Source organism: Poecilia reticulata, chromosome 4 (genome assembly GCF_904066995.2).
Source record: "Poecilia reticulata chromosome 4, P_reticulata-male-v2, whole genome shotgun sequence".
Taxonomy (NCBI): domain Eukaryota; kingdom Metazoa; phylum Chordata; class Actinopteri; order Cyprinodontiformes; family Poeciliidae; genus Poecilia; species Poecilia reticulata.
Window position 1 is genome coordinate 15,231,132 of NC_088833.1, and position 132,664 is coordinate 15,363,795.

Sequence of the window (132,664 nt, forward strand, 5' to 3'; positions counted from 1 at the left end):
AAATTATTGTAAAGACATATTTTGTGTGATAAATTCAGAACCAGAAACTAGTAAAATTATTGAAACCGCTTTTACTTATCAATGTGTTAGGAAGACTACAAATGTACTTGAGTACAAATGTAAATATAGACGTACATATATATCTGGCTCAGTGAGTATTTGTTTGTTTGGACCATGTTGTCTCACTCATTTTCTAAAGAGATTTTTGGGATCTGCTATCAGAAATAAAAATGTAATCAAATTCTCATTTTTATGAAACATTATAAGCTGTTGTCTTAGATGCCCTCTAAGTGTTTTGGCTTCAGATTTGTGCTTTGGCTTCAGATAGAGACATGCTCTAAGCTTTTGCCACCACACACTGGACTCCTAAGGGCATTACAAACAAACGATGAACTAAAGGACACATTTGTTACTGGCAAGAAAACAACTTCCCCCTCATCATCTTGTTAAAGATAATGAGGAGGACTGTTGTAATTCTGTCCACATACTTCTTTTCAAAAACTTCTTGGAACACTTCTGTGTAACTGGAGATGATTTAGTTTACCTTGAAATCACTTTGTTAAGTACTTCAAAACACAAATAAACAGAACATTCTCAAGTTAGTCCTTTTTAATAAGACAGTTATAATATTTATACCAATTCTCTTTTTCATTTATTTAAAAGTAAGATTAAAATGTTGCATTTAAAAAAAAGAAATATGAAAAATATATAAACATACACAAAAGGACTGAGATAATGCTACGCAGGTTAAACCAGAATCAATAAAACAAATGGACCAGGTGTGTATAAATTATATATTAAAGAGTGAGTGTTTATTACAAAAAGTATTTCCTTTAAGCAAATTATCTTGATAAATGTGTAAAAAACATGCAACAGAGAGAATATATAATTTTGGAAATGTAGGTGAAATAAAGTGTTTTAACACTGTTCTTAACTAGGTAAAGTGCCTGACCAAATTATCATTGTATCAGCTGTACTTTAAGTATAATTGCTTCCATTAATGTTTTTTTCAAAACATACAAAAAGTAAAGAAACATTTTACACTTGGTACTTTTAGTAAAATGTTACTTAAAAATGTACATTTCCTAGCTGTCTTTTGCCACTCTTTTTATTCATAGCAGAAACCGTTTGAATCAAACTGTTGCTAAATTGTCATGATTAAAAACAAATGAGTAATGTTAGGGGGTGGTTGCTAGTGAATGGACTGTACCCCTTGGACGGACCTCATGCCGGTGGCTTTGTTTGGATTCTGTCAGAACAATGCAACAAGTAAAGCCAAATCCTCTCCATCCTTAACAGACTTCCAGAGAATTCCTGGAGCTCTCAGCATGACTCAGGCCGTGTACCCACAGGAGGTAGATAACCCTGCCTAATCCATTCAGCGCTCTCACATATATATCTATATATCTCCTTTTGGAGGACCTGAAGATTAGTGTCACAGCCCATGTATATGTGGACAATTATTGCAAACCTATCACATCTTTTTTAGTAGCCCGGATGTCATATTAGTTTTGTATTGTTTTTCTTCTAGCAGAATTTATAATTTTTGAGTATTAAATACAAGTCAACTAAACAGGTTTATTATAATATTGAAGCTTTTGTTTAGTCAGATCCAGGTCAAGATGGTAGCATAAACATCCTGTGAAATCGTTTCAAGTGAAAACATTCACAAATGTAAAACAATTTCAGAAAATAATTTAAAATTAAATATAAGGAAAATAATTAATTTCATGCCAACTAAAATTCAACTTGAAAAATAGGCCACGTAAAACCATTCGCAATAACTTGACAAAATGTTTAAAATGTGGGTAGGTGAATTATACAACAAAAAATTAATTAAATTAAATTACATCACAATTAAACAAATATTAACATAAACATCCAAGCATATAACTTACCTAGCCAGATTCCTAAGTCCTACGTATTTGGACAATACTTAGTGTTATTCTTAAACAATCTAAAAAACAGGAAAACGATCTTCATCAAGATAAAAAACAATTCCAGTTTCCGGAGAGAGAGCTGGAGGGTTTGAAAAGTTGCTACATAAATGGCCACACCACCATTATACACGTGTTTTGGCTTTAGAACGAGTTATAATATGTGATATCAGTTTGTAACAAAGTATTTCTGTAAATAAATTTAGTCTTGATGGAATGACAACTGTGTGTGAAATGTAAAATTTCTGTACTGATATTTATTTATTACTTTGCATTTTGTATTTTTAACACATTGTGACAAGGTAAACTTTGCTGCAGGAGTGTTGAGCTGAACCTCTTTATAAGCATCATTCATCAGGTCACTACCTACATGCTGCTTATGCAGCTGTGAGGCGCCTGGATTAAGCATTTTTAGCCAAAATAGCACAACTTTGTCTGATATCTGTTTTGGTGGCTCCAATAACTTACTCAATGACTCCATCGATTACGAGTGGGCATTGCCCAACCACAGGTCTCACCTGGTAGAAACCCTAGACCCCTATCATCTAGATGGACATGATTTCCAACGTCTTGGCTGCCTTTTCGGCTCCTGGTCAGTTGTTTGATTCACCATTCCAGTTTTGGCTGTGTTACTCATTTGCTTGCTACCCCAAGGGATTGTGGGTAAAGTCTGCTCCCCATAGTTGCAGATATGCGGATGTGCCAGCATGTGTGAGTGAACATGATCTTAAAATGTGCAATTTGTTGACTTAACAATTTTAATTTGCAAAACATCAAGGTTTGTTGATTACCATAAGTTTTTTTGTGAGCAGGTACAGTTCTCACCAGTAGATGGTGGTGGATTTCTTTCAACCCATTTAGCCTCCCGGGTGACTATGTAATGCTGCTGAGAGGTTTTTAGTTGGCTAATACTGACTTTCTGTCCTGCCTTTAAAAAAAAATAAAACAGAAAATGCATTTTAATAAATAAGTTAAAATAAACTCAAATTGTAATGGCTCACTCTTGCTGTGTTATCTTGAATTTGAGGAGATCTTGTGGTTGCTTTAGTTCTGAAAGGGCACCACTGCTTACGCCCAACTTGCCTAATTGAGCAGTATTTTAAAGCACACAACAGAAAAAATTAAAATCCATTGTCAATGGTTCAAGAAAACTCAACACTCAATATCAACTCAGACAGGTATTTTTCTTACCTCAGGAATAAACTTCTTACTTATAGATGAGTAAAGTAAATCGTGATAAACCTCCATTTACTCCAGACAAAAGATAGGAGGTATATGTTGCAACTTTTGAAGAACACGTCGATCAATTACATTTTGATACAAAATCCAGCTACAGTTTATATGAGTAACTTGACTAAAAGTGGTTTGTCTTTAAAAACACAATATACTCTGCCACAAAATATATCACTCGAAATTTTAAAGATTTGCAATTTAACTAACTTACAATTCAAACACTAGATCAAAACTTGCTTGTCCTATAGGCTTTTTCGAGATTTTTGCATGTCAAAAGCAATTAAGTTTAAAGAAGTGGTACTGAAAAACTGTGATGAAATGGTGCCATTTTAATTATTGAGGTCACCTCTTACCCAATAAGTGATACAGATAGGCAATAAACACAGCCCACAGTGATAAGCATGTATATATAAAAAAGGAATTTATTGATGGATGGTACTGCAAAAGGTAAAATCTTTATAAGCAAGATTGTAAAGTGAAAAATATGCCTTGAAAAATGGTTCTTTTTATGTTTCTTCCACTGTTTCTAAATGATTTATAAAACATGATTTAGTAATTTTACACCTATGGTCAATCTGTCTTTCTTTCTGAAGAAATAAAAGATGCACTAAAGCTTTTTGTTAGTTTCAAGGGGAACACTATCTTTCAGTCTCTTCCCTCTATTATAGACAGATGCCCTTCTGGATACAGTCCTGAGTCATGGGGTTACGTTTTAAATTCATGTCTTCATTAGTGAATTCTGCTGTGTAAGATGTGATTATTATGTGAGACTGAGCACTGGGTCCACTCATAGAGGGTTATTCATGTTCTATGTGAATCGGTGTAGCGCCTCGCTGGTATGTTTCATTAACGGTTCGCTGTTTGAAGTATTTCCGCACCAAGACAAGATGCTCGTGGCATTATAGGCAATTCTGAAGAGGAAGAGCCTCTCTTACCTTTTCCTAGGAAGCTCACCCACCGGGGAGGCTCTGCTAATAAGTTCCCAGGGCTAACCCCAACCTGCTTTTGGCCTCATTCCTTGTTGGATAAAATGAACTAAGCATGCGTTTGCTTTCCCTAACAACTTTTAAAAGAAGCATGAATATTCTGTTCTATTTGTGTAATTAAAAATAAATGAATGGATGAAGTCAAAACAGAGTTTAATCATACTTCTCCCAGAGTGTTTGTTCAGGTCCCTCACCACTTCAAATTAATAAGGATTAAATAAATTGCTTCTCTGAGGCCCGGGCCATTCCTGGTTATATTTTCACAGCTTAAATCTGAAATGGAAACGTGAAGCAATTATAACAATGTCTAATATCACCATTATTACACAGAGAGCCTTCATTTCACACAGCTTAGGCACTCTGGTCAAAGCAGGTGTGCTAAAAGTCACATGGGATTTTATTTTTCTTTCTGTCTGAAAGGGGGACTTGTGTTCACTTTGACCTCTCAGAAGAGTGCTTTGTGTGCTCACTTTACCATGTGTTTTTCTTTCTTTTTTTTTTACTCTCTCTTCCCTCTTCAGCTGTATCAGGGTTTCAGACTGTCCGTGAACAGTCACTCAGTCTGCCACGCTGACACACAAGAGAGCTTTTACAGACCTCTGTGATTTCTTGGGGAGTTTGAATCTAAAGAATTTACCATGGGGCCTAAAAATACTGCTGACAGCTGTCATAAATGAGATTTTCTTCCCCCTGAGAGAAAAAAAATAAAGATATTCTACCATCTTAAAACCATTAACTTCACCACCATTACTGGACTGTTTTTTTTGTTATCATTTCTGCTTCTTGATATTAAGACTACATCTGCCTTCTTGTTGCTATTTCAGATTTTATAAAAAAAAAAAATCCACTTTATTGGCGATATAAATAAACCGCATGTTTGGTACATGGCTAAAACAAATTTAAAAGGCCTGATTTTCTGGAATGCAAGTTCTGGTAGACGTTATGAGCAATCAATATCTTATAAGCTGTAGTTAATTATCTTCCTATCTTTATTTCAGGTAAATCACTTTGTGACATTAAGAAAACAAACAATTTATTCAAGAATTTGTTTCTCCCTTATTCCCATTTGTTTTTCTATTTATTTCGTCCTCCACTGGCATCCACTCTCAACACATGCAAATGCGTAAGTATGCAAATTGGATAATGACCTTTAGGATAGCCAATAGCTACTTTCTTCACTTCGGATTTGGCAGAACTGTTCGCTCTTAGCACATTTTTCACACAGCAAAGTCCACATGGTGCACGTCTCCTTCCTCCATTTCCTGTTTAAATAAGTCATTCAACTTCCCTATAAATAACCACCTAATGCAAAAGACAATGCTTAGAATGTTAGAAAAAAAAATCAACTGTTTAAACTGCCAAGAAATTTTGGAGAGTGGAGTTATAATTTTGTATTTGCTTCTTTCAGAATACCCATTAGCATTTTGAAATTTAAATATTATAAATTTATACCAAATGAAGCCAAGAGAGTAGTCTATTGAAAGTAAGATATCAGCTGCCTATAATCCTGTGAACCAAAAACTCAGCTAAAATATTCTGAACTGTCCCTTTCAGCAATCTGTTCAATTTTCATAGATAAACATTTCTAGGTTTGTATTATTAACAAGAAAATACTTTTATACTTTCGGCCTTATGGAATGTAATATTTGTATTGCACCTGTTGTTATTCTTGTCATCATAAACAACAATGCATATTCATGATGGGAGCCCAAGCCGAGGTGGGAGTGGAATGTAAAGGTGTCGTCCAGAGGCAATGTCTTATCTTTTTTTGTGAATCAATAACCATGTTTGTCTCCTGCAGCATTGTATTCTCCACTGGGGGTTTTCTCTTTGTTCACTGCCTCCCCTTCAGTAGATTTCTGTGAGCGTGATGCTTGCTGACACATTTTTGGACAAGGCAGTGCCTCTTCTATCAGAGGAACGTGTCCATGCTTGTGAAGTTATCACCTCCAACAGATCAAAGGCAGCTGGCACATTATTTATGCATTGCTGAAAGGTGTGGTATTCAGTTGAAGTCAAGCTGCAGAGCATAGCAATCCTTTATTCTGGAGTAATGACTTCCTTTTGATTGAGTGTTGCTGGTGAAATGTCAAGACATTTTTGTTCTCCTCTTTGCAAGCATTCATGCAAATTAATACGTATTATTTTTCTCCTTCGTATGCTTTCGTACGATTCTTTGTGATACGACTGTTCCCACAGATTATTTTGGAAATTTTCCGCATATCTCTCTCTACAGTTAGGTGGAGTGGACCTCTTTTTAAAGACAAATATAAGAAAACATATTTAAAATTATCTTACTTGGCTTTGAAAGAAATGAGTGGTCACATACTGTATATGAAGGTTTAACTATAGGAAGTTAGGTCCTACAGCCTGTGATTAACCTTTTATACCAACAGAGTGGCGAGCCTGGGGCTACTCTTTTACTCCTGTAAGGCCTAAGGCAATAACCTTGATTCTAACATTTCACCGCTTTTAATAACTGGTAGTACGTATTCTGCGTCCTCATTTAACGCTTATGTTACATTGTTTTCCTGCACTTCTTAATGTTTAAACACCAGGTGACTGTTCAGATGCATGAATTAAAACTGAGCAACACATTATATTAAAAATTATACATATTTATGCCTTTAGGGTAGTTGTCCTGCTGAAAGGTGAACCTCTGCCCCAATTATAAGGTTAGTTTCAGCCTCTGGTCTTGTACCTGCACAAGAAAAATATTGCATGATGCTGCCACCACCTTGTTTTTGTTTAGATGGATGTGCAGTGTTAGTGATGCATGGGGCACGGTTTTAAAAGTAGCACAGTGAAGAATTAACAGCAAGAATTTGGTGTTTTTAGCTTGTCAGAGAAAAAAAAAACATTGGGGTTCATTTTTCAAAGTTATACATTCAACATATTATAAATGTCAGAGTTTCAAACTAAATATTTAATTGAAAATCAATTGGGAATTGGACATATATATATATATATATATATATATATATATATATATATATATATATATATATATATATATATATATATATATAATATAAACATTTATTTTTTTATTCATCTATTTTACAACCCAGCAGGAAAAGGGACTCTTGTGACAACAATGGCGTGTTTCTTGCCACTCTTCTCTAAATGCCGATTTGTTTAGTGCAAATCACTGAAAACTGATTTAAGCAACCATCTTTCTGAGAGCAATTTTCACACAGAGGTCATCCCGGACACCCAGGGAGGAGAGCACACCTCGTCACTTTTTAAAGGGCTAAGCGTTCTGCTCTGAAATAGACCACTGGGAGACTCAAATGACTCAAAAGGCTATATCAGCAAGCACTTGTGGTTGACGTTATTTATTTATTAATTTGAGGCCTGTCTACTGACACATCTGAGTGGTCTAATTGCTGTGAATTGACACCGGTTACTGCCTATAATGGGAGCTTGGGAGTCTTTCCCAACCGCAGTTCATTCAGGTGCCCCTCACTGCAAATTAACTGCCCTGAAAATGTCTGATTGCAACATGGGAGCTGTGGGGCGAGACAGGATTATCAGTCTTTGTTGTGTGCCTGTGTCTATTATCCTGACCTCTATTCACAGTGGACCCTTAGGAGTGTCGCTTCCAGCCACACAGCAAACTACCCTATCCCCGACAAACAACAAGTGAACCAGAGATCTCCCCCCTGTCCCAAAGCACAAGACACTTACAGCTCCAACACTGGGCAAAGCACTCCACTGCAGGTAAGGCTATCAAATCCCTATTGATTTAATAAAGATAAATTGGAGGCACTTCCTTTCACGGTTATTGCAACAGACACGATTGATTGTTTCTGTTGACTCGTCACCTAGGTGGATGACTGCTGTTGGTTATGGAAGTTTATTGCTGCTAAAGAGATGTTTGCAAAGTCTTTGTGCTTATAAGAACTTCACAGAAAGTCACTTAAAACCAAGTTTCCTACCCAAATATTTTAGCATTTTGGTATTTTAGAGTTACTATCCCAGACACGGCATTTAGTTAGGTAAGAAATAAATAACGTGCATTAAATGACTATTCTCAGTGACTGCAGCTTGAATTGTGCTGTTCTGCTAAATATTGCAATGACGTGGTGTGGTTTTTACTATGCATCGGAAACCTTCATGTGACTTTTAGATTACTAGAATTTTTAAAATTAAAATTATTGGCGTAAAAAAGTTATTATTTGTATTAATTTGGAAAAATAAATTTTGAGTTTAATGAAGGAGAAATATAAAATATTTGCTTCAGCTGTTTTAATATGATGCTGAGTGAAGAATTCAAACAGGTGTATGATTTTAAAAATATATATGATAATATTTACTTCTCTCTACATTGAATTACATACAAATCATAAAATTTAAATATATATATATATATATATATATATATATATATATATATATATATATATATATATATATATATATATATATATATATATATCAATTATTGTCATTCAATATTTGACAATTTTTATGCCTGTTTATAGTGGCTTCTTTTCTAACATATCACAATCTTTTTAAAATAATAATAATAATAATAATAATAATAATAATAATAATAATAATAATAATAATAATAATAATAATAAAATAGTATATTATTTTAGTACATTCTTAAAATTGTTTCAATGATATTTGTATTTGACATTTAAACACAAATCATTGTTTAATATTTTTCACTTTCTAATTTGTTAATGCCAATCATTTGTGTAATTAGAGCGAAAGAAGGTTAAAAAAAGGTTAAAGTTATTTTCTTCTTAAGCAAATTTCAGCATTTAAATTTGACCCAGAATCCAAGTACAAACATCATGAATGAAGGATGAAGGGGGACAATTGATTCTTTCCTTTTTTGAATGTATGTTCATATTTTTGGCTTTTGATGTTGCTACAGTTTTTTAGAATAATCCATCATCGTTATTTAAAAGTAATGATGTATTGTTTTATTTAAGCAAAGTAAAAAAATTAAAAATACTTTATTTAATTGAGTCTGTTCATTCATGCCATGACTTGTATAACTCTGACATTTGTGTGAAGAATTTCCACAGAAAATTAAATTCATTGCTGTTTACCCTAGTTTACCACAAACTGATTAACAGTTTTAAAAATCCTTTGTCAGTTTTTTTGATATAATTTTTTGCTGTCGGCCCTTTGGAAATATTGTCCTTTATCTTTTGTGTTTTTATTTTTTTTGTATATATGTATATGTGAGTGTGTGTTTTTGCTAGTGAGGGGGTATAAACACTAAAGCGGTGTCATCTTTATAAATGTATTTCTCAGAGTTAACAAAAGAAACCCCTAATTATGGTGACAGTAAAAAGGAGTAACCTTAAAATTGGATAAAATGAATAAAGAAAAGGAATAACAGTGGATTAAAAATAATGTAACTCATACGTGAATCAATAAACCATTAATTGACTCACGTTATCACAGACCAAACATTTCAAACTTGTGTTATCAAACAGTGCGACCGTCTGCAGACTGTTTAGCCTTGTAGATTCTTCCTCAGCCCACTACATCAGATGGAGCTGATTGGAGTCTTGAAATCAATGAAACCACAAACTTCCCTGATAGTACCCCCTCTCGGAGTACAGCATGATCCGGTCTGGTCAGGATTTGTCTCTCTCCCAGAGCTCATACTGGAGATATTTTTGGGGTTTGAAGATGGTAATTTAAAGACATATTGTTAAGATTTACAAACACCAAAAGTAGGTTGAAATGCTGAGGTGTAGCATGAGTAAAAGGTGTTGAAGTGACATTAGGTATTCCTGCAGCAAAAAAAAAAAAAAAATAAAAATTTATTGATGAAGATGTATTGTAAAATATGAAAATGTGCAAAATAGTGATTCTCGAATCATTTACAATTCAGTATAAATAAGCAGCAAAGTAGTACCACGTTTTGGTATTTCCTGTAACTGTAAGTGAAACTCTTGAGAAGTTTTGTGCTTCAAAACTTGTGTTTTTTAGATTTATGAGACTATGGCCTCTGGAGAAACATCCACATCTATAACAAATCCGACAAAATAAAAGTCTTACAAGTCCACAGGATCAGTCATTGCTGCCCCCTGCTATGATTCCCCAAACAATATAGAGACAATGCCAGATTAATGCATGGTTTTTTTGTTTTTTTTTTAGTTCAGGATTCATCCTCATGGGGTAGACTATTTTTCCTTCTGTCTCACACCAGAGAGAAGTGTAAAGGATTTGATCGTCGGAGCAGAGTGAGGCCAGAGAATTTTTAGGTTTGAGGAAGGAGGTGGATAGTAAAGTTGTCCAAAGAACCAGTTTGCGCAGATTTTCCCCTTCGAGCACAGGGTGACCGTCAGAGATTTGCTGGGCGGCCAACCTTGATGACCTGCAGAAGCTACGGAGACACACTGTTGCCATCATGTGTCCTGTCAAACAATGTGAGGACAGGGTTGTCGTCTTGATGACATGCTAAATCACTGATTGGTCCTTTTGTGAAATGCTTCACAATGGGGGGCTTGCATGTAATTTCGGTCAGCATGAATCTCTTCTGTTTCGTTGCTCTAGCTGTTAGAGATTTGAGGGATGGGGAGCAGAGGGATGTTTGTGGAGGCAGAATTCAACAAGCTCATCTGGGAATAAAAATTCGACAGGTCTTTAAAAATGTTGTGCTGTTCCCCTAAGTATGGAATCAGATTTTATTTGCAGTTGTGAGAAACTTTATTTATTTATTCATATATATATATTGTTTTCGCTTTCTGTTTTATTTAAGTTATCCACTTTTTACTATTCAATTTAATCATAAATTTGACATAAATACATCAATAAAGTTTAACTTTTACTTCATTTTAATGTCTTTTCTCAAACCGTTAAAACAGCCATGCATAAATAAATAAATTAATAAATAAAATTAATAAGTTTGCATCAAAGCAATAAAAAAAACATGCTAAGATCCTGCTTCTTTGTTAGAGAGGCTGTTTAATGAACGTCTGTGGTCTGACAATTAACTGACAGACCTTTACACATGATTACTCAACCTTTTTTATATTTCCTTGTTTGAGATTCAAGTGTTCTTCAGACTAACTGACATGCTGTTCATAGAAATGAGCAATTCTTATAGAGCTGGTGTCAAAATGTCAAATGAAGCACCTCTGATCCACAAAATGTCTGTTTTGAGCCTCTCTGTGGCCTTGACAATTCGATGTCCAATCTGCAAAATTCCATAAAACCAGAAAGCTGGCTAAGAATTTAAGTCAGATATCAGATGTATCCATTTATGGGGTTGTCAGGTCTTATTCCAGTTCTGGCGATGTGTGTTGTATAAATCGTTCCCCTAAGGAAGTAAGGGAGCTCCACTTACAGCATCGTCCATATTAGATGGAAACATGTCAAGCTATACCAAGAAGGGTATATTATACAATATCTTTGAAAAAGATCTGTTCAAAGTCATTGAGGTGCACTGCTTTGGAAGGGCTACCGCACTATCTCAGAAGAGCAGCCATCCATTCCTAATATCAGCAGTAAAAGTAAAGCGCTCAAAGCTGTCACATTTTGCAGATGTCTCCAGAGAAATGCTGCACTCTGGTTTAGAAGAATACATTTAAAAATACATTTTTTTAAATTCTGTATTTCAGCACGGTGAGTCGTTTTATTGTTCCAAACACATTCATTGTTAATGCATTGTTTTCTGAATAATTGGCTCGGAGAAAATTCAAGTGCACCGTTTTACTCGGACCAAGCAGAGCCATCAAAAGGGCACATGTCTGAAAAGTTCATTTAGTAAGGAGTCCAACCAAATTGCACATTTTCACAGATGTGTTCATTTGTCTCTCACTCTGGATTAGCTCTTCCTCCTTTCCATCGAAACTACATTGCATAAAAATATTTGGTCTGAACCTTCCAAAAAATAAGTAGAAAACTAAATTTCCCCTCAGGGCCATTCATTCAGATTGCAGTGCAGCATAATGACTCCTGTTCTTTTGAAAGAGCTGCTCAGTTAACGACTTAAGTTGTATAACATGCTGCAAACATTGAATGTGCATTTATGACACTGTCGAACAGAAAAAGTAAAAATAAATAAATAAATAAATAAAAATTCTGAGCTGTGTACAAGGTTAAGAGAATATGAGTCATGTCCTTGGCATGAATTCCTCTCTGCAGGTTATGGATGAAAAGAGGGAAAGAAATATTGTTCTTAACATCACAGCACAGGTACCAAGGAGTTTGAATTGGCCTGGCTAACAGTGTGAGACAGGGTCCTTCAGGTCATCAATTACTATAAATGAATGCTTTTTAAACCCACAGTTACACTTGGATGGTGTCATGAATTATTTAGTCAGTGTAAGAAGGATTAAAGGGACGTTGTCCTCTCATGTCCTTCCCATGTCATCAAGCAAAGTGCTTTTCTTGGAAGTTTTTTTTTTTTTTTCTGGTTTTTACACCATTCAGGCATAGGCCCATAAGGAAACAACAGGGGGAAAAATGTGCGTTGTATGGGAGTTAAGACAAATACAGTAAAGCCATAGCAGAGCTAGACAGCAGACTGGAACTAAAGATGTTTATTTTTGAGGATTTGCCAAAAAGAAGTGTCTTTATCTGGTTTTGGCAAAAGTATTTTTTTTTTTACTTTTGGTGTCCAGTGTGGTTACCATTGTTGTCATGATGGGTTTGATGGATCTCACCCACATGCAAGAACACCATGAGACGGAGTGTGAAAAAATTGAAAGGTTTATTTTACAGATGCAACAGAAAGTGAAGCTGGTCCGGGAACTGCTCGGCTGACTCGGGGTACTGAGAAGACAAAGGGGGTGTGGTGAGTTCAGGTGCTGGGAAATGGGAGCTTGAGAATGTATAATGGATGAACTTACTGACTCGGTGCGTCCAAAACGGTTTGGAGGGGGGAGTGGTTGGTTCAGGGATCTTTGCGTGAGGCGTGGTGGGTTGGAGGGTGGCGTTGGAGGGCGGACAGGAGGGTTTGTCTCTGAAGGCGGCGGCGGCGGTGGGTAGTAGGGGGGAACGGCCGGTCGGAAACTTCAGAGAGGTTATAGGTTTACGGAAGCTTGATGGGTCTTGTTTGTCAGGCATACGGGGAGGTCGTGGCAGGGAACTGGCACGGCAGGCAACCGGATCAGGGCGGATCCTGTGGAGAGCAAGGGTTTACAATGAAACAACGATGTGAAAACAAACACTTGGCAGATTCTCAAGGCAACAAAGCTTGGAGCAATAACTCAGAGGAGGGGGCTCGAGGTACCATCAACGGTTGACACTCTGGCGTCGAAGTACCGGCGTTCCACCCCTCTTATGCTGCCGCCAATTAGGTAATCCGCCGCAGACGTGAGGATGACGTCATCTGGGAACCCACAGCCCGCCACCTCTCGGACCCCATCTGGTGGGGAGACAACTGAGCAACCCAAGGCTAGGCAAAGACACCCAGAACCTAACAATTGTCATGTGTTTCCAAAGCAAAAATATTTGAGATTCTTTCTGTGTTTGCATGTCCTTAATGGTTGATATCATCTAACAAATTTTAATTTGTCAAAAATCCCCTGAGTAAATATAAAATGCAGATTTTAAATAAAATCTTCATTAATAAGGGTAAAAAAATCTGTTCTTTAAAGTATTTACTTCAACTTTATGTGGATGAGAGCTGTATTAGCTGCTAAGAACTGCAGTTCCCAGACAATTTTTAATTTAGTTTTGTCAGCCCATAGAAACTGGCCTTGCCTAGATGTCCAGTTTTACTTGTTTTTTTTTTCTTATAAAGTGCTAATAAGCATTTTTAGATATATGTGTGCGTGCCTCACCCAGATAGCAATCTGTGCTTCAGAGCGTTTACAAACTGTTCTTTAATAATTTTTTTTTGTTATTATATCTGCTAGACCAACAAAGGGCCCTAAGACATTGTAAACGTCTCCAACCCCTTCAAAATCAGTTTTCCATTATTGTGAAAAAAGGAATTTCGATGGGTAAATCTACTTTGACTAATGTTCACCATTTTCATCTTCAGAATACCTGTCTTGAAGCAAGATGTCACTCTTGATTTGTTTGTGCACTGATTTATTTCTACTTCTTTTTCCTTGTGAGAGAGACAACAACATAGGCCTTGAAAATGCGCTAGTGTCGTCAGAGAGGAGGAGTTGCTTTTACTTTTTTCTGAGCTCTCAATTTAGGCTTTTTACTGGGAAAAACTTGCTGTGTGATGGTCATGTTTACTGCTGTGTTATTAAGGGTCACATTGAGCCAGATGGGACTCTGTAATTTCCATGTTCCAAATTCCAAATTCCATGCTGTCAATCATTTTCCTTGTAACATAGAAAAGTAAGTATCCACAAGATGCTGCTGTCCACCATTATGTTACGTATTTTCAAGGGATCTAGTTAACTTAGGCATTTGCTTTTTAATTTTCTGCATGATGCTGTCATTCCATTACTTGGAGAGGACTTTGGCGGATGTTCAAGTCATGTTTAAATGGTACTATTCAAGGAACTCTTAACTGAGTTGCACATACGGTCGGGACCTGAGTAACACCTCCGATGATATGGCCTTGCATCAGTGAGGGCATGACAATATGGCTGGCTGTCAGGAGCTAATAATGATAGAAAGGAACAGCAATATCTACTTACTTAGAGTTCATCTCCAAGCGTGCCACCACATAAGATGCTACCTGAGCTCAAGGTTGAATGTGTGTTCATGCCAAGATAGGACTCTAGCTGTGTGCCTCACCAAGATAGCAAAGCTCAAAAGTTGCTCTGACCAACTGATAGAAGAATCAGTGACATTTCATGAGTTATTTCAGGCCCTTCACTATAAGACTCTTTCACTTTATCAATTCATTCATGGATTTGCTCTATTTGAGACTAAGACGGTCTTAGATGTGTGGCTGCAGGTAGACTGATGTTTAAAGAGAAAAATGACCCCCTGAGCAATATCTAGTTTAAAAAATAACTCTAAAAAAATAACAGATTTTTATCCAAAAAAACATGTCAATTTACATGTAAAGTGAAAGGTGATAAACTGTCCACACAAACACAGATTTTGACATCTAATGACTGAGATACAAAATGTTTTTTTCTGTTCTCTCAAAATAAGCTTTGAGAGAGAAAGAAGGTGAAGACAGAGGACATGCTGACTGCAAAATATTGCATGCTCTAAAAATATACTTAAAGGTAATGCTTGTAAGGACCAAACTTTGTAGCTATGAAACTCGTGCCCTTCCTTGCACATTCTTCTTCTGCTGCCAATTCTTAAATACTTACAGACAGATTTCATCTGCAGCAATATCTACTGTTTAAAATAGGAACTGCAGTGAATGTCTGAAGCGTAAGTAAAATTCAAAGTAAACCTCTGGTGTGCACATTTTTGAAGGTCTCTGGCATGCAAAGGTTTACTCGACTCATAAGGCCCTGGCAGATACATCCAAAAGAGAAGTTTGTACCATACTCATCCTCCTTACACCACACACCCAAAAATATCATATTGGAAACTCAGAGCAAGTCGAGGGTAGGTGATGTCGTTTACGTAGTCACCGTACATTAGTTAATTTAATAAGTTCTGTGAAAAAATAAATAAATAATTTCATATTTTGTTAATATAACCCGGGCTGCACAGTGGCGCAGTTGGTAGAGCTGTTGCCTTGCAGCAAGAAGGTTCTGGGTTCGATTCCCAGCCTGGGGTCTTTCTGCATGGAGTTTGCATGTTCTCCCTGTGTGTGCGTGGGTTTTCTCCGGGTACTCCGGTTTCCTCCCACAGTCCAAAAACATGACTGTCAGGTTAATTGGCCTCTCCAAATTGCCCCTAGGTGTGTGTGTGCATGGTTGTGTGTCCTGTGTGTCTCTGTGTTGCCCTGCGACAGACTGGCGACCTGTCCAGGGTGTACCCTGCCTCTCGCCCGAAACGTTGGCTGGAGATGGGCACCAGCACCCCTCCCGACCCCACTGAGGGAAAAAGGGTGCAAGAAAATGGATGGATGGATGGTTAATATAACCCTAGTTCCTTACTGAACTCTCATGTCAAGTTGTTGCTGAAATCATGCATGAATTGAGAATCTTGCAAGGTTCCACACTCAGACACAGAGTTATCTAGTTGCTACAAAGGTGAAGCTCAGTGAGGCTAAAGGCTAAAGATCTAAATCAGAGTAATCTTAAGGATTTGCTAACCTCTTTTCATGACAAGCAGCAAACGAGGTATACATGTAGCTACCATGTCAACAAGGGTAAACGTTGTTAAGTTTAGCAGCACCAGAATGTAAAAGATCCTAAGCACAGCTAAAACAGTGTTAGGCTAAAGAAATCTCCAAAATATCATAGCTTGTGTATTCTCTAAGTTTACTTTCCCTCTAAATAATTTACTGAATCAGTTTGCAGAAGTTTGTCAAATTATCCACTTTTGAAAGCATTGTTTTTTTTTCCCTCACTGAAAATCCAGATTCCATGTAAATGGGGCAGAAAATGCCAGTTTTGGAAAAACAAATTGTGTAAGTGTGGAAAGAGTCTAACTGAGGTCAAAAAGTTGTTTGCTGTAAATAAACAGCAAAACAGGAATATATAAGATGCCAGCATATGCTCAGTATACAGTAATGCAGTAGTCATATTTTTTTGACAGTTTCTATAATTTAAATTTTTATTATCATTTAACAGCATAGGTTTTAGTTCTATTCTTGTTAAGCCTCATCACGGATTCCAGGTTTCTCCATTGACCTCATCTTGGTCTCAGTTGGCGTCCAGATAAATCTTGAATCTTCAATAGAGAAAATATTAATCACAAATCTATCACAGTCGCAAAGGAGACCAGACTTTTCTTCTTATATTGCTAATTAATTTTATCCACACAGTACCAATTTGGAACAAACATCATCCCAATGCAAACCACCAGACAACCACATGTGTTAAAGCTAAATGTGTAAGTCAGTCTAAAATTCACAAAAAACCTGTTACATCTAAATCCTTTATTAATTAGTGCAGCAGTCATGTCAACAGCATGGATAATGCATATTATAGAGAATGACTGAATGAGCACTGTACAGATAATAAAAGCTATCAGTATACATTCTGTACATGTTTATTTGAGCTACTGGAGGTTATTATGCAAGGAACAGCAAGCTTTTCCTTGAATCGACTTCAGAGCAAACTGTTTTCAGAAGCCTCTCCAAGTTCTACTTCATGCCATGCTTAATTCAGGCATAATGTATGTTAATGTATGTTAATCTGTGTCACTGATATGCTAATAAATAACCTCTCCCGGATTCCAGCATAGTCTGTGACGGCAGTCCCAGACTGATTGACAAAGGTGTCGAAGTCTTCACGAAGGGTCTCTACAAATTGTTTTGTTTATGAGACGAACCTGAACTTCATTGCGAATTACTTAGGAATCGATCAACATTTGTACGAACATACAAAATATAACCATATTTAGTTTGTCCTAACATAATTCCTGTTACTGTTTGACCACTATTCTGTATTTTCGTTTTAGTAAAATCCATCATACAACAAATTTTCATTCAACTTCATTTAGAAATGCAGTTTGTATGTCGATTGAAATATATGGGGATACTTTTTAGACCATTGTGAGATAAAATTAAATGAATTAGATTGGAATAAATCCAGAAGTGTTATTTGAAATTCTTGCTGCCTTCTCATTAATGTTTTTTTTTTTAATTATTATTTTCTGAAATTTGCAGGAAGGTCCAGGCAATGTGATCCCTCTGTTAACAGTAGGTGGCACCAACTCATCATGATGCAAAGAGTAAGCCTTAGCTCAACCATTAGTCTGTTTTATTTTTAAATCCAGTTCCTTATCAGCGGGGGGAAAGGAAAATATAACTGGTATTAAAAAATCCCTGGATTATTTGCCAGATTTCACCCCCGTTTTAGTGTTTATAAAATCATCTACATACATAGCAGATACATGTATAATAATCAAAACATTGTTAAAGTCATATGGCTTACAGATTCAAAGAAGCTGAACTTATACTGTTATGATGTGACTTATTGACAATGATTTTTATTTTTTTCATTATTTGTGGCTATTTGTGAGAGTTTGGAGGTTGAGGGCTCAGACTTTCACAAGAGCGACTGCAGGACTGTTTAGAGCAATTTGAAAACACAAAGGCTGCAAAACATGTTGCTGCATTTACCAAAAGAAATGCCAAGAATGGAGTGAAGCTTTGTGTTTGCTGGAGATAGCTCTCTATGAACCCTGACCCAAAGCTTTCTCTGCTGCTATCACAAGCTGTACTTTAAGAGGCCTGAATGCCTTGATTGTATCTCGTCGACATTCTTCGGTTGTGATGCCATTTTTCAAGTAGGGATAAAAGAGAAAAAAATCTACAGCGTATTTCTCCAGTGCACCTATTTGTTGCATCTTTCCCTCACAGTTCATGGTCAAGTTAGCTAGACAAGGCAAGGACACCTGCATCCATGAAAACGATGACTTTGGAGTTAATCATTTTCACACCTACACTCCAGTGAATATTTCATGACTCTATTTCACTATGTTTGTCTTGGTTTTTTGGGACAATCAAGCCATTGAAAACAGTTATCAAATATTCATGTTTGCTCAACAGGCTCATCAAAATTAATCAGATCTGTTTAAAGACAATACACCTAATAAAACAAGAAAAAAAGTTGTTTAACATTTTTGTTTTCATAATTAAAGTTATGAGGACGGTATCAAGACGTTAGTAATTGACAAACTACAAGATACAATTTATTCGAGTTTGAATAATACGATTAAACAGTGTCACAAAACCAGGGTGACAACCTGTGTTTAAAGAACTGCACTTGCAGCATGCCATGTTTTTTGCCATTATTGCCAGGAAACCAATAGAAAAGTAAAAAACGTAACTCTTCACATGGGAAGTCACAGGATGAGGGTTGCACACGAGCAACTGAAATGGACAATCAACTTAAGTAGTCAGTCACCAAAAAGATGTCTATTCTTTATGCTGTCAAAAAAAGATACAGATTTCTTTTCATGCAAGAATTGGTTTTGTTTGCTCAGCTGTGTGTTCTTAGATGTGTTTGGTGTTGTTACATAGTGGGTTTTGTGTTTGATAATCCTAAAAGATAAAAATGAACAATGGCTACAGAACTTTATAAAGTGCTTAGTCTGTTCTCTACAGTTAACCCCTAATCATTTGTATACATTCATAAGATGGAAAAAAAAGAGTTAAAAATGTAAATTATTGTAGGAAATTTAAGATTTGACTTCAGATTAGAAATCCTTTTTTCTACATGAAAGCAATAAATATGGGGGTGTATTAAAGAAGGAAAAAAGGGAATAAATTCTGGCATTCTGGACATGTAAGAAATCTAATTGATCTAACTGATTTGTTAAATATTTTTAATCTGAGTTGTCCATAGTGTGAAGTAAACGCAAAACATTTTCTCTTGATTTTGAGCAATGTTTGAATTTTTCCAGAATAGCAGAGTGGCATGTAACTGTCAAGTAATTTAGGTTTAATATAATTAAATATTAACATCTTTCTATTAAAATGTGTTAATAAAAACTTGCATTAAATCACAGCTAAATAAGACAATGACCACATTTATTGGCACCACTTATACAATAAAAAGGTTTAAAATAAAACCTATATAAACATATAAAAACCTCCTGGAAATGTGTGGTGGCAGTTTAAACTTGGTTCCTCTTTCAGCTTTATCTGTTAGAGTTTTAGATATTTTAAACTTTTTAATGTTTGCTCTCACTGTAAGTGCAAACAAATTTAGATGAGCAGCCGTTTCCTGATCTGCACAGAAGTCTGACTTAATTACACGACATGTTCTTTTGTCCTTCCCATTTCGAAGAGTTGCTAAAAGTAATTGGCCTCTTTGTCACATTGTATTTTATAATTTGTAAAATCATGGATTCCTAGGTAAACGTAGGATGCAAGAAAAAAAAAAAGCTTTGGTCAATTTTCTTAAATGGATTTGTAGGCTTACCAGGGATGAAGTAAAACAACTATTTTCCAGTGCGGTAAGCTATTTCATCAAAACCAATAAACTTTAAAATGGTGAATTATTCAAAGTTATTCAGTGCGACACTATACTATTACAACAAAATATACATTCTTGTTAGGGTTGTCTTTCTTTTCTATGTTTCTATATATTTTTTTAATTTACAAATCTCTACCAGCAGTATAATAAATATGTAGGGCACTGTGTACAAATGTAGAACTATTATTTTTAGCTAATGCATTTATGTTTATTGAGGTTCATTTGTACATTTTAGTAATTTAGTTTATAAACCTCTTTTTTTTATGGAAATCAAGCTACGGCATTAATGACCAGGAAAGCCCTGCTTACGGATGTGCTTATAAACACATTGGTCATTTGCTTAGTTGATGTCGTAGGGGATAATGACATGTTGAAAATAAATGAGCCCACTCATAATCATGCCTAATCTGCCATTGCAGACAATCTTGTGAGAGACATTAATCACGTCTGAATGCAGTGAAAGATTTTTGTTTGCACCGCCCAAGGATAGGTTGGCAAGTTCAGACAGCTTTGATTTGCACCTACTGTAACACACTGACTGCTAATTGCTAATTGTATAATGATCTGAGGAGCAGAGACTCACTGAGTCCATCCCATTATTGTTCATTTCACATTAGGTTGAGGTTTGTGGAAATGATTCCAGTTAATCCATTGCACTCACATTGAAGAGTTTATCTGCCGTAATCTGTAACATGCAGTCCATACTGTGCTGGATAAAGTCATTGCGCATGGGTCAGGACTACGCAATAACAAACCTCTTAACGTACTGTTTTCAAATGCGCTATTTTAAAGTCTTAATTGAATTTAAATGATTGTTTGCTTAGTGGGCCATAAAGTCCCTCAACAAAATGTCTAATGGAGCCATAACATCAAGTGAAGACTTTAAAACAGTCAAGGAAACATAACAACAAATCTCTGAGCAGCTCAACTGTAAATACTAATTGTTATTGTAGGAGGAAATTCTTCCACAAAGCAATTCAACTTGGAATCTAGATCCTAAGCAAATATATGTAATGCGATTTTACAGCTTAATGGTGTTCCTGCAATTTCAAAACGGTCACCCTGCGGATAGACTGAAGATTGTGCTGCAACAGGGCCACTAATGACTGTTTCAGGACGTGAAAGTACTGCTCAACAACCAGCACTGATCATACAATCTGAGTTTTTCAACCAGCAGGGCAAACTGTCACAAAGCTTTAAAAAACGGTTTTCTCTTTAAATCCCTGTCTCGTATTGTATCTGAGAAACTTGACTGCATCAAATGAATTGTATGGTTTTTGTTAAACCTCTGTCTACAGAAATATTGAAAACATCTACTAGATCTTTTTGTGACTCTTCACAGATCACAGATTCAATTCAAAACAGAGAGAAATAATACCTTACACTTGCAATTATATCTAAAATATTGGAACTATTGTTCCAAAGATGGGTGTTTATCTGCTCTGATCATTTCTTGAGAAGCAGATGAGCTTCAACTCATTATGAAACTGATAGCAATCTGCTGCTCTGATTTGCTATATTGCTGTAGAGAGCCAACAAAAAAAGAAAAAAAAAAGTGACATGACAAGAGGAGCACGTTGTCCAAGGAGCGACTTTAGATCTGGTATTGACAGGAATGTATCAGGCATCATATGTTGCTGAATATTTCTGTATCCTCCTGTTGGAAAAAAATCCCACACCTTGGATTTTATCTGCAAGAGTTCTTAGTTAATTAAATGCAAAACATATGGTAGATGATAACGAACTGCCTGCTACATACAAACCTATTGCCACCTACTTGTATTGTATTCCTCAGACTTTATAATTTTTCAACATCAAGCTGCATTTCACAGGGGCCTTGCCATGAAATCTTAATTATAGTCACACCACTTTAGTGTGAAAGTTACCTCAACTAACAATAAGACCAAAAATAGAATCAGTTGAATCAGGTATATTTAAATTTGCAGAGCAGCACAGAACAAAAGAAAAAAAAATTATCACATTCTAACTTAATTTTAAGTTTTAGAAAAATATGGCGAAAAAAGGATCATGCCTTCAACTGCATGTTTGTCTTTATTGCAAAATGGATGTTCCTTGTCTGGTAGTGGTAAAAAGAAAAAGTAAACTAAGAGATGAAAAAAGCTGAAATTCCAGGAGAAATCTAGTACATCAAAAAAAAAAAAAAAAAGATTTCTTAAAAGTCTTCATGTTCAAAAATTGAAAGCCAAAATTGACTTAACCTGGAATAAACTGAAAACAAAGATGGCTTCTGAGAGAAAGTCAAAACATTAGAGTGTATTACTAGATTTCAGAATGAGTGTTTATTGGTCAACGTTTTTGTCAACGTGTCAGAATACTTGCTAAACTGTTACCTTATGTGTTCTGGAACAATAATATTAAAAATGCTTATGCAGAAAGTTCCAGCATTTTCATATCACCTTAGATTTATATGTTTTCCAAAATGAAATAAAAAAGTAGCAAATAATCAGTAACCATTCTGTCATTCTTTACTAATGTGTGTAGAATGTATTTATTTTTCCAATGTAAACTGAAAATGAAAATGGCGAGAACATGTCACAATTACAATGATTATGTCACATTAAAAATGGACTAATCTGTAAAGATTCATAAATGATACACCTAAAGTTAAATGTAATGATTTATAATATGTGTCATAATTAGACTTGTTTGCTGGAATAAAAATACATTTTGAAAACAACAACCTTTAGGCCACTAAGACAACATTTTATTTATTTATTTATTTATTTATTTATTTATTTATTTATTTATTTATTTATTTATTTATTTATTTATTTATTTATCTTGGTTAAACAGAAATTATGGGTTAAAAATATTCTGTGTAATTATTTATATACAAAAAGTTAAAGTTAAGTTTTATTTTACTGGTTGTAAATTTTGTTTTTACTGCTGAAAATGATTCAATAGATGCAGTTCATGAAATTTAATTTTTACAGCAGTCAATTTGCACACTAAACTTTCAACTTCTACTGAACTAAAACACACAAAAAAAATCTGAATCCCAGAAGAACAATTAAAACAATACCGTTTGTATTCATATTTCAAATTAAATAGTTACAAAAATGCAAATGATCAGTAATATGACACACCTAAATCATCTTCTCAGATGCAGTCCTTTTAAAGCTGCAGATTAACTTTTTGTAAAAGTATTTTTTTACATATTTGTTAAAAGTGTCACTATGTCGTGACAGCTTAATGTGAGACAGATAATCTGTGAAAAAAACAAACTTATCTGCCTTCTTCCTGTGTTAGAAATGCATCGCTCTTTCAGAAACAGACAATCAGAGCCAGGAGGAGGGTCTTAGCAATGTCAATAACCCTTGTGTATGAGCTGCTCATGCCCTCCCCCTTGATCTCTGCTATGCTTCAGCTTCTCCCCATCAGCAGAGGCTGTCATAAAGCTGTGAACTTAATTCAAATGTTTAGGTGGTAAATTCTGAACATAAATACATTTGTTTTAACCTGGCTGCACTGAACTTGGAACTAGTTCTTAAATAATTTAGAACAGAAGAAAGTAGTATTTAGGTGTTTTAATTGTCCTTCAATAATAATTATTTTTACTCATTATGTATAGATTAGAATCAAATAACAAAGACTATGTTTTACATGTTGAAATGACTCTAAGGTACAGTTTTTATAAATCAGTCTTGTTTGTGGCTTTAGAGTGTTTTTTTAAGCACAATTATTTTTCCAAGAGTTATTATATAACACACAATTCCTCATACTCATCACATTTGTTTAGCATACAGATCAAAGGTTCAGATGAGGATCTTTCAAAAACTCAAGGTGCTTTCTTGCTTATTTACTAAATCCGCTTATTGCATTTAAATGATTTGCTACCTTTACTGATTTAGATGCAGAACAAATGTTTGTTTCACCCCTAAGTGTAATGAGCCTCAGTTTATGCAGACTTGCTTGGAGTAGACCTTTCGGGGGCAAGGAACTATGTTCATGGTCAGTGGCCATGGCAGAATCAAAATGCTCCTGTCATTTTCAATATATAATTTAAATCAGCACTTTACAACATGTTTTTTTTATTTTGCTGAAACATTGACACATAGACTCACACAGACTTTCTGCAAAGATAATTTGCATGTCAATAACAGTGCTGTAATATATTTCAGGAAAGGTGCAGTTTGTTCATTCTGACTAGAAGTTTGTATTATTATTTAAAGAATGCCCCTTTCTTCACTAAATGTTCTAAAATGAATTTTCACTTATTTATTAGGAGCAAAGCATCTCTTTTAAGTCCTGAACTCACTTGAACTTAACTGAGACTTGCCATCATTGGTTTCTTGTGGCCTGCGACAGACTGGCGACCTGTCCAGGGTGTACCCTGCCTCTCGCCCGAAACGTTGGCTGGAGATGGGCACCAGCACCCCTCCCGACCCCACTGAGGGAAAAAGGGTGCAAGAAAATGGATGGATGGATGGATGGTTTCTTGTGGCATTTACGGCATAGGGAGAGATATAGGCTCCATCCATCAATCTTTCACTTTTTTATGTAACTGCTTCAGGGTGAAGAATGGAAGAGAAAATAATTCAACATCATTTTGATTTCGCAGGTTTTCATCATTCTGTGTTATCAAGGAGAGTCATTTATGAATCAGGTTTTGAAACTGCTATGATTTGATTGAACCTCTGTCAGTAGCTCAAGTATTACGCTCCAAAACACCTCTGTTCTTCCACACTTCTTCATTTCTGACAGTCCAATTATCTCTGTATCAATCATTAAAATCTATTAACATTTCATGTGTTTCTTTATGAAGGATTTTATGCTGTAGACTCAATTTTAATGCTCAAAGATTTTCTGAAAGAATAAAAATTTTACAGCTCATTACGCTTGATTCTGTGTGTCAGTATTTCATGTGACATCCAAATGGACACATATACACCTCTTTCTAAATGTGATCAGAGAGGAGGGTGTTATATAGTTTTAATTAAAAGTTTTTTGCCGAAACAAAAATAAGATAATTACTGATGTCTGGGTACAATACGGATAATTGAGAGGAATAAAGAAATGCAAGAACAAATAAGAAACAAAGTTATGTAAGCGTAACAAATCAATTTCTAAGGCTTCCAGATTCCTGCGAATCACAGTGAGGGTCAGTTTGCACAAATAGAGAAAACATAGAGCAGTGGGGAAACTTACTTAGAATGATGAGGCTATCAAAATTACTCCAAGACCATTCTAAAGACTCATTTTGGAGTTCAGAAAATGTTTCAGATTAGTTAAGATCTGTGTCCATGGTGATTGTCTGGAGCATTTTTGGTGCTTTGAGACATGGGAAATTAAAGTGCAACTAACTCTCAACTGATAAACTGTCTAAATAGATTATTGAGGGTTCCACCTATATATTTCTGTGTCTATGTAAAAATCAATCAGATATCTGCAGCTGATTCAGGATGCAAATTTCCAAAAAACTTAAAAACAAGTAACAAATCAGAACTCAGAATAGCGAGGATGACAAGCATTGATTCATAAACTGCTAGCTTTATGCTGCAGGACAGATGACTATGCAAGACTGACTGCAATACTTTTTTTTCTTAACCTTTATTTTACTATGACAAAAAAAAAACAACCTCTTTTTCAAGGAAGTGCTGGCCAAGAGGCAGTAACACATACAACTTACATGCTATGCAATAGGGCATTGAAGGGGTTAATGGCATGCTGTGATCTTAAACACATATTTTGTTAAAAAAATTCTGCTATTTGGCTAAATTGCAAAAAAAAAAAAAAAAAATAAATAAATAAAAAAAAATGCACAAAGAAATTTGAGCAGGATTTTTTTTCACATTTATGGAAAAAAAAAACATATTCCCAGTTACTGCAAATACCATTTGGCAGCTGTTGCAGCCAATATTGGCAAAAGTTATGTCTAGGATACAGTTACATTTTCAAATTGGTCCAGACTGATTTTATAGATAGTTTTCCCACTTGATAAACTGCATCACCATTTAAAAACTATATTTTTAATTTACACAGGCTATATTCCTTCTTAGTTATTGTTTGATCGTGTGAAACATTTAAATGTGGCAAATGAAGCAAAAGCAAAAGATGGGACACAGTCCTGCATCAACTACATTTGTCAAGTCTGAGCTGTCCAAATTAACAACATGCTCTAATGCGTTTTACTTAAAGACCTTTTGTCCTTCCTCCTTCTGAACCTGTCAGTCTTTGAGTTACTTTCCTCAGAAACCCCATGGTAAGATTAATTACAGACAGGAAGGAGATCAGTGCTGAATAACTAGCTTGTGGTGGCTTTTAAGGGCCTCCAACCTCTGCAGCCACAGGAACCTGAAACTTAATACCATATCCATTAAGCATATAACTTAGCATGGACAACAACTCCACTGACGAACTTGATAGGATTATATTTGTCAGCATAGGGTCAGTGTCAGCGTTAGATATAGATATAATTCAGTTTTTGCATCATAGTAGACAATTTCTAATCAGGATTTCCACTCAGGCAACCACTCCTAAAAGTTGCCATACCCACATTTTATACTCAAGATAATTAAACAAATAGCATCCAGTTTAATAGTCACATAAGTAGAAATAAATTCCAAGTGAAGCCACCTTTGGTATAAATGTGAACCAAATCTGTCCATTACTTTTTAAGTAGTTTTACTAACTAATAATGCTAACTTTTTTAAATAGAAGAGAGGATAGAATTATCTTACAATGAGGTAACTGTGAACTTCCCTTTCAAGAAAATAGGAAAATCTTAAAATAATTATATTAAATTGCTGCTCTGAACAAATTGGATTTTTACATCTGTGTTTCCACAGACTGGATCAGCAGGGGCATCACTTTCTGTCTTCAAACATCTTTGGATGATTAAGTCTTTCCCATAACATATTATCATATTTTAACATAATTAAACGACAAATTAAGACAATGGCTCGTCACATTGGACTGAATTTTCCTAATAACTTTACAACAACTGGCAAAATATATAATGAGATGAATTTAACTATAAAATATTACATTTAGGGACATATTGGATCTTGTGTAATTGGACCTAATTTTGATGGATGATTTGAATGAACTGTACTGATACAAACTGAACATGGAGTGAGTTGAATTAAATAACGTGGTAGCTGAATTGGACATGTTAGGTTTTTTTGGGGGGTTTTTTACGTAGCTTGATGATTAATCTGCTCACTAATTGGTAGACAAGTCAATATTTTCAAGTCATGTCCAAAGTCACTGAGGTCCAAGTCAAGTCCAAGGTCTTTTGCTCCCAGTGAGAGTCAAAGTTACAAAGACTGGAAAAATATCTTCATTTTAAATCCATGACATGTACTGCACCTAGAACCCTGCAGCACTGTTGGTTAGGAATTCAAACCAATACTTTGTACACCTAGATCACAAGTAGGTATGATTAAATGTATTAACTTGATAAACAATGACGTGCTAATCGGTTAACATTTAAGTCAGTTCAATAACTGGTGTGTGTCATTTTAAAAGTTGATCGAATGTATTACAATTTCAATTAAATTCCACTAAAAATGATTTGGTTTGTTTTCTTCTCCTCATTCTATACACTTTTTTTACTAATATTGAGAAACCACTTTATACTTTCTAAATCCAAATAAAGAATGCTTGTTCTTAATTTTAAATGATAAAGATGTTTAAATATGCAGTAGAATTTACAACTTAATGATTGAACATGATGCAAAATGTAGAAAGTCAAAGTGGTCTGAAAGAACAAGACTGGAAGTGATTTGATTTAGATATTTCCAGCTAGAAGAGTCCCGTATTTATCTAAACAGTGTGATAATGTCAAAGGTAAATTAAGTTTATTCTGTTCTCAAATAATCCACTGATTTAATACAGCTTTTATTTGGGGGGATATTGATGTGGGCATTACTGTGAAGCTACAGATAAAATGAACAGGGCACAAGCCTTAGTCTGAAGTCTGAAGTCTGATGTTATTGAGTCTTAGATTCTCAAACTTGAAAATCTTTGCCACGGGCATATTGCCGTTGGCACTGATTCCTTATGTAAACATTATTTAGTTACTGGTTTTCTAATTGTCTTAGATGTTTTGGGTGTGTCATGGTTGTCTTCTGTGTGCCATTTGATGCTGTGATGGACATATAGCTAGAGTAGCATGTTTGGTAAATATTTTGCTCTCATAAGATGGATATGAGACATACATTATGTTAGTTGAAGATTACATTTTATGTGAATTATTGTATTAATTTATTGCATTTTTTGCAGTTATGGAGTTTCACATGCCATGTGTTTTATTGAAATTTTGGACTAGGACTTGGTATCAGCAAATACGTTTTCTCAAAAGTCTTGGTATTGAGAGATCATAGTTTATTGTCATAAAAGCTAAAGAGCTATTTACGACCCCTACTGTATTCCACACTATCAAAAAAAAAAAAAGAAAGCATAAAACATTTTTGTTTTCTCACACCACAATATTTTCATTGATACACTTTTCTGAAAGTTTACTTAGCAGACAGCAGATAAGATTTTACTTCATAAACTGTTTTGATATATGGATAATATATATTAATTTATGTTATTTTTTTTTTGTCTGTTTTGCTCTTAAATAATGGGAGGTTGAATGCTGAACAAAAGACCTGGGCTGATGAGCTAATTGATTGCAGGTGAGAGGGGTGAGAGCAGACTGAGGAGAGGAAGAGAGAGAGAAAAAGTGTCACAGGGGATGAGAGAGAGAGAGAGAGAGAGCAGCGGACTAAAAAGTTAAATATAACACTAAAGAATAATTAGACACAAGAAATAAACTAGAATCACTAAGGAAGGACTGAATTAAAGAAAAACAGGAGCAAAACTAATCTAATCAAAATAAGAAATTAACACAGAACAATAATGAAACTAAAATCAAGTCAAACTCCAAAACAACTCATCAACTCGGGATCCTAACATATATAACCCTACTTTTAAAAATGTATCAAATTAGCATAATTAGGATATATCTTTCAGTATATTGCACAACTTTAAAAATTTCCCCCACAAAGAGAGAAATAAAACATTATTCTATTCTATATTCTTAATAGAGAAAGCGGGTGGTGAACTTTGTTACTACTGATTGGCCGAAGGAAGTATCTAGTTCATAGATCTTAGAGAATTATTTCATTATAACAAAGGAGTTTAAAATGATAGTTCTGCTGCTTTGAACAAAGTTACAGTAAAGTTAACACATTCAGATTTTTTTCATCTAGCACAGCATGCCACTTCAATTTCATTAAAGTGGAAAATTATTGTTTCAGGTATATTATATCCACATGCCATGATTTATACTGACAAGTCTCTCTTCTTAGTGTTCATTTGGATAATTTTATTTCTTCTCATGCTTTGTTTCACACAAATACCTAAATGCTCGACTTCTGCCATTATTATAAAGAATGAGCTCAAGGTGGAATGGTGCTGGAGTTGTAGGGAATGGAAAACTACTTTAAAGCATTGCCATCCTGGGAAATAATCTTGACATTGTCTCATTTTTGTGGTAAGCAGACCACTGGGCACGTTGGCGACATCTGAACAATTTACTGATGTTTCTCGTTCTCACCTTGACATTATCGCTGCAGATAATGTCAAGGTGGTGTTGATTTTAAACTAAAACACACAATGAAGATTGAGTAAAAGTAAAAGTAATTTCTTTCCATAAAGTTACTGAAGTAAATGTAACTGAGCAAATTTAACCATTTACTATCCACCTCTGATCACTGGTCCTAATAAATCAGAAAGCTGCCAGAATTCTGTTCATGAAAAAAAATAAAAAAAATAAACAGAATCTGCAGCTGATAGCAACCAACTGTTAAATCCTTCAAAAAACTTTGACTATTGATCAAAGATTGATTGCACAAAACTTTATTTGAAAAAGAACAAATATACATTGGTCACAGACATAAACACATTTTAAATAGTTCTCATGGTTCATTTAAAGAAACATGGATGAAAAAGAAAACGGAGCCCCTGGGAAAATAGAGCAATGTTTTTACACTGATGTAATTGGGGTGGGTGTGAAAGCATCCCTGTGCCAGTCAAAGAGATTGATTTCCATGTTCACAGGGGGGTCAGCTTTCATATCAGAGATGCTGTGATGTGATTTTGATTGTGACTGCTTCACTGCCACCCTACCGAGATTATGTTTTTGATATTTGAAATTGCTTTAACAACAATATAAACTGACATACGGGCTGGAACTCCAGAGAGCAAACAAAGAAGTTAAACTAAGTTCATGATTAGTTACCTTTCAATTGAAGCTTGAGATAAAAAGGCCTTCTATTGTATGTATACAGAGTTTACATAAAAAAAGTGTCACAGTAGAGCAATTGGAGTGTTTATGGGAGTAATGAAAGGGCAGTGGTGTTCTTAGTTTCTGCCTTTGTAATGCAACAGAGACTTGCCTCAATGCTACTGTGAAGACATCCAATTAAAATCAGAAAATATGGCCTTTGAGTTGGAGGTTACTGTTCCCACTGGTGTTCTGCTAACAATATTTTCATGGACAAATGTCTTTAGATCAAAATAAATATACTTCACTTTATGTGTGTGTCTGTATGTGTGTGTGCCTCCCAATAACGACAGGAGTCTGAATCCATGAAAATCTACATTTCTCACTGTTAGGTGGTTCTGCTAGGCATGTTGTCAATGTTAACAACAGATAATAATGTAACCCTTCATCAGCCACTTTATTAGCTCTACGTGTTATATTTCTCCTTAATACATGCATTCATTTAGCCAATCAAATAGCAGAAACACAGTGTGTTTAGGCATAAAAACATGGCCCAAACTGAGTCTCAAAATGGGGGATAAAAGATTTCAGGGATTTTGAAAAATGGCATGTTCGTTCGTGCCACACAGACTGCTCTGACTATTTCAGAAACTGTTGATCTGCTGGGAATTTTATGGACAACCGTCTCTTGGGCTTACAAACAATGTTCTGAAAAAGGACAGTAATATGGTTGGAAATGCCTTGTTAATATCAGAGGTCAGTGAAGAATGGCCAGACACTTTGAAGATAATAGAAAGGTGAGCATACACAACACATCAAGGCTTGAAGCTAATGGGCTACAGCAACCTAACATCACACCTCGTGAAACTCTGTAAGTTTAGAACAGCAAACTAAAGTTACAATTCACACAGATTCGCCAGAATAACACAATGCCAGATTGAAAAGTGCAAGTTCAGCTGCAACATTCAGTTGTTGGGGTCAGAATTTAGTGTCAATCCATGAAGGCATGGCTGGTGGTGGTGGTAGTGGTGTAATGGTGTTTAATAATTTTTCAACATATCAAATGATAATCATTTTTGACGGGCTAGCTTTCATGAATGTTGTTGCTGAACACTTTATGATCAAAGTGTATCCATTCTTATGGTGGCTGCCAGCAGGATGATGAGTCAGTTCACACATCTCAAATCATCTCAAGCTAAACGTTGCACAAAAGTATTTTTCAGAATGAGATGTATTTATTTAAAACAGGGACAGTGCAAATTAGAACTGATACACAGATAAATATACCAGCCTCCTTCCAACATCTTGTCCAGTTGCAGAATGACGTTAACACATAGCACATAGAGGATTAGACATACAAGAGTAAACTTAGAACTGCACACACAAAATATCAATGTAGTACAATGAAGTACAAGGGAAACACGGCTGACAGATAGCAGAGGTAGAGTCCAGAGCAGCAAACATAGACACAAATATTTGAGATGAGGTTATCACTTACTTGTGGTTATAAAGTCTATTTTTTTCATGCATAAAACTGTGGCAACCTTGATAAGAACTCGTGTTTGGTGGTATTTACTATATAGTTGAAGGCATACTGGCAAATTAGCAGTTTATTAATTCCGTAAGTAGTGTCTTAGCAGTGCATGAGAGAACTGAACACAAACAAAACACCTTGACCTTCCATTCTTCAACCAAAATGTGTGGCAAGTCAACCAAGAGGGTTGAGTTGCATCAAGATTACTGATAAACAGGAAATGTTGATTTTCCTGTTGATTTCAATTGAAGAGAGCACCTTTAGAATGTGATGGAATGGGACATTCTACTAACATTATTACTTAAAAGTTGATAATGTGTGCCAAGTCACTTAAAATTATGGTGTTGATCAGTAAGGATTTTGTTTTCAGTTTTGCAGGAAACCTGCCAATTTTGTTAGATTGGACAACGGGTCATTTTCTAATGAAATCTATCAAAGTAGACACATCTAAAAATGTAAAGACCTGCCACTCAGTGACTTGATTTTGAGAACGTTTCTGAACCTTTATATATACATTTTTATGACTGAGATAATTGTATTTTCCAAAAGATGCCTACATAAATGATCCCTCCAATTAAAAACCCCTGGTGATAAAAGCAGATAGTTACATGAAAATTAGAGAAAATATTTTTAATGTTGCTATACTCTAGTTTAAAAACAATGAAGACAAAGAACCACTGGAACTGTGAAAAGCATAGTTTCATGTTCCCAGCCTTCATTTCAATGGAAAAACTTAAAAATACACACAGAGAATTATGGGCTGTCTATGCTTTTTCTTTTCCTTTTTTTTTTAGCAAAACCCCCAGTGATCTGTATTTTTTGTGCATGTATATTTTTCCTAAATTAGTTCCGTCTCAGTGAAGTCCAACTGAGACTGATCATTTGAAACAAAGACATGATTTGTGGTTCCAGTAACTTATTGAAGCTGTTGCAAAGATCAGAGCCATGGTGCCTGCAGTTAAATAAATAAAGGTTTTCTAACAGTAAAACTCACCAATGTTTGGCCTGCCGAAGCTTTACACCTTTCATGAATTAGTTCAGCCTTGCCTCCATGCTTGTAATTACAGCTCCCATCTGAATGAGCTTAGCAGGCTAGTGTGAAGGAGTCCCAGTGAAGCCCAGCATGGGGCTTTTCAGTCCTGCATATTTCAGTCGTGCCATTTCACAAAAAATGTATTACCGCCTTGCAGCTCTGGTAAATGTCATTCCATTCTCTCCTGTGTGGGAGGAATTGCAGCTATGGTGGTGGTCAAAGAGCCCTGGCCCCTCACAACCAACAGGGGGGCGGGCATTTAGAAAAATGGAAATGCATAAGCAAACAATGCCACTTGTTTTTTCCTTTTCTTAGTTGTTTTTTTTTTATTTAGTTGGTTTCTTTCTTTACTTGATGTATTTATGTGTTTAAAGAGAGCAGGATTGTCAGGGTGTTTTATCATGTTTTTTTGTTTTTTTCCCCCTTCATTCAGCTCAGGACCCAGAATTGGATTTTTTTTTTCTTTTCATACTCTCGCATATAATATTTGTGACCTTGCCATTTCTACTGCCTTGAATAGTATTAGTCAACCTGATGAGTAAAAAAGTGCGAGCCTTTGTTGTGTTCTTTTATGAAACATAAATATCAGTTTTACTTGAGGCCAGGCTCATTTTGTCTATTTCTAAAACACTGTGTTTGTTCTTAGAAAAAAAAGATTCAATGAAAAAGTATTAGTTCAATTAGTTCAAGGAGAGGATACGGTCTTCAACCTTGAAGCAATTGATCTTTTAAAATAAAAGCATGAAGGCCTCCCATAGCCCTAAGTTTTTATTCTATCAAAAAATGTTTGGGGTGTTTTAAATATTTTGAAGGATGTCGATCACCCTTCAAAAGAGCAAATGATCGGCTTTTCTTCTTTATTATGCATGCCAAAATTGGGTGCTGTCCTTGTGAATGAGGCAACATCCACAAGGTTGCCTCATGAGGATGTACAAAAAAAATAAAAATTATATTAGTATGTTTTTCATTGAATGATAATGTACAATAAAATGTATCATTTTTTTCAGCAAATATTTTTTAAGTGCTTTTTTGACTCTTGTGACCTTTGACAGGAACATGGGTTTTGAGAGAAGGGGAAGACATGCGGTAAAGGTCAACAGGTCAGGTCTCAGACCGGACATGGGTCACTCGCTTTACCCCTGTACCACTGCCACATCCAGGTTTATTTATCTTTAATAGAAAGTACATATTCAAAACATTGCAGTTTGCTTTCTACGAAAGTATCCTTTTGGTAACCAGATTTTTTTGTCATGGAGAAATGCTCCTCATGGATGTGTGAATTGGTTGATTAATCCAAAATTGAGCAAAACCCCTTAAATCTTGTCTTATGTCACACACATGGATAGGCGTTAAGTCCTTCCACTGGAAACTTGTAGCTCAGAGAACAGACTGGAAAGTAATATTTTGTTTATAAATCACTGAATGGTTTAGAACCAAAGTACACTAAAGATCTGTTGTCATTGTGTCAACCTTTCAGACAACTCAACTCTTCTGGTTGAAGTCCACTCTGTGTCCCTACAGTTGAAACTAAATGTGGAGAATCAGCATTCCCTTTTTATGACCACAAATCTGGAACAAACCTCCAGAAAACTGCATACCAGCCACAACGTTGAGTTCCTTTAAATCAAGCTTAAAACCTCACTTAATAATTGGAACATATTTTAATATATTTTATATTTGATGATGATTATTCTTCATGGTGGCATTTGACAACATGTAATGTTTGTTGCTAGTTTCATGTTTGTTTAATGTGTTATGTTTTTAATCATGTTATTATTTTGTCACTTTGAACTATCTTGTTGAAATGTGCTACACCAATCAACTTAACTTGACTTCAAGACTAAACTGAAGTTAAGTTAATATTAATGTGTTCGTGTTCATTAATGGGAAACTATTAATTTTGTTCTCATTTTTTGTAATAATGGCAGTGGTATGCAATGGAGGTTCACTGTCTTTTCCAGTGATTTGTGAACTGGGATATTATTTCCAGTAAGGTTGACTCTGTTAAGTTACATAGCTGATCAATCAATGTGTTCATTTGAATGCAAAGTGAACAACTCAGTCATTGATTAGTTGCTTTACGTTCATTTCTTGTGTTCTGGTTTAATCACTGTCAATAAACTACACAACTGTACCATTAACAAGGCACAAAAGTGTTAACATACTGATTCGTTGTAATTAAGCCATTACACCATTAGCATACCTCTTTGTATTTGTTTATCTAAATGCCACATTCTGCCTATTTTTAGGCCTAGTAAATAGCTTCTGTGTCAACATGTTGGAAAAGCAAACATACTTTCCCCCAGTGAATTTTCCAGGAAATATCAACACCTTACTGTCAGGTTTACTATGAGTGTTTACACAGCTAAATGTCAGAGGGATTTTTGTTGTCTCAAAATATAAATACCGTTTACAGTTTATTTTCAAAGTGCAAATTCAGCTAAGTTATGGGAGGAAATCTTGTGGATGTTAAAATATTTCTCAAATATCTTACCCAAGCACAAGAAAAAAATGAATGATTGGAATAATTAACTTTTTTGTTTGATCAAAGCAGGTGAGATATCAGCAAACAAATGAGGCAACAAATTCCATCTTGGATGTCAATGCGACAGGCTGTATAAATAAAGGTCAAATAAAAAATGAGTCTTTTACAAACAACATTGTCAGAATCTCTCTATCATCTTAGTCATGAATGATAAAGATTCCTGCAGTAGTATACAAAAAGTTTCTTATTTCAAAATGGACAATCACTGCATAACTGATATCCATGCCAGGCAGATGTGCAGGTGTCGGCAGAGCAAGTTGTCCAGCTTTTCAAGCAAATCCAAAATAACTTTGCCACAAAAACTCCACAGTGTATGACCCAACATCAATCATTGTGAATTTGTATCTGGTGGCATGTACTTCCTGCTCAGCGTTTTCCATCCACTACTCCAACACAATTGGAAAGTTCCACAGTCTCCAATAATCTTGTGCAATGCTCTCAATTTGGGCAGGAGATAGAAATAACACAAATTCACCCGTCAGTCTCTGCCAGATCAGCTAAAAAACTTCAATGACATGATGTATATTCCCATCTTGAAACTGGAAGCCACAGCTGTTTGTGAGTTTCCAAAAACAGGTTGACTGTTAATCTCTCTGAAACTGTGGCGGACATGTTGTGTGTTCGTTGCTCATTCTGATGGCTGATGAGGTCATCAAAACAAGTGATGCAGTAATATGTAAATTGTCACTCACTACCCATCTCCTGCATCTGTTCGACCAACTGACTATATCACCTCTGATCAGCTCTTCTTCTTCTTTTCATTGGGGGAAACATTCCGCCTGCGTCTTCTTCTCTATTTTTAACTTGACGACTTAATCAGCAACAGTTAATAAGCAACATGACATAAAATATTATTATGTTCAGCCAAAATTATCTCCTTCTCTTCCGAATTCATAGACATTCGTCTCTGTCATGTTGCTATGTTTTCATCTGTCAGGAAACCACACCTTTATGCTTAGGGGTATGACATACACTGAGGCAGGCGGGGTTTATCCAGGTGGTCTGCACCATGAAAGGTGTGAAGAAATGTGAATGTCCTAATTCAAATGTCCTACAAAAGCATTGTAGGACTGTTTGGATTCGGGTGAAACATGGGAGATCCTATACTAACGGTTAGAATCTTCTCACAGCTAAGTAATTTTACCCACTATAAAAATGAAGGGCAAATGTGTAATAGAGTGACGGGGAAATTGGTAATCAAAGTAGGACTGGAAAGTTTTTCAAATATATTGTATGTAATGTATTAAATACTGTTTTACTTGAGATATCTTTAATGCAGACAGCAAACTTCAGAAAGTTGTCCAATGTGCACAGTGAAAGACTGGCAGATGGATAAGAACATGGCATAAGTGAGAAGAAAGTTAAGATCCCAAGCAAGGTTACAAGTGTTCAACATGTTCTGTCTAAATGGAAATTAGGCGGAAAATATATCATCTGGCAGTGGTTCAGAGTTTTCAAGGTGTTAAACCAATGTGGGTAGCTGTAAAATATGCAATAAAGTACTTCATATATTACATAGCTGTACAGTCAAACTGGATTCACCTTCTAAAATGCCATCCATGCCGAAATTAGAAATATTTTAAAGGGACAGCATTATGAAAAATCAACTTGATGGAGCTTTATATCATGTTATAATGTTATTTCCTCATCAAAAACATACCTGGAGTTCTGCTTTGATTCTTTCATGCTTTTGTAAAAAAATGTTTAATCTCCTAAGGCGAGCAAAATCTTTTCCACACAGCATCTTTCTTGGAGCTGCAGTCTCCAAGCTGCAATTCCACTTCAAAGAGCATCGCTCCTTGTGACGCCCCACTCAGCTCCTTCAGACTAGCACCAGCAATTAGCAAACACATGGTGGAACTACTCATCTGCTAAACTTAAAACATGAACTACTTCTTAACGGAATGCTGGTAAGAATGAAGTTGCAAAGTCAAGTTTCTTTTAAGTCATCTTTGATATGCAACATGTTATATAATTGCTGCTGTGGATAGTCTGGTGGAGCTGGGTGGGGAAGGTGCAGCGACGGGATGCTCTGTCAGGCGGAAGATCGGCTCAACACTGAAGCTCCAAGGAGGAGTTTTGTGGAAATAGGTGGTGCTTTGTGAGAGCAAGCCTTTATGCATCCCTGAATGACTGCTGAGTGAGATTTAAGGATTTTTTTTTTTTACAATTGCATGGAAGAATCAAAGCAACACACCAAGAGTGTTTTCTGATGAAGGAATAACATTATAACAAAATAAATATATATAAAAAGTTGATTTCATGTCCCACCGCAGCACAATTTGCACGATAAATTGTGTTGTTTCTGAATTGAAATTTGTTTACAGTATATTAGTTTGTCAGTATCTATTATATATTAGATCTAGTGATGAAGTGAGTGAAGTGATGATTCTTCTACTTAAAGTTAATGAAATAAAATATTTTTAATGCAGAAAAGTGGGTTCAATAGAAAGCATGGTTCATTCCTGCTTAAAGGTTGTTGTTTTCAAAAGTTACATTAAATCTGAAAAGCGAGCCTTATTGGAACACATATTCCAATTTACTGAAAAAATTTCAAAACTTGCTCTGTAGAAATAAATTTTGAAATGCTGAAAAGCAATACATTAAAATAGAAACTCTCCAATAAAGCTTACATTTCTTGACTGCAACAGAGTTAGAAAAACTCCTAAGAATATAAAGAAGTATTATAGAATTGGAAATGAGTTTTCAAGAAGTGCCACAAACTAAATCAACAGCTCCCTGACATAAAAAGCACTGCACTGTTTAATGCAAAGCAATGATGCTGGATTATTATATCATAAGGCTTTCCTGTTACTTTACTTTCCCTCACAATTCCATTATCTTATGTGATTGATGTGATTCTCTGAACTCCTCCTAGCTTTTGAATTGACACCAGTGGAAAGGCACAGCTGAAGACCCCATTTCCCCACTCAACCAGACGTCTGCACATCCAACCTTTATGACATACAGCTACCATGAGGAGTGTGTCTGTTTCAGAGGCTTGTATACAGGGAGGGTGAAACAGAGGTTATGGAAGCGTTTCAATATTTTACAGGGGAACCCCTCCCTTGCCATAATTAGATAGATTACCTGTTAGTCATGCTCCCGTGTGCAGAAATGTTTTTAAACTGCTCTATCCTCCAGGCAAATGGAAAGAAAAGTCAAAAGGAATTACACGCTGTCCGGGCAGCAGTGACTGCAGGATTATTTAATGGCCGCAGCCAAAGGAAAAAAAAAAAAAAAAAAAAGAATGCAGAAAAACTTTCTCATCTCGGGTAGTGATTAATTTTTTACTTGCTCTAGAGTACAAAAGGTTTGGTTAAAAATTTAGAGACCTTGTTGCTGACAGCGGCAATCAGATGTCAAGACAGTTCAGTCACTATAACACAGTCTGCTGTAAGTGCTCTGAAGCATCACCTAGGTTTCGCAATGAGTGTGTATTTGTTTACATCCATAACATATTCACAACATGCTAACATGCAAAAACAACCAGCTATCACGCTTTCATACCTGCAAAATAGCCTGATATAAAATACAAATATAAAAATCGACTTTAGCATAAGACTACTATGCACAATTATTCATGGTTTGTAACTCATTTTTATGTATGTTTTTGTAATAAGAAAATCACTTCACCCATAATTCTAAATAGAATTTCTTTAATGTCTTGTTTTCATTAAATAAGGTATTTAATTCATTTAATTAATTTTACTGGTACTTAAATCTACACCCTTATTTAAAGTCTTTCAAACACAAATTCTACATTGTATCTACAATTTATGCAAACAGTTGTTTTTTTCTCCCTCTGTTACATTTATTTTGTTAGCCCTTAACTAGTTCCCTTTTTCCTGCAGCATGTGCATCTGTTGTCTGCATATTTCACTTGCGTAAGACTGAAAAACTCCCTGATGCTCATAGCAGCTGCTACAGTTTTATTTATTACACTTATTGTTGCCCATAAACTTCTTTTAAAAATTAAGCACACTATGTAAACAGATTTTAGGCACTCCAGATGTTTAGATTTCCAAATGTCCATCAGTTCCATCGACGAAGCTTTTGATCAGTCCATGAAATATTCTTAGGAGTTCATGGGGATAAACTTACCACATTTCAGAAAAATCTTAGATTAACTATTTTGGGTTGGAAGTTAAGTGGCAAAAAACACAGGCATTCTACATTCAATTTGAAAAAGAAAAAAACATTCTCTGAGCATTTTGGTGATATTTCTGTGATAAGATAGTCTTCTGATTAAAAAAAAAAAAAAGGCTTCTATATATGCTGTGGTGGCGCAGCACCCCAAGAATATATATAAATCTTTTGGCAGTAAAGCTTAATGGCAGTGGTTTTAAAACAGATGTGTGGGCCTCCCATTGTATGGAAGTCACCCCATTACGGGCAATGGGTGTGGGTAAAACAGGTTTATGGTGCAAAACTAACTTGACTGAATATGATTTATGTTCAGAATATATGCAAACAATAATTTGCAGATGCAAGGTGTGCATCTTTACCACTTTTGTTCCTCTTAATGAGTTTGTACCTCTGAGAATTACAATAACCCCAAACATTCAACCCAAGAACATTAACAAGAAGAAAGTAGACACTCACTGATTCCTAAAACAGATTGTCTACCTTCCATGTGGGCCAAAAAGTGCAAATGATAGAACATAAATCCTTCAAGACATGATAACTATTCTAAGATTTATAAAAAAGAAAAAAACAATTTAGATTGTTTTATTTTTTCAAACTACATTGGTGTAATATATTCCTAACTATTTCTTTCTTTACAAAAATTCTCACTCTTCCACACTACGTTAATTTTAAAAAGCAATAAAGTGACTTAGAAAATGAAGACATTTCTAAAGTCAGTTAACAATTGCAAGTTGATTAAATTATATTTTGTTATTTTCTACTTGTAGCAATCTAGATTTTATGACATATTTTTGCAACTAAAGTGAAAATTATAATACGCTCCTACCATTGATCCCTAATCTTATTTTATATTTTATGTTTATAGTTTTCTGCTTTTTCAATACAATTATATGTTATTCTTAAGCACAGCATAGTTAGTCTGGTGTTTCCCCAGAGGATGACTTTTTTTTCTTTCGTTAGTTGCTGTTGTTTTTTTTTTTTCTGGCCCATTTGAATTAATTTGATTCTTTCCTATTTTTGTCTCTTCTCATTGCATAGAATCTGATAATTATGTTTTCAGATTTTAAAAGCTACATGGTAAAAAAAAAATAGGGATAATTGCAAAGAGAGGAATAGTTGCTGCAAAGTAACGCTGTGATTATCACTTTGGCTTTAGCGGATCTGGGACTAGGCTCTTTTAGCATGGAATTTGCATGTTCTCCCTGTGGGTTCATTGGATTTGGTGTGGGTACAGCAGCTTTCTCCCACAGTCCAAACACATGCATTTTTAGACTGCGGTTACTCTGAATGACCTTATGCGTTTGTGTGCGTGCGTGGGTGTGTGTGTGAATGATGTTTGTTCGGTATGTCTTTGTTATATACTATATAATGGTGTTAGTCTATGAAATACTGGTGACCTGTAAACACATGTTGTACTTCAACCTTTCGCCTAATGACCAGTGGAGATGGACACCATCCTCTCTGCAACCTTTCAATGGCAAGTGTGTATAGCTGATGGATGAGAAGAAGGAAGACATTATGGAAACTATCTGTATTCTAAAAGAAACACAGTGTTGTTTGCCACATAATCTCCATAAAATACATTGAACTTCGTAATGTGAGAAAATTTGAAAAAGTTCAAGATGCATAAATGCATTTGCGAGGGACTGCATATTTGATAAGGCTCAGTGTTCTTGATGACAAAATGGCTATTTAATTCGTTTGCACTATCATTAACTGAAACCAGGCATTGCCTAATGTAATTTGATTTAAATTTATGGAGTTATGCTAAATAAAAGAGGCTGCTGTTAAACGTAATGAGGGAAACAATGCTTTGTTAAATGCATGCTTCCCACCTGACAGCTGCCGGCCTCAACACTCGGTCAATCAGAATGCAAAATGCAGGACAAGAAGCTCTGAAATCAAGTCTTTTGGGACTCGGTCACAGTGGAGTTAAGGGTTTGCACAGCATGTTCCATGCTAACTAGGCTGTTCCCTTTCAATGAGCAAATAGGAGAAAGGAGAATAATGTAAAGAGATGTCAGATCCAAAGAAACTCCTCAATATATGCAGTGTCACTGCCAAGCTATCAGGAGACTCGTTCCTTTAATCAGAGGCCCACATCATAATGTTCACAAGCCTCTGCGTATTCATTTGCAGTGGTCTATGCAGAGAGTTGCAAAACCTCCATCAGACTGAAAGCTCTTGCTCTCCCCGCTGAGTCTCCGTAGATCATCTTTGATTGACCCAATTAGGCAAGTCCACCGGGTGTTGCTTGCTGCTTATTAGTGTTTCACATTGGCTTAATCATCGGATGCTGTACGTGAATGAGGTGCAGAGCAACCCAACAGAAGGCTGACGCGGGGCTGCTTTCAAGTGTAAATGAAACCAAAGGATGGTAACCTGTGGCAACTTCAACAGCTGCTTTGAGTAGCTATCAAAACTAGTCTTAATAGAATAGTAGTTCAGTTGTTTGCAGAGCTAATCTCAAAACCCCTATGGATACAGAAAAGATCAGAAAACCAGCTTTGGGTGTTGCCTTTTTTGCTCATTTGTTATCCATGCACAGCTTTTTATGGCATTCTTGCAGTGTTTCGAGATAAGCTGCAGACAAGTGTGGGATGTGGGAGCAGTGAGCAGCAAAGCATCATGCAACAGATGCAGGTGAACTCCCCTGTGTGATGGATGGAGGGGAAAAGGTAATTTGTAAAGAGACCTACCTGCCAAGATGATGAAGAGTTCATCTTTGTTGATTTTCCCAAAAGTGTCTCCCAGTCAGAAATCATAAGAGAGCAGAGCTTACAGTGACACCCTGACTGGTGTTCAGGGAGGGTTAGTCCTTGCTCAAAGCTTGGCGCATGTTTAAAATAAAGAATATTATTATGTTTTGATATGAATTATCCGTCATTTGCAGCAGTAATCCCGCTTCTCATTGTGACACGGTTGCCTTTGGGCTTTCTGTACGGCAGCATTTGTAAATAGACTCAACTTTCTTGAAGGAATGCAGAAGGCATTCAGCAACTTCAACAATGGTGTCTCATCTGGGAGGCAAGATACTCCATGATGATGCTGTGTTTGAAACTACCGAGTGTGATTTATCTCTGGAATTTTAAGTCTGAGGTTTTGAATCTTGTAATGATTATTTTATAAACTCCAACCATGAGCTCTTTGGGGAAAAATGTAGTCTGTAAAATTTAAAAGGTCAGGCAAACAAGCTCAGCTGTGCATACTCAGATCATTCTGTTTTGACCTCAGATAAGAAACAGTAAACAGCATATGTAAAAAAACATTCCATTAAGGGGACACAATCTAGAGCAACAACATCTTGATCCCACAACTGTCAAACACAGACAGAGGTTGACCTAGAAAAAAACTTGACAGATAAAATATTGTTATTGGTTCCTAGTTAAATCTTATTATAAAGAAGCTTTTGTAGCACTTCCCTCTTGTGTAAATTATGCAATAGGAAAAATGTTTTTTTAAGTTGATGCTTCATTCATTTTGTTTAGATAAATTAAACAGCTGAATATAATTGATTTGTACTGCGTTTTAACTAAATATATTTTTATCTAAAATTGAAAATTTGATGTTTAACAATTTCCTAGCTTGCCAAAAACATGATGTATTATAACTGTCCTGAAGAAATGATTGTGAGGAATTGTCTATTTCCTCCTTTGTGGATGCTACTCCTAGCTAGTGCCATCTCCCTTGACAGCAAGATGTTTTCATGAGAGATTCATAACTCAGACCTTTTGTAAGGGTACATTATTTGGATTTAAGTTTTTTTTCTTTGTACTGACCTTTGCCAAAATAGAAAATATGACTTTCGAACTTGATATCTTTTCATCTAAGTTTCAAACTTCAGTTGCATTTTACTAGACTGAAAAACACCAAATAATGCACAGATATGAAGGAGATGAAAAATTATTCCTGGTTTTAAGTCTTTCAGACTAAGTCTCTATAATGTTATCACATCTAAAACCTTCCTTTTGTCGCTCATTATTTTTTGCAAAATAACTCAAGCTTAGACAAAGTGTGTTAGGAATCTCTTTGAACTCCATTTTTCATACTTGCACCAGATCCATAAACTTAGGTCTGAACCACATATGTCAACAGAAAATGGTTCATGTTTTTGTTTATTGAATTATTTTCTAAAAACTGAATAACAATTCACAATATGCATTGTGTAAGACTTGTGACAGCTAAATCACTTGACTCATATTCCAGAAGCACAACTTTGTTGTAAAAAAAAATGCACTCTGAATAAGTCACCCTTTTCCAAAAATGTGGTGCAATGTGAAACAAAAGTAAAAAAAAGTAGCTTTTTCCACCCAGTAAAAAACATTTTGATTTTTAAAATTGGTGCGCTTTGCTTTTTCTGTGCCTCAGAGTTTTGGAAAAAAGAAGATTGTAAGAAGCTGCATGTGACCCAGATTTTGTGATGTTCCATCAAGCTGAAAATGAATAATAAAAAAAAAACACTGTCAGGTTTCAGTATTTGATATGTTGCCTTTCTGTTGTTGCAGTTTGGGTAAATTTCTGCGATAAAATGTTTTTTGTCAGGAAAATAGTTTTAGTCTAATTTTCATACTGTGTTTTAACTTTTTTCAGTCAACATTTCTTCTTAAGCTTAAAGTTTAATTTGGGTTCTTGGTGTTCTTTTAAAGTAAAAAAAAACAGTTCAAACTCAGTTACTTTTGCTGTAAACATATTAGAAAAAGACTTAAGTTAATAGCTAAGCATTTGTGGACAGTCGTTTAACATACATTTGCATTCATTTCCACTGATTTAGGGTTTTCTTGAAACATTAGAGTGAAAAAACCCACATTTGCTCTATTTGGTACCCATAATGTTGTCTGTCAAAAGAGTGACACCCTCTCACAGTTGTCACAAGTGCTCTGTCTCGTGTCTCCCCTTGGACTGCATTAGTGTCAGCCGCACTCTGCTCTACTCATTGTGTGTAATCATGGCTTTGTCTCGGGTGCCCTGACACACACCTCACTGCGTGCAACTTCCGCAGTCTCACCAGTCCCCCACCACCAAATCTCTTGCCATTCCCTGCACCACTGAACTGCACTCTCCTCACACCTAAAGGGATTGCTGTCACATTGAAAGGCCAGGCTTTCTATGCCTGACAACTTGCATATTTGTACACCTTGATGCAAATGTTTCCCCACTGATATTGTTTTGTCACTTAGCGCTGACCCCTGTGAGTGTGCCATTAGAAACCAGGCATTCCAAAGAACTGATGCATTCGGCACACTTGTCCCTCTAAGGCATGTTCTAAACCTTACCCTTTTGTTATCTGTATTATATTATGTGGTGCACAGACCTATTTGCTCGTTACTTGTCGCCTCAACAAGGGAACTCACAGTAAGTGGTAACCCTGCGCTGTCTCTCAAAAACTTTCTATGGTTTCCTGCACAGACCTAGTTCTGTGTTATGATGACACCTGGGATTAATCATAGGAGGTTTAACTAAAATACATTATAGATTAACTGGATTAAAATGTAATCATAGCATGCAAAGTATTTATAAAGTATTAGATATACCTTAATTATGTACCTCTGTGACAGCTGTTCCTGCTGTCACACACCAGAGATGTTGGATGGTAATTATTTAGCTGCTCATTCTTAAAATTAGTTCACATATCAATTACTGGGCAGCTTAGATTTTCATTTTTAATTAAAATTATTTTTATTAGCCTGACTCTTTCATTATCTATTTGCACTGCAGACATTTAGTTAACTTTAATTGTCAGTTTGCTATATTTTCGTTGAAATGCAGCAGAGTAATTTCTTCTTGTTTCCTTTGGAGCTGCTGCTGGAGTGCTGCTTTGTTCTTCTAATATGGCTGGCATAAACTCCTCAGCGGGTCATTACATTTGTTTGCCAGAGGAAAAAGGGGAATGTGTTTTGTATTCCTTTAATTTTTCTTCTGTTTTTGGCAGCTAGTTGTGTTCCAGTAGTATTTATTTAATTTAGAAAATACGTAAATACTTATTAGTATTGTTTTGACCAGTATTTGTTTGTTAATTAAGTTTTTGTATGTTAGTTTTTCAGTAATTTCTACCCGGTGTGACAGAAGTGGTCTGAACAGCCACTATTTAAGTTTGTTTGTGAGGTCATTTTGTGCTTCAGTTCTCTGTGTTGCTACCCAAATTGAAGTCTTTTATTTTGACCTCTGTTTTGGGCCCAATTCATCATTTTTAGAAACATTTTGTAATCATTTAAGAATCTTTCAACCTCCTTGGATTTAACCTAAGGTTATGCTTTTTTTTTAGAATAAAGAAAAATACTTTGACAAAGACATTCGATTTTAGTAAATTGTGAATAACATATTTCAAAACACTGATTCCATTCCGATTTGTAATGCCAGCAAGTCATGCGATCTCTGCAAAGCATCATGCCACAATGGAGCCATATGGCACCGTATTCTGTTTGCTCTTACTTCAGATGTTGGCTCATTTCCACTCTGCAGATAGTTCTGCTACCTGCCACCATCTAAATTTTACAAAGGCTTCATGTCAGCCATCACTGTCATGAGTCACATGGTTATGAATAAATTTAAGCAGCGTTGCCTTGGGTCAATTTCTTGTGTTGTTGGTCTGCTCGCAAAGCTGTCTTATATCCTCTTTGATTTTATTTTTGGAAAAAAAGAAATGTGTTGAGATTTGTAAATTGTAAATTTTATTTATATTTTGTGGTAAACAAGCAATGCTAAAATGACTAAATTTGTGCTTTTTCAAAGATGAGCTCTTTTAAACTTCAGTTTTAAGTGGTAAAATATGGGTAAGCAATAATGGTGGCATTTGTGTGCAAGAAACTGTAATTATTTTTTATGCCTTACCGTCAGACCAGGTTTTACTAGTCTATGCTTAAAAACCTGTTTCATTTAAAGTTGCTATTAACACACAAAAAAAATACATTGCCTGTTTTTCATGCAAGAGAAAAGCCATAATAAATGTCAAAAAAGCACACTTATGTGTTTTTGCAGCACTGTCGTAGCGCATAGATGAACATCATTTGCTATTGTCTGGAGCAATAAATAACTAATTTGCGGGGCAATTGAGATCTTTTTCTTTGTTTATATTTTGACCATTATGCAACTACAACCATCCAACCCTGGAAAGTGAGCCATATTGGCCATGTTTTTAGTTAGCCCAGGTCCAAGAGAGTATTTCAGTATGTCCCCATTCTCCAAAGTGTTTCACAAAAGCTATAGGCTTTGATTTAATGCTAAGTTCGGAAGGAAAAAAGTAAGTCATCAGCTGATTTCAAGGACATTTCATACATAACATAAATACCTGGGGATATATTTTTCCCCTTAGTAGAGCATGTTTCACAGTATATAGAATAAAGTGCATCCCACTTCCTCCTTTCTAATTAATTGTAAGGACTATCTTACTCACATACTTATGTTGATGCAGCTTCTAAATAGGTAGAGTAGGGAAAAAAGAGCCATATGGTGTTGTTTGACATGAAGAAATTAGGCCACCATTGCTGTCTGTTCATTGTCATCAACCTGGCCACCTGCTTTGCATCTGCACCGGGTGAACTAGCGTCGACTCCCTCCCACTGCTGCCTCCCCCCCTGGCTCGCTTGTTATATCTTGATAAAAACAAGCCCGAACACGAATCCAAACTATTCGGAGGCAAGTCAGATTTTTGATACGGACTTAGCAAGAACGACTAGAGGAGGCTGTTTGGCTTCACTCCAGCTTGTTCGGGAGTTTTGTTTAATGTTGAAAGTAAACAGATATTTTTTGTGAGTGCGACGATGCAGATGGTGAGAATGGCGCCTGCCATATCCTCTCAGGTTGTGTCCTTGACGTAGGAATTGTGGATGGCGGTGCCAGAGCCCACACACGGAGCAGCCTTACTTTCAAAACGACATCCAACCAACATTTTTCTTTTTCTTTTTCACCATACCAAGTGTAAACAGGACCCTTCTCTTTGACTTTTCCTCTGAAACCAACATACATCACCAGACCCTTCAACACGCTCTTAACTCTCAGGCCTCCTTGGAACTCTTTGTTTCCCATGTAATCATTTACATGAATGTACTGGGCAGAGTGTTGTGCCTGTGAGAGAACATATGGTGGGACCAAAGCTCAAACTCTCAGTCAGCAGCAGTTACTTAGGTCACATTACAAGCTGCCCGCTACCACTCAGAATAGACACATTTAAGCAGAGAACATCCTCTGGGGAAAGACAACACACTCTTCCTGAGACGCTTCTTTTTTTCTTCTTCTTTTTTTTTTGGCGTCTGAATTAATTTTTCATCATTGTGCTCTAAGACTCAGCAAGGCTCCATGGTTTCAGTGATCTACAGTGGAGCGAGCTGTCACATTCATTTGGCAACAACTCACAGGCTACATGCAGCTGCTATGTTTGTGGGTTTGGTACAACGACACATTTATTTAGACTGTTCTCTATCATGTCAGCTTAGGATCCGCCCTTGACTTTTTGGTACTGGTAAAGAAGTGGCTAACCCAAAACAACATCTAGCACTTAGGATTGGGGGTTTGCTTTGATTGCAAAATTACATTTTCTTACATCGTTTGCGACAGAAATATGCAATAATTTATCATGTTAAAGCTCATCCTGTCTGTATTACATATTTTGTGCATCAACTTTGTATAAAACATGGAAATACCCTGAAAGGATATAGACATACACATATACATATTTATTTGAACTGCAAAATAAATAAAGATAGTGTCCTTCATAAACAGTCGAGTGCATTTTTTTCCTTGATTTACCATGTGACTAAAAAGAGCGCCGCCAGAAATGTGAGATTGAAACCAGCACGTGTCTCTGATAGAGGGAGCTTTAAGGTCTCCTCAGTTGATTTGGCCCCATCAACGTGATTTCTAGGCCTTTTCTTGAACCTTGAATGTGCTGGAATCTGGCCGCTTTCTGGTTTTGCAGGGAGGTTTTTACTTGCTGCGGCCCCACGGAGCCTCAGGAAGGATTAAAGATTGATGAGAGCTCTCAGAATCAGTTTATTGCTCTGGAGATCTTCGCTTGTGTTGTGAGTGGAAAGATTGTGTTGCTGTTTTGCCTCATAGAAGATCATGAGGCTGGTTCGGCGTTGAAGTGTTTAACAATCAAGGCTAGATTGTTTTGGGGTTTTTTTAACGTCACCCTTTTTTCTTTGGTAGATAGCCTTTGAATTGCTAAAAAAAACAGCAAGTGGCTATCAGTATGGTATATTCTAGTGTGAAATGTGATGAAATGCTGGAGCCTTTACATTTTTCTGACTTCAAAGCTGATAAGGGAGACACTCACTCTGTGGAGTAGATAATACCTGAGCCATTTTGAATACGTCCTCTCTTTTGCTTCCTTACAGCATTAAATCTGTCTGTGGAGACATTCAACTGCATCAGTTCAGCTTGGTATCTAAATGTTTTACCTTCTCATACAAATGAGCTCCTGTGTGCAATGCGCAGCTGCTTCTAACTCATGAATGTACATAATTCATGCAGGAGTTAGATAAGGTAACTAGAGCATGTCTTCTCACCTGCTTCTTTCTGGTGCATTTTTCCAGCTTTCAAGTAAGTAAGTAAAAAAATAAATAAATTAAACACTAGAAAATGTGTGCTCCACACCTTCCTTTTACCCCACACCCTGATCAAAAGATTAGGGAGTGAAGATTTTTTTATGTGTTTGTTGAAAAGGGAAATTCACCTTCCATTTCTTTTATTTTGGTTTCGGGCAATTCAAAGTTTTTTCAGTAAAGCTGTTCAACAATAGTTTTGTGATGGTTTAATGATTGTCTATGTGATTAAAATGAGAAAAATATTGTAATACTTTTTTGTAAAAAAAAAAAAAATTGTATGCTGGAGTGTAATTGGATATAGTTATCAAGATTGAGTTTACTGCCAAATAGGGTCATATTTGTCATGAGAGGAGTCCCTCCAAAAATCTAATGGCATAGCCCATGATACCTCTATTTGGATCCTTAGGTATTTCTTTTGCAGCTGAATTTATTCAGAAATTTCCAAAGCAAAGTAAAACAGACAAAGAAATAAAAACATATACGACTAAAGTGTCTCTCTATATAAGGAAATAAAAACCTTGATCTAAATGAACAAGCTAAGTAAGCGCTAATAAAAATGCAAGTAGTCAAACAACAATCATACACAAAATGATGTTTCTGTCCTCTTTAAATTATGGAAAATAAACAAATAAATACAACTTTAAATATTATTAGTGTGTATTGTTATTAAAAGACATAGATGCAACTGGAATAAAGATTTTTTTTGTTCCAAATATGAAGAGCCAATGGAAATACCAGACTGAACTAGTGTGGTTTAAAAATTCTGGAAATATTTTCCAAAGCTAAAACACCACAGTATCAAAATTATTGAAAGTTTGTGTATTTGTTCCATGTCATTTGTGTTTTTAATTGTTACCTTAAGACAGCCATTGCTTCTTCAGCCCAGAAAAATACATTTAACATTAAACCTTTTTAGTTATTTCTGTGCACATTTTTGTCTAAATAAAGGTATTCAAAATCAGGCCTTTAGGCTTTTTTTTCAAATATTTTGAGGAGATTTTTTTTTTTTAGGGTAGGAAATGTAGAGGTAAACCTTTTGCAGCTTTAACTCCTGATCATTTCCACTATCTACACACTGACAAGTATTAAATACTTGCTTGTTAATGTAGGAAACAGTATTCACTATTTAGCGATTGAGTATTACCTCTATGACAGTATCTGTGTCGAGCATAGTGATGCTTTTGTTTGTAAATGTGGAAATATGAGGTTTATTTGTTTTTCAAGTCATTTCAAGAATGACTTCTAGATCTAAACAGTGATTTCATGATTTAAACTGGGCAACATTGTGTTTCAGTCAGGACCTTCTCGTAAATCATTATCCTTACATGTGTAGTACCGGCAAAAAAAAAAAAAAAAAAACGTCTGGCTCTAATTTACAATAAGTCTGCTAAAACACTGTCTGGACAGACTTGTATCAGACCTGAAGTGATGATGGTTATCTCTTTAGGGGCAAATAACAGACTGTATTACAGCATGTTAATTTTTTGGTGTTGAGTTTAATTTTTCATCCTTGTGCTATAGACTCAGCATGGCTCCGTGGTTTCACTGATGAACAATGGAGCAAACTGTCATCTCCATTTGGCAGCTACACACGCGCTACTGTACACCCAGCTGCTTTGTACTGCATGGGATTTGAGGGGTTGGAGGGAGGAGGGGGCGCTAACAACACAGGGGTTTATTACCTGGGAAATTAATGACCTTAGAGAGCGAGATATAATGGCTGAAACATCTGCAAGAAATCATCTTAGGAAGGACCTATCCCCTTTTCAATCTGTATCTTTCTGCCTAGCCATAATATTCCAGGAGCATAAATCAGCAGGCTAATTTATACAGTTAAGATTTAGACACCTCAGTTTGCAAACACAACCTTCTGTTTGATTACTGGCAATTATACTTAAGCACTATTAATGATTTGGCCTTGCAATTCATGAAGGAGTTGACCTGCATGTGTGAATGTATATGTAAATCTTCCTTGAAAATATATTAGCTTCTCTGTTTGTTTTCACTTCGGGTTGTTTTACTTTTTGACCTTTTGAAATTACATTCAGTACTGTGGTTCGACTTACTGGAAGAAGATGGGAGCTCAATGGAGTTGATGTCTTCCCCAGGCAACCCTGGTTTCCATGGAATGATGAGCTGACGAATCGATGATTGGCTGAAGGTGCACTGAACAGAGCCAATAGAAATGCAGGGCTTGATGTTTGGGATAGAGGCACACCAATAGGGGAGAGACACCCCCTGTTGCACGGTTGTAGTATTTGCTGTCCTGGCTCCCATCCTAATCCCCTGCTGGGGCTCACCACACCAGTTTTTAGAGATTATAACTTATAGTGACGGACCACAATGCTGGGAGGCCTCAGTAGTATTCAACTGTAATGGCAGATTTACTTCAGAAACCCCCCCAAAGGGTTCTGTAGTTGGGTTCTGGTTGCATGGCTACTGTATGCTCGTGATCTGCTCCGTGAAGGAGGCATTGTGAGCTCGGAGTGACTCGATGACTATCATTTCACTTTGGCTGGAGAGAAAGCTTTGGCCTTTCTCCGTGAAATTTGTCCGGATTATGCAGACGGTACAGGGAATAAAGAGGGTCACAAAACTTTCTCAGAGTCCAAAAATTGGTCAAGTCGGTGCAGAGTTTTGACAAGTGATCTTTCAGTCTTTGGAAAGTCATTTTCCAGCAGATTAAATAATATGTTATTAATTTGATTTGAGGCTCATTATTTCCTATTAACTATTCAAACGTAGTAATGTAATGGATCACATGCTAAATCAGAAAGTAAGAAATGACTTGCTCTCACTGCTTCCAGGTGTTGCAGGATTTCAATCATTCTAACTCGCTCTATTGTGAATTTATTTTTCTCATCTTAAAAGTCTTATAATAATCAGCTCTTGCAGAGTTTTCTGAACTGCTCCTGCAACCAGCAATTATATTTCGAAGTACTGGTCACATTTCACATTTCACAATTCACGTCTTTCCACGGCAGGAGTGAAATGTTGCTGCTGTTTGTCACGTGTCTGTTGAAAACATCCTCATCCAAATAAGCTTGTCCTTTTAATTGAGCTGTTAAGCAAAGTGTCATTCAGGCTTATATACTATACCCATTCCCTCAGCTGACAGGATGCAAAACCAGGAGGTTCCTCATATGAAAAGCTCTGACCTTTCTTTTGTGGTGCAATCAAATGGGGCTGCCTTGGTCCTTGGCTCTGAATAATTAATTCCTCCCCTCAGTAGGAGTGTTTGCTAAACAGTGGGGTCCTTGGCAGTTCACTTTTTCTGCACCACTGCCACTGCACCCTAGGGGAGAGACGAGTGTATGCCTTAGTTTGACTTAAGATGTGCCTTTTAGAGAAAGGAGAGACAGTCAGGAGATATCGGGAGTCTTTTCTTTACTTTAAATCCTACAGAGAAAATACAACAGCCAAAACAATGGAAGGTAGTGTGCAAGTTATTTGCTTGATAGTTTTTTTTCTCATACTTTCTACTATGTGGGACTATTCTATTTTATTTTTATTATCCCAGTTTACTGCCAGTTAGCAAAGTTTTTTTTTTTCTTTCTGCAAGAAAATGACTGCAATGCTACTTTACAATTATAAAAAAAAATGCAAGTCACTGATTGGCTTGCTCCTTTTTTGCCCTAATCCCTACTTCTTGCTACGCCAACAAACCCAGTGTGATGAGGCACATGTTTCCTGTTCTGCATTTGCCTCATAACAGCGTCATCTCCACCCTCCGTATACACTCTTTCATCATCCATAGGAATAATATATCGGGTGGAGATGCTCACGAAATGTTCTCCACTGGCAGTGTGTGACAGTCACTTTGATCTTACCGTGAGAGGCTGAAGCTCCTGGAGAAATTATCAATGAGACGGGAGGAATAGGGGAGACAGAAATAGAGAGAAAGGTTGGGAGTGCCGTGCCTTGCCTGTGTGTGTGTGTACGCGTTGGATTATGTTTAAAAATGGTCCTCCCAATTAGAATATGAAACTCACTATTTAGTGCCTCCAGCTTAATAGTCAATCAAATCTAAAAGAAAAAAAAAGTGTTTCACAACATTTTTAGAAAAAAAGTTGCCATCATTTTTTATTTTTTTTATCCAGTGTTTAAGAATGTCACTCTTTGTTTCAGGTTGCAGTGTTTTCAAAATGTTAGGACTCCTTGTTCCATCTTTCTCTGCGCTTGCAAGGGGGCAGCACAGGACTTTGATAGAGGAGACCTCGACTGAACTTCCATGAAAGACAAAGAAAACCTTCTTATGACACTATTGGAGAAATCCAGCTCCACACTGGGTCTACCTAAATTGTTTATGGATCTTTTTACAAATATTTAACAACTTAAGACCCTTTTCACTGACATAATTTAGTAAATTATTCACATTTTGAGAGCAAAATTGGGGTACTTGATAAAATAATGATGCAAATCTATTGTTTTTGCAGAAAAATTGGTAATGAATACAAATTTAAATTTGAATTTCTCTCCCAAATGCAGAAATTGCAAAGTATTATTTAAAGAAGACTATTTAGATCAAATGTGTAAAAGAAGAAAAATACTTTTTGTTGAAGTAGTTTTTTTTTATTATTATTACATTTTGGCCAGATCATTTTAGCTAATTTTAAAATTTACAAAATGTCAAACTTTATCATTCAGATTTTTTGTTGGTGTCGTTAATTTATTATTATTTAAATAGATTAGGAACAAAATGTTTTTCAGATTTATTTCAACTAATCAACATTAACACTATAAGAATTAAATCTCAAGACAGATGAAGAAATTAGAAAAAAAAGAGAGAAAAGGTGAAATAAGTATAAAAAAAAGTTAAAAGAAAACTGAGTAAAAAGGAATCTAACACCTTCTGTGAAACTTGTGAAAAAACACAAGTTGGCAAATATGTGAAGCGTTGCAGTTAATGAAGACATATTAGCCCACAGAAATCTTGCTATGGGTATGAGAGGAGATTTTTTATTTTTTTTTTCTCACCAAAAGATCAGAAATGGAGGTGCTGTCCTTCTGCTATTTAGACCTGCTTTTAGTCCTGATCTAATGCATTTGGCATGAAGGGGGAGCTGTGGCTCCTCCTGTCCGAGCAAGGTTACAGCTGTGTGGGCTTTTACTGAGCGCCTTGCACATTTTCTCACACTTTCCGGCTGCGCTGTGCCACATTGATTTAAATGTATCTGTTGAGGGGAAAATAATCAATGCAAATTCCCTGGCAGTGAGGCCAACAAATAAGACATGTCTGATTCATCAAGCGGACATTGCTTTAAAGACCACAGTTTCTTCTTTGCCCCCATTTCTCACTCTTTCCTTCTCTCCATTTTGTCTCTTTTCCTCCTCTTTCCCACCTCTGGGACACTTCACCCATTTTTACTCTGTCCACCCTTCTCCGTACAAAAAAAAAAAAAACTGTTAGCCTGAATTAGTGGAAGAAGCTTAAATTTCTTTCCATGTGCTCATTGGATTTCATCATAGACAGCATATAAAGGTAGGTGGAAAGATATTTATTAGACATTTAAAGTTGCATATTATAATGCAATAATTTCTCTGTCTGTTTTTGTACTTCAAATTATTATTATTTTTTTTTCCTTTGAATTAATAATTTTTACATTCAGGTGTTTTTACCTGGTCAAAACATGAAATGTATTTAAATATCTTTATGTCATCACTCATCCAGGAAAGTTAATTTAAACAAGGTCTGTAGTTTAACTGCATTACAAGAAAAGTAAGTCAATATGTTGAGCAGGAAGAAAGTCTCACCTGACACCTAACCTTAACATTTTGTTTTGCTCCAGCTTGAACTCGGTCAAACGGTCTGGCATCTAACAAGGCCAGTGTGTAGTCTGTGTATGTAAATTCACTACATGTGTGAGAGAAATAAAGGCTGGGGCTATTTGGAAAATTCCTGTGTGATGAAAGGGAAAGAATATCCCCCAAAAAATGATTAATGTGGTGTTCAGGTACACAGAAGATTGAGTGATCCTGTCATCGTGCCATATGGTACCAATTTATTCCAGCAAGCATAAGGCAAACGCAGGGAAGGAGCTCTCACGACTGTGCCTCCAAAACTTTTTCAAAATGAAAAAGGAACCTGAAACAAATCTAAAAGTGTAAAATACTAAAATAAAAATGTTAGTTTTTAAAAATTACATTTTATTTTTTATTTTTCTTGCTTATTCTTGGTTCTTAATCTCATTGCTTACTTAGTAAATAGTGAATGTTTTTCTTCTATTACTAATCATTATTATTCTTTAACTTGTTTTTATTTATAATGGAAGAGGATTTTTAAAATCTGGTTTAGATGTAATTTGATTTTTTTTAATGAGGCCTACAGTGACTTCTCAGTCATTTTTTTATATATTACCAGGAAGGAGATACAAATATAGTTTGAAACTGACAAGCCTGTCAAATCAGGCTGAGGGCTATAATTTGAATCCCTCGCTTAAAAAGTGAGTTCTTCCAGAAATACATTATTTTCAAGTGCTGATAAGTGAGTGAATCCCATTTGCCTGAACACAATGGCAAAAGAAACTAATTGTATTTAAATTCACCAACATAATATTAAAAGTAGACTTTACTGTACTTGTCTTTTTCTTGCTAAACATTTAAGAGAAGCTGTGCTATTTATATACACAAGAATCATGTTTTACAAGTTACTACTGAACATTTTTCAAATAATCCTGTAAGCTAGGACTTTTTTTTTTAAGGAATAATCTTTTACTTGGCAGCCTTTGCAGTGCTTGACATTTTGTGACGTTTCTGAGATGCATCCAAGCTGCATCATGTGACCTCAATATCTGCCTCTAATGCTTCTCAAACATGACTTTCGACTCTAAATGCGTATCTCGATTCATGCGCAAAAATGAGAGTTTTTTTGAACATGCAGATGGCCATTGGCAGAGAGGAAACAGGTTAGGGAGCTGGACTACCACCACTTTTCTTTTTCACTACCTTGTTATTTGTCGCCTCACCCCTGCAGGGCATGCTGACAGGAACTGATAAACCTTTTTATGGGCTGAACTGAATTGGCTCCTATTATCCAAGGTGTGGAACTGCTCAATGGTGGAAATAAAAGACGTTATCCAGTGCCCATCTGCCCACCAGTCTCTCTCTGCCCACTTTTCAGGGTTCCAAGAAGCTGTGTCCAATTGGTGTGTGTAGTAGATGTATATAAATAGGTGAGAAAAACATCTAATGAAACAATTAGAATTTTGTGTGTGTGTGTGTGTGTGTGTGTGTGTGTGTGTGTGTGTGTGTGTGTGTGTGTGTGTGTGTGCGTGCGTGTGTGTCAAATTCCTCACTTAAATAACACCATAATAGCTGTAACTTCTGGTCTGAAAAACAAATTGGCAAATCATAGAAAAAAAAAAAATATATATATATATAGTTGCAGGTTGTATACACAACTGCATTATATATAAGATTTTTCCCAATACAATTACATATAAATAAAATATAACGCTGTCTAAAAGCTGAATTAATCTCCGAACTGCAGGATTGAGTTAAATTTCATTACACTCTGGGCCCTAATAAAATAGCTGGTATTCACAAACAAACAGACGAGAAGCACACAATAAAAAGCACCTGCAGTGCGCGAGGATGGTTAGGTTGACGACTGTTCACTACTTTTTACTATTTAAGTGAAAGTCTCTATCAGCGTGATTCCACAAAGAGAGACCATGAAGTGAAACCATGTGATACAATTTATTTATCGGGAAAGAGGAGGACTGGATGGTCATTTTTGTCATTTCTTGGCATATTAGCGCATTATTGTTGCCTTATCTGCTCTTCTGGTTCTCATATTTTTTTCAACTGTTTTTCTGTTTACTTAATATGGAAATTGGCATTATTCCTCATATGCAGCTCTCTTTATCACATTTGAACAAACCCACCCATGAAAAACAACACCTTTATAATATAAAGTGTGACTGCCAGAAAAAAAAATAGTTAAAATTGCTTTTTATTTCACTATGTGGCAAAGGAACAACACATGCATGTCTATGAGTCTGCAGTTGTTTTGTAAGGTTTGCCATTCAAGTTTTGCTGAAAGTGCTTTGGTGATGCATTTGCTGCTCTGTTAAGCCACAATTTGCTTTTCCTATTTTTTTCATTTAGAGCTTTTCAGCACACTAGTTCCTATATCAGTGCTTTCAAACCTTCTCAGGTCAGCCCAAGTTTAACCACATGCATCTATTATTTGATTTGGACCAACGGTTTTGTTTCTGCATGCTTTATAGAGATTATGGAATTAAGTTTTTGGGCTACAAAAAAATGGTAAAACTAAATCATTTTTTGAAACCATCGGTTATATGCAAAAAAAAAAAAAAAAAAAATTACATTGCCTTCACCACATGATAATGACAACTCTATGCAGTGAAACAGCAATAGCAGCACTCAAATGACAGTGTTTTAGTGTGAATTAAGCCTTTCAAATTATTAGGAAAAGATTATGTTTGCAATTAACAAGCTTCTGGATATAGAGTTGTATGCATATGATGTGCAAACATTGTGAATGAAGTATGTTGCATTGACAAGACAAATACAGTCAGTTTAATGTGAGCAAAATGTAGTTAGCATTTTATCGTTTCTTAACTAAAAATGTCTTGCTAATCCGTCTCCGCCATGCTTTACACTTGGTGTTTTAAGGATTTAATTTATTTATATTGGAATAAAAGAAACTCTGGGTACAGAATACTGCTGATTGGAGTGCAAAAACTGTTCATTTTTGAATGCAGATCAAGATAGAAATAAGAAGGTCTCCTTTCCTTATTTTTTTTAAGCTGCTTGTATAATATTCATGCGCGACTCAAACTTAAAAACAGTTTTAGTGTTGAAATTCTTGAGTAAACTTGAACTAATAAATCTTCTATAAAATAAAGTTTTCTCTAGGTTACTGATAATGCAAAACATATTGCGTCTTTGATTTTAAGCTAACTTTATGCATTCTCTAACAGAAATCCAAAATAAATAAAAAACCCACCTTTTAAATCAATTAAAGTGTAAGTGTCAGGTAAAACTATAATCCTTTGGCACAAATCTGACTGTGATTAAATCAAAACTTCTCCGTGTACCATGCAATGACAGTACCTCTTTTTCCATAGCTTACCTTGAGCAGACTAGTGTTCAAAGTGCCTAGTCTTTTGGCAACAGAGTTCCAATTTTTGTCATTTTTATTTTGTAAAACAGCACTCTACCACTGCTAGGTCCTGATACACAATGGTTCCCTGTAAAATGTTTACTTATTGAATGTCACTTTGATTGGATGACAGAGAAAAGTCTGGTTAAATGTCAGATTGTTCAAGGTGGCTGGAACCCGTTACGCTCACTTAATATTAGTGTCACTTGACTAGTTTTAGAAATACAGATGACAAGGATCCAAATCCTTGAGAGGAGAGGGTTAGACTGGGTGACAGGGAATCTCTCCCTGAAGCCATGTGTATAATGACTCTGTTTGCATGGGGAATGGAACGAATAGAGCCAAAGATGGATGTTTAGTTTACTGTAGCGTTATCTGTGGAGTTTTGGACCGCTTTAAGCGAGTTATTAAAGCCATCTGTTTGGGCCTAGGGGGCCGGGACTGATTAATATAGCCATTGAATGTGAAGTCACAGGAGCAGACAGCAATATTTCTTAAATTAGTTGATGGATTTAAAGTCCCATTTTAACCTGCCTAATATTAATATTTTACTAGAGTTGTAGTGAAAATGTATGATTTCTTTAAAAAGCTGATAAAACAGAATAAAACAGTATGTTAACGGTCAAGCACAGGCGAGGTAAAAAAGGTTTACAAAGCTGTAGTGTAACTGCGAAAAAAGTCAGTTTTTTAACCTCGGTTTTGAAGTCACCATATTAAACAAATAGTTTGTAAATAATCTTTGGGTGAAAATGAACTCTAAATCAAAAAATAGTGTATTTAAAAATAAGTCATTTCAATTCAAACATACACAATGCAGATAATAGTTTGGCAGACTCTATAAAAAAGGTGGATAATTATGAAAAATTTAAATTTTAGAAAAGCAGACAAAGGTAAATATGCAATAGTTTGTAGTCAACAGTTTTAAAATTGTCTATATGTCAGAAAAACAGCCGGAAAATTTAAAAAAATTCAACAACTTTTTCTGGTTCTATAAAAACGTGTGGTGTTTGTCACTGGTTTGGTTTGGTCGGGTGATAAATAGAGAGAGCTCTTTAAATGCTACATTTCTATTAAGTCCAATCTACTAGACGGCTTTGGTTTGATCCACAGTTCTTTTACCATTGCCTCTTCAGTTGAAGATAATTTTCCCATGAAACAGATTTCAATGACAGTGAGGTGGTCCTGGTGCTCGAGCTTGTCTTGACTTTAGCTTGCCTGTGTTTTCTCACAGTGCTCATGCTGTGCTAAGTCCTGGGGGTTCCCACTCTCCACTGACAGGAAATGCTCTTTTTTTTTCTTTTTGGAAAAATGGGCTTAAAGTACTTTTGTCACCCCTGCTGGAATGACTCCCTGGGTGATGAACCATGTTGCATATTTAGACAACAACCATTGCTGTTAAATTAGTGAGTAAAGTTAAAGTTACAGTTACAGTTAGCTACCAATCAGTACATCGTGAATACGGCTTATCTGCCCATTTTTACAGCGTTTTTCCATTTTATTAGCATTTAAATAGCTTTTCTAAACGCCACAAGACAAAATACAGATGCCATTACTGATTCATTGACTTTGTTCTATAACCCTTCACAAATACATCAATAAAACATTCAGAAGTTGCTCTGTGCTGTCCATCCTCGCCATTTGAATTATTTCAATTCAATTTAACTGCAGTGTCCCACCCTCTCGAAGCACCACAACAACTTTCAGAGTGCTCACTGAATTTCTATTTTGGCCTAATAATCCAGAAAACAGATTTCCCTTTCAGACCAGTAAGCTAAGCGTCATTGATAGTTAAACGAAGACATTAGCATGAGTCGGTGGTTAATGACATTGTTTAATGGTGTGTTCACTTTGTTAATATGGCTGACAACACCAGACACATTATGCTGGCAACTTTGAGTTGTCGTGAGTTCAACATGAGCAAGTCACTTTCAAGGATAAGTTCACAAATTTTCAAATAATTTGTCAAATAGCTTTTTTTTTCTGTTTGCCTGCGGGCTAGTCTGCCGAGCAGGTGAGCAGAGTGATGATTAGGTTACATTCGTTAAATATATAGAGGGCAAATTGGAAAAGTGTATTTACATAGATCGGGGGGAAAAAGTGGTCAAATTACCTCTGACAAATGAGCTTTATCAAACATAAAAATAGAAACTAATGTTTTGTGATAAAATTAAACTTCCAAACTTTGAAGGCTACATTTGTAAAAGAAAAAAAGAACTTTTAAGGCTCTGACATTTATACATGTATTATAAGAGAAATTATGTTATAAAGAGACAATTGTTTTTCCCTTTAGGAGATGATAAAACACACAAAAAATACTCACAAGGAACACTGATTTCAAAAACAGCTCAAGCTATTAGCATGATGTCTGTATGATGCATTTACTTTTCAGAGTTAATTATAACTCATTCGCCTGTTCATGATCTGCTGTGTTCATGGATCAAATGCTCTAATCAGAAAGGAAATGTAGAAGCATCTGTCACAAGTCTCTATTTTTCAAAAAAAAAACCTTAGAGTCATGTGGTCATCAAGCTGCGTCTTCCTGTGCTTAGATTGGGAGGGGGGACTCATCATCTTATAACTGCAGCGTTCTTACAGCTTGCTAATTGTTGGGTTTCATACTTGAACGATCTTCTTTTCTCCTAAAACCTCTTTTTATTGGATGGGAAAAAAAAAACATCCCGCACTCAACCTTGAGAATGTATCAATAATTCAAACACATCATCCTCTCATGATGTAGCTGTCTGCAATTGGGAAGAGTGTGTCTGAGGGATAATATTGCACTCAGTCACATCTGACTAGCTGTCACCTGCTGGAGCACAGCTACACCCAGCTAATAAATGCAGAGTCAAAGAGAGCACATTTTTATGACTCGCAGTACAGTAACTGCTGCTGCTCCTTGCAGGAAATGTGACTTACAGATCCTGCAAAGTTCAGATAGCGAATAATTGGAGCTTGCATCCAATTTTGGATGGGTTTGGAGTAATTCTGGGGATTTCCCAACTTGGTTTCCAGACCCAAGCCCCGATCAAAGACTGTTGGTATTGACTGCCTGCCAAAGCCAAGGCTGAGCACATACAGAAAAGTGTTTTTATTTTTTATTTTTTTATTTGTGTGTGTGTGTGTGCATACAGCAATGCATACTTTGCATATCATGAGCACTAAAGAAATGTATGCGTTTGAAATCCACTAAAAATATCCTTTTGTCTAGTCCTCATTTTAATTTTTAAAAATATTTTAAATGTGTAAATATTTTTGCTTAAATTTTATTTTTGAAAAGGTTAGCATTTATATTCTATTAAAACACTTTCTCTTTTTGACAGATGAATATTCCTGCTGCTGTTTTTTGTTCCATGTACTCAGCTGTTCACTTGCTCACGCTGTGTGGTTATAGTACTTTAGGGTGGAGCAGTAACAGAACTGGGCTGGATGGAAGGAGCATAATTTTGTAAACAGATGGCATTTATTTATTTTGCGGAAATTGTGACCAGATTCTGAGGGTCATCAGGTCGTTGTTTAGATTTAGTTTTCTCTAACCAGTCATTTAATTTGCCATCATGCTGTAATCAGCTTTCCTTGTGCAATTCTACTGCACTTTATAACTCGGTGTGCTGTGAATAATCTATCAAATTAAAGATATCTCTTAAATATATCTTTATCACTCTGCAAATAAAATAAATCAACTGACATATTTTATTTCCTTTTCATCTTTTATTCTTCTTTGTTACTGTTTCCACAGGAAAAAAGTGTAAATATTGTAAATATTCATGCATATTTAAAATAAATTAAAATTCAAACTGTTATCTAAATTTATGAAAGGCTTAACTTTGAATCTTGTGTTTCAGAGGTTCAAAGAAGTTGGGTTTTAAATTAGTTAGATTTTTAAGACCTACTTCGATATTAATACACAGAATTCAAAAACAACTGATCATATTAGGTTGGCCCCCACAGAACTGTCACAATAGAATTGAGTGTACAATGCCTTATTGTGATCAGAAATCATGACGCTGTGACACCTCCCTCTTAGAAATTTACACTGGATCTCAGGAGGTTCTGTCTCTAATCCTTACTGATGGAAAAAAAAATGTCTCAACATGCAGCCATTGTTTCAGCTGGAAGGTCACCCTCAGGCTGAAGGTTTCTACTAGCACTTGCTTTGAATAGTCTCAGTGGTTTCCCACTTTGGATCTCTCTGGAACCACAATTATCACAACCAAATCTCAACAGAGGTGGTGAGCCCCGGTTCTGACAACTCTTGTAATCCTCTATTTGTGTTTACCAGCATTCATCGGCCAATCAGAGATGGGATTTGGGAAGCATGTAGCCACATCCCATCAGGCAGCCAATGATATATATATATATATATATATATATATATATATATATATATATATATATATATATATATATATATATATATATATATATATATATATACACAAATATTTATTTCTTTTTATTTTTTATTTTTCCTTCTTTATTTAATATCCGAGAGAGAAGCATAGCATAAAATCAAGTTGTTGTCGCTGTAGATGAAATGTTCTTCTTCTTCTAGTTGCTTACCCCTCTAAGAAATGCCAAGCTTATATTTCAGCTTTTAACACACTGAGGTGTGTGTGTGGTTACTACAATTTATATACCTCTATCATATTTTTCCCTTTATTTCACTTTCATTTATGAGTGTATTGTATCGTATTCCTTCCTTCTCCACTGACGAACAAATCAGACATAATGCATTATTGGCATTTTAATACTGTTACCATAAACAGCTTTCTCAACATATCATTTCATTATCATATTAAATGATTCACTAATTGAATGGTGAGGCCAAAAATCTATTACCTGTTCTCTTTTTTTCTACTGATGAGATAGCAATGGATTTCTGTTCTCAAATAGGGCTCGTTTATTATTATGGTTAAAAACGAATCCAAATTTTCTCGATCAATTTGGCAACCTCCCAGTAACTTCTGGTGTGAGATAACTAAACACGGATAATTAGTAGATATGAAAAATCATTACCCGCTGTTAATCATAGAGGAAGTTTTACCCCATTCTTTCTTGTGCCTGTATTAGCTCTCGTGTGAAACAAGAATATTTTACTGATGTAATGTAATCAGAGATGCCTATCTCAGGGAAGTTTTGGCTCAATTAACCCTCCTGAACACTCAAGGCTGAGTGCGGTGCTAATTTTGTCCTCCACTCAGCACCTGCAGTGCAGTGAATAGACTCCGTCACGAACTCTATGAAAATGAAAATATTTTGGAGGAATAACTTTGCATTGGTTATCCGTGCAAAGCCTTAATTCTGCGAACAACTTCTGCCATCATTTAATCCACGCAAATTTATGGGAAACTGAAATGTCCACAAGACAATAAACACATTAGGCAGATTAAATCAAACATAAACAACCAGTGTGGCCCATTTTAGAGCACGGTGTAGCAACTCTCTTTCTTTTTTTTTTTTTGTCTATTTGTAGATCTTGTTTAGTCTCCTTGCAACAAACAGTCCCGAAAATGAACAGTCACGAAGAGATAATAGCACACGGTTTCACTGGAAGCCTCCTCTGCCTCATCTTGGCTGGAAAATATTTGGATGGTTGCATGAAAAATTGCTCTGAATTCTGACCAATGAATCGTTGTACCCACGCTTTAATGTGTTTCATAAATAATCTGCATGGGAAGGTAATTAGTGCAGGTGTTTACACATATTTCTGTCATCTGGATGCACAGTAGGATCACAGTTGGCTGAGTGACTTTTTTGTTATTAAATTAGGCCCAAGGTAACAGAAGGAGAGATGAGCAACAGTTGAGCAGACATGAGCAACAAAATGTTTCCTTATTCATCATTAGATGAATAAGGAAATATATATATATATATATATATATATATATATATATATATATATATATATATATATATATATATATATATATTTTTTTTTTTTTTTTTTTCAGGAAATTATTCAGGAAATTATGCAGATTCACATTATCAGGAAAATCAGTGTTTGCATAATTAGGGCTTTCTAAAGAACAATAAAGGTTAAAAAAAATTTAATAAATTAAAATGTATCGGCAAAGTTGGACCCAGAAAAAGTGAAGAGTGAAGCTTGTAAAAACTTACACATGTATAAAATAAAGTTATAAATGCATTTTATTATTTTAATAAATAATTATGTTAATTTATTTAATACTCTCCACAACATTGTGACATGATTTTGGCTGAGTGAAGCATTCCATTGCAGTACCACGGAGACTTGTCTTTCATCTTTCTTAAAATGAATGTGACTCACTGTCAGTTGTGCGTTTGTGTCACAATCCAATGCTGTTTGAGCAACAGTGCATCATGTGCTGCCTAATCTCTACTTATCATGACAGTTCTTTCAAATAATATAAAGTTTATGCTTCCACTGACATACACTGATTGACGAAAACACAGAAGCAGATGTAATTTCACAAAATAAAAGCTGCTCAGCGAAAATGGATGGTGGTTGTGACAGTGGATGCTTATAGTCTAGTTTTTACTAAAAGTGGGAATTCAAATTTGACTTAGAAATTATGCCACAATAAGAGGAACTTCAATTTCAGCATATTAGTGACCATAAACATACAACTAGAGCCAGTATGGAACGTCTTAAATTAAATGATAGTCATGAGCTAGAATGCACAAGTAAAAGTGTTTATTGAGAATCTGTAGAAAGACTTTTAAATTGTGTTTTTACTAACGTTCCCCATCTGATTGAACTTAAACTATGTTGAAAAGAACAAAGGCCAACAATTTCAATCTCCTAATGTGCAAAGCTAATAGACACATTTTCCCAAAGGCATATGATCTATTGCTGAAATTGATGAAAGGAGGTTATATGATGTAACTGATTCCAAGGACCTGGACACAAATTCATTCCACAGTTTCTAAAGTTTACTTGGCAAAATATAAAATAAATAAATTAAAATAATACAAATCTATGATCATTGTCTTTACAGTTACAATAAGATGTGACTTTATTTTGGTTTAGGACATTAAATTGTGAAATACATTTAAGTTTGTGGCTTTGATGTATATATATTACAGGTGGTGTGAATAAACACGGTACTGTACATGATCTTTGGTGACTTTATTACACAGTGGAAATAAATATCATGTTTCCTCTCCATAAGCCTTTGAAATGTTTACATGTAGGACCTCAAACCTGCACCAGTTTTCTTGTTGAAAATTAATGTCCTCGGTTTCAAGAGTAACAACCAGTGGCAATCAGCTGTCCTTCCTTTCAGCATAGATTCAGGTGATTTTGGACAGTAAATTGCTCAGAAATGTGATCCTATCACTCCCCCAAGGTACTGAGAGCCAATTTAATGTGTTGTTAAGGGAAATAAGCTGACTCTCTGCGAGGCATAGAGACACACCAGTCATAAATGTGCCTAAATACTTGACTGTCTTTAGAGTGAAGATGCTAATGTGAATCATGAAAAATCATGGTGCAGCTGCTGCTAATGGACTTCAAAAGGTCAGTCAGCTAATAATGTATCGCCCAATGTAGTTGACGTCTATTTTGTTCCAATATACTGACATTTTAGTGGAGATTGTTTCTAGTTTGCCAGTTTAACAGTTCCAGATTGGCTGGGCTCAAGACTAAAAGCACAAAAAGAACATTTCTAAGTGGCAGTTCTTTTTTTTTATTTAAGAATGTCATTTTTAAAAAAAGTTAAAAATCAAGTCAGTGTAAGTCAGCGTAAGACTTTAGTCACATTTAATATCATAATGAAATTTGTGTCAATTAACATGATGGAGCTAAATCCGAGTCTAGTCAAAGACACTGATTTGTCAAACAACTCTGCAAAGGCTTTTAAGGAGAACAATTCAAATACCTTGAGCTTAGCAGATCTAAAATGTTCTGCCTGTCTTCGTTTTTTTTCTTCTGCAACCCCACAGAATGATGTAGTCACTACCTTGTTTCAATTTGAGGTTTGTTTACTTAATGACATCTACTTAGTGATGTTCACAAAATTAAATCCACCAACTGATGCACCACAATTAGCTGATCCAATGTAGGTAGGTTAATTAATGCTTAAATGAATTAATCTATGTTTAAATGAGTTTGCAGGGTGTCTGAGCATGATTGCTAACGTTGATAACGTGCTCCTTAAATTACAGTTGAGCTAAATAACATGGAGGTCCAAAATGGATAGAGTGCACCAAACCTAGGTCAACCAAACTGGATGGAGTTGGCTCTGGATGTGTCATTCTGTTTCCAATTTTGAATAACAGATTGAACAGTCCTATGTGAGATGTTCAAAACTCTGAAGCTTGTTTTGTAATCTAACCCTTCTTAAAACTTTTTTAAACGCTATCCTTGAATTTTCACCAGTTTCTGGATCTCATGGTGTGTTTTGTTTGCTGATTTTCCTTTTAAAACCTCTGAAGCCTTTACAGAAAAGCTGGATTTTTACTGGGAACACAGAGACAAACTGCATTTAACAATTTGGTCACTTTGGAAAGCAACTAGTGGTTCAGGATTTCACTTAGAGATATCCTAGGAAGAAGAATTTAAATGCTACATATCCTTTTCCCTTCCCTTTGCAACTATTCACTTCATTTTGGCCTGGCACAAATAAACTGCAAAATAGAGATTAAAGTTTGTGATTATAGAATAATGAGCTATAAAAATGTTGTGGACACTCAGTTCTTCTTGCTTAAATTCAGACTTTTTCCCTAAAGTAACTTCTTTTACCCAACTAATTTACCCAACTAATTTACATCGACAAATACAATTTGGAGAAAACATAATTCTGCCTGGATTAACTCTATAATTGAGGAAATGTTTGTTGTTGATAAATGGTGAAATGATTTGATGACTGACTGCAATGCATTTGTTTACTGTCAAAATATTTTTGACAAATAATGCCTGCTTGTAGTGATTGCCATATTATGAAACTCATTTCCCTTTTGGTTGAGTTTGATGATCTAATACTGCAAAAAGATTACAAAGTAGGTGGGTTCTAATCTCTTTATTAAATGAAAATATAGGTGCATTTTAAATGGAAGCATTTCATTGTATTTATTAACTTAAAAAATACTTGACCATATGTACTCAAGTATTCAGAATATCTGCCTGAAAAATCACGTGGCTATATTAGTTACAGAAGAATTAACATATAACACAGTGAGTGTACAAATGAATGATGAATACATGAGCTTTTTCTCTAACATTAAAGTACCTGTAGCAATCTTATATTGATCATTTTTATATGTAGTTTAACACTTAGTCCCGAAAGAATTTGATCTTTATTGTTCAGATATCAAAATCAACTCAAACATGATACACAACACCAAGAGTTTATTATTTTAATGCTTGGCCAGTGTCCCATATGTATAGGTTATATTTGTACTTGTGTGGTTTGGTTTCATAATAGTAGCTCAAACATGGTCCATTTGGTGAACTAAGATATCGAGGTGGTAGACTTTACTTATACACCTCTACCTGCATGTTTGTGTATTTTATTTAATCCACTAGATTAACTACAACTTCAACCCTGGAGATCCAGTCATAAACTGACAGCATTAATACCATCCAATCATTCACAAACAAAATAGCAACACTGAATAAGTGGGGGCCAGCTTTTGAGAACTAATATGCTTCATTACAGGTAAATTAACATGCAAATATAGTTCTTTTGTGATGGATGCCCCTAATGTGTACCAGCCATGTGCTGCAGTCGGTTTGAATCTTTTCTTTTTCTGTAAACCAAGTACAAATGATGTGGGGACTTATAAACGTTGATGCATTGGGTGACCACGGAGCACTGAATTATTGCCCTCCTTGTAATATTTTCTTGCATCTGGAGAGCGTTGCTCAAAGGCACAGCTGGCTTATTAATTGCAAATCAGCAATGCACATTTGATTAGAGGTGTTTACTTTTTTCATTATTTGAAGGTTTAATCATTCGGAAGGAAATAAAAATAAGATTTCTGGGCACCAAATGTTCATGCTGCACAGTTGCATTTTTCTTACTTAGAAATGACTTTGAGTTAAATGTTTTGCTATGCATATAGCATTTTTATCTTTCACACTGGTCAAGCAACTCTGTCACCACCTTTGATTTATAATGGCTAGCAGACTTTCTATGAGGTATTTCATGTCTTTTTTTTCAAGTGGATGGCATGACATGATTTCAAAGGGAGAGGCACAAGCAAAAGAGATTAAAACTGACTTTTGCTTTTTCAACACCGTTTGTAATTATGTGGCAAACATAATGTGCTGCAAAGCTGTTAGCAACTTTGTCTGTTCATTTATGAACCTTTTTGATTTCCCTAGAGTAAATCAGGAGAATATAAAGCTTTTACAAATAAATATTTACCATCCCATTTGCTTAAGAAGTAAAGGGAATAACAATATGTTTTTAATTACTTCTTACCTGCATTGCTTCCTCAATATTTGTAGCAATCATAAGGGAAAAGAAATATCCAGCAAATGAATATCTTTCTTTTCAGAATAGCAATATTTTTTTGAATGCCATATGTATTACAATTTTTATGAGATTCTATTTAATCTGAAAGCAAACCTCCCTGGCTGACTGTTGCAAATTGAAAAAGAACAAACTAACAAACATAAACCAAACTAAGAGTGCAAGAAAAATCCTTTCCTCATTTAAAATCAGCCTAATGATAATGACGTTGGTCATTTCCCATAATTATGTAATAACATGGTTTTATAATTAGCAGTATTATTTATAATACATTACAGCTTTTCTAGATGTTTGAGCTTAGTTGTGTAATATTTGGTTTTATTTATTCAGGATAATGTGGGGGATTTCTCTCAGGACAACAATTTCTCCACTATTCATAAACCTTGTTGGTACCTTCATTTTGTACCTTCATTTTGTACTCCATCTTTGTCTCTGGCAAAAAATAAATAAAAAATTATTTATATATATATATATATATTTTTTTAGAACAAATGTTTTGTGAACAAACGTTCATGTGAGCAACAAAATCTGTATATATCTTTAAAGTCACAGCAGTGTTTCAAACTTTGAGGGTTTGTTTTTAAAACTCTCATGTTCAGCATGTTTTCGTGGCTGCAGGTAATGAAGACAGAAATGTCTTCATGTTACTTTGGGTTTGTAATGTAATGTTCTACTATGCAGAATTTGGCAGGGGGTTTGCGGGTGGATCCATTTGAAAGATAAACTAATAAAACTGCTGCAGGTATTTGTATTTCCGTTGATTATCGTACGCATGCTGTTTCAAAATCACCCATAACATTTAATCATAATTTTCCTAATTACCAGAATTAAAATTCAAATCAGCTTTGCACCTCATAACCACAAATTACACAGGGCCTGCATTCTGCCAAATACTCTGTGCTTCTAATGACTACAAATACCTAATAATGACAAAAAACATAGATTTGTCAAATGACTGACATCCAAAGAATACCTGGGTGATCAAAGAGCACTGAAATGCTCCCTGCTTCATGTGAATCCATCCACTCCATCAGATTGCTGCCTGTGGAATGTAGCTTCGCCTTGAACCAGGATTTAATTAGAATAGACTGTTTTGAAGAGGGACTGGTTATTATCTGACTCAAAGAATGAGGACATTTTTCAGTTTGTAGAGGGACTCTGTTTTCAGAACATGCACACAGATATGAATCAAATAGTCACTCAGATAAATTAATGTGATTCTTAAAGTTTGTCTTTAGCGTTTCATGCTTCTGTGAAATCAGGTCTGCAGCAGCCAGAAACTCAAGGATGAGGAACTAAGTGTTTTAGATTCTAACATTTAGATGGTACACTTGGTGTAATTGATCAATTATTTGACAGATGATGTCTTTACTGCCTAGATGTAGCTGTCAAAACTGTAAAGTATAAAACCCAAACACATAATGAGTAATATTTCTTGTTCAATGAGAAAAGGCTGAGTTACTGTAGCTAAAAATGTTCCAACTCTTGAAAGAAAATAGCAAGAAAAAGATGAAAAACTACTGACTAGGATTTTTCTAAAAGATCCAACTATTTAGATATTTAGAGTAAAATAAGTCATTGAAAGGAACTGAATTATAACCGTAACTATAAACCCATGTGGAAATACGTTAAAAAAAAATGTTTGGAAAGCCCCCTTTAGCCATGTGGTGCAGTAGCTTCAGCTGTGGACTCTTTAATTACACCTGGAACAATGGGGGTAGTTGTCTCCAATACAACATCATTGTAACATCTTTTCAACATGAAGAATGTTGTAGAAAGCAGCTGTCAACAAGGGTTTATTTTTACTTCTGCCACTCTTCATCTGCCCAGTTTCAGTGCTGTGAAGCTTCGGGGTTACATGTTTCTGTAAGCCTGGGAATATGCTGTACTTTTGTGTGTGTAGAACTCTACAGTACAAATGTGATTTCCATTCCCCAACCTTACTTGGAGTATTTTAGCATTATGAATGCTCGTATTTAAAAAAGTCAGCCTGGGTTACGTTTTTTTTTTTGTTTGTTTTTTGTTTTTTTTTGAGCTCATGGCACAGAAAAAGAAATAATGGAACAGAGGGAAAAACTTGTAAAAGAGAATAAGGCTTTTAAATTGTTATTTACTTCCATACAAAACTAGACTGAGCAGCAAATCAATCCACACACCATCTGCAGATTTCTTTTTTCACCACATTATGTTACAGTCTATTACAATTGCCTATAGGTATATTAGTTTTACATAGTTTCTACTTTTTTTAAACAAAGAATACTGACCCCAGTAATTCTATATTTACACTACAGGAACTCCTGTAGCACACCAATATGTACAGACTATGCATATCTATGTGGCGAGTCAAACATAAGATGCATTTAAAAGCACAAAATAATGCATAAGCCAGCTTACAGACATGGTGGCATGTTTTGTCATGTAGAGTCAAATTGAACAGAACAATGTTTAACTGCCTTCCCTGCAGTGCTGAAATAATGACCTGACTTTATGTCTGTTGTCTTTCTCTCTCTTTTTTTTCTCTTTGTTTGTTTGGGTTATCTTTCTCTCATCAATATTTTTTTTAGCTAAGTCTAGTGAAAAAAGACCACAAATTAAAAACTGTGATTTACAAACTTCTAGACATTATGTTAATGACCTACTTCATGTCTGTTTGCCAAAGTTTAGTGAGTTTAGTAGCCTGTGTTTGCGCACATATTTTTAGGCAGCACGATAACATCAGTAATATGCGTTTCAGACAGGTGTTGCTGAATGATAAATCCAGGAACACCTGTGAGGAACCTTTAGACTTTACTCCAATTTAAGTCATTAAGATTTGTGCAGATGATGATGTCATTGCTGTGTAAGTTTCTAATAACATTCAGCAACATTTCAACTGGGACAGATGGATGCGAAGGTAATTCAAAGCAACACCTGAAACACTCTGTTCCTTGTGTGACACCATGGAAAAATCCCATAAAATCAGGCAAGATATTAGGAAAAGAATTGTGGACTTACACAAGTTCAAGATATTCTTGAGATTTCTGAAAGTGCCATCCTCATCTGCTCAAAAATAATGCAAAAGTATAAACAGCATAGAAATATCTTGTCATCATGACCATCAAAAATGAGATGAGTTCTATTTCCAAGTCATGAAAGTGTTTTATTGTGCGGATTGAGAGCATCAAAACCAGAATAGAGGCAGAAAGACCTTGTTGAGATGCTGACAGAAGCAGTTTAGATAGAATCATTGTCCACATTGAACTAAGATGGGCTGAAATGGCATTCAGAGAGGAAGATGGAAATGCACTAAGGGACAAAAGCCTTAATGTTTAGTAACATGTCCTGCAGTCATGCGATGAAACTAGGAGTTGAACTGTGGCCATTGATACATTAAGAGAAATAAGGGACTACTTGCAAGCTTGACAAGACCATCCCAACTTTCTAAAGACAGGTGTGGTAGCACGACTTTCCGTGACTGTGTTACTGTCAGAAGGACTTGTGCACATAAAAAAAATGGATGATAAAATTGGAAGAGTAAAGTATGTGGAAATATTATGCAGGACATAAGCCAGGGAGGTCAACTTTGGACACAAGTACATCTTTCAAACAGACAGTAAGCCTAAGTATACATCAAAATCAATTACATATTGGCTTAAAAAAATCTGCTTTGGAGTGTCCATCACTGATATCAGTCCCATAGAAAATCTTTAGGCAAAGCTGAAAACGTCTGTGAGAGTAAAAGCTTAGGAAAAGCTTAGTTTGATTAAATATCAGTGGAACAAATATTCAGAACTGTGATTGCCAACTTCAATTGTAGCTCTAAAACACATATTTTAGATAATCAACGTTCCATTCTTCTATAAAGAATATATATATATTTTTGTCAGCAGTGCCACAACCTTAATTGTGCTTATTTGTTGAATGAGAAAGCTGAAACCGTTGTGCTACATGCAGGAGCAATCTCCTGCTCAGTGTTTGCTTGGGACACAGACATGCCCACTGTATATTACTGAACCTAATTGTACAACTTCTAAAAATGCCATAAAACTCCCATAAGAATTCATCATACTAATAATAAACATCCTCAAAAACAAGTACAAGGTGAAACTGTTGGAGGGACAACTATTCTATTGAGATTTACTTTACAGAAACATGGCAATCACTCTCATTATGAGTACCAGTTGTGTCTTATTACCATGAAAACATGATGCAACTGACACAGAAGATCCAAAAGAGCCATTAGTGTCCTCTCTTTTATCCTGACACTGACTTCTGGATATCTGCCATCACTTGATATTACATTACAGCAGCAGCAACCCCCCGTTTATCTTTATTACCACCCTCTAATCTCTTGTGACAGTTAATCATGATACAAGTTGTGTGGGTTGCTTCGGTTTTTCGCAGTTTAAGGCATTGTCTTTGCTTGTCTTCCAATGTAGCATTCTTAGCTTGTTGATCAATGAATGGTCCATTATCTGGCATATATCCCGTCACAACTCGTGCCTTAAAAAGAGAAGTCAAGCGTTCCCCGCCCTCGCTGCCGGTTAGCCACACTGTGATTAATGTCTCCATGGTCTGGTCAAAGTGTCGATATCTTTAACAGCTGGACCCATCTGTCATCTTTTTCCTGTGACACCCTTGAACGTAACTCAGGTTCTATCAGGGAGGCCATCCATCAAATTTGTAAACAGAGACGTCTCACATTAGCAGCCCTGAACACTTCTCATCATATAGCATAACAGACAAGCAATCATCTGATATTATGTAGGGCTACAGGCTAATGTGAATTATTAACGGAAATATACAGCACACCAGCTGCTGATTGGATGAGGCATCTGTGCCTAAAGTAATGGTGGGGGGAACACTACAGGGGCAACAATTTCACATTGTAGAGGCAAACTGCTGATTTTACCTTCTTTTATTTTGGGTCTTACTACTCAATCATGGGCCACAATGATGGGCTGCAATGAGTCTTTAGAATATAACTTTCCTTTGTGTGCATATCAAAGCACAGACCCCATTTTCTCTAAACAGTCAATGCCTTTATATTGATTTGTTTCATTCGCCGTGCTGCAAAATCACAGAAGTAAAGTACTGACATGTTTTTCACTTACAGTTATCGTGGATCTTCTCTATGGGAGACTCGTAAAAATAACTGATACACACACTCACCTTGAACTCAGAAACCAATAATCCATGCAATACATTGCAAAACTTTTTTATACACCTTGAACATTTGCACATTTTGCCATGTTACCCCCACAAAGGTAATGGATTTTATTAGTATTGCACTATGATAGGCTCATGCAATGTCACAAGACTTATTTATATGTATTGTTGTATTAAGATCTTATAGTGGTGATGAGAGACTCCAACCCCTGAGCAAAGCCATTCCAGAACATTGCAAAGATTCTCAATGGGTTTCAGGTCCAAACTGTTTCTTAGATTATCAATGTGTAAAAAGTGATGTTTAATCCTCCCTAAATCACCCGTTTACAATTTGATTCCAAAGAAAGCTTGACCTTGTCATCTTGGAACATCTCCAAGTCATCAGGGTGGTAACAATGCACTGATGGAATAACCTGGACACTCAGTATATTCAGGTAGTTAAATGACCTAATAATCTTGCTGAAACTGGACCTGACCTAATTCAGCAACCCCAGATCAGAGTGCTGCCCCCACTGGCTGTTACAATAGACATAAGGCATGATGGGTGTATCATTTCCTCTGCCTCTCTTCTTACTATGATGTGCCTATCACTCTAAAAGAGGGTAAATGTGTTCAATTGTTGCTTTTCTTCGATTTGATGTCACCAAGCATTTTCTTAAGTAGGCATAAGGGCTCAGCATGGTCAAACCCAAGTTGAAAAGTTGATGCTGGGTCACTAGGTTTCTGGATGTCCACAAGACCCAGCGAGTTGAACACTTGTGAGCGAACGACATGAAGCTGAGAACAAAACGGCATAATTTTCATCACGTAGCTGCAACAATGAGAACAGATTTCGTAATTTCGGCATGACTACTGCAGAGCCCTTGACATCCTTTTCACAACCACAGGATGTGAGTTTTTACATGTTTCTTTACAAAATGAAAAGCTACTCATTGCTTTGTCTAGTGTTAAATAGCTCACCAGCTAGAAGACAGTTGTCCATGCAATAACTAGCAAATAGGAAACATGCCTAATTGCTCAGTTAAATTCAGGTGGCGACTTTTCTTTTGGCCAGGCAGTGTACATTGAAGTTTGTTGCTGAAGTGTTACAAAATGTGAAAAAGTTCAAATTCAGCATAAATATTTTGGCAAGGTATGAATTAGAGATCCACAGCATAAAAAAGTCACAGTCATCATTGCAGTATCAGAATGTGGATCAAATCTCACAGTCCTTTATTCGAGTAGTAAATCCTTTCATTATTTATTATTTGTATGTATATGTTTCCTTAAATATGGATGAGTTCCTTCAAAAGCTCTAGATCTCAAAGACCAAAATGCTAAAGCATAGGGATGATGTTGGTGTCAGACAGTCAAAAAAAGAAGTGGGTGAAAACATTGGGTTAATTGCAATCAATATTGTTGCTGAAATTTTCAATAATAATCATAATAATCATCCATCCATCCATTTTCTAACACCCTTGCCCCCTAGTGGGGTCAGGAGAGGTGCTGGTGCCTACCTCCAGCTAACGTTCCGGGGGAGAGGCGGGGTAAACCGTGGACAGGTCGCCAGTCTGTCGCAGCATAAGAATAAGAATAAGAATCTAGTATGTCTGTATGTAAAAGCATTTTCACAATTGGTTTTTTAAGAGGGTATCAAAATTCAAGAGAGCCGAGATATCTTCTAATGGGTGTTATTCGTAAAGGGCTCACACTTATTGCTAAGATAAATACATGAGGCTGAGATCACATGATGGTGGATCAACCTCATGGTTCTACACCGGATCTACAGCCTGCCACTCCACCTCTCCTAGCTCTCTCGCAGCACTATGCAGTACTCACTCTTGGCAGGGCTTGTGCTGACTCTGCAGAGGAAGTAATATATGGATGTTGGAAATCAAGATATGGAGCTTTTGTCAGCTCTGTTTTGTCAGTGCTGCAGATAAATGTAGTTAAAATATGTTTTCAGCGTTGATTCTGGAAAGTCTTTTTTAGCTACAATTCAATTTCTATTCGTCTCTATATGCCTTTAGCAATAATACTTTATAAATTCACAGCTAAATCACAAATAATGGCTTCTACAGCATAGATTAACTTGTTAAATTTAAAGATAAAAATTCAGTCATACTACTGATAAAACATCACTCTTGTTCTCTTGCTGCTGAACATTGTAGTTCATTATTTTGACTACAGCAAATCACATAGCTTTAAAAAATGAAAAACTCTATTAGATGAAGAAAGTGAAATTAAGCACAGGTCCAGCAAAAGTGGAGTGAGATTGTGTTTCTTGATTCTTTGAAACCTAAGCATGATATGGCACACACTGAGCAGTGGAACATCTAATTGTACCAGCACCCCGGCAAAAAAGTCAGTCGGTTATAAAGACATAATGGAAAACAGGATTCTTCCTCTGTGCTTCATGTAATATACACCTTTTTGTATTTCTTCACTCAGAGGTCCCTTTTCCTTCATATGCTGTGGTTAAAGCAGCGATACCCATTGTAACAGTAGGAAGCATTTCACATGTATTGAGAAATCCAGCGTAGGAGGCCAATAATCAGGGCAGTTAAATGGAAATAGTTTCATTTCCTTTGGTGTAAACAAATACCCCATGTAGTCCCCGGACCAGAGCTGTGGGTAATCGTCTGCAATAACTCAACAGAACTCTTTGCCTTGAGCTATACATAATACTTCCTGCACTTAACTAAATCCATTTTTCAACCCTCAAAAGAGTCATGACATACCACTAGTTGCAGAAGTGACTGGGAAAATTAAACTTGAGAAGATTTTTTATTTTTTGCCTCATAATGGTATTCTCTATTCTCAAAATTTGTTTATGCATCCTTATGTGTTCTATATTACACAAAATCAGAAGGGTAAAGTGCCCAGCCTAACCCTTTCCTGTAGTTAGTCAATAGGTTAATACTCTGCTATGGATTCTTTTCTCAAAGGCTCTCCTCTTATAAATAACTTTGATCATGTCTGGAGCAATGTAAGCTAATTAACTGATGTTTAATATTTAGAGTAAAGTGTTAATAAAAGAGATATATAAAAAATTGCATATGAGGCTACGTAAATAAAGAAGGTTAGAAATTTACATACGCTGCTCACTGGCATAATATTTTATCTCCTTTTGGGGTTTAAATGTTTTATTTAAACTATTTTTAAAGGGGGACACAATAATTCAGTGAATAGTAAAAACAGTGTTTGCCGTTTTTGAAAACCACTAGCAGTGTTTGCTGTATTATCAGTTAAACCCTGGAGAAAATAACTATTCAAATCATTATTAAAACCCAAACATTATCTTAACTGTGAACCTTTGTCAGGAAGGATGGTCAAAAAATATTATTATTTTTTTAATGTTAACTTTAGCCTCTTGTTTGAAACCTTGAACTTGTTTTTTTGTCTGTTTTTATGTACAGTACTACGTTTCATTCTTTTTTAATTAGCACATTTGGTCCCTGAGATGAGCTACAGTCCAACTAAGGAGAGGACAAAACCTGCATGAGTGTAATAGCATTATTCCACAAATAGATGCAGGAGGCCTTTTTCTCTTTTGCAGGTGGTTGGACTAATGCCACACCCTCTGTTCGGAAAGCCTCTAGAAACCAGTGATTCTTATGTGGTTTGCATAAGCTAGCATAAACACTTGGCCCATTTGTTTCTTTCAGTCTTCAGTGGCTCCTGTCAAGTGCCTTATGTTTGTGTTTTTTGGCACATATTTTCTTTATAAAAAGCAAGGGACAGGAGCACAGGTAGATACTTTTGGTAGAAACATTTATGATGACTCACCATTAGATCACTCCCCATGTTGTCAGTGAGACAGAGCTCACAATTAGAAGGTTTTTGGATCTACTGCCTGCTCGTCTACCTAACGCGATACAGATCCTCTCGAGCAAAATTAAAACATTGCTGATATGCGCAGTATTTTATGAATTTATGCTATAATTGACAGTGATTCGGAGTTGCTTCATGGTCTCTCTTGAATTGCCTGCATTGTTCTGGCCGATTAGCCACTAACTCACCTATATTTCCTCCCCAGACAATGCAGATGATGGTGTGCGCCATCAAAGCCAAAATAAGGTGGGTGCCAATTAGGTGGAGTTGGGAGGAGGATTCCAGGTGCATATTAATACAAATTCACCCCAGCACCTGCACCCTGTTGTCTTTCCATTCAAAGAGATTTTATAGCTGATGAACTTGGTCAGACAAATTATGAAAGTTTTTCAGTTATTAGAAGAAAAAAAAAGCCCTCTTTCCAGGGCTTAGCTTGGCTTAGAGGGTGGGAAGGGGTGGGCTGAACTTTGTAATGATGCCTCACTAAATGTTCTAAGCATGAATTTAAATTGACTTTCTGCCAGTGGAGTTTGAGTAAAATAGCTTTTGGCCTTTAATGTTAAAAGTTAACAGGAATAATCTAATAATCCATTTTCTCACATTCTGGGTTGAAAAACTGCAACACAGCGTGAGCCTGCACAGTTATCTGGACCTCCCAAAACCCCCTGCAGGCTACAGTCATCTTTTTTTATTTATTTTTTATTTTTAAAGATTTTCCTGATGGGTATACAGTAAACTAAAGCCTGTAAGTCAAACCCGTGCAGATCAGTTGTTACATCAGCTTTAATAAACAAAAATGTTGAAATGAGATAAAACATGACAGTCTTATCTCAACATATAAGGTTATTGTGAATGTATGAAAGCTTCCCTATGAAGGGCATCTTAAAAATAAATGCTGTATCTATGTTATAAAAATCGAATTCAATGAATAATTTCAAAAGGCAAATGAGAGAATTAGTACCGACTCGCCATATTCAACTGCAAAGCTTTTCCTTTCTAAGCATTATCAATGAGACATGAGCTTCCATCTTAAACAAGCTATTCTCAAACAGGTTTGGTCATGACGCTCTCTTCTTAGGGTGTATTTCCTGGATTTACAAAAACACAGTGACATGCTAAACAGTGGCCTTTTAAATCAAAATTCTTCGTCATTATTCGAATGAAATCAAGTCAGGACAAGACGGGAATAGCAGTCAGAAGAAGCTCGCTGTTTCAAATCTTGACGCTGTACCTCTGTGATTGCTCAGGCCACCACGGAATAAAGATTAGAAGAAAATCACTAATCACAGCGGATGTCATTAGCATATTACCAATAAGGGGTGGAAGAGAAAAAAGGGAAAAGAGGAATTGCCTTATAATACTGGATAAAGTGCAAATCAATGCCATGTATGGATGCACACAGCTGCTTGACAAACAGACATATTCACTCCCAAACATGGGCGAAGGAAGTTGTCTGAGAATGATGTTTTTTTCAATGTTTTTGTCTGAGTTACTTGCTGGAGCACTTGATGCTAATATCACATTCCCCCTCTCTCTTTTGATCAGCTTTTGCAGCTGGGCTACCCTGCCTTGCTTGGATGCATCAACAAAGCTTGAAGTGGCCACTCTAATCTGGTTAAGTACTGCCTGGTTGGGGAGAAATTAGCCGAATTCTTTTAACTTTTCAAACAAACATAATGCAGTCAAACTTGTTGGATGGGAATCAATTACTAGAGCTGAATATAGGGTTTGAGGGAGAGGGGATGGTGGAGATATCATATAATTTCATTGCTGGAAATCATCTAATATGTCTATTCACTGGCATGAGCCTGTAGTATCACGTCAAAGTCATATTTTAGTCCGATGGAATGAATGAGGCAGAGAAGTAACTGTTGCCAGAATATGCTGCACAAATCTTTTTTCCCCTGTGGGTGATATTGCCATTATGCACATTACTTCAAAAATAGTTATTCCTTGCCTAAATCCATGAGATATCACCAGGAGAAATGGTATCATTTCAGGCTAATTGCACAGTTTCTCAGTATGATAAGCTAGACAGGTGAGTGCAACCTACTGTCACAATGGTATTCGTGTATTAATAAGACGATGTCTGTATACATCCAAAAGCAAAACACACAGGTTAAAAGTTTTGTTTAGATTGTGCACAGCTATGTAAAGCATTACAAAATATGCAAGCGTAAATCTTGCAATATACTGGTAAGTGTTATGTAAATCAGAAGTATGTATTTCATTTTATTACTAAAGCCTTTTTAACAAACTTATGCACATAGATTTGACATTTGATATTTAGGGTTACTCAATGAAAAGGACACCAAATCTCTTAAGTTTTACAGAAGTATCTTTGTTTTATGTCACTTGAGATTACCAAAAATATTTGTATTTCCTAAATCCCAGAATTATAAGCACAGCATTTTTTAGAGGTGCTTGCTCAGTCTCAGAAGTTTACATACATTTCCTTAGTAGGATTTCGGTCAAACATTTTAAGTATCCTTCCACAATCTCCACAATATGCTGGAAGTTTCATCAATTACTCATGACAGAAATAGTGTAGTTAAGTCAGGCTTGTTGGTCATCTTGCTTAGGCACAGTTTTAGAGCCCAGCTTGCAAATTTGCCATGAGACTGAAATCCGAGCTTTAAGAAAAATAAAAGAACACATAGACGTTGTTGTCCTTTTGCACTGTGTAGCAATTTGGCAGTGTGTTAATGGTAATTTTCATTTGAAAGAGCTTCATGTGTCAAAGTTTAAACTTCTTGGCTGATGTTGGACAATGCAACTGAGATCAGGACTTTGTCATGGCCTCTCCAAAACATTGATTGTGTTGCTCTCAAGTCACTTTGTGATTAATTTGGAGGTGTACTTAATGTCCCTGTCAATTTGAAATGCCTACTTCTGCCCAAACTTTACCTCCCTTCTTCACGGTTCCAAGAAATTGTCCTGTCCAAATGTATTATTTATTTTGTCATGTACAAGTCTGGTGTTTAGCATGAATGCAAACAATTGCATCAGGTTAAACTAAGAAATGATTAGTTTGATTTATTAAAAGTCAGTCAGAAAAATGTCTGTATAAATCCAAAAGCAAAACACACAGGTTAAAAGTTTTGTTTAGATTGTGCACTGCTATGTAAAGCATTACAAAATATACAAGTGTAAACCTTGCAATATACTGGTAAGTGTTATGTAAATCAGAAGTATGTATTTCATTTAATTACTAAAGCCTTTTCAACAAACTCAAGTGTTATGCACATAGATTTGAAATTTGATATTTAGGGATACTCCATGAAAAGGACACCAAATCTCTCTTAAGATGTGTACGGTTTTAACTTAGTACATATGTCTGCCGCACAGTTTTGGAAATAAATGCAACGATTTCTAAAGGAATGCGTGGTGATATTTTGTTTTCAACTTTCACTTTTTACAAGTGATTGTACTCTCAAATAAATAATTATATCATTATCGACTTTCGTAGCAGATGGTTTTGCTTGGAAAAAAAAAAGATATGATCACAATACAGACATTTTTGTTGCATTCAACGTTTTCTCCCATCAGATCTTAAAGGCAGATTGTCTCCATTTTTCAATGTGTCTAAAGCTTTTGTTTGAGAAAAGTCTGTTAAATCTGTCTTGCTGCTAATAAACTGCCATTATTCCCCTCAACAAGGCTGCGCTCATTAATAATGCTTCTGTCAGTTGCGTATTCTCTTCTGTGAAAATAGAAAATATCATTAATTACAGTTTCTGTCAGCCACTGACAGCTCGATCAATTGTTCTCGTCCCTGAGTTCTGTTTCATTGTGTCCGTACCTAGTGACCACCTATTCTTTACTGTCTCAATGGGGATGTCCAGCATGTGAGAGCCACAAAAGCCTCGGGAGATCTCAGCACACATTGCAAAGCTTCTGTCCTGGCAACACATTAGTCATCCAAGGAGCGATCGAGTTAGGTGGCAAACTCAAAATGTGGCTTTATTTCTCTCTCAACTAGAGATTAAGATAGGGAGTGTCAGCAAATACGAAGGTAGCATATTTTTCTTTCTTAAATTTTTGTTGCCTGAATAAATATCCACTTTGGTAAAAATAAAAGGGATTTGTTCTATTTAAACAATCAACATAAGACTGGAAACCAGAGAAGCAATTCTATTTTTTATTTTTTTAATGAATGTTAAAGAATTTTATTGTTGATGTAATGATTTGTTCATTAAAAATAACCGAAGCAAACAAAAAGTTTCAACATCTTTGCACTGCTCTAACATAAACCCTACACTGCAATTTTTTTTTTATTTGAACCAACTTAAAAACTTACTTTAATTTGTTGCAGCTAATTTTATTAGCTTTGCTCAAGCAATAATACTCATTTGATTTTCAATCAAATAAGATCAAATCAGATCAAATCACAGTTATACATTGAGCAAAACTAATAAAATTAGCTTTAACAAATCAGTGGGAAAAAAATCAGTGTAGTTTTCATTCTTTTTACATTATAAACCAAAGGGAAGTTAACTGTCATACACCAGCTGTTGCCTTGAGTGCTGCCATGTTGGACAAATAGGGGTTTTGCTTTGTGTGATGATTTTTACCGTGTGCATCATACTGCAGCAATGCTTATAAAAAGCTAATCTGAAATTCAAAGGCAATATGTTATGACTATGTATATATTAACATGTATAAATGTATTTCAAATCATTCAGAGTTCACTGCAGTAAACCTGTTTACTGATTGGCTAGAAAAGTGAAATGTAAATGCAAACACAGCTTTTGAATTCTGCGTAAGCAAACTTGTACACAGATTTTTGTAAAAAGTGCTTGATAAAACGAACTTTTTTCAAGCACTTTTTAAAAATGCTTGCATCAAAAGGCAGGTTTTATCACACTATATATTTGCCTTTTTGTATCATCATTCTTGCATTTTTGGCAATGGCGGCCCACCATGATTATTAATACAACACATAAAGGCACACAACATACCTGAGGATACATATGTACGCATTGTGTTGAAGAGAGTAACCATCTTAAAAAATTTATATTTTTCTCTAGTAAATATCGTAAAAGAGACTTTCATATAGGGAGAGATGGCCACATTCTCACAATTCCCATTTACAGTAAAAGTTGTTGTCAAAGAAACAGTGGTGAAGATGTCTTTTCAGTGTTTTATAAAAATATACTGGTTATACAAATACCCAATTATAACCATAGCAAGAACATAGAACTGTGTAAAATAAAGAGTTCCCCATCAAAGTATGAAAAACAGAGAGAAGATGAGAGAGCAAGAGAGAGAGAAAAGGATGAAAAGACATCCAAAGGAAAGAAAGAGAACACAGATCAGTTAAGGTATTGTTTAAATAATGACTAGGTAAACAGAGAGATAATAGCTTACTTTGTACTTTCATATGCTGAAACAAAGGCGGCAGGGACCTTGGTGGTCTGGGCATGACAGAAAGCAGAATTAAGGTCAGATAAGCTAGATTCATGCTGACTCTTATATGGAATATTTAGTAAACTCACAGTGAAAGAGAAAAATCATTTATAAACTTCACATCAGGGAAAGAGAATTTATTACAAATATGCCCTAAGGGAAGGCCAAACAAAAAGGCCAGGTAGGTCAAAAGAACAGTGAGACATTTTTTAAAAATTTACATTGACAGTTTGTGTGTCCTGTAAATGATGCAGAAATGAAAGTCGCATTATTACAGTCATTCTTTAAAGGCCATTCAGTTGGATGTTAGCAACTACACAAAGCAATAGCATACAATATAGTAAGCTTACAAATGCAACGAATGTTTATGAAGTCTACACCAATGAAAGGCATCCCTGAAACATCCCTGGGGGATAAGGCAGTCTTATGGAGGCCGCACAGCTTATGTAGTTACGAGAAGTTCGTTTTTGGACACACCCTTCAATTAATGAGCTCATTTTATTCTCCATGTTATCGGAAGCCAAAGGAAAACAAAAAAAAAGGACAGAAGGCCTCAGTGGGACGTTCTCTTGCTGCATTGCCTCAGGCAATTCCTCCTCAAAACTATCCATCCTGCTTTCTGGCTGAAAAACCAGCTTCTGGAAATTGAGTAGTTGAGTTGTTTTCTGCATAAACAAACACACCCACGAAATTCTGACACAATAGTTTCTCATGCCAACAAAATAGTTTTGCATGCAAAGGGGGGCAAAAAGTTCACCACAGGGTTCATAGCAACAATTGATGGACAACATGAGGCGGAAAAGTTGCAACTGCAACTTTGGACAAAGGCTGAGGGGGCTGAGAGACTTGATTGGATTAGCCTACTGTCCTTCAAGAAAGTCAACTAATGGGCTGTTGCAGTCAATAAAAAAGATTTATAATATATTTTCTGAGGTAAATTATGGCAACCCCAGGCCCGAAAATGTGCGTCAATCCACTGGGCATCGCCTGTTAAACCAGATGGCCTGTCCTTGCCTGAATGCCAAATAATTTCATCACAGAGAAAGATAAACTGAGTAAATACAAAATGCAGTTTTCAAATGATTAGTTCATTCATTGGAACTAAAATGGTTCTTTATTAAAAAAAAAAAAAAGATAACCTTAAAACTGGCCTTTATACCCTTGGTGGAAACAGTTATCAATAATTTGTAAAAATATCTGTGTTTCTTGATATTTTTTGTTTTGTTTGTTTTTTTAAACAATTGCATCATCTTTTGGGTTAGAAATATTAGATATAACATGCTCTACAAAGGTATATGCATGTAACTTATTGAAAAAACCCATGTGAGGCAATTAGGTGATGTGTGACGTAAATACCACAGTTAAAATCAAAATCAGCCTTCTGAAGAATAGAGACTGCTCTTCAAAGGCTTTTCAGGACATATCTATATGTGCTGCTCATTATTCATTCGCAGCTCAGGAAAAACCCAAAGAATTCATTTTATATTCTGTGGGTGTGATAAACCGTATTAATGGATTAGCTGTCAAGATACCACACTGTTTCCTAAGTTATTGCTGAAATATTCTTTCACATATTCTGTCAAACACCGGATTATGTGACACAGTAATACAGACCTTGGTTAAAGTTGCCCTTGATGGATATGCGTCGAAGGATATCATACCAGACCCCATGCATGGCTGTAATTAAACAAGTGCAAGTGATAGCAATAATGTATCATCCACTAGAGCCGACAACTGGAACTGGTGTCCTGGCTTCCTGTAAACCAGTTACTAGAGACAAATGACTTGCGGCAGTCACCAACGTCATGCATATAGAGAAGGAATATCTTTATAACAGTGGTGGCCCAGCTAAGACAAATGGACAGTCATAATCCCCCCACTGGTGAAGAGTGTGGCTGTTTTTTTGGGGGGGGTTTTCGAATGCGATAGAGTGGATGTGAAATACTTTTGTTGCAGCACAATTTCGGTTCCTGCTCATTCCTCACACAAGTCAAACTTGACAGTTTTTTTTTTTTGCGTTTTTTGGAGAAGCTAAGCTATCTTGGAGTGACTGCCATCAAAGTTGGTTGAGTTGTTTGTCAAGGATGGTGGGGAATTCATCATCAGTGTGTGCTTGGTGCCGCCAAAAGCCACTTAGATAGAAGTAGGCCAAGAATATCCTCTGTAATTAAGATAGAATATATGCATCATAAATAAGGAGAAATGTGCATTTCTGGATGTCCTACATTTAGAGAACCATCCTTGTATTTATTGGCAAATACTGTTTGACTATTCACATACACGATGTTCTGTTTGTACCCTCAGATGCAGAGAGTGCTGACAAAGGGAGGATTGGACTCTTATCGCATATCATTACATGAATAAAATATGTACTTGATTACATGAAAAAGTTTATTTAGCAGTTTTCCAATTTAGATTTGTTGAATTAGGCTGAAAACGGTGAGAGTGGCGCTTGTGAAGGGCAGGTACTGTCAATATCTCGGGAAGTAATAGATCTATGACCTGTTTTAATAATTGATAGAGAAATTACAAAAGGGAGTTCTGTAATGTTTCAACAGAGGTACATACTGATACAAAAATAGGATTCAACTATATGCATGTGCAATAAAGAAATAAAGAAACATAATGTCTTCCCTTATTTTGTGCTACCCAGGCCAACAACTTGTAGATTGTCATTCATGTTATCCTGACTCTTGGGGATGTAAAATGCGTTTGCCTTTATCTCTTACTCTCTGGTCGTGTCCTTGAACACAGCCGGGACCAGCAGTGCTAAGAAAATCATTTATGGCTCCTTATGTACTGTTCAGTCCTTCAGGGTTCTGGAAACATGTCAGGGGAATATAGATGATCCCTGCTCAGAGATTCCCTTTCTGATAGTTTTAGATAGACCATCAGATGAATGGATTCTCGTGCACTTAGACCCCCCAGTGGGATCCTGTTATTCCAAAAATGCCCATCTGATCTCCTAAACATAATTCAAAGGAGACTAATCCCTCATTTGAGTTTCTATGTCACGATAAATTCAGCTCAGTTTAAATAATATTTCAGATTAAGATGGATTTGTTGAATCTGAACATTACTCATCTGGTTTTTAAAGTGTCATCTTTGTCACTGAATCAGTGCTGAAATTAAACTTCTGTGCAAGTAATTTGATTTATGTTGTAATTACTTCAGTGTAATTACGAAGAAAGCAGTTAATCAGCATAAATTAGGAAAAATCAAATAGTTTGAAACATACTTGAAAAGTAAACATACTAGTCATTACAATAAAAATGAAGAGATCAGGGTACTAAAAAATTAGGTTGAAATAATAATTATTTTGAGAGAGCGGTGTTGGAAACTTCTAAGTAGGCAGTTTGTTTTCAACTTTCTGCTAATAATGATCAAGTCTAAGTTGTGCAGTTCTACTTGGTATTCAATCCCTCACTTTATGTCTAAGCATTTTAGTATTCATAGCCAGAGAGCATTAATATAGCTTTGGTACATCTGTACAAACAATCGAAACCTAATAGCGCTTATTATTTACCTCAGGACTTTATTTTCTGAATTACAAAACAGATTTCGGAGTTGTTTTTAAACCAATATACTTTCTGCATACAGTGCCTTGCATATTCATACATTTTTTTCTAATTGTGATAAACTACAAACTCTAATCTTTTTAAGCAGGGTTTTATGCAAAACACAGACACATAAAAGTCAGTAAGTGTGAAACAGAAGGCGAATAATACAAGGTTTTTACAATTTTCTGCAAACAAAAATCTGAAAAGTGTGTTTCTTTCCAGAAGTTCTGTTCAGAAATCATGTTCTTAGTTTGCTATAAGCCATGTAGGGGAAACAAATGTGGGAGAAGGTGTTCTGGGTACATGAGATCAAAACTGAGATCTTCAGCCTGCATATGCTATGAGTGGTGGAATATTAAGTTTGCACATCACATCACATCATGACACCATCTGGGCCATGAAGCATGGTGGTGGCAGCATCACAACAAAGGGACTGTTTTTATTCAGCAGGGACAGGGACTCTAGTCAGAGTTAATGGGCAAAGGGATATAGTTAAATGCTGTACAATCCTGGAAGAAAACCTGTTAAAGACAAAAAAACTTGAGACTGGGATTCACCTTCAAGCAATATTATAATCATAAACATACAGCCAGATCTACAACAGAATGATTTAGATTGAGTGGCTCAGTCAAAGTTACTTCCTAGAAACTTACGTTTGATGAGAATCTGGGCAAAAAACATATGACATCTACCTAAACTGACAAAACCTGAACAATTTTTCAAAAAACAAAACATAAAAAAGGGGAAAATATACTCCAAAAAACTTGCATTTCTATTGGAATTTAGTTGTAATTGTTAAAAAAAAGTTAATTATTTTCCTTCCATTTTCAAATTACACACTATTGTGTCATAGTCTGTCACATAAAATCACAATAAAATGTATTTAAGTTTGCAGTTGCAATGTGGGTAAATGTTATAAAATTCAAAGCATATCAATACTTGTGCAAGGAAATGTGTATTGGCTTTGTTCATAACAAACCCTGTAAAGGTTTTAGACTAGGAGCTAAATGATTATGAAATATGTCTTTCACACTTACATGAGAAAACAAAATCAAATTTAAAATACACCGTATTTATTACTACTTTGGAGCTGGGATAAAGTTCAAACCTACTGCAGCACACATTGAATAAAAAAGACGGAAACACCTGTCAGTCTTTATCAGGGCCAACCAGGGAAGACAGAGTCACATGTGCAGACAATTTATTGCTTCAACTCAACCTTATGCTGCATGTTTTTAGACTACAGGGAAAACTGGGGCACCTGGAGGAAACGTATAAAAACTCAGGGCCAAACTTGTGATCCATGAAAAGTGACAGTGTCACTGATCCGCCTCTGCTGCTCTGAAATCCAGACTAATGCGGGGCTTTTATAGCAGCAGCAGCACCATAAAGCATAGTGACACTTTTTGTACCTATTCAGCTGGAGACAAAATTCTGGGATACATTAATACTCTGCCACATTTAACTTAACCTCTGTTTGACGCAGGGGATGGGTTGAGACCTACCAAAATATGTCTTGCATGGTAATATGTTAAAGCTCCACTGATTAAATGAAAAACTGTATATTGCAATGAATTTTAAAATATATTTGAATGCCCTCTCTTTGTAAAGCGTGCTGTAGTTATTAATATAAAGAGAGGCTTTATATAATCTTAAACTGAGCTGCATATTACAGTAGAATTGTCTGCTTTGCTGAATGTTTGGTGCTGTAATCTAATACAACACAATACGGTGAGATTAATACAGAGTTTATCTTGGAGTTTCTGTCCCTCTCTTTCAGATTATGGAGTGATCTTGTGAAAGGGATTGAGGATATTCATAGATTATGATTAAATCCTGAACTGCAGATGCTTAGCAAGAGGTTAGTGCAGAAACACGCTAGTGTTTAATGTGTACTAATGTAGAATTGTACAAAGAAGGGAACATAATTTATTGCCTTATATTTAATTTATCGAAAAGTATCCAGCATTGGAAAAGTAAATACAACACATTACAAACACACTTGATTAAAATCCTCCCTATTTTATATAGTTCAATCCTTTATCTTCTGATGTAGAGTTTGAAAATACTATATAATCAGAACATCGACCTGCCATTTCCATACTACCTACCCAGGAAGCTACCTTTAAAATATAAAATCCAAAGAAATGCTGACCATAAATTATGTCTCCATCATAAACCAAACCACTGCAGCAGCTCAGTGTGTTAACAAGCTGTGGGGCTGAAGTTAGTGCTCATGTATTTATACAGCCAAGTGTATGTAGTGTCTCCCGAAGGGGTTTGAATGCCGCGGATTACAAGCAAGGCTAACATTTAGCTCTCACCCCAGACAACATGACTCATAAGCTCTAAAGAGCCGCCGCATATGTCTGCATCATAAGTCCAATTGTGATATGACAAACATGACCTTTGGATTCAGACCCATCTGTTTTGCTTCTGATGTTTACATAGGAGCAAAGCAGTGCATGCGTTTGCACTGGCTGCGATTTCAGAAAACATGCTCCATACGCAATCATTTTTTAAAAATCACACTGCACACTGTTACTTTTTCCAACACTTCATCTTCTGCTGTATTGGTACGACATAAATGTTTCATAAAATCATGTACAAACCCTCTCAAAATTATCTTAAAATTTTTATGTTCATTGGGGGAAAAAAAAGAGTTGTGCATTCAGCAAAAACCACCACTCCACTCTTATGGCTAATCTTGAAGTTTTATCTAAATTGGTAGTAGAGCCAGTTGAAAGAAATAAGTAGAATTAGTACTGCTGCCTTAAAAAGCATGCACAAATCAAAACATGTACAAAAAAGGAGTTATTTGGTAAAACAATACAATTTCAATGTATACCTCTAAGACTTCTTGATGCTTTGTTACATTACAAACGCAAATTTTAGTTATCATAAAAAGAAAAATGGCATCGCATCATGACACAGTGTAGAGTTATCCAAAAAATTTAAAGAAGTAGAAGTTATCATTGGACATGATTCACATTGCACTTCTGGCAAGTTTCAGTCTAGAGCCTGTTGTCAAAGCTTGGCAATTTTGTCTGGCCAAAACACTGTTACTATGTAAACGTTGTGTTTTACTGCCATGTGTAATCAGGGTATATACTGAGTTACTGAATGCAAAACACAGTGTATTATTAAGAGATGGAAGGTATAGAACACATTACCTTCCTAAATTCTTCATAAATAAAGTCCTATAAGTGTGTTATTTGTATTTCCTCCATGTTTTCCTGATAGAAGGAACTAAACATGTAATTTGATCTCAGTATTAGCTGTTCTGTGAAGGCTTCAGAAGTTTGTTAGAGAGCAATAGCAAACAAAAATCATAGCAACCCCCCAAAAATATGGAGAAGTTAAAACTGGATTAGGTTATATAACAATATTCCAAGCTTTGAACATGTCAGGAGAAATTGTTCAATCCATCATCCAAAATAAAAATAGTGTGCCACCACTGCAAATCTACTGAGACATGGTCATTCACCAAAACTGAAAAGCTGTGCTAGGAGAATATTTAGCAAAGATTGGGCCAAGAGGGCCATGGAATCTTTGAAGCAGATGAGGGAAATTTCTGAAGAAAACAGAAATGAAACAGTTGAAGAAAACAGTTATTAGTTGTGCACTCCACAAATTTGTCCACCATAGGAAAACTATGAAGAAGAAAGCCATTGTTATATTTTGGTATATCTTGAATTCTTGTGATGACAGAATTCAAGATATACCAGTGGGTTCCCTACATGGCTTGTGGCAAGACACTGATGATTCCATCGAAAACATTTATCATTGCCCAACTTTGCAATTATGCACTTGTTTTTATTTTTGGACAATTATATGAAAATGTAATAAAGTACATTGATGCTTATGGTTGTAACATTGCAGAATGCAAAATAAATTAAGTGGCATGAATATGTTTGTAAAGCACTGTTGCGAAAAGTAGCACCAGTTTTGTGTTTCTCATTTACCAAATACATGTCACTGTATTTCAGCCCCACCCCTTGTAACCCCAAGAAAAGTTGAGAGAAATCAAATTAAAACTAAAAGGTTAGATTTTTTTTTAATAGTGAACTTCATCTTATTTTGTACATGCTGTGGACAAAAAACATTTCCCATTTTTGAACTTGAAGGACCATGATTTGATTTACTCTAACTTTGTTAAATGGCAGATTGTATATTTCACATTTGTATATCTATATACATTTGTATATGTAGATACATACATACATATATGTTATTTAGATACATACATATATGTATATGTTTATACAAATGCGTTTTTTAATTGTACACAAGTATTTTTCTAACAAAAAAAACGCATTAATTGTCTCAATTATGTAATTACATAGATGTCTGTAAAATTGACCTTCACAAGCTACATTTTATGTAAATAATCATTCATTTAACCTCCATCGCTAACTTCTTTCCCATAAATATTTGTAATAATTGGAAAGGACAAAAATAATGAATCTGAATAAAACCCACACTTGACTTAATTCTGCTTTCCTTTGCTTAGATATCCACTAATCCCCATGTGCCTTTTGTAAATGGACCAAACAATAAAAAATTAAAAAAAAACAAAAGACACAGGACGTTTCAAATTAGATTCACAGTCTCTGTGGACAAAGTGTAAAATTGCTTTCACCTCCTCTGTGTTAAGCGGCAGACCAGGTCATTAGTGCAATTCCACTGTGGCAGTATTTTGCTGCAAATCAACTTATAAACTGTGGAAATTAGCAAATGAGTGTGGGAAGGCTGAATCTGCATGAGGACATCAAAGATTGTCTGAAACACATTATAATGAAAGTGAAATCCACCCTTGAGGGAGAAAAAAACTCGATCTTTTTTTATTTGTTTAAATTTTAACTACAATTAGACTAATCTCAAACACGTGGAATGGTCCGCGTATCGGGTTGTTTTGACATGTAAAAAAAAGACGACACAAATTAAAGTCTAGCATGTCATTCGTCGGTATCATCAATCAAAGGGGTATAAAGGTTCAAATATACAACAGTGCTGACATGTGAACCGAGATGTTGACATTGCTCAGATACATTAGGTCCCAAAACAAACCATTGCTTGGGAAATCATCTGTTAACGACATGCTTTTGGTCCGAACGTTTTTGTGTATTCAGTGTCTTATGCTGCTCCGCTGTTCAATCCACTGAAGTCTGTCATTACTCCTAACTATTCTGCAAAGAAACAAATGCAGTATTTATTTGAACCAGTTCATTTCATTCGGGCATTGTTTTGCAATAAACTTTATTTCTCTTGCCATCAATCTAGGTCGGATACTTCCGTAAAGGAGAGCAGCTGTCAGTCAATCAGCCAACAGTAACTGTCACAAACTGAAAACATCTCAACAGCATTAAGCTCAACGAACAAATCTCCGAGCAACGCCTCTTGCTTTATCACCTCTTGTTATCCAAAGTCATCAGACTTTCTGTGCCATGTTTATCTTACTAAGGATAATGATAAATAAATAAGTCTCCAGGGAGTAACCAGCCTGTTAATGTCAATGATTTTAAATGGTTCTTGAGTCCTCAGTTTTTTTTTTTTTTTTTTTGTAGCCAGGAAGTAGGCCCTGTCCTACTGAAATCTGACCCAGTGCATAGGGGCTTGGCAGTTTGTCACAATTATCCTCAAGATTCCTTTAAAAAAGGTCTGACTGATCGTGAATCTGACAGGAAGGGGGGGATCACATTGGTGAACCCTTTATCAACCCATCAGCACCACTACATGACATGGGAAGACAGCCAGACATTCTTCACACAGGAGATCCGTTTCTTAGCTCAGCCTGTGTTTAAGTGGGTCCTCTGCCACTTCACTGCTGCTGATAGTAAGCCATTAGGCTGCCAGACGTGACTCTGCTGCCTGGAGGAAGGATGAGGTGAAGACAATAAACAAATCCAGCAATGATAAACTTCTTATACTCAAGAGCACATCATTCCATTTATTGTTCCTCTTTGACACGATCTATTCATCTAAGAGCCGTAGAAGCTATAATCATCTGTAAACCAGAAATACGAAGGTCTTCAGTCGGTTCAATCAGTGGTGTTTTATCATTCAGATTCTTTGGTTAATGACAGTCAGAGCTTCATTCAGATGTACTGATGACTGGGGCAAGAGAATCTTGCTATGTACATTGTATTTTCCATTTATGAAATAAAATACTAAGATAGATCGTTTGCTATGTAATTAAATTTATTACCACACCATGTCATCTTACCAAAGGGATTCCTATTACAAAATGCTTGCAGACAACAACCAGTAGTGCACATGTCAGTTTAACGGTCAGAAATAGATTTATTTTCTTCATTGAGGTGAAGCAACATTAACCTCAATCTGAAAGGTAAATCCTCTCCTATCCCATTATGAAAACCTAATACTTGTTAATAAATGAATCAGAAGCTTTCTTTATATTTCTCAGGATCCTAATTTTTCTAAAATCAGCACTTTAAAATTTAGAAAAATTGAATCGCAAAAATGAAAAGCATGTCTAATTTTTCATTAACTAAGACAAGCAAACAAAAGTGCAAAATGAATCTACAAACTACCAACCAAAGGGAAATTCAAACTAGCAAGCGAATATTGAAAATAACACAAGCAGTTTAGCTTAAAATCTGAAATTACAGTGCTTTTTTTGTTTGTTTTTTTATAACCGTGTCCTGTCCAGATGTCCAAACTGTAGCTGCACCAACAACCCCTGGATGCAGCGATGAATGGAGGAGGAAACCACAGAGCCTGACCAGCCACCCAGCCAAACCCCATCCAGGATACAACACATAAACCCATGTCAGCCAGGTACCTGATCCACCAGGTCAAAAACAACCCACCAGCCACCCCATCTCATCCCAGCCCCAGGTCAGGGGCCAGAGCAGCAGGGAGACGAGGCAGAGGAAGGCCAAAGAATAGCCACCACCACCAATCACAGACCAGGGGGCATCCAATCAAGTCAGTAGCTCACCATCCCCTCACCTTTGATTTGAGACAATAAAACATTTTCTGAAACATTTTTTGAAAACATGCATATTCACATGAGCTTACAAATTTAAGCATAGTGATTAATTGTGATTAAGCACAGAGCTAGAGTGTGATTAAATCTGATAAAAAATGCATCGACTGACAGCACTATTCAAAATGTAATATCTCTACATACCATTTGTATGTAATCTTTGAAAGAGGAAGAGAGATTGTCATTTTTTTTCTTTCTCAGACGTGTTTGTTCCACATGCATTCACAGATAAAGTTGCGAATATCTACACCACTGCCCACTAGACATCAGCTCTTTATGTGAGACACCAAGGAGAGGATGCATAAAACACGAATAAGACCAACACAAGAAAGACTTCATGCTTTTTTCAAGTTCTTTTTTCCGTTGTTTGATAGAATGAAAACTACAAAGAAAATATGCTTAGATAATTCATCCAGCAGCATACGAATAAACTACTTCAAAATGCTGTGTGCGTATTCTGATTCTTCTGGAACCCTGATCACACAAGAACTAGAAAATGAGAGGTGTATCTACAGTGGCATTTGGTCAAGTCGCCAGTCCATCAAAGTGGGCTATAACTGTGGATCATGATTCAATTCAGTTCAGTTTATCTCAACTAAACAACATGTGTAACAAGAAAAAAAAATAGTTCCAGTTTACATCCAGAAATATTATGTACTCAATACAATCAATTTGTATGAAGAAATGCAAAGGCAATATAACCATCCTCCCATTGTCACTTCCTACTTGTTCTTGTAGGGTCGTGGAGTGGCCGGTGCCTGTCTCCAGCAATCAATTACAGAAATTCCCATTTGATCCTAGTTATTAAACAGTGCACACAAGTTATGCCAATTAGTAAAAATGTTTCATTTACGGAAGCCCAGACAATTGCAACGGGTCAATTACTTTGTACCAATTTTCTGTCCTGAACAAGCTATGCAGCAACAGTGAACAGATAAATGCACTGAGTCATTAACTTTGCAGCAATCCCTCAAACAAGCCATGCATTTGTTGACAGTGAAACAGAAAACTTCCTTTTCACAGGAAGAAAAATACAGCAAAACCTGTCTCAGTGTGATCAGCCATCTGCCACTACTGAATGAAGTTTTAAAAAGACACAACAGACATATAACCAAAAGAACTGGCTCAGAAGCACTTTCCATTTTAAAGAAAGCGTAAAGAGTTGATGACAGAAGAAGCTCTTTTACTGACTTTGTGTAGAAGATAAACACAGCTAAAGGAAAAAGCGGTAAACCAGAAATAAAATGAATGGGATGAAAAATGAAGTGTATAGTTAGTGAGAGTAATTGCGCCTTCAAATGCTTTGCTTAGGAGCAAGACAATGTAAAACGCAGAAAGCCATGGCTAACTTTATCATCTGCAGAGAGAGAATGTGGAATTCTTGGCAGTAAAAGCTCAAAGAAAGAATACCAGGTGAGATGTAACTTCTATGGAGAAACATCACAAAAAGACAACATGACCTCAATGGCAGCAATAGCAGCAGATAATGTGTAATAAGAGAGTAGCAGGAGAAACTAACAAAGTATCAATTGAGAGTCTCCTGACAATGTTACACTCTTCAAAACTGGAAGGAAAGAGTCAACAGATGATTTTTAATTGCTTCTCTCATGGAGTGGTTTAATCCAGTGAGGGGAGATGTTGCGTTCCAGTTACCTTGGAAGTCAAATCTCTGAGTTTGGTTTGACATCACACTAAACTCAGCATTCCAGTTAACGTAGTTAGAAAAGTCAGGATTTCACCATGTCCACTCACTACAAAGGATTGAGATTTAATTGTCAAGTGTACTGATTGCCCACATTTTTAAAGACAAATTCTTTCATTTCCCACAATCTGAATGGACACTAGCAAGTTTGGAGGTGGTTGGACACGTAGCTCCATTTCTTCTCCATCAGAGCAGCCACTGCATAACTGTCAGTGCTGTACAGAGAGTGGAAGTTGTGCTATGTGTCCTTGTGACTGAGCTGACTGAACGACATTCACTCAGCAACACTCTCAACAACTAGATATTTTCTAAATAGGTTCACTGATGATAGCACACATTTTCTATTTTCCGTTTTGGAAACTTTATATAAGGTTATTTTACTTAATAAAATGCTGAATCTGATTGCTTTAGAAGGAGGTCAACTGTAGAGTCAAGTTTTCCACATCAAAGATTTCTGAACCTATTCCACATCAGTATTTTTGGAGTTATTTAGGTAAGTCTTAGTTTTTTTCTGTCAAAAGGCAAAAAAAAAAAAAAAAAACACCAGCCAACCTAAAAATAAACCATTAATTGTTGTCAAAAGAATAGATGACCATCTACTCAAAATTAAAACAATAATTATTTGCATATCACATAACGTCCTGGAATATCAACAGCTCAGACCTTGTGACTGTGTTTTTCCAGGTCTTTTTCCAGGTTATGTTAATAGACAATACTTGTATTGTTTTACATATGATTGAGGTCAATGTAGCAGGGGAAAATAAAAGAAAAAAGCATACAATATCTTTGTCACTTTTTTAACGTAATACACCACTGTAAGCTTTGTGGCTGGCTGTGATTTGAGCACGTTGTATTTCAACATAGTGTTTCTACCCTCCATGGGTGCAGTTTAAAGAAAATAATGTCTTGAACCCATCTTTTTGTTTTGACAACTAATCAATATCACTTTTCAGTCTTTTTTTTTTTTTTTTTTACTGGACTGGTTGCAGTTCAGTTTGAAGGCTCAGTTGAAGCATTCAGAAAATGCCCATTCTGTTTGCTTAACCGTTTGGGAAGTAGTTGTGTGTATGCGCTTGTGTGAGAGAAGGAGCTGTGTGCTACTGTGATTGGTCTGGATCGGTTTACACAAAGGACTAGAAGATTTCTGGTTCAGGAAACAATGAAGTTTAGAAAGCTGCCACAAAGATAAATGTGCCAGCACAGTCAACCACAGCTAATGTGGTGTATGGCAGCCAAGTGTCACAACAAGATCAAATTCGGTAAACTGAGAAAAGCCATGCCAAGCCATTAGATTAAGGCAACCTTTCCAACCTTTTCCAAACCCAACATCTTTTGTCTGGCCCCACTTAGCCACCTTCCTGTCATTTCTCTGATGCTCTGCTGCAGTTCCACCTTCGTCCTGTGTCCTGCCTTTTTCACACTTTTCTGTCACTGAGGTAATTATGGCTCGAGCAGTGGGAGAGATTTGGAGCTGGAGGGCTAGGCATTGACCAGCTCTTTGATTTGTGAGACTCTCCCCTTTCTCCATCTATGATTTCTAGGTCACCTGGCAGAAATCTGAAAATGATAGAAATGTGGGTAGCTCATAAGAAATCAAACAAGTAAAAACTGCTTTACAGCTTCCCAGTTGTTCCTGCAGAAAAATCAATGTTTTCCTTAACACTAAAGCAAAATGGTCTGGCTTCTGTGCAGCAGTAAATGCAGAGCGTGTGTTGTTAATGATAAAGCAGATGATATCTAATCTTGGGACCACTGTTGAATTCAGTTCCCTTGTATCAGACCAATTCATAAACAAATGTTATTCCAAGGTGTATTTCACAGGTTAAATGTGTACCCAGTTCACTCAAAATTCTTTTAATCCAGTTAATTTTATTACAATCACAGGAACCATTTCTGATCTACATTTCAATTAAAATGATCATAGACTATAGTCAAATTCAACTAATCGGCTGGCAAAAAGTTATCTATTAAAGGAATCCCAGTCATTTGCAATGATTTGTTGACTCAAGCAATTTCTAATCTTGAACATGCAAGTGTTCACAGTGGAGGCAAGCTACTCGTTTTAACAAGAAGAAACCTCCAGCAGAACAAAGCTCAGTAAGGGAGAATCTGAGTTACAGGCTCGGGGATTGAAATGGGGAACAGAGAAAAATGTAGACACATATAGAGTCAAGGCTTCTTTCAATTAGAAATAAAAAATAGTTAATAGTAGCAATAACTTTTTCAAAGGTTTTCTCAGGTGAAGATACAACTACAACAAGTAAGAACTGATCTAAGGGAGCTTTCTGCAGAAAAGAAGAATCAGAGCACATTGTTGGTGGCAGCAATAGTTCAGTGAAGAACTCCATGTAGGAAAAACAATCCATGAAGCACATATGCACTGAGTGCTTTCTACAGGACAAAGAGAGTACACGGTAGCAGTTGATATCCTTGACTTCCTCCATGGAAGACGCATAGCTAAACAGATAAGCACTGAGTCAAAATACAGTAATTTCTACAAGAATGGAAACCAAAGAGACTACATGAAGTAAACAACAGCAATGGCTCTGTCTGACTCTGTCCAAAAAATAAATGCAGATAAACACATAAGCAATGTGCAAGGAATGCTTTCAAAGGGAAAGAAAATCAAAGGAAGTAGTCAGTGTTAATGACACCAATAGCTCTGCCAAACACTTTACCCAGGAGAAGGAAATAACTACAGACAAAAGTAATAAGCTGGGAGTACTTTCTGTAGAAGAGGAAATCAAAAAAGAGCACAAACGTTAACTGCAACAATGACTGTAACAATGACAGAGAAGAGAAATGCAGCTAAAACCAGGAGGACTGAATCCGGACAATGGCAAAGAAAACAAAACAAAGGCAGAACAGAAGGGTAATGAGAACAAATGTTATGCCAGTGATGACATCCAGGAAAGGCACAAGGCTAAGCAAAGGAGTACAAAGCTGAGTCTTTTCTTCAAAAAGATTGTTTGTCAAGATTCCTTGACAAAAACAACAAACTCCCAATAAGTACTAACAATCACCTGGAGCCATGATGGTGAATTTATTTATGGGTGTTGTTTAATCTCATTGTGATATCATGACATCTGGGGAAGTTAAATCATACATTAGAGGGTATTTGTATTGATGGCATTGGAGGAGAGAAAATCACAAGATTGAGAGCTCAGTTTACTCATCTGTGTGGTTAGTTTACACCTCTTCTAGGAGTAAGAGAAAACACATTTTGTTTTTCATTAAACATAGCGAAAAAATTATTTTTTCATAAACATTTTTTTATGCTTTTGTAAAATGCAGGTAATCCTCTTTTATTTCTCCAGTTCCCCTTTTCGCTTCCGATATGAATTTGACCCAATACTTTTAAGTCAGAGTGGGTAACCATCAGGGGAAGAAGTAAGAATTTGATCTGCTTTGCCCCCTGGTTTGCTGTTTCTGCTAAGCTAAGCCACAAAGATAAATACCAAGCTGTAGACACATTGCCTTTGCTATCTTTAAAATTTGTAAAGTCTTAGCTGCCAGCAAAGTGCAAGCAATGTTCTGTTGTTTTCTGCAAAATCAAGCGCAAAAGGTTTAAAGTATTTTCTCTGTCTTTCTCTCTTCCTTTCTTTCCCTTTCTTTTTCCTGTTTTTCTCTCTTTCTTGCTTTTTCCCTCCTTTACCCTCTCTCTTTTTTCTTTATTTCCTTCTTTCTCTCTCTCTTTTTTTCCTCCTTCTTTTCTTTCTTCCTTTCTCTTTTACTTTCTTTCTTTCAGTGAGAATTCATCAGGTTTTTCCAGTTCAGTTGCCAAGGAGAGACCCAGAGGAGACCCATTGAACAACATATATCAAACACTAACTGTTGCCCTCAGACACCATACGTTAGTGATTAAGTACAAAATTAGCCTAATTAACTGTTTTGCTGCCATCTATTATATACATGCCTGTATACTTTACAGTGCCATCAAGCTGGCGTATTTTAGTATAGTAGTCAATTGAGTTTGTACCCATATTCACTCATAAGTTATAGCATACCACAGTAACTGTATTTCAAAAAAGAAATTTGCTTTATTTAAATTAATGAGCCTTGTGGCATTGATGCCACTAATTTACCTGCACTGTGGAGACTGAGTATAGCAGTGAAAATAATATTAGCATAACTCTGGATATTGATATATTTCATGTGTAAAGTGTAAAGGGTAAATTTTGAAAGCCTTTGACATCTGTCTCCTTCTCTCCTTCATTATGTGCTGGCTGATATTGCATCTTGATTTAATTTTGAAATTTGTGTTCTCAATAAACAATTTTTAACTTACTGGCTTGTTGATTGTTTGCTTCAGATGCTTTACATTCAGTGATTACTGTAGCATGTTGCTTAGAAATGTGATAATCCAGTAGCATGATATTACAGTAATATAATATTCTAGTATGACCATTTTTTTAGGAACAAGTACTCTAATGTATTATGTAACCTATCTGTGCCACAGTGCAGTACTACATTTTACCAGATGGTAGTATGGAGGAACAGCACACAGCTTTGCAGTGTAAGCGCTCTTCCTGTCTAATTGCTTAACTACTGCAAAGTCTGTTCTGTGGCAGTGTAGCAGCGACACAAGCAGTTTACACAGTAAATTTCACAGTGCGGCACATGTCCACACCGCCATCCAGCAAAATAAATACAAAGCAGCTAGCAACACAATGTAAGCCAACAATGCAGGAAAGAGAGAGGTGCGCGTTACTAGCTGGAAATACCATCACTATTTTGGGTTTGTGTCAGTGAAAGATGACAATATTAAGGCGCCCTGCACACTCTGTACTGGTGACAAGGTTTTATCTAGCTTCAAAAACACTACGTCAAATTTGAAGAAGCACTTTGAGCCGCAGTGCAGCTCATGTAATCTTAAAGAGAAAGTTCCACTGGTACAAATCAGAGATATGTGACTAATAAAGGAGCTTCCACAACACCTTAGCAACAAAAGCTGCACTTCTGTGCAAAACAAGTGTTTTTCCTTTTTTTTTTTTTTAAATAATAAATATCTATTTTCTGTTATGTCCAAAAAAGATGATTTTTATTTCATATTTTATAAAAACACATATTTTCTTAAGGAATTAATTTTTAAGTTTTACTTGAAATCTAATTGTTGACTTTACTGTTAAAATGCACTTCCAGTAAAGTGAGTATTGGAAAGACCAGTTGTCATTTTCAGATTGAGGCTGTGGGGGGCTGCGCATTACATCCAGTGGCTGGATTCATGATCATTAACATCGTGCAAGCTCAAGCCAAATAAAACTAGCACTAATTTCACTTCACGGGTTAAAACTGAATTCATTCATGCTCAGAATTAACATTTAAATATTCTGAAATGAATTCCTTCTCTCAGCATGAGCCAGTGGTTGTTCATTCATTTTTAAATTATATAAAGCCTTTAAAACCTAGATATCGATGATTTTTAGTGACACTGTCACAGCAAAACTATGTCTTACTGCCATGTCAAATGCTACAGTTGCCGTTTCAAGGTCAGGTTCTTGGAGTCTAAACACTGCATATGTCTTGAAATGTTCACTTTTACCAACATTTAACTGCCTTAGTAATCAGATTGTAAGCACTGTGCATGATTGGCGATCTTTCCCATCATATTTTCCAACATTGAAATCAACATCTCATTTACAAACTTTTACATAGCTTTTAGAGCAGTGTTAAACAGCAGATGTATTCTGTCCCATTATGTTAATTTTAAATATTTGTGTGCCTAATAATTGTTTACACCACAAATATAAGGAGAAGAAACCGAACCACCAATTTAAAAATTCTACACATTTCTTCAATTGCTTTTTCACATCTTGTTAATGGTACTCTAGCTCAATATGTGCTCTTCCTGCTATGCTCAAGTTCAAGCATATGCTCCTTCGGAAGTCATACAGATTTTATAATGTAGGGCTTTCTGTTGCTTCACAGATATGAAATAAAAATGAAGTTAAATTAATTTTAATCTAAACTTGTCAGAAAATAATAATTTCTCACAACATTTATTTTCCTGCCTTCTCTAAAATACATATTACTAAATCAAATAATCAACCCTCTCTTCAACATTTATGACGTTGGTTCAGCTGCTTACTTTTCATCTTCCAGCATTATGAAGTTTATCAACGAGATTTCTCTCCATCTCTGTGACTTGGTGGATGTGTGATTGATCGTTCTGCTTAATTTCCATATCGAGTTTCATCTCCCATTTCTCTTTCATATTTAGGCAGAGTACTTATCATTAAGGTTTAATAATGCTGAAATTATGCCCGTGTAACTTCACTTTTAAGCTTTGATTAGGATGTGGATCACACCACTCACCTCCTTGGAGGGATTTGATCAGATTTCTTTCTGTAATAGTCTCTTAACTGAAAAAAAAAAACTGTAAAAGTCCCCTCATTATATTTTTATTTGGAAACTCTTAAACCTACATTCTTTTCTTTCTGGACTTTTAGACTGTAATGCTCTGCTTTTTCCCAGTGCTCATTATGCTAACTTAGAAACAAACTATGAGAGCCTGGAGGTGTGTCTTAACACTTCTTAATCACAATCTTGTGTGTCGCTGCCCATGCCCTTTTTTCTCCGCATTGCTCTCTTGTACCGCTAACTGCAGTACAGTTACAGATCCTGTTGTGAATGCTCTGGCTAGTTAGCGTAGCCACCGACGACACCGGATTAATAATTTTTCTTTAGCATTAAATTGTTTCCATGAGCATATTTAGCAGATATGTTGACAGTGTTAAGATCCTCCTTCTGGCTCTGATTGGTTGTTTTTGGTCAGGAGCGGTCCATTTCTTCAGGCTGCAATAATAGCTCAGGAAGGAACCATCAGGAGAAGATTGATCTCTTCACAGATTGTCTCATAACATACTGTCACAACATGGTGACAATTTTAACAAATATGTAAAACATATTCCTTCAAAAAGTTGCATACTTCAGCTTTAATGCAAAAATTTGCTATAAATGTATTGTTTTCACTTGAATTTAAATCTTCATTGGTATAGGCAGGGGTTGAATTGCAATCTGTCAAAATAACAGACTGAATTCAGATTTTTCCATTCATTTAAAGAAATACCAGTCAAATATGGACAATGTTCCTTTGGTGCGACTCTTGTATTTATTTATCAAGGTTATTAGAGTTGCACAAATAAACAACCAATTGTATGCTTATCTGTCTTCCAATCTTTTACTGAGAACAAAATACATTATTTCTTATCACTACAGCACCAAGGTGCTCCTCTGTTCGTTTGCTCTCATGACAGCTTTATATCCAAGGCCCAGAGATCTTAAACAAACATATAGCTTATTAATAGAATTTATGTGCCATATACCATCTAGTAGGGGTCGGGCTGCCTAATTACCTCACAAGCTGAATAATATTGGTGTGCTTTATTAATGTCCCATGGCATTGCTAGGGACAACCAATAAATACAGCTCTGGGGATTCTACCAAATGAAATGTGAATATTTCAGTCTTTTAATGAAGCACTACCAATGCACTCCACATGCACCCTTATTTAAATATGCTCATGATCCTTCAAAGGCATATTACACAAAGATCGGGTAAGTGATGGTAACCAAATTGCCTTTTAAAATTGAGAAGTTCCTAAGCCACCTTGGTGCCCTATCTTGCAAGAAAACCTGCAGGAGCATATACAGATAAGATTCAGTGCATCTTTTTATCTTTCAGTAAATAATGTTATTGTTCGCTAGGTGAACTTAATGAGCACCTTGGGGCCTTTGGGGACTTTTAAACCATCTTATCCCAAAGGGAAAAACAAGGAACTTTGCATTAGAGACTTTGGCATTTTCAGCAGTGGGTTGGAACATCATATTCCCTGTCTCCAGTTTCTCTCACCTTTCATTTGAACATAATGGAAAATCAAACATCATTATCAGAACATGGAGCCATAAAAGACAAATGTATGTGTTACTGCTCACACTCTGTTTTCCTCAGTTCTTTATGGCTTCCCTAAGGAGATGTTCAGGCTTCTTGCAGATCGGCCATAAATCCTAAACTTAGTCCCTTTTTTTTATCACAATGGGAAGATGGCTGTCTGGCTGAAGACTGAATGTGGCTCAGAGCTGGATAGAGACCTATATGACAGGCCCCACTGAGGACTGAATAGACAGCATCGTCTGATGAATGATCTGCCTGCTTTTTAATCACAAAGCACACACTTCAAGAGGGACATCAACAAAAGTGAATGTGGCAGAATAGGATGAGTGCAGGGATCTCAGTGTATCTGATGGCTTTTTGTGGTGTATCAGTGAAAGTCCAGCTCACAAGCTTCTCTGCTCAGTCAAGAAAGCAGCCATTTGTCTACCCTTAGTTATGTACTAAATTCTGCCGTGTGTCACTTTTCTTGTAAAGTCAGTTTAGTGTTGTGACAGATATTCAGCTGTGTTTAAATGCACTCACACGACAAGCCAGACTAATGTAGTGTGCTTGTGTTGAACTGTAGAACATAGCAACTCTTATTTAATTTGATTCAGTTCTGCATACACTGCCCTGCTGTTGCCAGGGTGCCAAATGTGTGCAAAGTAGACAGCAAAAATTGCCGGGCTTCCCCCCCTTCCATTTAACTCATGTTTACTAAAATGCGAGTGCCTATTTTAAGAAATTACTGGCTTCCAAATTAAGAATTTTTAAAAATACAATAGCATTTCTTTCTGGTGAAATGTTTTTTTCCTGGGCTAGATTTTTAGCAAACCCTAATCTAAAAGAGTGCATTTAAAAGAAGCTCTTTTTTGTCAATAAAAAGCAGATGTTATTTTGAGTCCCATTTAACATTCAGAAGCCAAATGTGATTCCTAATAGTCAGAGTAGACACTTGTGTCAATGGAAAAAAAGGTGACCCTAAGTACATCCTTCAATGGCTGCACATTGATGAGTTGAAAGAAGCAAATTTGTCCTTCAAAGCATTTGAGCAAGCTGCTGCAATGTACAAAGCACAGTGAGCCTAGAGCATGGGTTGCATTTGCTCTCTACACTCCAGTGCAAAATGAGACTAGTCAAGCCTTAATGTAACCAGCATAGCTGGATAAAAATCTATACAAACTCAATTATGAATCAATTTGAGTTTGTGTCAGACAGTCTGGTGCCAACAGAGTGGATTTTTTATTAACTTATGGTCTGGGAAGAATGAAACACTTTTCATTTGTGTACTTCAGTATGTTGCTTCATGATTCAGAGGAAGGGTGTTCACACTTTGTCTTGGATGGATCTCAGATGGGGACCAGCTTGATCTGCTCAATGTTGTGAAGTAGCATACATAGCCTTGACAATGTTTCTTATGACTTTTTACATATTGACAGGATAAAGTATTGGGATTTTGTGTAACAGACAACCAAAACGCAGCACATAAATGTGTTCGAGCAGAGAATAAAAAAAATAAAAAATAAAAATCTCTAAAATGTTACACCTTTGCTGCAATTCCAATGACAATTGTGTTGTGTCTGTACAAGTATAGCTTGGGATCTTTTTTGCCCATTCATCTCCATAAAAGGTCCAAGTTCATTCACATCACGTGCACAATAAATTTATAGATATGTGCACATCAATTTAAATGTCCTGCTGAAGATTCTCAAGTAGATGTGGATTTGCACTTCAGAGCCATTATGGTGCTGAAAGGTGAGCCTTCAACGCTGTCTCAATTGTTCTGCAGCCTCTGCCTTTCGTCCAGCATCCCTTGTATTTAGTGTTGTCCGTCTTCTCATAACTTCTGACCAACTCCTTTGTACGTGCTAAAGAAAAGCTTCCCCTTAGCATGATTCGTCCACAACCACATTGTTTAATCAAGATGGCGTGTTCACAGTGTATTTGTATTAGTTTTCTGCCAAACAAATTTTTACATGTGGGTAAAAAAAAACTCAGTTTTGATCTCCTCTGACAATACTTAGATTCACATTTGCTAAATGTACAACATGGCTTTCTTCATGGCACGCCTACATGATTTATGCTGTGCACAGCTAATAGTGACATGGATCTCTGCAGCTCCTCCAAAGCCTTTTTCGTTCCTTTTCTGATTGATGCTCTTCTGTCAGTTTGAGTAGAATAAACATGCTTTGGTAGAATTGCATTGTGCTTTTTTGATTTTCCTATGATGAACTGAACAGTATTCCATGAGATGTCCAAAGATTGGAGTACAGTGATAAAACCTTTCTCTGCTTTAAACTTCCCCACAGTGACATAAGTTTTCCTTGACCTTCATTGAAATGATTATTCAGGAATACTCTCCAATTGGCCTGTGAGGCCTTCTCAAAATATGTTTTTTATATGGAGTTTTTATTTAGAATTATGTAGGCTCTATTTAATAAATATCTTTGATCCAATGTAAACAATTTAGTAGGGAGGGGATTGGGGGGCAGAACACAAATGCATGATACACTTTTCTGTTTATTTATTTCAGGAAGCTCTTAAAAAATATGTATCCTTTTCAATATAGCTCAAAATTCATATTGCTGTCAGATAAAATACCCTAGGGTTTGTGGTTGTCATGTAGCAAAATGTGCTAAAGTTCCAAGAGGCATGTATACTTTGTCAAGGTTCAGTATTTCCTTTAGTGTCTTTGACTTCACTGTTTACCATTGTCAAAGTAGAGACATAATGAAACCGAGCCAGCAGGAGGCAGGATGTAGCTCAACAGTTGATTGAATAATTAAAGTTAAAACCCTCCCACACTGATTCATATTACCCCATTACTGAGAAACATTTCAGTTCATATGCATTTTACCCAGCACCCCCACTGTCCTTTTCTAGCATGTCAAACTGGGTCACAGACTTGAATGCATTAATTCTCACATCTTATTCTCTGTGAACCTTGACTGCTTCAGTTGTTAGCACGCTGAGAATTAGTTTCCAGACTAGTTTTACCACAAAGAAACATTTCTTCATCTATTAGACAATAATCTGCGTTTGTTAAATGTCTGAGTAAGGTATTTATATGCTCTCACTTGACAAATAGCTGCCATTTTGGAGAGTCCCTCACTCTGCACCTGTCATACCCTGAGTTGTTATTGATTTGAGAAAACCAGCCAGGTGGTGAATAGGATTTTCCATGGAGTGTAGTTTCTCATTGAACATAGACAGATTGTGCTCACACTCTCATGTGTCAGTGCAGGAATAACAGCTGAGTCTTGAATAAACTGAGATCTAATAGTCAGGGGGACTACCTAGCATTACAATCAATCTGTCAATCATTGTCCTTCAGGTCATTATCATGGGCTTGTTGACTGTATTATAACTGGTCCACCTACTGTGTGTTAGTGTGTGTTTTGAGGGGCAAAAAAAAAAAAAGTAATTCTTTGTCCCATTGGTTCCATTAAAAGCTGCCCTACAGTAGTTTGTCCATTTGCTAAAAATTCTTGGCCTGTCCCTTAAGGTGAAATAAAATACTAAAGAATGATACAGCAGTAGTTGACCAAGTCCCCCACCGTCCCCAGAATTTACACCTTGGGTGAGATGACCTCTCATTAGCAAGAAAGTGGGTCATATAGGAAGGAGCTGGTGCTTTTCAGGTCTTGAGCGAGAAAAGCTCTGCATCCTTCATACTGGGAAATAAAACAACCCTCTTGGTAGTCATTTACTATCTTGCTGCCAAGAGTAGAGCCATTAATTGGAAATGGTGTGGAATGCTTGGCTTGGCATATTCTTCCAAGCCTACTTAGAATGAAGGTTTTCACAGCCAATAAACTCAGGCAAATATGATTGAAAAGTATGCCATGTCGAAGACAGGTATAATTGTGGCAACAGTAGGTGGTTGGCTGGAGGAACATTATTTTTCTACAATAAAATCGTTCCTTTTCCTACACGTTAACCATTTTTGTGCTTCGTTTTCCTCCCCTGTTGTTAAAAAATTACAACTGCCCTATTGAGGTGTCTTGAAGATGATTATCCTGTGAGCCTGGACGTCTGCAACTGAACACACCCAGGGGAGACTCATCACCCCTGCTGTAGTAGAGAAGAACAAAAAGAGTGGGGAGGGAAGAGAAGGCAGGAATTCCACTGAGCTACAACAAAGAACTCAGTCGAATATTTAAACCCCCTGCACCCCATTGCCCCATCGTGATAGGTTAACCTGCTGAGCTTAAAGATAGCTCGATCCTCTCCTCACCTTGGGAGCAAGTTATACTGAGGCATGCTGAGCATTGTCTTCTTACATTCGTCATCAATTGAGACAACTCATAACTAAATGAGAATTTGTATTTCCAACTCTCACTTTCTTTGTTATTAGATGAGCCCACCCTGCCATCTTCTCTGAGCAACACAGAAGCTGCCCCTCTTCATCTACCCCGCCCAGACAAATCCAACATTTAAAGATTTATCTCTTAAATGAGAACCTTTGGTAAACAGGCTAATCTGTTTGGCAGCACTCACAGTCATGGCTGCATAAAACATTTGACAACACTAAGCTTCTGAATCTTCCTATCTCTCTCTGGCAAAAGGCCTCTCTCTGCCTCCCTTCAGGGCTTCCTCATTGTTAATCCCACTGATCACATTCTTCTAGCTTTTTGCCATGCTGCAGGGGTGTGGCTGGACTTTTGTCTTGTCTGACAGAGAGTTCATTATGTGATTGGCGAGGAGCTAATGCAATAACACTCATCACGTGCTACTACCGGGGCCAAGCCCAGCCATTCATGAAGAACTCCGTTCTTCCTCCTCTGCCGTCTTCCTCGTTATTGTGGAGGCAGCCTGCCACCTCTCCCGTGGCGACAGGTTCTCTCTGAGGTATTTAACCACTTGTCTTGGAAAAACCCTTTTAATTGAAATGGCCCGTTGGCTGATAAGCTTCTGGAGCTTTATCTGGGAGGAGATATAGTGGCTAGGGTCTTTTTTTTTTCTTTTTTTGCTGGGAGGTTTTGCAGTAACTAACTCCATTTCTAATAGTGTTTTCTTTTCTTCAAAATCTCACTGGTGGTTTGCATCGTTTTAGACAGCTTAATTTCTTGCTGAGAACTTTTTGTTAGTCAGGGCGTTTCTTTCTTTACTTTTTTCACAAAGGTGGGAAACCCATGTTTTATCTAGGTGAGGACACTGTTGCAACTTTAGAACATGTACAGTGATTTGCATCATCAAGCAAGATCTTTTTTTTACTTCTGCCCTTTGTACACAGAACAACAAAGACCTTTAGGAGATTTCAAAAGTATTCGTACTCCTAAACCTTTGTCAATACATCCAGAAAAGTTAGAAACATACATGCCGTACAGGAATAAATAAAATATAAGCTGTAAGGCATAAACATAAATATTATTAATACAAGTATGTTATGGTTTTATAGTAAAGTATATATATATAGTCAGGAATTGCCTCAATGAGACTGGCTTCGTAGTCATCCTGGATTTGGATTTGTTTTTGTAAAACACTGGAAAATGGACGTCATAGATTTCTAAGGTCCACACAGTAATCTAGTTTGCATGCTTGCTTGCTTGCTTCATGATTGCATCTTTTGGCTACAGCAAAAAGCACACTGCATTCGAGTCCAACTCAGCAGGTAAAATTCAATAATAACATGTGACAAGCAAAAAGCACAGTAAACAAACTCAAACGTCGTCTTACTTTCCCAGAGATGGCATGAAGATGTGCACAGTGGGATGAGCTCATGAGTACACACAACCCAAATTACTGCTTGTATGTTCAACAAAACACATTGCAGCTACCTGGGAACACAGAGTCGGGGATTTCTTTGTTTGATATTCAAACACCTTTCATGTGAGTTTGTAAACAAACTTCAGCCTCTCCAGTTGAGTTTAATTTGAAATCCATGTGATGCTGAATAAAATTTGATGAGCTCTTTCTGAGCTCCAACCCACATCACCCCTCAGGCCATGACACAAATGATTCACCCGGTGGTCATTTATAATCAACAGACTGTTCTAATCACAACTCTTTAGTGAACAAATCCATGTGACTCTCATGTACCATTTGAATTATTCATCAGTGTTTATTAGGTCCTTTCACTTACTTGCACTAATTGGAACAACTACTACTTGTGTGCCTGTTTGATAATAGTTACATTTAAGCTGTCAAGTGCATGTAATGGCCATCAGGGTTCTCGTGCTTTGTATTTATGTATATATGCATAGACATTAAGGCATATGTTTTAAAAATGCATATTTTCATGTAATACTGGGCATATAATGTGAGTAGAAGAACATTCCCATTGACTTAATTAAAAGGATGTTTTTTTTTGGTTTTCTTTTACTTTGAGTTACTATTTCCATTAATAAATTATATATAGTTTAATGAAGGATTTTTTTAATTTTTCAAAACAGTAGACGTTCAGAACATGTTGGGATAGAAACCTGGTAAGGTAAAAAAAAAATGTTACTATTACTAGAGTTTGTATTTCTCTTTGTATTTTCTATGACAACCCTAAACGCAATGTAAGCACCCAATTATGCAATAGCATAATCTGACAGACAGACAGACAGACAGACAGACAGATAGATAGATAGATAGATAGATAGATAGATAGATAGATAGATAGATAGATAGATAGATAGATAGATAGATAGATAGATAGATAGATAGATAGATAGATAGATAGATAGATAGATAGATAGATAGATAGATAGATAGATAGATAGATAGATAGATAGATAGATAGATAGATAGATAGATAGATAGATAGATAGATAGATAGATAGATAGATAGATAGATAGATAGATAGATAGATAGATAGATAGATAGATAGATAGATAGATAGATAGATAGATAGATAGATAGATAGATAGATAGATAGATAGATAGATAGATAGATAGATAGATAGATAGATAGATGCTGTCTTATGTGACACTACTAATTCCAAGGTCATTAACAAGCGCTTTGGTAGTTGTTCTAGGATCTTTGGCCACATCTCCATAGCTTTCTTTCAGACGTTTTGAAAATGTCCTCTTTCTACTTCTCCCACACCTGTTCTGTACTGTGTAGCTTTCTTTAAATTTCTTGATACTTCTTACTCCACTTTTTGACACTTGAAAATGCTGTGTTTACTCCCTGCTTTGTGAGCATCACCATTTATTTTTCTCGAGTTTAAACTGTATTCTTTTGTTTTTGATATGATGCTTTATCAAGTGACAGCTCAAACCTTTAATAAGGATTTTTTTATGTGTGTGCGTGTAAAGCATAGGACAACCCTTAGCTTTACTTTGACTGATCTTTACAAAGTGACAGCACATGATTTCACAACTGTGGCTTGTGCTTTGGCTAAGTAAAACTTGGCAGTTTTTAAAGCTGAAGTATATAACTTTTTTTTTTATGTATGTATGTATTTGTTAAAGCAATTATCATATCATGACAGTATGGAAACAGGTAATCTGTGAAAATATTGATTTCTTCCACCTTCTTCCTGAGATATTTTTGCCATCTGAAGAAAACAATGAGAGCCAAGAGGCAGGTCTTAATGCAGTCTCTCAACCTCATGTACTTGCTGCTAAATGTGGTAATGACAGAGAAGAAACTTATAGTTACAAAAAAAACTGTTTACCCACCATCATCAGTGGATATGTAAACTAGTCTGAGCATTCACAATGACGGGGTAAAGCTGTAGTGGTGGTAGAGAGCAAGAAGACACAAGGAAGGGTGATGAAAAGCGCCACATGACATTGTGGTTAACAGCTTTAAGACCCACCTCCTGGCTCTGATTGGTTGTTTCTAGTTAGTACTTGGAGCACTGGGAAAGGGCAAAGGAGATCGATTTTTTTTTTTCACAGATTAGGTGTCTCATACCATCCTGTCATGACATAGGAAAAGTTTCAACAAGTATGTAAAAAAATATTCTGAATAAATTTTACATACTGCAGCTTTAAGGTGGCTAATAATTTTGACGGTGGTAGTTTTTTGGTGTGAAAAAATTTTATTTCTATGTGCAAATAATTTAATGGAAGCCTCCAAAATAAAAACTAGGATGTTTGGAAAAGCTGTATTAAAAAAATAATTTATCTGTTCAAAAGAAGGTGAGAAATTTGATAATTAAAAAAATACTTTTATACAGTGAGTTAATAATTTTGACCTTGACTGTAAATGAGAATTTTAAACAAAAAACTGATGTCATACTTACAAAATATTATAACCACATATACATATACGCTCAAATATAACTGGGAGATTGGTAACAAAACCTGTTGTCAAACAGAAAGATAAACTGTTCTCAAGTAGATTTATTCAGTAGATTTATTCATAATTAATCACCTGCTGAGGAAACTTGATTCGCTTAAGATGACTTTACCAACACATGCGCCCCAAGGTGTACACAGTACATGTCGAAACTACAGTGACTAATTTTCTGCTTCATCTAGTTTATTAAAAAAGTTTTTTTCCCAAATTTGAATATTTTCTTCCTTTCTCTTGCTGTTCTTAAATTTTAAGTCAGTCACTTATGATTTCTGCGTATTGTCTGTTGAACTGGTCTCTTCAGTAATATTGCAGCTTGTGCAGCTCTAGTGATTACGTATAAATCAAAACAATGCAGTCTAGAACCTGTTAACCTCTCTTTTTCTAATTTAACTTAAAGTACCTAAATTGTGTTTATTATGTTTGCAGCATATCTTTTCAATTGTGCTCAGACTTGCAGCTCAACAAGGTAATTACATTTCCATGTCCAAAGTAGACAAAGTAATTAATAAAATCAAACCGAACCTAACCAGGTTCTGTGAGCCTAGTAGTCTGTAACTCACTAAAGTCGTGGAAGGCAGCTTGACACAATATTTGTAAATGAAAATCTCTGACAGTAGTTCTTTTCCAAAACCTCAGTTATTCTTATTAGAATATGGATATATTCAACCTAAAAATACACCTGTCACTACACAATCATGCGAGTGTTACTAATGAAAGTTTAACTGCACTATGCTACTGTAGTTGTCAAAACATTATTCTGAGGAGACAACATCTGAAGTCATTCAAACGCTGTACTTAAAAGACACTTCAAGCTAAAATACATGGTAATGATTGGAAGGGAAGTACTGACATCAGTCATTCATTTGGCTCCGACAGAAAACAGATGAAAGAATAATGTTGGATAAACATGTAAAGGCCAGTCTGAAGAGTGGTTTTGGATTGAATTTAATAACTGAAACCGCAGGTGTTTTATACTGGTATATGACCAGAAGTTGGCATAAACTAAAAGTATTTAATCAGCTACTTCTCTGACTTTTTGAAAACAATGTAACTAGTGTATGAGTACTCCAACTTGAGAAACATTTTTCACTGCTATGGAAAACAAGTATCCTTAATTTAAACATATCTCTGTTTGAAATTGCCCGTTTGAACAAATAATGAGATAAATCAAACCTTTTTCAACTTTTATCTCACACCAACTCACATCTAGACATTACTTTGAAGGTGGTATATTTGAAATCTGTGCTATTTTGTTTTTGATTTGATTTTGTTAGTGTAGTTATGTTTAAAAAGTACTTAAATGAGAAATATGTCTTTAGGATAATCAAAGAAAATGGTTACAAATTATCTACAACAAGCAGATAAAACAACAATATAACTGGTCTATTTCCTGAGACTGATACACAAAAGTTTATTTTGGAGTATGACTACCAAACTAAAAGAAAGCCTTGGGCGTTTTTTGTTTAAAAATAGGCATGATTTAGACAGATGAATGAAATCCACAAGTTTAAGTGGAGATATTAGCAGAGTGAAAAACTCCAGTGACAATGGGGAAAAGAAAGACAGTGAAACTAATAAATGAAGTGTAGTAAACAGAAAAGTGCCAGAAATCTGCACAGGATTGACCTGAGACACATGATTCAGAGGTGGAAGGCCCTGCTGGAGCTGCGTGAGTCTTGACTGTGTCTGAAACAGGAGCGCTTTGTTGACAAGCCATCACTCAGAAACACCGACAGGACTCTCAACAGACCCCTTTCTCCTCACACAGGCTCCCCCTGACACATAGTGTCAAATCCTGCACCCGCAATGTATGTCAGCACCGTCATTAGGATAATTGCTGATTACATACACAATTGTCTTACCCAGACCTGCCAGACGTGCATCAATCAACAAAGGTTTCCTTACGTTTAGGAGTACTGGCCTAAATAACAATCCTGAATTTTTTTTTCTCCATATATGTACATCTTTTGCAAAAAAAAAAACAAAAAAAACTTTTTTTAAGGATAGAATTTCTCTCGCAGAAAGAAGCCACTGCTAAATATTAACAGTTTTGCTGCTCGCATAGACTAAGGACATGTAAGTGCTCTGGCAGGCCAGGCACAAGATGAAAAATCATAGAGAATGCTTTCGTTTTGAGGCTTGCTGATGGATAAGTGGACAATGTGCCATGGTTTGGTAGCTGTGAAAAATTGCTTTTGTTATGCCTTTAGACAGTCTGGTATCTGAGGAATTCAAAATACGAAAAATCTTTGCAGGTATTCTGACAGTTTGTCCTTTTTGGTGCCAGTAACAAAAGGGTCAGCTTTGTTCCTAATGGTCTCATTATGGAAGCCCTCAGGGAATTATACATTTCACAGTTACAATGATTTAGCATCTTCTAGTTCATCCTTTTTTTAATCTAAGGTTTTCTTCTAATTTGCTTAAACTTGAAAATATTACGATTGAACACAGAAAGAGTTTTCAGTACTGTTTGTTAGATAGATAGATAGATAGATAGATAGATAGATAGATAGATAGATAGATAGATAGATAGATAGATAGATAGATAGATAGATAGATAGATAGATAGATAGATAGATAGATAGATAGATAGATAGATAGATAGATAGATAGATAGATAGATAGATAGATAGATAGATAGATAGATAGATAGATAGATAGATAGATAGATAGATAGATAGATAGATAGATAGATAGATAGATAGATAGATAGATAGATAGATAGATAGATAGATAGATATGATATTCTCATTTTGTTCTGTTTCATTGTGGAAAAATATTTATATTAATGGTCTTTTAAGGATCTTTTGAAATATCTTTATCGAAAGCATTTATTAGTTATGCTTGTAATCTTCAATGAAGTGGTATGAAGAAAAAACGAAAGAGAATTGTGTGGTTGTTGCGGGTTGTGAAAAAGGATGAACTACATTCATTACGTCTCAAGAACCTTAGATTGGTCTGTTACAAACCAGTGTTAAAATTTCACATATAATATTTTGACTGTGAGGGGAGTAGAACATAAAGAGGGCTAAGGACTAGATAATTTTTTGAAAAACTGGCAAAAATGAAAAATATTTACAGAAGCTGTCATTGAGGGTGTGTTCCACCGATACATAGATGAAAAAATGGAGGGAGAAAACTGTCCACAGGTCATATAATAATAAATGACGAGATATTAAACAATGTATATTCTTGGCTGCCTTTGGTAAAGCTAAAAGTGCTGAAACTTATCACAAAATCAGCAGATAAAATAAAGCCTTTCGAAGTAAAATTTAAAATTCAATGATAGGAAACCAGGACAGAGGTGAGGGTCTTTGGTGTTTTAGAAAGATAATTACAAAACACATTCAACAAAACTTGTTAAAGCCCGTCATGACTGAACCCTGACCTAAAACAAATTGAATTCTTTGGAATGCGATCAGATTTGATGTTGCAAAATTTAATTATTCAAATTTGTAAAGCAGGAAATATTCACAGCTTATAACTTTTGCCAAATATGGTTTAAACAAAAATAAGTTAATAGTGTGGATATAAGTCTACGGGGTACATGATAGCTTATCCATTTATTTATTGTTATTACTACAAGTTGAAAAAGGTCTTGTGGAATGAAATTGTGCAGACTGTAACAAAAGATGAGACAAAATATTCAGAGTTGGAATGAATAGTCAAAAATGTAAGAGTGGTCATCCATATATATATATATATATATATATATATATATATATATATATATATATATATATATATATATATATATATATATATATATATATATATATATATATATAGATCCATAACATATGTTATGGATCTGTGTGTGTAGGCGTGCGTGGGGGTGCATGTGTGTGTGTGTGTGCCTTAGGTAAAATTATCTCTTTCTCTAGGCCTACTATAGACTTAACTGCTTCTTATAGTGCCGCCATGCAATTTATTTCCTTCAAATATGTCATTTATGGCTTTTTGTGAACATCAGTTGTGCATAAAAATGCCCCTGGCTTATACTTTCCATGTTTGCCTGTGTGATGAGTCTGAAATCATATGAAATAGGTGAAGGACAAAGACAGTGTACGAGGTGAGCGGTCCTTCATCAGAGCACGATGATGAGTTTATGCATCCTCACTCCCAACATGCCCCGGGGCCATGACCCTGCATCCAACCCTCCAGATCCTCATTCATTTCCCTTTCATAAGCACCAGTAATAAGTTCTTTCCAATGAAAGTGACCAAGGGGAAGTGGAAGCACTTGTTGAAAAGAAGTGGTATTGGCTACCTGCACCTGCAGTTGCATTCCTGCAAAACGCTGCAAGGGAATATCTGACTATTACAAAGGTCACCGAGAACAAACACAACAATCATTTTCACTTCCTTCTCTGCAAATACAAAGCCTTTTACAGCTGGCGCTCAGACAGACTGACACATGCCTAAACATACATCAATACTGACTAATGGCACACGCTTACGTAGTGGTGTATGGACTGATGGCTTGGAGCATTTCTGTATGCTTGGGAGCCCATACAGGGATTAGCAGCTCATTTCAGTGCCTGAACATTTGGACTTCACAGTCTCCCAGAGGAGGCAAACAGCTGTGGGGGAGGGGAGAAGGGGGGCTGTTTAGAGAGCTGTGGAAAGGTAGTGGGTTGGCGGGGGTGTGGGGAGGGTCTGCTTATCTGACACCAAGAGGCAAATTTAAGGAGGTCCGATATCAGCTTAACCAATACACACCGCTGCACTTAACTGACATGGCAGCTGAATCTCACCTCTCGGGAGATGTCTTATCATATTCCCCCTTTACTTTAAACAAACTACAAGTTTGTGAGGATTTAGAAAGGCTTCAGAGCCGGTATGTGACGAAGCATGAAGGCATGTGTTAGAGAGGATTTGCAATGATAAAAAAAAAAGAAAAACCCCTCAGAGATCCAACTTAATTTTAAAGTAAGTTCCAGCTAATTCAAAAAGACAAACACAAACATTGGTTTATTTTTTCGGCAAAGTAGTCAGGCACGCAGGGCCCAGGCTTTGTTGTGATAGTTCCATCTGAAACTGCTGAATTTAATTACATTTTTCACAGAGAAAACGGCCCTGGAGACTCCTGCTGATGCAATCCAGGTGGACCTTGTTAAGACAGGAGGGCCGGAGTAATGAAGAGGGGGCTCATGTGAAGATGTTCAGCCAGAAACTCGCACAACACATGCCTGAAAATTAGAGCAGACTCCTATGGTAAATGCAAATAAACATGCAAGTGGATTTCGCTTCCTCTGAACATCTATTGACCAGGTTTTGTTACTCACAGCCGATGAAGTGACAGGGTGTGAATTCTTCACTATAAACCTGCACTTGAGCACCTCTAGTTTCTTTCTGTGCTAATTTTCTGCATTCATGTAACCCCTTTATTTTCCCCGTCTCATCTTTCCAATGCGCACAGTGTTGAGAGTGAAACACAAGTTTATGCTTCGGAGTTCCAGGATGTTTTTCAGCTGTCATCGTCGCCAGTAGTGTAAGTGTGATGGAGGAGAAACTTTGTTGATACAGGTTAAAGTTTCATGACTGCCGGTGGGCCGGCTTCCGGAATCCTAAAACATCAACTGTCAGTCGCAAAGCAAACACTGCCAACCCCAGGACGGAAAGGAAAAAGGAAACAAAGAGCAAATCTAGAGTTCGCTGCTCAGAGAAAAAACGCTAGCAGATTACTACAGCTTGCCGTGAGTTGGGGCACTCGCTCCTCTGGTTATTTCCTAGGCAACCCAAGAGTTGTACAAAAATGGATAAGATACTGAAAAATTCCCTCAAAAAGAGATTTCACAGTTTGTAATTTTGCAGACAAAAGAAGTTTTAAATATGGTGCTATCCAGACTATTATGTGAGGCACCAAGACCTGTTGTGACATTTACATGAGAAATGGGGCTGCTGGTGAGCTTGGACTCCATCGCACAGTTAGAAGTCCCGCTAATCCAATCGACTGCAATGGTATTGGCATTGCAGCACCAAGGCTGCAGCAGCAGGGGACCTTTTTGTGAGACACAGGAAGATGTAATCATTTAGAGACACCCACCAAACAATGGCAGGGTTCACTGTCTGCACTCTTCTGAATTTACAGTATGTTACTGCATTAGCATGAAGTGTGGCATAATAAATTTCATAACTTTATTCCTTTTATGTTGGGAACATAGTAAACATCAGAAGACTCTCTGCTCAGTGCTCACTGTAAAAAATAGTGGTGGCAACATTATGCTTTTGGGATACCTTTCTCCAGCAAGACAAAGCAACTACATAGAGTTGCTTTGTCTTGATAGAGCTAATTTAAATATGATTTTGGAAAAAAAAATACTTTTAAGAGGTTTCAAAAGACTTGAGACTGGAGTGATGATCGTGTTCCATCAGGACAACAAACTTAAAAGTCCAGATCCAGATTTGGTCAAAAAATCTGCGACAAGATTATTGTCACATTTAATCTTGTCATAGAGAATATTGTTGGATCACAGACACTCTTCATCCAATTTACACAAGTTTGAAATATTTTGCAAGGGATGGGTATGAGTTTAAGTCTCTACATCTAAAACTGAGAGATTTTTTTTTATTTTGCAAAAAAAAGTATTTAAACCGTGCTGTCATCTAAATATTTCAACTGCTGTTACCTATTTTGCAAGTGACTTTAGGATTTATTTAGGTCCAGAATGGTGACAACAAAAATAAATATTTTGTGACATTTCTGAGACAAAGTTAAGAACAGCACTTTTCCAGCAGCCCTCCACCCACTGTAGTCCTCCCCCACTCCCCAGCAGATCCTTGGCTGAGGTTTTTTAGTGTTTGGGTGTTGGGAAGGTTTGAGAAGAGTCTCAGCCTTATTGTTCTGAACACAACAGCTGTGACTTAATAAGTCCATTCCTGTGCTCACCCTTTGCACCAAGTCTGAGCTGCTTCCACTGCCTCCCCCTTATTGACCACATGACCATTGTCGCCAAGGTATTCACTGGGTCTTAATGGTAAGACACACAAGAATGCAGCAGTGGCTGAGCCTTTGCCACTTCTGAGGGCCGATTGGAAAGCTCCTGAAACCAATTCCAGCAGCTTACGTTTACCATGACAAACCCCTAACCTACAGGTTCACTCTCTTAATTTGGGGAAAACCTCCCACACATGTGAGCTCACAGACATAATGACTCATCTTTTTAAGGCAGGGCCATTTTTTTTCTTCTTTGCTGGTTTATTTCTATGTCCTAACGAGAATGTTTCCAAAAAGGTCTTCCTCGGTAAAAACTAGGGTTGTTACGTTTCCTTTGAGAGCTAATAGTGCCTGAAATGGAACGTCTGATGACCTTCGATGCTGACAAGTAACAAGGAAGAAATTCTCAGCTTTTTTCTGTCAACAACATATCATTACTCCAAAATGCACTAGTATCTAAGTGAAACTGAATTCTTCTGCAAAGCTGAAAAGCAACAAGATCTGACGTAGTACAAACATGTAACTTGACTAGGAATGCTAAGTTGTTGCTATGAGATGCAACCCACCAGTAGGTGCTCAGTTAAATCCAGTTTTTTTTTTTTTTTTTGCAGCTTTGACAATATACAGCAGAGACAGTGGGGTGCCTTAATAATAAAACTAATATACAGTTCTTCTGGAACAGTACAAGAAAAATTGTTTTCTCTCTTTGCTAAAGTCATTTAACTGAAATGTCAGGACAAAAGTTTGTAGAAAATAAATTTTAAATAAAAATTTTGTGATCCTGCTCTATAATAGGATTTTAAAACAGCCTTACATGACCATAAATCCTTCACTGTGGCAGAGTTATACTTATGTTACAAGGCTAATCAGGAGGAGTGTTTTGGTACCAGTTTATCCTTGAGGAAGGAAAAGAGTGCCTGTCAGCCCACCACATATGCATACAAAGTGGTTTGTGCTTCTTTCTTAAGAAGCACACAAACAAGACTTTATTAAAAGTCAGGAGCAGAGATGATGCTGAAGAGCCTGGAGAAACACACCCTTAACCCCAGGAATTACACAGCATGAAGCTGTCATTTGAGTCAGGTATCATTATCGCGGCAGGTCTAGGCTCTTAGTGAAGGCTGACAGCTTTATGATTTGATTCACTTGTGTTGTTAAGTAATTAAAAAGGAGGGTAAGCCGTGAATATAAAAAGCAGACTCCTGAAATGGCATAAATCCACCCACTTTACTGTGTAGAACATGTTCCTAATTACATTGCTTACACATAAAAAGAGCAATGTCAAAAATATTTTTGTTGTTCCTGGGACAAACCAGACTTTATGGTGTCCAGGAAGCTTTAAAAAAAATTTGTCCATAATTACATATCAGTCACAATGCAATTATTAATAACTCTTCCTAATCCATTCTTACTGGATCTTACTTTGCAAACTGATCTCAGTCATGTGCCTGCCATGTACACTCTAAGTTAGTCATAGCAAAAGTCACAGAATTTGACCCTGGACATGAACCACGGGAACAAAAAGCTTGTTAAAAACCAGACCAGCCAAATTGATGATAACCTTTGTCCCCCCTATGGTTCTGCAGGGGAGGTAGTTCTCCCCTTGTCTTCCTCTCATCTCCTGGACATGCCATGCAAAGTGAATGACATGATATTAAAGCACTTCTTCATCAAGATTAAAAAGCATACTTTCTTTTTTTTTTCTTTCCTTGCCTGCGAGCAGTCAATTATTTGACAAGTACACATAATGAACAATGCAAGAATAGTTGGAATTTAATCACAAGGCGGAGACAGGGCCCCAGCGCAGATGGGAAATGATTAACACAGTTAATCAAACATCCCAGAGTTAGGTTAAACGTGGCAAGCCCATCCCATCATCTGCACTATGGATTAGAGCCGTTGCACAACTTCATATTTCCATTTTCTTAGCCTGTGGAACCCATATAGCATTTGTAATGCAGACTTCTAGGGATTCCGCTTCTTTTGTAAAACTATACATTTCATTCCAACAATATATTTCATCTCGTTTTGTTATTCATCCCAAAAAGTAAAAATCACGTAATCTAGATTCAGTACAGTACATACATTTCAAGCATTTTATTTTTTATCTGTTAATAGTGATTACTGTTGGCATACAACTAATGAAATTTCTAAATTTTGTTTCTCAGAAAATTAGCCAATCAATAATAAAAATTATTTGCATGTAATAATTATGGTATATGCATAATAATAGTAAATCTATGTGGATATGCACGGAATACTTTATTGGAACTCCTTTTGTTTATCTGCATAATGGGATGTTAAGACACTCCAGGTTTCCTTAAAGCTGTAGTAGGTAACTTTTATAGAATTTTTCTTTTTACATAATTTATTAAAACTACCAGTATGTCAGAATAACATCCTCTGCCTCCTTCCTGTGGTCCTATTTCTATTTGCAGGAATACACCGCTGAGTCAGATACCACCAATCAGAGCCAAGAGGTTTAGCGCTGTCAATCACTCTGATGCACTTACTGCTCACACTCTCACCCTTTCTCCTTGCTACACTACAGCTCCTTTCCCCATAACAGAACCCATTGTGGATATGCAGGCTAGTTAGCATGGCTACCAATGACAGCGGATAAACAGTTTTTCCTGAAACAGTAGGTAGATTTTCCACCATAATCACTGAGAAAAAGCTCATAGAGTGATAGACACTTCCAAAACACTCCTCCTGGCTATGATTGGTTGTTTCTTGTTTTTGGTACTCATGAATTTCCCCATTGTAGGACAATGAAGATTACTTCTATTAGTGATGGGTCATGTTCCAAAGCATCAAGTCTGTAGTGAATGAGAACAACTGCTGATTCCCATAGAGCAGGGGTATCCAAAGTCGGTCCTCGAGGGCCGGCATCCTGCATGTTTTAGTTCTCTCCCTAGTGGTTGTAACAACCTCCTCAGTAAGTCAATGTTCTCCTTAGGCCTCTAATGAGCCATCATTTGATGCAGGTGTGTCAAACCAGGGAGAGAACTAAAACATGCAGGATGGGGACCGACTTTGGACATCCCTGCCATAGAGTGAGAACCATCTCTCTTCTGTTCTTTTTTTTTCTTTTGCTGTTCAGTTGTTACTCTCTGTGGCTCCACCCTGTTTTATTAGTTTTTAAATCACTGAATGACTTAGCACCAAAATACATTACAGACGTGTTGTCATATCAACCTTTCAAACCACTCAGGTCTTCTGCTTCAAGTCTACTCTGAATTCCCAGAATCAGAAGCAAACATGGAGAAGCAGTATTCAGTTTTTTTATGTGCCACTAATCTGGAACAAGCTTCCAAAAAAAAAACCCTGGAAAACAGCCAAAACATTCAGTTCCTTTAGGCTGAAACCCCACCTGCTTAAAGTTGATTTTAATTAATAACTGAAACATTGATCAATATATTTTATGCATTTTTGCGTGATCATTTTTATGATGGCATTTGACAAAATGCAATACTGGTTATTTGTTTCATAACTGGTTACTGTATTAGGTTTTGTGGGGTAAAGCACTTAAACAGCCTTGTTACTGAAATGGGCTATACAAATAAACTTGACTTTAAGAGTTTTTGCCATTGAAAAAAGAAGTCATGCAACGTTTATGATGAAGTGAAAAGGAATTAAGGAGGATTTGTGAGACTACAAACACCAGGATACTGAGCTTTTCTTATTTTTTTTCTTGACTTTTATCAAGTAGCCAGACACTTGTAATAAAAAGAGCCAATCTTGTTTTATTTTAGTTGAGCTTTTGCATCTTTTCACACATTCTGAGATGCACTTTAGGTTCTCAGCTGCTGTACTTACTTACTAATTGACAGTGCTTCTCTGCAGAGTGTTCCCTCTTACCTTGTATGACCACTCTATGGGTTGATATTTTGCATACAAAACATAAGGCAGGAAGAGCTTATAAATAAAGTGCACTTATCAGTCACTTCTGGCTGCATACAATAAACACTGCATACTGTAAATGGGCTTCGGAGTTGTTTTTTCTAAGAAATTAGGTCTTGCCTTCAGTTCTGGGCATTTATCTTGAATTATATACTTCTATTTGAAAAGAATCATATGACCTACTTTTGCAACAACACATTGGCACGTTCCACACCCATTAATTAGACCGTTTGTGTAGTTGCTGTCAAGACAATTATGCCAATTTAACAGCTCTGTAAACGTGTTAAGTTTTTGTAAATCTTCCAAATATCTTTTTATTTTGCAAACTCAAGGCAAGTTTTGAACAAGCACTACTGTTCCTTTTCCCTCTTTACCATGCAAGAATAATTAACCATGATTATGAAGAGTCTCTTGAGAAACTGGGACAGAACAATTTAGTTCATTGTCCTCAGAAATTAGAGTTGCCCTTCGTTCGCCTGTCGTTTTTTTCAACCATCGGATTCATCTGCTCTTCAGTGGGAGAAAATGCCACTAATCAAGCAGACTGTTTTATTGGCTTGGAAGGGTTTTATTTCATACTCATTTTGCCTACCAGACTGTCCTGGCAGATCATTATGATGGGTGTTACTACAGACGTATCAAGGAATGTGCATCAAGAGACCTGCTTTAACAGATTATCTTGCAGACTTGCACACATCTTTTGCTTCTTGACACACATACTGGAAACATATTTTAAAAATCGGTCAAATGTCCACATTTTGCTAAATTAAAAAAATAAAAGTCAACTGTTGTTGACTAGTATTAATGCTATTAGCATATAAAGACAAGAGTCAGAATAAATGTGACCATTTTTATGCTTTGCTGAGCAGCCCCTGTAATGTTTTATGGAAATAAGCTATATGTGTTTAAAACTTATAATTGTGTTCCATTATACGAGCACAAAGCAGTTACTTTTAAATTAGAAGAATTAATCGGAATGCAAAATAGAAGGCAGGAATGTCTGTCCACAGTGATGAATGCCTAAGTAAGATTTTGCTTCAATTAAAATTTCAGTCAATTACTATAAAAGATTATTGACCTCTGAAGGGACTGTAAGGTCACATATTTCCTTCTGTCTTTGGAATGTAGGATTCATCTTCATTAGCGAGAACAATTGCAAGTGGTTTTTCGCTCACACAGGAAGGGTATTAGCAGCACCAACAGATTATCCTCTGTTCACTTCACTAATAAAGTTGATTTTTAATATTGTCAGGTCAGGTTAAACTTTGTCCTGCTTCTCACACTGAACAAGCTTTTTTCTCTTAATCTGAGCCACCTTGAGTGCTTTCAGCATTTGATAAAAATAATGAAATTAGAGCATTTCAAAGGCAAAATTTTTGATTTATTACTTTACATAAAGAGACAGGCAAATATGAATAATTGGTCGGACTGAGATTTTTGATGCTTTGTTTTTATGTTTTATAGATCCACCTGAAAGTAGATATTTACATGCACTGTCTAACAAGGCAAAACAATTTCTGAGTTACTGTCTAACTAACATCTAAATCAGACAAACGTTTTGTGGTTTAGTTCTGTTACAATTAAGACAATTATTGCTCGATGTCAATGTTTTAATTTTGTAACTCATTTTAAAGTCAAAAGTTTACTTGGTAACACTTTATTTGAAGGGGTGTGCGAAAGTCTGACATGACACTGTCGTAAATATGACATAACACCTGTCATGAACATGAAGGAGTCTTTATGAATGTTTATGACTGTTATCATGAAGTGTCATTCGGTAAATAATGACACTTTTAATGCAAAGTTGCTCTAAAAGTTGAATTAAAAGTACATTAAAAATGCTAACTTTGCATGATTTTGTAAATAATGGCAATTTAATGCAAAGTTGGCATTTTTAATGGACTTTCAATGCAACTTTTAGAGCAACTTGATGCGTTGTTGGGGATTTTTGTGGGCGTGTCTATGTGTGGGGGCGTTCCCTTTGAGAGATGCAGCACAGCTGCATGTCACGTGGCTTCGGCCAGGAAGCCAGACTGAGATTCACGTCACCCATGTGTTCAGTCAGTCCAGTTCCATCTGCATACATCCTTGCCCTGACGAAGCATTTTAGGTACGTTGTGTTTAATAAATTGTTTTGCATCATTACTTTTATATAATTTCTGGTTGTTGAGGTAGATGTAAAATATTTTGAATGCTTATTGTAAGTTTGCACAACTTTGCTAATTCATTTGGGACAGTATTTAATTTAGTTGCTTTAAACTTATATGCACATGTTTATAAAAAGACTGTAAAAGTGATGTATTTCATTTATTGCACTAGATGGCAAGCAGATGGAGGTGATGCAATCATTTGAATCAAAAGTGCGGAAACAGAGACACACCTAAAATATGTAGGACGTCGGATATGAAGACCATGAGTTAGGAACCACTGACTTCACTTATGGCATCATCATCTGAGGACTGGTTCACAAAAGTAGGATTATGAAATCCAGGATAACAGATAAAGCCCGGCTTGACATAACGCTGAGTTGATCCTGGCTTTATCCGTTTGACAAAGACCAAACCAGACTCAGGAGGTGCAACTATGTCAAGCCAGGTTTAGCACGATGAATTGCATATGTCATATCTCGCACCAAACAACATCTTTAACTAAGTCAGACTGTTAGCCTGGTCTTCCCAGAATAAATCACCATGGTAATTTATGTATTTAACTCATTGTAAAACCAGATTGAGACTTCATTAAGCCGGGATAATCCGGAAAATCCCGGCTTAATCTGCTATCCTGGTTTTGTCAAACAGCGCTCCGATCTTTACCTTATCGATAGTTCCCACAAGACCTTCGAAGTAACCCTGAAAATGCACCATCTCGGTAGGCAACCAGTAAACAGTGTTATATAGGAGAAGCATTAAAAATGCTTAAATTATTTTATTATTGTTTTTTTTAAGTTTTTTTCTGCTCTTCAAGAAAACCAGTTCAGTGCTTAGCAACATAACATCTTATGAAAATAGTCAAGACGTTTGAGTTTGCCGAGAGCCATACAATGAGGAGGCTGATGATGTGATCAGCTGTGACGATGACAATTATCCATATGTGCAGCTGCAATTTAAATGCACAAAGTTGATAAGTTCCCCAAAAGGCTCTTTTTTTTGCGCACATTCTAAGTGTAAGCACCAGAAACAACAAAAATAAAAAAAGCATTAATTAAGATGAAAGCCTGATTATCAAGAGGAAGTGCCATCGACTGCCTTCTTCTTTACTGCTATGCGTGATACATAATAAATCAATGTAAATTTAAGCAAGTACTGTTTATTGACATAGTGTGATTGTAAATATGGTCACATAAGCAGTGATTGAGTGTGCAGAAGAACAGCAGCGACTCTGAATGTAATTTAGATTTTTTTTTGTTCAAGGTGTCGCACCATGGAGAAATGTATATTTGCATATCTACATTTCATAGTTACATTTAATACTTTGTGCAAATAGCTCTGTCAAGTGAGATTGTTTGCCTACAAAGTATATTTTTTGCACAGCAATATGTTTAATAGACCATTGACTTATTGACACCATCACAGTTTTGTTTATTTTTAGGAAAAAAAAAAAATCTGTCCTTAATAAAGTGATCAGAGCAAATCCATGCCATATTAGATTACTTATGTTTGTTTCCTCTGGATATTAGCCAGTCACACTCATTGATGCTTAGTAGCAAAGTTTGCTCACTTCTAGACGATGTGATGAAAGTTTCTCTTTACTGTTTTATCACCTTTGTTTGTACATCCTTGAGTTGTACAGTATGCAAACATTGTGGCTCTTTTCCGTATGATCAATAAAGTGAAAAGCTATTTTTTTTTTAATATCAAGATGGTGACAGAGGATCCAGATGTAGGAAGTGTGAGATCATGTGGGAACTATCTATTGGCTAAAGAGCTAGGAAATAATCATGGTATACGTTGTACAAAAATATATCTTTCAGAGAAGATATATGTTGAGAACCCGATGACTTCAGACATGCAGTGCAACATATTCTAAGTGCTTTGCAACAATAGGGACTAATTTGCATAATTCTTTAGTGTTCTTTTTATTTTCTTCCAAATAGTCAGACTTTTTTGTCATTTTTTAAGGTGTTGCAATGATTTGTGGAAATTTGATTGGTTGACTTTCACTGAGGCTCAGAGAAAAATGGATACAGCAACAGCTATGGTAACTCATCCGTGCCAGCATGTGGAAATCAGTCATTCTAAATTGAAATATCAGACTTTTCTGTGTGCTGTTTCCATTTGCATCGCCATGGATACAAAAGGAGCAGAACTCAGGATGATCCCAGTACAATATATATATATATATATATATATATATATATATATATATATATATATATATATATATATATATATATATATATATACCAAAGTTATATGAATGATTTAAAAATGAAAAAAATATCTATATATTTTAGATGTCTTCACTGGTTAAAATAAGCAAGTTTAATAACTTCTAATTATGAGAACCTCAGTTATGCTGGATAGAAATCCCTTGGCTTAAGATGTGCAGCAGTCATGAATAAATGTGTTTTTCTTTCAGTCGAGTCATTTCAAAGTTTACTGAGCATGCACACGGAGCAAAATGCTACGTCTTTTGTTTGAAAAATATGTCCACGTTTACACAACACAGAGTACCCATACGCCAGGGTGAAGCAAATTGGAAGTGCTGGCCTCTGCTGAACCATATTACTGGTGACCATATATCATTTTTTATAGGTCACAAGTGACGCACATCTGTTTCCACTCGGCTAAGTTTCCATATAAAACATTTGAATAGAGATTGTTCACCTATATCTGTTGCTCCCCTGTGCTTATTTGAATCAATGTGTGTCTCATACATCAAACCCCAGAAAGAGCAAAAGGGCTATTTTGTGCATGAAAGTATATTTCTGAAAGGTTTGATTACAGTGAGGAGTTAAAGGGGTGCTAAAATTCTTTAATGTTTACAACATGACACAGTTTGCTTTAAAATGATTTGTTTATATAGTGTGGTTGTTTAAAAGTCAACTGATTTGACAGTTGTGTAAGCCAGATCCCAATGCGCCCACACTGGATTTTTTTTTTTTTTTTTTTAAATTTGATCTCGGAGCCCCTCATGTGTTTGACTTCTTTTTAATTGCTTCCTGTCTGCTTGGTCAATTATAAGTCCTTGGCTCATTAAGGGGGACTGACTACAGCAGAATTTTTGGAACAGACGGAGTGACTAAATACCTGTAATCTGAGAACAATGATTAGATCTTTCTCTTTTTTTTTTTTTCTTTACTTCCGCGTCTCAGCACAAACATGTTGACTTTCATTTAGCTGGATGCTGATCACTTGAGTTTTTGAAAATAAAAAGAGGCTGCATAGATTTTTAAAAGTATAAAACAGTCATGCTCATTTATGAGATATTGATTTGGTGGCCAGGTGAATTTTGGTGTAAATACCTTGTCAATGCTGTGTTTAGCACAAACTGTGAGCCTCAAACAAAACAGCTAACCTGCTGTCAGAGACCTTTTTTTTCCTGTTGTGACCCAACAGTTTTTTGATTTACTCTTAAGAGCAAAGTGAAGAAGCTGCACCTTTTCCAGATCCGGCGACATAAACAGCAGTGGCCTGAATGGGGCTTTAAACAAAATTAAGTTTGGAAGGCTTTCAACTAAAACCAGGCACCAAAGAGTATATAATGTGCAACTGAAACTTATTACATGTATCTGGCATGATTCATATTAAAAAATTGCATGTTTAAAAATGACACTTTTCTAAAGAAATTCTGCTTTGTCTATTTACTCAGAAATCTTTACTACTCTGATTACTATTTTAAGTGCCAATTACCACGTTTGTTTTGCATATTATGGCTGTATCACTGTTACAAAAATATCTGTTACTGGGTTTCATGGTTCTTGAGGGTGCCCTGCTGGTTTGGAGGTCCAAAGCAGCTGCATAGTTTGAATAAGATCATTTGTAAATGACAGGGTAAATTCTCATAATCAAAGTCTATTTAATGAAGCCTCCCTTGTTCAGGAAAGAATATTTTAAGGCGCATGCATATTATACCATTGGAAAAAAAAAACGTTTTAAAAAGCAACTCTAGCAAACTCGTAACTGAGAACTTACTTTGGAACGTTTGAAAGATAAGAAGCATACTTAGAAAAACCTCTTAAAATGTGTTGCGTGTGCCTGGTTCAACCAGTGCAGGAACTGGGAGGCTTCACGGAGTGCTGCAAAAAGCGAGGGCAAAACTCTGAGCTGACACGGTTGCCCATGGCTATGTAAATATTAACTGAGGCTCCACTGTGTGGGGAGACCCTCTTTGATTACAAGTCTACTCCAATAGTTTGATATCCAAGGAGACCTCCAAAGCTGGTCTGACAAAATAAATGGGAAAAATAGCGAAGGAGTCAGGAAGAGCTGAGCTTGATTCGGAACAGATTCATGTAAACGAAGCAGGGAAGGACACATCACTGGTCTGCAGTTCACATAGTTGAGTTTGACTTTGAACTTTTCCTTTTTTTGGTGGGTAAAGGAGATGTGACAGGAAGTAAATAAGAAGAGTGGCAGGCTTTGGCTTCCCAAAGTTCAAAAGTTATTTCTGCAACCTAAACAGTTTAGTACATACGAAAAAAAAATAAAACCCAACTAGATTTATCAAATTTTGCATGAGAATCCTTATAAATAGAAATACATCTTGATTTTGTTTTAAACTAGAATCAGTTTCACAATGTTTAATTTAATGCACTATTTTTTTGAGCAGAATAGCTTGTTCCTGTAAAGTGTTCCCAGTTTGACTCCATAATAATGAGGCTCAGCTGCATGACTTCCATTTCTTTTTTACCATTGTAAAGGAATGAATTTTGGAGTGATCATAAACATTTTTTTTTTTTTGCAATATTGGTTAAATTGAATAAGTTGATAAAGACAGTAAAGACTTGCTGAAACACATTAGTGATTGAGGCCAGACATTGCTTTTCAATTTGTGCTTCGAAGCATAACCTGGCCCAATCTGTGTCCGTCGTAATGAATGGACACAGATTTGTCTGGGTCAGCCGCAGTCTTGTGACTGGTCATGTGTGCCTGAGATGTCAATCAAGTGTAAATATTTTGGGGGGATAAAACCAAAACTTATTGTTGGGGGAATGTTTTGAAATTGAAGAAGCAAGCATCTTGTAGGAAACAAAGAGCAATGTTGCTCACAGTTGCTGATTGAACTATTTTCTAAAGCACCTGCTTATAAAAAAAAAAAAATCCAGAACCTTCAAATTTTATTTCTATTGCAAACCTTCACAGACATGAGTTGCTCTACTTTTAAGACTTTAATCATTATGAACTTGTGTTTTCTCAGAATGCTTTGAAGTGAAAACTGCCATTGTCCCTATTTATACTTATGTATTGTTGCCAAATCACTGCAACGTGATTATATCACAATCTATCACTGTTGTTGCACATGAACATTGTGGGAAACTTCTGGGCTTCATGAAAACACGCTGAGTACAAACACAAACTAATTTAAAATGGTGATTTAAAAATATTTTATGACATATTCCCTGAACTTTGTCACTGTCTAAATGTTTGCCATGTAACAACAATAAACCTCAATGTTTTAACTATGATTCATTTTTGTGATGGAGTAATGCAAAGTTTCTCATAATTGTGAAAATGGAAGAAAATTCATAGATATTTTTTGAAATTGTTTTACAAATTTTTATCTAAGCAGTGCAGCATGCAGATGTATTCAGTTCCCCCCCGCGAAGCCAGTATTTTGTGGAACCAATATTTGATGTGAGTGCATCTGCAAAGCTTTCAGAGTCAAGTCTGGATCAATGTTACACACTTAGAGACTTAAGGTTTTGTCCATTTTATTCATTTATTTATTTTTCAAAATAGCTCAAACCTCGCTTATATTAGTGCATCTGTGGACAGCAATTACCGAATCTTGTCATATTTTCTCTTTTGGATTTAACTAACATGACTATGCTTTGATCCATTGAATATCTAGCTGGATATTTAGAGTTGTGGTCCTGCTGGAAGGTGAACCTTCTCTCCATTTCTTTTGTCTTTGGCAGCTTTCAACAGGTTTGCTTCCAATGTTGCCCTGTATTTGACTCTTTCCATCTTCTTGTCCAATCACAGTTTCCATTTCAAAAAAGATTCATCCCCCCAGCATGAGGTTGCCGCCACCTTAATTCACTATGGTGACAGTTTGTTAAGGTTGTGGCAAACTGAAGGCGGGGACTTGTTATAGCTTTCTTTCAATAATTCAATAATCGTGCAATCAATGCCAGATTTGTAGAGTGTGCAATTAACAGATGTTCTTTTAACAGATTCCACCAGAGCTGTGTATCGCTGCAGCTCATACAGATTTGTCATTGACTTCTTGATTGAAAATGTCCTTTATTTGACCTCTGAAGCCTTTACAAAACACCAGTACTTATACTGACATTGAATAAAAAATAATTACGTGGAGTTTTGAAGCAAGAGGTTAAGTCAGATTTTCCTTTTTCTTTTTATTGGGAAAAGAGGAATAGAGGGTGAATTCATACTCATGTCAAACTTTTGACATTTTTGTGAAGTGTGGCAAAATTTTAAAAAAGATTGTTTTCCCACTTAATTGCTATGTACTAGTGTGTGACAATCACCAAAAATTCTAATGGAGATAATTTTGTACTTGTTTCATAGCAAAATGTGAAAAAGTTCAATGGATGTAAATACCTTTGCAGGGTGCTGAATACATTCAGAAAAATGGCTATAATAATGCCCTCTGTTGACAATCTGTGGAAATATTCAGATAAGCTTGTGCTAAATGGCAGTTAAAGCTGCTGCATCCAAAGGGAGACCACATGTGTTTTGAGTCTCGGCTCATAAATAAACATTTCTCCAGATATAGATGTCTGTCATAGGGTGACCTTTTATTACATCTGTTTTCTCTTTTTTATGTCCCTTGCAGGAAAAAAAAATAATAAAAAAATCAACAAAAAACAAGTGGATGTATTATGTAAAATTATGCTTATGAAAACATGAGTCTGCCCCTCTCCTGTGTTCACCTTCACCTGGCAAGCATGACTCAACCTCCTGTTTTCCCCGTAGTGGTTGAAAGACAGTTTTTATTGAAGCCAGGTGTGGAGCCACATCCTGCCTGATGTTTCTGGGGGAGAGTTCCTAAAACCAGATCATAACATACTCCGATTTTTCACAAAATGCAGAGATAAGCATGTCGCACTTGTGACCTATATGTTTTGAAAGTCTTTACATGTCCTGATCTAAGACGGAACATCTGTTATGAAAGTAAATATAGCAGGTAACTTGCAGAACTTTAGGTTATTTATTTATATATATATATATATATATATATATATATATATATATATATATATATATAAATTCTAATTACATAGTGAAGTTTAGGTTTATTTAAATGACTGCCCCTTAGAAATACCGTTCTGAATGGATCGCGATGGATTATGCATTATGCATACACTGAATAGAAAATCACTAACATAACACACTACTCACAGTAAAAGAGAACGCAGGTCAAAGTCACAGCCTTCGAACAAAATTCTCTCATCTGTCGAAACAGCTCCATAAATCATGTAATGTTAAAAATTACACTGAATGGAGGGGAAAAAATATTTCCAACTCGGTAGACTTCAAGATTTAAAAATCTGCTTGTCTCCACATACCAACAGCAGCTTGACCACTTCAGATCAGACCAGTGTGTTACCCTGGAGGGGGGGCTAGTTTGAAAGATAGGAGGATGAAGGAAGGGGGAGTTTAAAAAAAAAAGATCTTGCTGATCTGTGCTTCTGTGCTTCTTTTGAAGCTTGGTAGTATTACAGTAGAATGAGTTCTCTGTCATTGGATGAATAAGCTGTGCTGCCGAACAGAACGTAGACCTCTCGTACCTAAAAGGAGGACAGTGTTGCATCTCAGAGCAGATGTGGGGCCAAAAAGAAGGTGGATAGATGCATTGATAACATCATTCCAATCTTTATGGTGGAAATTAATATGTTTTAAAGCTGGTTTCTTTAAGGCAGAGCCAGACCAAAACATAAGCAAACTCAGTCACTCCTTAGGGCAACGACACCAGCAGAGGGCCCCCAAGAACTTTTGACTTCTGAAAAAAATCTAAAAAAGTAAATTACAGTTTCTGAATGGTGATTTGTTATTTTTTATTTATTTTCTGTTTATATGCAATTAAATAGAATATTTAACTACAATACATAGATGAACTAGTTGACATTTTACAAATGAAAATCATTCAAATTAAATTTTATCCAAATTCTATTCTCATTAATGTCGTATTTTCCGCATTT

The 132,664-nt window shown here is 36.1% G+C and overlaps 2 long non-coding RNA genes across 3 annotated transcripts; both read left to right on the forward strand.

Moving 5' to 3' along the window:
* The first annotated feature begins 7,250 nt into the window (after positions 1-7,250).
* LOC103464165 (uncharacterized) lies at positions 7,251-99,670 on the forward strand. 2 transcript variants are annotated; one of them, XR_533608.3, is made up of 5 exons: positions 7,251-7,879; positions 77,906-77,946; positions 79,246-79,314; positions 93,343-93,470; positions 99,132-99,670. It is a non-coding gene; the product is annotated as an uncharacterized LOC103464165 (long non-coding RNA). The 2 variants fall into 2 exon arrangements; XR_001776496.2 differs by lacking the exon at positions 7,251-7,879 and adding an exon at positions 53,956-54,634.
* LOC145551450 (uncharacterized) lies at positions 93,527-94,126 on the forward strand. Its single transcript, XR_014087290.1, has 2 exons — positions 93,527-93,620; positions 93,910-94,126. It is a non-coding gene; the product is annotated as an uncharacterized LOC145551450 (long non-coding RNA).
* Positions 99,671-132,664: the final 32,994 nt, after the last annotated feature.